The sequence below is a fragment of the Triticum aestivum genome, chromosome 6B (assembly GCF_018294505.1).
Source record: "Triticum aestivum cultivar Chinese Spring chromosome 6B, IWGSC CS RefSeq v2.1, whole genome shotgun sequence".
Lineage (NCBI taxonomy): Eukaryota > Viridiplantae > Streptophyta > Magnoliopsida > Poales > Poaceae > Triticum > Triticum aestivum.
This window is the reverse complement of record NC_057810.1, coordinates 671,961,417-672,105,595: the sequence shown is the minus strand read 5'-3', so window position 1 is coordinate 672,105,595 and position 144,179 is coordinate 671,961,417. Positions and strand designations below refer to the sequence as shown.

The window sequence follows — 144,179 nt, the reverse complement described above, 5'->3', positions numbered from 1 at the left end:
ACCTCTGATGAAAAAGACAAATTGCCGTCGATTTAGTTGGAAACGGGTCAAATTTGAACTATAGCTGCCTCATAGTTTGCTCTTTATTTTTTTCCAAAAATCATTTCTAGGTACATAAGTATCTATTTAATCATAGAAACACCAAAAAAATTCCAAGATTCAACCACTAGCTAGGAACGGTCAAGCCCGCCGTTTTGACCACATTTTGAAACGGGCATAAAAAATTCAAAAAAATTGGAAAACCTTCACATTGTGTCATTATATGTGACCAAGTTTCCAGGAAAAATAATAACCTTGTAATACGGTAATTATTTTTAAAAAGTGTTCTCAGAAATGAGCTATCATGCGTGAAGATTCATGGCTTTCAAGCCAAATGATCAATTTTATGGCCACATTCATGGCATAGTTTGTTCAAATGATCTCATATTGTGCACAAGGGTGCATCTTGGAATTCCAAACAATGTTGCCTAAGGAAGTTTTCATTTTCTTTACATGGAAAATTCATTTTTCATTTTTCGAGTGCCCAAAAGGAGGTTTTTTTGTGAAGGAACTACCAAATAATTGTTGCAAAAATGGACCAAACCAAATTTATAAAATACTAGGCCATATATAATGCACAATTGACAAAATGGTTGGGTGAAAAAAGTTTTGATCTACCTCTGGTGAAAAAGACAAATTACCGTCGATTCAGTTGGAAACGGGTCAAATTTGAACTGTAGCTGCCTCATAGTTTGCTCTTTATTTTTTCGAAAAATCATTTCTAGGTACATAAGTATCTATTTATCAAAAATACATGGTTTGATGGCGAGACATCGAGGTTTGGACGGTGGCCGAGGGCCCCAACTCTAGAGCGCGTAAGCTCGCATGCCCGCCGCATGGTCACCGCGTGACCGTGGCGTTGCCATGTGTTCTGGGCGGCCTAAGCATGTCTAGTGGGTTAGGCACTCCCCGGGTAGGTGCTAGGAAGAAAATCACAACATAAGATTCTCACGAGAAGACCGATCGATGCTCAAACATGAATAAGCAGCCAAGTGTTTGATTTGCGGTACGGGAAATGCACATGGCTAATGGGCGTGAGTTTTGGCTGAGGATGATCAGTTACTAAGAAGACCGTCTTCACAAATTTTCACCTCAAAAGGAGGAGCCTAGGTGGTACTTGCTTTACAAACTACCACACTGGACATAAATACGAATGTTGAAGCTGGGCTCAAAATAATGAATGGATTGAGCTGGCATTTGGTGGAGGATGGTTATTTGGGCATTGGAAAGCACTGTAGAAAATGGATACCATTTGGACATGCCAAAGTGGTACTTCCTTCACAAAGTGCTGCTTTGAACAGAATAGGAAAATGAATATTTTCTAATTATTTTTGAACTAGGCAAGGAATGTTTTTACATATTTGACGAAGATATGACCCAAAGAATTTATGAGATTTTTTTGGGAATGTTGGGAATGACAGAAATATAGGTTGCTTCACAACCTAGGGCAAAAACTGCCACATGGACATGACACATAGGCAAAACTGATAAGGTGGCGCCTAGTCATAGCAACCCACCACAATTTACAAGGCTATGACCATCTATATTGGTCATTAACAACTAGAAATAAGGCAGCGGACTAGTGCTGTTTGCTTTATGACCTTTTCGTGTAAGGAAATTACGACCTTTCTGACCAAAATGGTCGCAATGGTTTAGGGTTTGGAGCCCCTCGAACAGCTTTTGACCAATTGGTCTGAAATGGTCATAGATCTATGACCAATTCTTCCAGGGTCACTGACAGAAGGTCACTAGTTGACATATTTCTTGTAGTGCTTGTTGTCCGCTCGGATGGCGAGAAAGCCTAGCCTCGCCACCCAAGAAGACAACAAGAATCTACGCCAAAGCTCCATCCATTCTGCTATGGTGGAAAAAAAATTGAGCCCCACCACCGGTCGCCCGAGCAGGGTATCTTTGCCTACTTGCCTAGTCTGTTCTGAGTTGGCTACATTATTATATTAGCACCAAAATGGCGTGCGCTTAGGGGTAGCATGTAGTCGCTGAGTTGGCGCTCCAGCAGGAGCAGCTCCGGGGAGAGCTGTACAGCCATGAAACTGAGAATGCCGCGTCGCTGTTTCTTGGTGTTGTCGTGATTGGTTACCCAGAGGCAAAACCTACCACCTCCATAGTACCCGACCTGGGCCATTTGCCCGCATGTTCCATATCCAGCGCGCCACAACTGCTTAGCAGGATATGCTTCCGGCCAGGCCGCGACGACCGCCGGTGGATTGGCATCCATGTCGACGGCGCAGAAGGGATTCTCATTGTCATGATTATCTAAAGCACGGAAGCCGAAGAGCAGCCGCCGGCCGGTGCCAAGGAAGTCCGAGACTAGCACGCCCCTCCGGTAGATGGGCAGCTCCCAGGCGCCCTCCGCGCGCCACTGGCAGCGCGTCGTGTGATAGGAGTAGGTGCCCTGTTACGGCACGAAGACCCAGACGCGCGCACCCGACACGAAGTAGGCCTTGACTTCCGCCCGGCGGCAGGCGAGGCCCGGCGGGTCCTGGACGGCGCTCCAGGCCTAGCGAGTGCCGCCGCCAGGGCTAGGCTGCTGCTGGAGAGCCTCAAGACGGGGTCCCGAGTCGTATTCGGGGTAGGCGGTGATGGCGAAGAACATGCGGCGGCCCACTGGGACTAGGAAGAACACGAAACGCTTAGGGAAGATCATGTCGGGGCCGCGGGTGAAGGTGGCGCCGTTGTAGAGCAGGGTCCGTCCGTTGGCGCCGATGCCGGCAATGAGGTCGCCGCACGGAGAGTCCGAGAACACCATATACTCATTGGAGTGGATTTTCTTAAAGCAGGCGACGGGGTCAGGCAGGCTAAGAAGCGGCAGCGGCGGCGGCGGGCAGTTGGCGTCGGCCTGGGGCTGGGGCTTCTCCTGGGAGGAGACGAGACGGTTGAGGTCGAGGCTGAAGAGGAGGTATCCTCCTTCACCGTCGTCTGGCGCCGCCACAAACAGTCGGGTGTGATAGCGCTGCGCGGCGGCCATGGCTCGATCGATCGACTCCACGTTCCGTCTCCATGGCAAACAATATATAAATCGTTTCTTTCCGGAGTCCGCCTCCGGATTGGACACGAAATTGTCGGCATAATTAATTAATACTAGCAAAAGAGCCCGTGCGTTGTAACGGGAGAAAAAAAATAACACACACTCTAAACCCAATAACCATAATATGTTCATGCCCTTTATTTTAGCGAGGCATCATTTTTGTGTTGCCGCTTATCCTCCTTCTCATCTTCAGTGGCCTTGGTGTTCACACAAACCAAAGTGTGTTTGAATGTTGTTTTTCCCCTGCCAGTTTGTTCAGAGGTGCTCATGTGTGGTTATCGATGTTTTCTTTCGTCTCTTTATGATTTTAGTGGTTGTTTATTTGCAATCCAGATCGTCGCGGTACGAAAGAAAAACGGACGTGCCCTATAGGTTACAAGTTTGCTTTTAAAATAATATTTTAAAATATTTAATAGGTAAAAATAACATCATATTCAAATTCTACATATTTTTCTATTCAAATTTCATATATAACATGTTAAAATCAGAGTTACGGTTTTGATAGATATGGATAATTAAGAAAAATATTTGTTTGACTTAAATATCTTCCAAAATAATATTTAAAAAATATTTAACAAACAAAATAACATCATATTCAGATTCTACACATTTTTCTAATCAATTTTCATATATAACATGTTAAAATCGGAGTTACGGTTTAAAAGATATGGATAATTTAGAAAAAACATGTGTTTGACTTGTATATGATCGGCGGGTGAATTATTTAATACGTCAGGGGGGTTTCCGTAAAAACGTAAAATAACGGTTCGGTTATGACTTAAGTGTGTACTGCGGGTTAATTCATAGAAAACTTAGGGAGTTTTCTGCAAAAGTGCATGACGGACCGCCGAAACCCAATTTGCTTTATTATTAGGTAGAGATAATCGAAGAATCCACTAGGATAGGATCCCTATCGTACGTTCCGTCGGACCAGCGCGATGCCGATCAACTAGTCTCGTTGGATCAGCGCTTTGAACGTGGACCCTCTCGCATATAGGATAATACAAACACAATGACATCAACTAGACCGGGATCGCGCCCTGGCGCGAGGGTGCCAGTCCAAACGACTTGTCCAAGAGAATAAAGATCAAACACATGTTGTGTTAATAGGAAGGCAAGTTTAGCACACATCTACTCAAGAGACGATTGATTTTTAGGTTCAAGAGAAAAATAAATCCCCAGCACCAAGATGTCCACGCCCAGTATCTTCTCCTCTCCCACGCTTATGTTCTCCTTCTCTCCTAAGCTCAGGATCTCCTCGCCTGCTGGTGCTGGGCTCTTCCTCGCCCCCGCCCAGGTGGAGGCGAGTTGGTGTACATGCGCTGCCATAGTTCTCAATTTTGCTCGCCCAGGTTCATCTCTCTCCCGGTACTCGCTCTGTTGTTGCTTGAAACACTGCAGACATAAAACAATTTGACGATCATAAACTGAAACTTGCAAACAGTGATGACACAATATTTGAGAACTGAAACTTGTAGTCCCAGTTTCAGTACATAGCAGCACCCACCTCCCTGTGTACTGGTGGACGTAGCAGAGGGCGAGACTAGGAGGCAGCGTCATGGTCCATAACTCGTTGTCAGCGTCGCTCCAGAGAATTGATCAAGTGTCGTTGCGTCGCCACCATGGGAGCGTACCAGCCACTGCATCACGGGCATAGCCACAAGCTGTAATCGACTCACCACAGCTTGGCTCTTCTCCGCCGTGCTCTGTAGATTCACACTTACCTAAGATGAACCGGAGCATGCCTATATGTGCTCCATTCAAATGCTTCAAGGGCTCCAATGCTAAACAGATCAAGATGAAAAGGCACAAATCAGGCAGAAATCAACTCACTCGCATCACCAATATAAGAAACAAACAAAGATTTTTCCCCAAGAACACAAACCTGTAGCTGCAGCACAAAAAGGCCTCCTGGAACTCGAATTTGCCATCGACCTGGACTGCAAGCTATGAGGAGGGATGGTCAGAGATCACGTCCGCGGCTGCACGACGGCGTCGACCTGCAAGGAGAGGCAAGACCATGAGAGAGAGAGAGAGAGAGAGAGAGAGAGGTGAACCTGCAGCAGCACGGCGGTGGGGCATGGAGGTGGGCGCGGGTTTCATCACCATTCTCCATACACATAGACACATACAAGTATCTTCAGTAAAGACTCATTTATGTACCAACAAAATTCAGTAAAGAACTATTACTAAGAGACAATCAAGCGTCCCTCACAAAAGTGAGAGAATGCCATTGTCGGAGTTCAGCGATAATTTTCTTGAGGGACTATGAAGGCTAAGGTAAAACAAGCAAAAACCGCTAGAGGTGGACGAACAGTGATCAGGCACACTTGCTATTCGGAGTCGAGTCTGATTATTATGGGCCAAAACAATTACAGAAGAATACATGTTTTGAATAGAGCCCAAAACATAACAACTCGGTGACCATTCAACATCCGAGCACAAAAAGAGAATTTTTTTGTAACTTGCTAGCTGCCGATCCAATAGACTCCTATCTAGCTAATGTACAAGCAACTATATAACTTTGTTTGACCAGTAAAAGAGAGATTATTTACCAGTTATTGACAGAGTAGTTGATAATATTGCTGATCATTAAATGGGCCGAGGCCAGTACAAAAGTGTATCTATTTCTTAGAGAAAAGCATTGAGATATTTATTCAGTATTGCAGATAAATGATCGGAACTCATCGGGCATCAGCATGGACATTCTTTAACTGCACACATCACAATGCACATGTAGACATGGATGAACAAATGTGGGAAGATCATGTTTCAGTTGTACATACTAAAGAAATTGACACTTATCTGTGACAAAACAGAACCATAATGGGAAAACCTTGAAGATAAAGTGCATATTAAATTCAAATGCACAAAATATTAGAGCAATTTGACAGAATGTTTGCACTAAATTTGAATAACGCAAGGTCAAAGGCATGGCATATGATATGATCTGCACATTTGTATCAATGCAAGTTTGCAAGCTTTCTACATGACATGGGCGATGCGAACACTAATTTGGAAACGATGTATCAATGCAAGTTTGCAAGCTTTCTACATGACATAGGCGACGCGAACAATAATTCAGACAAACATACACTCTCCGAGAAGACATAGGCAACGCGAACACTAATTCAGACAAACATACACTCTCCGAGAAAAAAAATCCATCGGCTCCACATCAGCTAGATTATAAACTCACAGTATTGATTGAATTTGCCACGAACCAAGAATTCTGCAGAACATCTGAAAATTGAACACATTTTTCAAGCGGCCAAGATTATTCCACTTGATTTGAGGTTGCATCAATATTCTCCATGAAAGTGGAAAGTTCATTTCTCAAAGCAACTTGAGGGACTTTTAGATCATATATAACATATCCAGAGAGTCTCTCCCGACTCTGCATCCTCAAGGTTCAAATGTAATTTCGATACCACAAAACTTGTTCTCATTCTGAAACAGAGCATTCATTGTTTACTTTATAAGTCTCATTGCATTTCAAATGATGAAAGTTTTAGTTCCCAACGGTATAGTAATTTAGAGTAGGTGCACCCACAGCCCGTGAAATTTAAACATGATAAATTTAGGAAATGTATAGCTGTTATCATGGTCCAAACTCGTACAATTCATCTATAGGTGAAGCCTTGAACATGTTGCTAGCCAACAGAAAACTACTATGATAACCAAAACCAATCAGATCAACCTAATTTTGTGAGAATGGACAAAGAGTACCTTCCAGAAAACTACAATTCATCTATAACCAAAACTATGATAACTACTATGATAGCATACCTTCCAGACATTTGTGCCAACAGGAATAACCTGACTCTTATCAAGAGAGAACAGAGCAATGCAGGCTGCAACTTTTGGACCAACGCCTGACAGGGTACAAAGACCCTCGATTACCACCAGAAGTTCCCTGTCACGTGATAAGGCAAGCCATTTTGCGCCTCCACCAGGCTTGGCCGTCAATTCTTTAGCAGTGCCAACAACATACTTTGCCCTGCTCATTCGAAGGCACACAAAACATTTGCTCAGATCAGTTTAGTACAAAATATCTAGTAATGATGCATAAACAACAGATAATCATAACTGAGATATGATTCAGAAAATCTATCTAAAAAAGGCACATCACATTATTTAAATGCAGATCACATGGTACAACATGAACCAATGGTGACACGTGTGCATATCATGTATTGCAGGCTAGCACATAGTAGAAGAATAAATTTCATTTCACATATGCAACAACAGTGAAAACAATTCAAGTTGGTCACCTGACGATACATCTGGCTCGCACATATTATCCAGTTGCAACACACACAATTCTTTCCTCAAGGTTTAATGACTTCTATGTTCCAGCTGAAATTCCTGGTACAAAATAATTAGGACAAGACAATTAATTTCATGTTAGTGGAAAGGAACATAACATATAAATATCTCATGAAAGAGACATGCCAGTTCTAGCTGGTGTTCTTTCTCGTACATGAAAAGAAAAATTACATCTTCATACGTAAACTACAGCTGCTTGATTACAACCATACTCAACCATGTATTCAATCATCTGTTGTTTACTCTCATGTAATTAAGAGAAACTCACTTCTTGTAGGTATGATGTGAGATGAAGACATAAATGCTCTAAATAAGTACACCTCTAAAACGAAATTAAGAGAAATCCCACCTCAAAGTTTATGGGTGATTGGACAGCTGAGAATCCTGAAGTAAAATTATTTGGGCCTATAAAATCATAATTTCATCCAAAGCAGAAGAAACCAGAATATACTCATAATCAAATTATTTGGGTTGTCCATGCCTAACATTTGCAGATATACAATGGAAGTGACACTACTAGGAAAAGGGCTATAGATAGGACTGATTCTAATGGCGCACCAGGTAAACAGTGCGCCACTACTATATACTAATGGCGCACTGGTTGCAAGTGCGCCATTAGTGTGGAAGACACTAATGGCGCACCAGACTCACGGTGCGCCACTACTATTGATTTTTTCCCCATTTTTCCATACAAACTAATGGCGCATGATGACAAAGTGCGCCATTACTAGTTAGAACTAGTAATGGCGCACGGCCAAGACAGTGCGACATTAGTATATGTTTTTTTTACTTTTTTGCAAACCTACTAATGGCGCACCACCTGCAGGTGCGCCATTAGTAACCAGGGTTACTAATGGCGCATTATGTTGTGGTGTGCCATTAGTAACCTGGGACCAACAAGATATTTTGGATAGCCCACCTACGCACTCACTTTCCCCACTTCATTCTCTCCACCTCCTCCTCCAAGCTTGTCTCGGCTGCCTCCTCCTCCTCACCTCATTTCCACCATAGATTCATCAAAATTAAGTGGTGAAATTACTTTTTTTTGATAGGTAAGTAAGGGGAAAGCTATCTTCGTGATGTAGATCTACTTTTTTTCTCCCTAGCTCGCTTCAACAACGTGCACATGCACTTTTTGTGGCCTAGCTAGATCTATGTATGTTTGTGGTGTTGCATGTGTTTGTGGTGTTGCATATATGTTTGTGTTTGAAGGTACCGGTATTTGAAATGCGATAGTTGCCAATATTTTGCCGGAATGTTTTGATTCATTTCCGTTTCGGCGAGAAATTTGGCACTATGCATTTTTTTGGTCCTATTTTTAGGGAAGGTCATGCCAAATTTTTTCTTGGTTCTAAAATATCGTTTTGCTCTACCCCGCAGGCGACCATGGTCCGCACGATGACTGAAGGCATCATGAATAGGTTTTTGAGCTCCGCGAAGGCCGAGATGCTTCAAAAGAACGAGACGGAGATAAGATGTCCGTGTCGAAGATGCAAGCTGAAGAGCCTTATTGCGGACCCGGATTCCGGGCAGGTGCGGGACCACCTACTCTTGCGTGGTTTCATGGATGGCTATCGGTGGCAAGGTGATGAAGATGACTATGAAGTCGTCCATGGGGGCCGGGCAAGAAATGAGGAAGGGCAACAAGACAAGTACCACCGTGGCGATGCTGTACACAGTCATCATGTAGAAGATGTCATAAATGATGATGGGGAAGATCAAGACGAAGGGCATGATCATGAAGATGAAGATGCCGGCGCAGACGGCGATGGAGGCTGGGTGCAGGACCCTCATATTCAAGTGCTGCTTCTCAAGCAGACGGATAACGCAAGAGCTGCCGCCCGAGAGAAAGCCAAGCTGGATCAACTGGAGATAGACGCGGTTACTCCATTGTATGAAGGATGCGGGCCCGAGGATACCCGCCTGAAAGTAACGCTCATGGCTCTGGAGATGAAGGTAAAACACAAAATGACCGACGCATGCTTCGACGAGAACATGTCATTCTGGCACGAACGTCTTCCCAAGGGGAACAAGTGCCCGACCAGTTTCGAGGAGGCGAAGAAAATCGTGTGTCCTCTGGATTTACCGCACGTGAAATACCATGTGTGCATGAACAATTGTATCATTTATCGGGACGAGCACGCGGAGTCTACCATATGTCCGGTGTGCGGCGTCACTCGATACAAGAAGAGGAAGAAAGCTCCTCGAAAATTGGTGTGGTACTTTCCGATCACTCCTCGTCTGCAGCGGTATTTCGCGGACCCTAAGGTAGCAAAGCTCCTGCGTTGGCACGCGGATAGGGAGGAGAAGAAGCGGGAAGATGACGGAAATGATCCGGAGATAAATAAAAAAGACAAGATGCTGAGTCACCCTAAGGATGCGAGCCAGTGGCAAGCGTTGAACTTCGAATACCCAAAATTTGGGAAGGATCCAAGGAACATCGTGCTGGGCGCGAGCACCGATGGAGTCAATCCGTTTGGCAGCCAGAGAAGCACACATAGCACCTGGCCTGTGTTTGTGTGGATGTACAACCTTCCCCCCTGGTTGTGCATGAAGAGGAAGTACATTCACATGAGTATGCTAATTGAAGGGCCGAAACAACCAAGGAATGACATCAATCTGTATCTGGGGCTGCTGAAGGAGGAGCTAGACACGCTGTGGAAAATGCCAGCCAATACGTGGGACGCCGCAGAGAAAGAATATTTCCCTATGAGAGCCGCACTGCTCACGACGGTGCACGACTATCTCGGTTACGGATATCTCGCGGGGCAGGTAGTCCATGGATTTTCTGGATGCGTAAGGTGCATGGATGACACAACGTATCGCCAGCTAGATAGAGATCCCGGGTCTTCGAAAACCGTGTTCATGGGACATCGAAGGTGGCTTCGCGACGGTGACCCGTGGAGGAAACGCAAGGATCTGTTCGATGGTGAAACCGAACCCCGAAAACGCCCGTGTACGAGGAGCGGCGAGGAAATAGACGAGCTGTTGAAAAATTGGAAAGACTGCCCACTGCCGGGAAAGAAGCAAAAGGCGCCAGAGCCGGGAAAGAAGCGAAAGGCGCCAGAGCCGCTGCTGAAGGTATGGAAAACGAGGTCTGTTTTCTGGGACTTGCCGTACTGGAAGATCCACCGTGTGCCTCACAGCCTTGATGTCATGCATATCACGAAGAACGTGTGCGAGAGTCTGCTTGGTACCCTGCTCAACATGCCAGAGAGGACCAAAGATGGGCCGAAAGCAAGGGCAGACTTGAAATCAATGGGCATCAGGCAGGAGCTTCACGCTAATGATGATGATGATGATGATGATGATGAGGCGAAGCAGGACACAGAAAGTCGTCGCAAAGGCAAAAAGGCCAAGAAGACCGGAAATGACTACCCTCCCGCGTGCTTCACTCTAAGTCAGGAGGAGATCGAGCAGTTTTTCACCTGCCTCCTAGGAGTAAAACTTCCTTACGGTTACGCGGGGAAGATAAGCAGATACCTAGACCCAGCGAAGCAGAAGTTCAGCGGGATGAAGTCTCACGACTGTCACGTGCTGATGACGCAGATACTTCCAGTTGCAATCCATGGGATCATGGACGCGCACGTCCGTGAAATGCTATTTGGCCTATGCAACTTTTTCGACGTCATCTCTCGGAAGTCGATTGGCGTGAGGCAACTCAGAAGGCTACAGGAAGAGATCGTGGTGATACTATGCGAGCTTGAGATGTACTTCCCGCCCGCATTCTTCGACGTTATGGTGCATCTGCTGGTCCATATCGTGGAGGATATCATCCAACTCGGGCCGACGTTCCTGCACAGCATGATGCCGTTCGAAAGGATGAATGGTGTCATCAAAGGATACGTTCGCAACATGTCACGTCCAGAGGGAAGTATAGCCAGGGGCTTTCTGACCGAAGAGTGCATCTCCTACTGCACGAATTATCTAGGCATCGAGAACCCCGTTGGTCTGCCCGTCAACAGGCACCTCGGCAGGCTCGCTGGATGGGGTCACCGTGAGGGTCGCCGCGAAATGCATGTCGACTTCGAGGGTCGACTCGCCGACTTTGAAAGAGCAAACCTAGTCGCGCTACAACACATAGACGTGGTCGATCCTTGGGTGGTAGAGCACAAAACCTTTATTGAGAAGACGTACAATGACCGAGGCCAACAGAGGACGGACGGAGATATACTCAAAGAGCACAACTCATGTTTCACGCGTTGGTTCAAGCAGAAGCTTCTGTCGTACCCTTTACATGAAGATTCTTCCGCGGAAGAACAACTCATATTCGCCTTGTCACAGGGCGCCGAGCACAACCTGATGACCTATGAGGCGTACGATATCAACGGCTACACATTCTACACCGAGGACAAGGACATGAAGAGCGATGGTTATCAGAACTCCGGGGTAACGATGGAATCCTACACCGGTAAGGACAAGGACAGATACTACGGAAGGATCGAGGAGATCTGGGAGCTGAGCTACGCTGGAGAGAAGGTGCCGATGTTCCGTGTCAGATGGGCCAAGAGCGTCCTAAAAGAAGACCGATATTTCACCACCATGGTTATACCCGAAGCCAAATCCAAGACCGCGGGCGCAAACGTCACCGCGAAAAATGAGCCATGGGTACTGGCTTCCCAAGTGGACCAATGCTTCTTCATTACCGACCCGTCAAAGCCCAGTCGTGTTGTCGTGAGGAGAGGCAAAAGGAAGATCATCGGAATGGATGGAGTAGCCAATGAGCAAGACTTCGACAAGTACGGCGACCCGAAGATCGAACATGACGACGACGATGAAGTAGCAGCACACACCACAAGAAGAAGCAGGACCACCCTACCTAAAGGACGTCCGTTCCACAGAAGAACTCCATTTGCGAAAAAGAAGGGCAAGAAGATTGTGAACAGATAGCTAGCTAAGATCGATTGTATTTAAATCGTAGTCTTCATTTCTCGATTGTATTTCATGGGCACTTTTTGATATCATGAATATTTTTAAATTTCATGGGCACTTTTTGAATTCATGAGGACACTTGATCTCGATCCCCCTCCATCTCGATCTCGATTCCCCCTCCATCTCGATCTCGATCCCCGCACCCTCCCCCGCTCCACCGCCGCCGCCGATGATATTTTCAAGTAACAAATTTGAACATATTTTTAAAAAATTATTACTGTTTTTATAAAAAATATATTACTGTTATGATTTAAACAAGTTTGAACATATTTAAACACAAATAAATATAAAAAACAGCATTTAAATTGCATAAAAAAATATTGGGGAGCCTGGGAATCAAATCCAGGACCTCCTAGTGTGTGTGTTGCGTGCTAACCAGTCGGGCTAGTGGGTGGGTTCTGTTGTAGATAGGGTTAGGTTGTAGATATGGTTAGTGGGCTAGATTAAAAAAAAATTCTAATGGTGCACCGAAGGGAGGTGCGCCATTAGAATAGTCATACTTATGGCGCACGACTGGACGGTGCGCCATTAGAACCCTCCCCCTAGCTATCCTCCCTCTCTCTCGCCAGATCCCCTTCGACCCTCTCTCCCTCGCCACCAGATCCACCCGCGCGCTGCCCCGACCCACGACGCCGCCGCCCTGACCCTCACCGGACTCCACCCCCGCCGCCCCCGCGCCCCCGCGCCCCCACCCCCGCCGCCCCGACCCTCCCCGGACTCCTCCTCGCCGTCTGCGCCTTCTTCCACATCCTCCAGGCCTCCGCCGCCGCTGGCCGCCAAGGCACCAACCACCTCCTCGGACAGGGCGCTCTTCCTCACGCTCTCCTCACCAACCACGACGCCGGCTGCTCCTCACCAACCACGACGTCGGCCACCTGCTCCGTCGTCTCCGGCAGAGGTTACTCCACCTAGCTGCAGCACTTGTGCGCTTGGCGGCTAGGGTTTGCCTCCAGCCTCTCCCCTCCCCCATCAACGAGAGGAGCATCCGGTGCCCCCGCCCTCGAGTTCGTCGACGGCGCCGTCCTCCAGCCGCCGCCGCCGCAGGTACAGAGCCCCCTGTGATCTCCATCTTTCAGATGTTATAGTGTACAGGAGCAACTTTGCACCAATGCATGATTCTAGTTAAAGTGCCAAACATTCTTAAACAAATGAATTTTTCAGATGTTAAAGTGTACAGGAGCAACTTTGCACCAATGCATGATTCTAGTTAAAGTGCCAAACATTCTTAAACAAATGAATTTTTTTGCACTTTGACATGATTACTTTGATCTTCTAGATGCTTCAGTCTCATTGTAGATTGAATTTGTTCATGCCATACATCTGTGTTGTGCTTCATAGGCAGCAACAGTTGTTCTTATCGATATATGGCCCGTTGATAAAACTGCATTCATATAGATTAGCCCGTTGGGTAGAGAGAGAAGAGTGGGTTTCAGTTTTCTGTGGGCAGTGATGTGCACTGGAGTAGCCCTGTTGACATAGCTCATAGCAGTAGGTATTTCAAAATATATGGAGTAATGCATAAATTTGTACTCCAGCAAGTTTACTCCAGTACTCAGTTTAAAATTCAGTTTACTGTTAAATGACAGTAATTCAGTTTACTGTTAAATTTCAGTTTCACAGGCTAGTTTCCAACAAACAAAGCCTATGCTTATGAAGAATAAATCAGCTGAAATGAGATACTGATCCTTTTTTACTTTGTTTGTTCAGATTGTTGGAAATTTTAAGCTCTCAATCACTGAAGGCCACTGTAGTTCTTTGAATTCAACCATTTAGGTGAGCTACAACTAGGAGGATTTTGGAGTAGTACTCTGAAACTGTTGCTGTTAGAACATGCTGTTACTTGCTGTCAGTTAACTGAATCAGTACAAAACTCTTCTATGGAGTTAACCGAAGATCAGCAAGCAAATCAAAATCTGCAACACATTTTCTTCAGTCCCTAACTGACAACACAATTTCTTCAGTCTAGTGATGCAGCAATTTCTTCAGTCTAGTGTAAATGTAACTGACTACTGGTCAAATACTCTAGTGTATTTAGTGTAAATCTAGTCTGAAACTAGTAGAGCTCTTGGTGATTTGCAAATTCAGTTTAAATAAAAATTTGGTACATGACTACTGATCATGTATGAAAGATGTTGCTACTGGATGAGCACAAGAACTACTCAATAGATAATTGATTTTGTAGAACAAGTCTTGTTGCCAGTCTTGAACCAATAGATAATCTTAATTGAAATTTGACCATGTCTTGTTGCCAGCCCTAATGAAAAAAGCAACTGAATTTCCAACAACCTGCTAGGTAGAACAATCCATTTCCAACAACCTGCTAGGTAGAACAATCCATTACTACATGATTGCAACTGAATTGTCAACTCTATGTACTATGTATGCTGTGGCATGTGGTGTGGTCCGAGTGATCAGGTTTCAAGTGATTTTGAATTTTTATGATTTTTATGCACATATATATGTGTATGATGATCCTCCTTTCCTGCAGTAGTATAACTAGGATATATACCAAAAAAGATTGTTATATTCCTCCCTGGTACAATAAATAATAAACTAAAATAGTTCCTGGTACAAAAAGAATAAACTATACATAGTTAATTTCTTCATCTTTGAATTGTTTCAGAAATTGGTATGACCAAAGATGCTATTGTATATAAATGGGCTGCTGTAGAACTGTTCTTCATCTTTACAGTGCTGTTGTATAGAAATATGCTGAATTTTCTGCTCTGATTGTTGCTCAAAGAAATTTAGCAAAAAAATGGGGTCCTGGGAGACGCCGCTGCTGCTTGAGGCCCTTGAGAGGCCCTTCGTGTCGTGATGATTTTGCAGGTACCCCGAGAGGCCCTTGAGTTTGCCGGAATGTCGATTAACTTCCGTTCCGGCAAATTCGGGTACTCCATATGTCCTATTTTCAGCAAAGGTCATGCTGAAATTTTCCGTGAATTTTAGCATGACTTTGCTAAAAATCGGACATATGAGGTACTTGCTACTAATGCATGGGCCGGGGTATCTTAGTACTTAATTAAGTAGGATCAACTGCCCCTTTATTCTTGCTGTATTAAACCATAGGTGGCAATAGAGCCAAGTGATTAGTGCCAAGTGATTAGGCCCAACCTAGGGTGCCTCGGCATCGATAAACCCTAAATGATGAAAACTTAACTTGGCTGCCCCGGATGCCTCGGTGTCGATGAGAACCTAAATGATGTACGCTTAGGCTTTTAGGGTGCCTCGGCGTCGACAAACCCTAAATGATGAAAGCTTAGGCTTTTAGGGTGCCTCGGTGTCGACAAACCCTAAATGATGAGACCATGATCTTGTTCCTTGACAATAACCAACTTTTTGACCAAACTTTTTTCCTATTTAGAGCGAAACATGGCCCACAACGATGAGGCCGGTGGTTCGGGCGGCAAGCAATTCTGGGAGCTGTCCCAGGAGATGGAGGAACAACCTCACCGCTATGAGGACGCCGCGGAAGACACCGATCCTGATTACACAACCCCTAGTGGCGTCGGGGATGACACCACTGATGGTGCCGCCGAGGATGCCACCACTGATGATGGCGGCGCACACACAGATGGCAGCCAATCGAAGAAGCAAAGGAAGGACCGGCGTCCGAATGCGCTCCGCACCGTCAAGGAGGAATTCACTCAAGTGGACTCCGACGGGAATCCAACGGAGCCCAAACATATAGTCAAGGGGTACTCGGTTCAGCTCGGGTGCATTCTCCGGAGCACCGTCTCGATCAACACCGAGAACCTTAGGCATAAGGACCGAGGGAATTTGCGCAACCTCCTCTTCACGAAGCTGCACGAACGATACAAGTTCCCCGCCGAATTTGAAAACACACGCCTCTCAGGGAATAAAGTGAACAGTGCCGCCCTCACGAAGATGAGCACGGCCCTGTCTACTTGGAGAAGCGCGGTGAAGAAAATGATTGATAAAGGTGATAGTTATGAGAAGATCAAGGCGAAATATCCTTTGATGAGCGAAGATGAGTACAAGGAGTTCAAGATCAAGTGCTCGAGCAGTGCAACCTCCGAATCAAGTCAGTGGGGGAAAGAAATGCGGGAGTTGAACTTAGGGGAACACAAACTCGGTCCCGGCGGTTACAGAGTGGCGGAGCCTATATGGGACAAGGAGGACGCGGAGCGTGCCGAGCAAGGCCTACCGCCCCGCTTCGAGAAATACAGCGGTAACAAGCAGACCAGGAACTATGTCAGGGCCCGGTACAAGGAGGACCCGATAACAAAGGAGCTTACCACGGATCCGAAGACCAGGGCGCTTGAGCTTGTTCTGGTAAGGAATACACCCCCGCGTAATTAGCTCCATATGGTTGCACTCTAATTAATCCCCAATATTTCTAAATGGTTCACGTTCCTTTCGCAGGAAACTGAAAGCAGTAGCGCGGGGTCGTCTCAGAGCTCCCCTTTCGACACCCCTTTAAATAGGGCGTTGAACATAATGAAAAGCAAGGATAAGCTCACTAAGCCGACGTCAGCTGGTCGTGTGGCCGGCAAAGGCTTGTCCACAAAATGGGGGTCATACTATACCGCTGGTGTGCGGAAGGAGAAAAAGGCCAGCTCGGAAAGCCAGACGCGCGAGGTTGAAGCACTCAAGGCACAAGTGGCGCGGATTCCGGAGCTTGTCCAAGAGCAAGTGGAACAACAACTGGGAACGAAGCTCAACGCCATGGTGCCTACGTTGATTCATGGGCTGACGACGTGGATTGCGGGCGGCCAACAGGGGCCTCCCCCGGTTCCCAGCTTCACGGCCAGCAACTCGCACAGCGCGCAGGCGGCGCCATTGGTGTCTCCGGCGGCGGCGCCATTGGTGTCTCCGGCGGAGGCGGTATTCGTGTCTCCGGCGCCGGCACGGGCATTGGAGCTTAATGCACCCGGGTGTACGCCGGCCGGCACCTCGCCAGCAAGCGCCCCCTCCGTCAGTTGCACGCCCGCCGTTGGCGGTGCCTCGACATTAGCCGAGCTCGACGGCATCACGGTAACTAAGCCTCTCGGCCGATGACTTCATCTCCTTGCCTTTGACTGGGCATCCCTGACGCCCTGTACATGTTTTCGCAGGGCACCGCCGACGTTCCTTGCACTCTTCTGCACTTCGTGGGCGCCGAGTTGGTCGATGTCGCCAAGGGCAGAATCGTTCAACCGGGCAACCGCATGTTCCACGGTAATCCGATGCCACCCACAGTGTATAGGGTTGAAGTGGTTCGGGTGCTGCCAGGCTGCGACGAGCTGTTACCTCCGGTTCGACCCGCTGGGGCCGACGAAGAAGATGAGATGACCCTCAGCGCCTGCGTAAACTGGCCGCTGCTTTGGCCGAAGAGCCAGATTCGTTTGGGGGCGGGGGACACCACCCCACAGACAAGACCGCCAGTCGTGCCGGCGCCAAGCCATGGCAAGAACGCCGCAACGCTACCGGACCTGCCGGACATCCCTATGTCGGACATCCCTATGGCACAGGATCCGGACAGCCCTATGGCACAGGATCCGGACGACGACGACAACGACGACGGTACATTTACCAAAGTCGATAAGTACTTTGCCGAACATGGGTACGCTGACGAGTTCTGCGGGCCTCTTTCTCAAGAACCCAACCAAGACGACCGCAATCTAGCTGGTACGGCGGAGAAATCCAATTGCAATAGGCGTCGTCTGGCGTTCAGTTCTCAGGAGACGCCTCCAGCTCCCGCCTTCACCGAGCCTCAGATAGCTGAGGTGCGAAATATTATCAGCCCCAACACGCTCAAGAAGGCGGTCTGTGAGCAGAACTCGGTCCCATTACAGGAGATCAAGAAGAAGGGACGGAAACGAAAGACTAACAAGGGCGCCGGTGCGAGCCAGCCGGCACCGAGTTCGATCCGTGCTCAGGACGGGCCACCTTCACCTAAGGATATCTCGAGGAGGGTGCATGTGGCGGGTAGGGCGATGCTACCGCCAAATATGCTGAATGCTGCAACCGGTGCTATGCGGAGTCTGCACGACAGTGTTCTTTCTTTGGAGAAGCGGCGTCTCAGAGAGAAGGATGTGGCATACCCGGTTTTCGTGGCCAAGGTGCCAGAGGGCAAGGGCTTTGTGGATGGCGACATCGGGGGTACGATCGTCCTGCGGTTTGATGACATCTTTGCTATGTTTAACCTTCATCCGCTGCACTACACCTTCGTTCGGCTGTTTTCGCTGAGTATGGAGATGCGGATCATTAGAGACAAGACCCCGGACATCGTGATAGTCGACCCCTTCTACATGCGTGCCAAGCACTTGAGCAGCGTTGGGGACCGCCAAGTTGCGAGTTCACACCTCGAAGGCGTCATTCTGGCAAACCCAGATAAGGATAACTTCCTTGTGGCTTACTTTCCCGAGTAAGTCATCCCTTAACCGCCCCGTAACATATGATTTCTTAGATTTCGATCGTTCTTTTTTTTCTAACATTCCGTGTTCTGTGCAGTGACACACATTGCACACTCATCCTCTTAAGCCCGAAATATTCCATGGCCACGTATTTCGACCCGAACCGTAACTCCAAGATAGACTACACAAATGTCAAGAAAGTTCTTGATGATGTTCTCCCCGGCTACGCCAAATCTGGAGGCACCTTCACCAGGACTGTTCGTAAGTACGGCAAGCACATGTTCTCACACAATACGAAGTTCTGCTGCGTCAAGCAGCCGCCTGGCGGTCAGAAGGATGCCTACTACGCCCTCCATCACATGCGGGCGATCGTAAGGGACCATCATCAACTTCTGCTACCAGATAATCTCAAAGATTGGGCCGCGAACTTGTCGGCAATCCAGGACGCGGACCTCAGACAAGAATTCTTTCGCATCCAGTCGGACTTTGCGGACATCATCCATCAAGATGTCCTTCATACGTCGGGGCAGTTCTTCCTCAGATATCAACCGTCCAACAATGAGATAGATGGAATGCTACAAATGCAGGGTGACAACGACCGCGATTTCATGACCATCGCGACAGACGGCGGCTTCATCCACGCTCCTGTCCGCTGAGTCGAGTCGAAAGTAGTGATGTGTAGTTCTGAAACATTGATTGGCTCATGTTGTAATTAAACTTTAATGAATTCGTATGTCTCTTTGGTTTGGACAGTCGTTCAACTTAGATGTAATCGATGCTATTTATTAGTAGGACCATGAATCGTGCTATTAATGTCTTGCTTTTCTCTTCCGATCCTTTTGTTGCATACTTACATATTGCTTATGTATTGTCTGTTGTTTGGCTTGTGCATAGAGATGCCGTCGTATGTCGTGTACAAGGGTAAGGTTCCCGGAGTCTACGACGACTGGGAGGAGTGTCGGAGACAGGTTCACCGTTTCAGCGGTAACAGTTACAAAGGGTACACCACTAGGGCGGAGGCCGAATCTAGATATGCCCGCTATCTAGCGGGAGAGAGGAGGGAGCGTTGGAGGAACCGGATGAAGACCAGTTTGATCGCGATGATGCTCATCGTGATGACCACAACTCTCTTTTATGTGATGGTAGTTTAGATGATCGATATCGACTTGTAATGTGAAGACAAACTCGATACTCGCGGTCTTGAGACTTGTAATGTTTTAACTTTGTTCGGTCTTTTGAATTCGGAGACTAATAGATGAATTGTATTCGGAGACTAATCTTCTATTGTATTCGATGAATCTGCTGTTGCTGTGTGCTGCTGTCTATATTATGTCCAATAATATATTTTGTAACCTGTGCAAAAATCAGAAAAGCAAAAAAAACCAAATATTCATACTAATGGCGCATCAAGGCAGAGTGCGCCATTAGTATGCCAAAGGATACTAATGGCGCATCAAGGCAGAGTGCGCCATTAGTGTGACAAAGCACATGGTTACATATGGCCCCCCGGGAGGCATACTAATGGCGCATGGAGTTACATACTAATGGCGCACTGCCAGGTGCGCCATTAGTATACCAGATACTAATGGCGCACCAGTGGTGCGCCATTAGTAAAAAATTCTAATGGCGTGCTACTAATGGCGCACCGGTAGTGCGCCATTAGTAGGCAAAACTGGTGCGCCATTAGTAGGCCTTTTCCTAGTAGTGTGAAAGGTAAGTGAGCACTTTGCCGTGAATAGAGGATGGCCTTGACCAGGTTTCATTATGGTCAAACATATTGCACATGTCTTCTAAAAAAGACATAAAAAGGATTAAGATACAAACATTAAACATTGCTGAAAAGGAAAATGGGGATGCATTTTTCGTGGTATATAGTAGTATCAACTATCAAGTGATGGTGCAAAGTGAAGTACGGAATACCAACGAAATAAGCATCTAAATGCCACAATAATAAATGCATAGACCAAGAAGATGAAGATATCCATGACTTTTTGATTTTTCAATTGTCCGCATCATTTTTTAGTTCTATAGATAGTTTTGCCGTGATGAATAAGCCATGGGTTGCTTAAAACCTAAAGAGATATTAGTATTGTCAATATTCCCTCTACAAACCTTTGCCAAATGCTGCAGTTTGACAGTTTCTACGTACCAGAAGATCAAAGGGTTGATGACTAACCATTACACCTCACCCTTATATGACCAAAAGATCAAAGGGATGACCTTCCAGATACATTTCAAAACCCAATACTAATCATATCCCCGAGTCTTCTTAACACCACCGCACACCTCGGTAGCTTCCACTTGCATTTGACAGTTTCTACTATGTCTGTATCTGTGGTAGTAGATAACAGTAACATTAGTATCAGTACTAATTCTAAGTATATCAGAACATGCGAAGAACATATGTAGTAGTAATAGCCAGGTAGGCACAGTTGCCAGATTCGGTGGGTTTGATTTGGGGAAACAATGCATCGGCAAGGCAACGGGTGGGGTAGGGATGGATGGATGGATGGACTTACGATTCTGTCGAGCTCCCGGGTCTTGCGCATCAGCTCCTCCTTGAGCTGGCTGTTCTCCTCAAGCTGCGGTGGCGTGGGAGGGGGAGAATAGATGAGTGAGTGAGCGATATTGGAAGGGGTGAGAAACGGAGATCGGTGAGGGGAGCGGGGAGGTGACCTGGTGGCGGATGGTGGCCTCGGCGTCCTCGACGGCGCGCATGACCTGGAAGAGGTTGCTGGTGCCGGCGGCGTCGTCGGAGTCCTGGCACGCGGCGGCCAGCTCGTCGGCGTCGGCCATGGCGCAGCGATGGCGATGCGGGCGGGGTACGGGGTGGAGATGGGAGTGTGGCGAGGGAAGCGGAACCCTAGGGAGGGGAGGGGAGGGGAGGCGGCTCCTCCAGTGGCTGGCCGCGCTACTGGTGGAGACGACACGGGAGTGGGGGAGGGAGGGGATTCACTCGCTCTCTGTCTCTGTCTAGAGGAGGTGGCGGACCCTCCCTCCGCTGGTGCTCATCATCGTTGGGGAGGGAGGAGGGGGCTTTGTTGCGGTGGATCTGGCCGCCGACGGTGTGCGGAGGCGGGTGGTGGCGGCGGCGATGTGGCTGCGGGAGGCGGGGGGGGAGAGGCGGGTGCGGGAGGGAGAGAGGGAGGCGATTGGGCAGTGGAGGAGAGAGGCCACGAGGATTGGGCAACGGCTAGGGTCGAGACCGATTGGATATTTTCCCAACCAGGCAAAATGTCAGAAATGCCCTCGGCGGGCTCTGGGAATTACCCGCGGTGGCACGAGATCTTTATAGCGGGAGTAACTATTCATTGCTACAGCTCTTTTTTTTTATCCGACGGCCCAGCTCTTCCAGCGGCTTGATCCAACGCCCGAAAACGCATCAAGCAAACGGATCCGACGGCCCATGATCGCTGAGCTCTGAGAGAGCTCGGGAAGGGTCTGGATCTTTATTTCTCGATTCGCAGCGAATGTGGTGCCCGTCGTTGGACCAAGCGCATGAATCTTGGTGCAGAATGAAGCATCAAGATAAAGCAAACACAGTAATCACACACCTGAAATCCGTCTCCTTTTGTACTCCGAAAAGAGACGAGTACATGTCGATCAACTTTTTCCGGACAAAAGGTTGATTTTATAGACACAAAATAAAGCATCAAGGTGATACAAACAAAATGACCACACACCCGGCCTCTACATAGACAGGATGCACACGAGCAACACAAACACACAGAAAAAACACGCCGACAAATAACAACGTCATAAAAGATCAAGGTTATGCCTAAAGCGAGGGAAAGGAGAAAAACCCCGAAGTGATCGAATCCGCGATCAACAAACTACATCAATGACCATATCCGCACCAAACATCTCATGATACCACAAGTGCGAAAATATTTTTCAATGGCAATGCCTTCAGAAAGGGAGCGATGCTTAAGCGTTGTTGTCACCGGATCCAATTATCAAAGGCCAGATTCTAGGTTCTCACCCCGAAGAACCAATTTGAGCATATCCGAGCAATGCCTTCAAAAAGGTAATGCCGTAAAAACATCATCATTGTCAGGTATGACCTAGGTTTTTACCCTGGAGCTCGAGACCAGGTGCACGAGTAGCACCAACCTCGAAGTCCATCATGTGTTACCACAATCACTTTTCTGCGATCCCAACATCTACATGAGATGACCCGCCGCCGTTGCACAATTATACCCTCCGCGTCAAGCCGTGGTCCATAGAATGCATCTCATGGCTAAAGGCAAACACCAGATCTGGAGGGAGAAACCCACATGAAAACCTTTCGGTGATCACCGCATTCAGCAGCAAGGCCACCGTTGTAGGCTGGAGTGGTCACCAAACGGGTCAACAACGACGATGAAGAACACCACTTCTGATTACTGTCTTGCCGGAGAGACCCCTGCTGAGGCCCGTCGGTCCCGAGGCCGACATGGCTGGATCTAGGAGTACAAAAGGCAGATTTTTTGATGTCCTCACTGCAGCACCCGCGACCACAAGCCCACCGTCCCGGCAGCACCAGCAAGGGGCGCCGCAGTTTGCTAGCCACGAATCTCGAGCAGAGCCACGTCGTCGGATCAGCAGGGCGGCGCTGCCAAACCGGGGGAAGCTCTGCGACCCACATGCCTTCGATCCTCATGCAAGGCCTCTGCCACCGCACCTACGGAGGACGATCTCTTGCGGGGGCACGCGAGCAACATGGGGCATCGTGGCAGGGGGCATTGACCTCGATGCATGTGCAGTCAAGGCCGTCGGCCAGAACCAGAGGCTCCCGCTAGCTGCAAGCCGGCGATGCACAACCACTTGAGGCCGCCACCATGATTTCGGAGCCCCCCGATGGAGGACGGCGCGACCAGATCCTCGCCGCAACAATCACCGGCGGCCCCGTGGCGAGCCGATGGCGACGAAGGGAAGGGGGAGCGGGAGAGAGGACCGGTCGGGTAATCCTATACGATTGTCGCCAATGCAGTTCACCTGAATGCCCAGAAACGTCATCTGCCAACCAGATCTGAAGATGTAGTGCTACAAATGTAGCATTCTTCATTTCCCATAATTAGGTAGAAAAACAACGCATGCATATGCCAGCAAGATAAAGCCGGACAACTTCACTAATTAATCATGGTAAGTGCCATCATACAACATTTTATTGAATGTACAAAGAAAGAACAATTCACGGAAATTACAATATAACTTGATAAGCAGCAAATTAAGTAGCTTGGTGCCATCCCTACCAAAGTTTCGTGGAAAAAAAAAAGACATATCCACTTTTGCATTATAAAAGGGCTATCTGACGTGCCTGAATCGCTTGTTAAAGAAGATTGATTGATTGATTTCTTAGTTAAGGCACATGTTGTGCCACACGCCCTAATTTGAGTATAGGTTAAGTAGCACTGGCACACAATCTATGCAAATGGCCACGCATATGTGGCATCTACACACAACATAACCTAGACTTTACAGTCTGTACACAAATAGTTGGTCAAATTACATAGCTAACAAATACAGATATACTAGCAACCTCTAATAAGCTACATGTAAATTAGAGTAGGGGTTTGCTTGGTGTTCTGTTGATTTGCTCTCTCCTTTTAGTATTCCCCGACTAATATCTTCTAGCTTCAAACAAGATTCCCTCTGCGGCTTCCGTCATCCACGATTAAACACCTTTCCGTAGGGACAAGGGACCAAGCAACAGTAATCAGCACATCAGCACCATCAAGGGCACATTTCTCCTGGCTTATGTTGCAAAATTTGGTCATGAAACTGACATGACCCTGTGTAGCGACATCACCAGATTTGGAGTAGGCTTGTATCTCAACGCCCAATTCTCCTCTAGTTCCTACAGAGACAACTTGCCTCCACACATGCAGGTGGCCATCAAACCTTTCAGTTTTGCTCCATCTTTTGAATCGAGCAACAAAATTTGGCTAGACGAGGGATTAATTATGCGAGCGAGTCCAGCATCAGTGCACACAATTTCACCTGATAGCGAGGAGCAAGCAACTCGTGCGCCATATTCAAAAGGCCATGACCCTTTCACAACTTGGATGCCCAAGATAGTGGCCTGGACCGTTTGAGCAACTCGCTGCAAACATAACTCAAGTGTGCAGAGAGAGTTCTTATAGCAAATTGTAGATACACCATGACCATATCCTCCAGTGCAGACACGTGCACATCTGATCAATGCTTCATCTTGAGACTGTGTTGTACCTTTCACTTTTAGTTGGATTTCAAGTTCGACCGTGTCCGAACACACAATTGCACGGGTCGGGCCAGTCAACCGCAAAAAAGGATCCTGCATGCAAGCACCATCAGTAACCATATTAATCAATCAGAGAAGACTAATGTAGCGGCGCACAAGATCTCCGAAAGAAAAAAAGATCAAAGAGAGTAGCATATACGTACATCTTGTGTGAGCTCCTGGGCCCGACTCCTAACGCACGAGAAGAGACTGTTGCAGTTGTGATCCACGATGTCGCGGGCGGCAACCACGCCATACACAGACAATGGCCACTGAAGGCGACCAGCTATTTCCGCGAGCTTGATGGAGATGATCTGCAAGGTCTCCGGGGTGCACCCGGCGCTGTTGGTTGGCATGCGTCCGGGGGTGTAGTGTGTATATTGCATGGAACTCAGCGCAGCTGTAGAAAGGTGAAGCGTGTGTCAATAAACAGCAAATTAAGGAGTACAGTACAGCGATCCCGTCTTGAAGTTTCAAGGCGATCTTGGAAAACAATGCGATATGTCGGTTACTCACTTTGGTCTATGAAGAAACCGCAGGTTCTGCTCCATGCAGACTCCCAGTAACCAATGTACCAACCGAATCTCTCCGCCTCATGAGCCATCTCCTCGTCTTTATCGTCCGGAGCCATCGCCGCCGACGTCTCCCATCCCCTGGTGAGGCAGCTGATCCCTCCATCGTCTCGCTACCCCGGTGCGCGCGGGCCTGGCTTTTCCTTCGTTGATCGTTCAAATAGACAAAACTCAGGCGGCAGCGGCGGCGCGTGTGAGAGGATAGAGGTGTGTTTGGGTTCAGTTATAGGTGCAAGCTAGGTTCAAATCGATCAGAGTCCGAGTCGGTTACAATCTGGAGGCTGGTTAATTAGATTGATTTTAGTTTTCTTTTCTTTTCTTATCGTAGAAAAAAAAGGAAAAACAGCCAGACCAACAAGCATGCCCTACGTGCAGTATGTCACACGCGCGCCAATTCGGGGGAAAGAAAGATGCCCGCACCAAGCAAACTGAAATCTCTCGAGGCCCAAACCACACTATTTTTTTTTAAAAAAATGAGGACGATCTCCGGCCTCTGCATCAATAGATGCATGCAGCCATATTATTAAATAAGAACGTAACAAAGTCTTAAGGTCCAAAGAAACTCATAAACCCAAACCACACTATCAGCGCCACAGTTTAATCGACCTATCCTAAGGAAGACACTGTTATTCATCTCATACTTCCTTATTTTGGTCCATCATCATCTTCTCGTCCCAGTCCGCCATCAACTTCTTCACACGCTTCTCTATCTCAACTCTCGACACCCATGCCCTACTGTCTTCCTTCTCGCCTACCGATCGAGCTCCTCCAGTAGACCCCCAACAATGAGCTTCCTCACATTCATCAATGCAGTCTTCTATTGGAATGTGAAGTTTCGTCGTGTACACGACCCGCTCAAACGGAATAGAAGGGCACATAGTTGCCATGGTCATTGCACACACTCTTCATCTGTGGCGGTTGTTGTTCTAATGTGTTGGTTCTATGGGGCCTCAGCATAATGGCTTTCTGACTGCCTACTACAACAAAGTTTGCCCGGCTCTGACGAGGGAGGGACGATGACAGCGGTGCGTCTTCGACTTGCTTCAGTGCTTGTAGTGCTCGCTGGGCGGTCTACGGACCTAGATGTAATTTTTATTATTTCTAGTGTTCGTTATACTACCATGATTGAAGATAAATAGTTTAGAAGTTTTTCCCGCAAAAAAAGATGGTGTGGAAAGAGAGATTGTGTAAAGTAAAAAAAAGAATAGCAGAGCCACGAACGTTTCTTGTTGTTTTTTTTAGCACGGTATAATTGAAGTCGTCCACATAAACTCAGCTCTATGAACGCCCACACGAACATCCTATCCCTATGAGCACCTCCAAAAGACTGATCTGGCATAGTATCTTGAGATTTTACGAAGTCATCATAAGCGCCTCGCAGTCGAAGGAAATGTCCCACTGAACGAACAATGCCGGAAACTTGATATAAACGCAGGAATAATGCGAGCAGCAATTTCAAGTATTGGATTTGATCTTTGATGGGCTGGGGATACCACTGTCCTCCTAAACATCCAACCACATGTTGGTTCGCAAGTTTCTTGTTGTTGTGAACGTGCATGTCCACTTAATTACAACTTATATACACACCATTTGTATATCCTCTTTTAATTATGTGAAAATATATTGAGTGGCGAATCTAATATCGGTGTTGATTTACTATTGTAGATGCTAATGTTTTTCTTATAAACTTGATCAAAATTTACGAAGTTTGAGTTAAGGTAAAACTAATATATAGAGTAAACAAGAAAGGAGAGAGTACATAAATTATATCAAACTCCAATATAAACCACATGGAAATAAGTTGGTGTTCTCTTAATTTTGCAACTCCATTTACCCTTGCCCACTACAAATCTCCCACCACAAGCTTCAAATAACCTTCCCTCCGCTCCATCCCTCTGCCATGATGTCTCGCTTGTCTGTAGGGATAAGAGACCAAGCAACAGTAACCACCACCTCAGCGCCATCTAGGTCACATTTCTCTTGGCTTATGTTGCAAAGTTTGGGCAGGAGACGGACATGACCTCGTGTAGCGGTATCATCAGATTTGGAGTAGGCTTGTATCTCAACATCCAACATCCCTCTAATCTCTACCGAAACAACTCGCCTCGAAAGATGCACATAACCATGAAAACCTTTCAGTTCCGCTCCATCTTTTGTATCCTGCAGCACAATTTGGCTAGACGAGGGATCAATAACACGAACAACTCCCCTCTCGGTGGGCATAAATTCCCCTGACAGCGAGTAGCAGGCAACTCGTCCGCCATATTCAAAGGGCCATGACCCTTTCACAACCTGGACACTCACGATAGTGGCCTGGACCGATCAAGTAACTCGCTGCAGGCATAACTCTAGTTTGCAAAAACAGTTCCCAATAGTTACACCAGGGCCGTATCCTCCTCCCGCGTAACTGCATACATGTCTGATCAATGCTTCATCTTCAGACTGGGTTGTACCTTTCACTTTTAGTTGGATTTCGAAGTCGAGCATGTCCTCAAACACAATTGCACGGAACGGGCCAATCAAGTGCAAAAAATTATCCTGCAAACATCATCAGTTTCACCCCATTAATCAACAAGAGAGGCGTGCACAAGATCTGCAAAAGAAAATAAAAGGGTAGTAGCATACGCACATCCTGTTTCAGTTCTTGGGCGTGGCTCCTATCGCAAGAGAAGATAAGGTTGCGGTTGTGATCCACGGTGTCTCGTGCGGCAACCACGCCATACACAGACAATGGCCACTGGAGGCCACCGGTTATTTCTGCAAGCTTGACGGAGAAGACCTGCAAGGTGTCGGGGGTAGACCCACAACGGATCCGTGGCATGCGTCCAGGTGTATAGTGCACAAAACACGTGGAACTCAGCACCGCTGCATGCAGCACACAAGCAAATGAGGCGTTTGTTAGAAATGAAATATTCTACTAATTAGTTAACATGCATGAACTAAGTAAGCAGCAAATTAAGTAAATCGATCCCATCCTGAAGTTTCAAGGAACCAACCCTTTTCTTTAAATTACTAATCAAGGGGCGATCTGGCATGATCCGTACTAGGTAAACAAGAGTGAATTGTTAGTTGCTCACTTTGGTCTGTGAAGGAACCGCAGGTTTTGCTCCATTCAGATTCCCAACTCTCAATGTACAAAGCGAACATCTCCGCCTCGTGAGCCATCTCCTCAGCGGCCTTATCCTTCTCATTCATGGTCAACAGTGTGCCTGATTTGCCTCTGTCCATCCTGCCATGATCGGTATCATCTTGGACGGAGCACTGTTCCAATCTGGCAATTGTATTGCTGGGGCTGCGATCTGCAGGTTCAATTATCAACTCGGCTGATTTGATGGTGGACGTCCCCTCGTTGGTGTCTGAACCCATCACTGACCCTGCCCCCATCTCTGATTTGAATTCAGACTCGGTCTGCGGCACCTGCTCCTCGTGGGTACCATCCCGATCCATCGGCGCCGACATCTCCAATTCCTTGGGCGCCTGCGTCTCTGTGCTCGTTGATCTGCCGGCTGATGCCTCCATCTCAATCCGCTGATCAAATAGGCAGAAGACTCAGGCGACGGCCACGGCGCTGGTGAGAGGACGTGTTTGGGTTCAGTTTGATAATTGATTCGGAGTACTACGTACGTACTTATATGTGCCGGCTAGGTTCTCCTCGACCGGAGTCGTAATAGGATTCGGAGTCCTGCAGGTTACAGTTGAGATTGACTTTTTCGTTCCTTTTCTAAACTTGGACGGAGTACTCCATCTCCGATTTGAATTAGGAAATCATCCGCCTAGCCCGCCGTCAGATCTGGCGATGGTGGCCGTTCAATCCACCTAAGGCAGCGGGTCTTCCTTCATCCTCTCGTCTTCCATCCACTGCTCCCCAAGCATACGCAGCAACATGACGGCCTGCCGACGACGAACGGCGCCTTGCCACACGACGCCCTGAGACAACCTCTGCAGCACGACGCCCTGTCGCTACACCTGCCCAAACGAACTTCCAGCAGCACGACACGCCGACAAGCGCAGCCCCGGTGAGGTGCGACGCCGGCCACTGTTGGTTTCATCCGTCGCTATGCAGCAGGTTTGATTACTGCCAAACATAGCAAGAGGGTGACGCTGGACACCACCACTGTCGCTGGTGTGCCTCCATGGATGCTGCTTTCTAGCTTCGCCGCTGCTGCATTGAAGCATGTGTCGCCGGCGAGATCTTTGAATTGAAGCACCGTGCACCGCGCTCGTTGCTTTGCAGCGCCCGCCGCTGACGGCATCCTGCGGTTGCAGCGCCGGCTATCCCACAGCATCTGCAGTCGTCAGCAAGATCTTCAGGTTGCAGCGCCGCCGTCACCACCACGAACGATGCTGCATTGTAGCTCCGGCGGCGCTAGGATCCGGCTCGAAGCAGCACGCTCGTTGCGTTGTAGCTCCGCCGACGGCGATGCAGCATCGGCGACCTTCCAGCACGACGGTAGCGGTGGCAGCCCGACGATGGCGACCTTGCAGCACGATTGACGGTGCAAAAAGCAACTGCGGCAATGAAGGTGGTATTGTAGCACGTCGACGGGACAAGGGCTGCTGCAAATGTGGGTGCAGTATCCACGGCGGCGACAACATTGCAGCACAACGCCGGCGACGGCGCGCCGACCATGCAGCACAACGGCTTCAGCGACGCATCGCCTTGCAGCAGCTCATGTGGCATCCATCCTTGCAGTATTGTTGGGAAGCCTCGTCAGAGTAACACCTGTTGGTGGGTTGGCCGGTCAATGCGTGATGACGGCCATTGCTGGCTATGTGGGAGGAAAGGGGATGGAGAAAGACGAATGGATAGAGAGGGCGAGCGAGAGGATAAGGTTCAGGCGCTCGCATTCAGAGCGTTGTCAACAGGCGCGCGTAAAAAAAAGGCTTTACAACGTCAGCTCTAGCGCCCGCTGGAAACTATAGCGCGTCGAGCCGCTTCAGTAAGCGCTGCAAAAAAAACCAATGCGCGCCCAGCCCAAACAATATATGACACTTTAAACAAAAGCAAGAAGATCAAACACATAAAAAATAATCGACAATAAATAGTTTAATTTTATTACAACTCAGACAAATAGTTTATCTTCCAATACAACAAATAGTTCGACACTACAATATCAAACGTACAACTTAAATATACAAATCATCATGCGTTTTGTCGGCCATTCCATGCCCACCACTTCCCGATGAGATCCTTCTGAAGATCATCATGCGCTTCGGCACGTCAAATGGCATGATAGGAGCCAACAAACCGGGCCACCCTCGCAGCACTTCGCCGCACTCGCATGGGATGTCCCAAGAGCTCATAGAGAGTAGTCTAAATATTGGCCATGCTCATTCTCGATGATCATGTTATGGATGATCACACAAGCGTGCATGATGTATCAAAGGATCTTTTGATCCCAAAATCTAGCCGGTCCTCTCACAATAGCAAATTGGGCTTGCAAAATCCAAAAAGTTCTCTCCACATCTCCATTTGCTACAAACTGCACCGGTGGCAGTTCACCATTTGCAATTTTATTCATGAGTGGTGACCGATTAACAACGTTGACGTCATTCAAAGATCCAGGCATCCCAAATAAAAGCATGCCAAATCCAAGTCTCTTGATCGGCCACCGCTTCAAGAATTATAGTGGAACCCTTTTTCTGGTCGTGGAATTGCCCATGCCATGCCTTAGGACAGTTCTTCCAACTCTAATGCATGCAATCTTTTAAGCCAAGCATATATGGAAACCCACGAGCTTTGTTCATCTCCAAAAGCCTTGCGACGTCTTCAGCATTGGGAGATCTCAAATACTCCGGACCAAACACTTGCACAATTCCGACTGTGAAACGCTTGACACACATGATGGCTTGACTCTCATCCATGGCCAAGCGGTCATCAACTAGATCAACCGGAATACCGTATGCCAACGTACGCAAAGCGGCTGTCACCTTTTGAAACGTGCTATGCCCGAGTTCTCTGGTAGCATTCCTTCTTTGCTGAAAAAACCGATCATGGCTCGCCAGTTTCTTTGCAATGTGCGTGAACAACTCGGTGCTCATGCTAAACCGGCGCCCGAAGTACGAGTCGGGGTACACGGGATTATCCACAAAATAGTGCCTCATCAATCTGTTACCAGCATCGATCTTATCCCTCCAAATTTTCTGCCGACCCATAACCGAACCACCATGCTTCGGCTTTTTATTGATGTGCATAGCTAGAATCATTGCAAGATCCTCCTCTTTAATATCAAATTCTTCTTCGGAAGAATCATATGATGAACATATCTACAATATTGAATTAGACTAGTCTATAAAAACTATAAACAACATGCGCCAAGTTCATCTAAAAAATGTGAAGTTGAAGCAATACATACCTTGCAAGCGTTCTGTCGAACACCTTGTGGGCGCCGAGCGGCGGTGGGTGGTCGGGCGTTGTTCGTCAGAGGCATGGCATGCGCGAGGGGTGGCGGCGACTAGAGGAAGATGGAGGAAGCAGCGACGTTGCGGGGATAGGCCGGCGAAGCGCCGCCGGGTCGCCGGAGCAAATGGGATGGTGCGGGTGGCGACGCCAGCGCCTGGAATGGCGGTAGGTGGAAGTCGCGGCGCGGGCGCTTGAGTGTGCAACACGCGGGAGCGGGTACACAAAATAAGCGGGGCGCGATGCCGTTTCGCACCGCGCGCCGAACCATTTTTGCCGCACACGCTTTTTTGGGCCTCCGCTGGAGCGCGCGCAAAAAAAACTATATTTTTCCAGCGTGGCGCTTATATCGCGCGGCTGTTGGAGATGATCTTAGGAAGCTTCCCTCACCTCAACGCTGCCTTCATGTGGTCCACTCGATCGAGAAAGATCCAATGGCTGCGCGGCTTACGGGACCATTGGATCAGTTGGTTTATTTTAAATGTTTTCCTTGACACAATGGCCAGCACACGCGCGGGTATCCTCCTCATGGTTCGACCTCCTCCCGACGTGGTACGATCCGTTCTCCCTTCCACGCAGCCCACCTATGACTTGACCCGGAAAAGTAGCCCACACTTCCTCCCATGAGCCGGCCCATCATGTCTCATGGAGTAAATTGCACAGAAGTACCACAATTGGGGCATTGGAAGCAGATTGGTATCAAGATTGGTAATTTTTACATGTCAGTACCAACTTTGGGGCGAGTCGTTGCAAAAGAGGCTAAATTGCTGTTTATACGTATTGACAGAAAAACTGACTGATTGGGCCCGCCTGTCGGGTGGTGACGTGGCAAGTTTTTTACAAAAAAACTCCCTTGCTTTGTACGTAGTCACGTAAATGCCCAATTATTTCAGGAAAAAAGGCTCCTATGAGAGGCTTTTTTTCCGTTCGTAATTTCCACCACCGATTCGGACTCGTTTGAAAATTTGCGTCGGGTTGAACAAGTAAATTTGCGTCGTGTTGGGGCTCATTCGTTGCCCAGATTTCTTTACGTTTCATTTCTCTTACTTATTATGTTTTTTTCTGGTTTTGGTTTATTTTTAGGTTTTTCTTTCTTCTTTTTTCATTCACTAGGTTGGTTTTTCTCCTGGATTTTTAACATATTTACTGAACATTTTTTTATGATGGGTTTTAGTATATGATGAACGGTGAACATTTATTTCATGTAATGAACTTTTGGTAATATACATTGAACATGTTTTCAATGCCATTTATTATTTTTCTAATATATGTTGAATTTTTTTCTTAAGATATGATGACATTTTGCATAATGCGCGGTAAAATTTTCGTAATTTATGGTGAACATTTTCTTAATACATGATGATTTTCAAGAATATTATGATTGCACAATTTCTTAGTTTATAGTGAACATTTTTAATACACGATGAACTTTTCTTTACAAACAGTGAACACTTTTCTAATAATATGAACGTTGAACATATTTTGAATGCAAATTGAATATTTATGTAATGTATGTTGAAATATTTTCTTAAGATATGATGAAAAGTTTACTTAATGTGCAGTGATTTTTTTGTAATTTATGGTGAGCATTTTCTTAATACACAATGAGCTTCAAAAGCATTATGGTGAACATTTTCATAATACATGGTGAATTATTTGTATTTCAAGAAATGTTAACAACTTATTGTGTAAAGCGTTCTTGCATTTCAAGAGAAAGGTCAACTTTTTAAATAAAAGTTGAACAGTTTTAATGCATCTCTAAAATTTATTATGATTACACATTTATTTTTAATACATGTTGTCAACTTTTTAATTAACAGTGCATTCTAAAAAATACAATCAATATGCGAGTAACTCAAATAAAAAACTGTGAGTTGGGCATATTATTTTTAATAGTTGTGTATTTGAATAATATAATTAGGATACATAATAATTGTGCATGGTTGTGGTCCAGCGCAGACACATGAAATTTCGGCCGTGCCTGTGTTCTAGTCTGGTGCTTGACACTTAATAATACAAAATATATATGTATTAATATCATGATTAAAAAACACATATTCTACATCGTTTTGACTATTCGTTGCAAAATTAATAGTAGATACACATATAAGCGGTGTAGCATATGCGTTGCAGACTCGCAACTCGTGGCCCTGTTCGTGGTGCAACAGATCTTATATGTTGCGAGGTATTGGTTGCAAATTGTATTTATTATAATACTCCAAATATACGTAATTAAAAAATCAGCACAAAAATAAATTAATTAGACACGCCCGCACACATAATGAATCTGGCGCGAAAATCTTTCTTTTAGGGATATGTGGCGCGAAAATCTGTGCTAACCGACCGAGCAAAACCAAATTGCGCGGAGTCCACCACCGATCTAGATTGATATTCTCCTTCAAGTCCGGATCGATCTAGGTCTACTACGACACAAATCGATCATCCAATCTCCTCTCGCTGAGCGGGAAGGCTGGAAGGCGGCGACGACCCGGGGAGTGGCGGGAAGGCGGAGGCGGACAGGGGAGCGGTGGCTTTGCGTGCAGCAAAGAAGGGAGAAGCGGCGAGGCCGCGGCGGGAAGGCTGCAAGTCGTCTGCTAGCATCCCCTACTCCTCTGCCCGCCCCTCCAGCCTGCCCACCGGCGGCGCTCTACTCCTTCGGCCACCCATCTTCTCCTTCACCGTGTACGACGGCGAGACTAACCTCCGAGGTAACCCTCTTCCTCCCTCGTTCCCATCTCCTCTCATCCAGTGACCTACTTGTGGGCACCTCGAGACATGGCCGTGGGATGTAGGGGGATTTGATAGATGATGAAGGGAATGGATCGTCAGATTGGAGAGATGGATCCCTCCCCATGTCTTTGTGATCAAATCATTTGAGAGAGAGGAGCTTCAGGCTTGTCACAGTTTCAGAGATGTACTGTACCACTAGGGATATGTCCAGTTGTTTGGGATTTGTTCCCAATAGGGAATTAATCACCATGGGGTTTGTGTGAAACCTCTGTTTGTCAATCTAATCTCTGTTGGGGTTTGACCCATATCCCTCTTAATCCCAGTCGACTTCATTGTTGTTCGGTTGGTCAGGGATTGAACAAAATTTGTACAGGAATATAGTTTAAATGTTGTACTACTAAGTAAACATTCATATCTGAATTCAGTTTGTACAAGGAATGTTTAAAATATTCAGAAAATGTAGTGTAAGCATTGTACTGAGTAAACATTCATCTCTGAAACTAACAATTAGGTTCTATTTCTAATGTGAGTAAACATTCAGGGAATGTATTCTTCCTCCCTTCTATTTCTAATGCGACCCCTTACTGTCATATCCATTGTGAAAACATTTAAGTTCTAGTTTTAGTATAGAGTACATGTATATAATATATATATATATATATATATATATATATATATATATATATATATATATATATATATATATATATATATATATGGGAGTAAGTCAACACAAGTGAGCATAATCAGAACAAGGACCCTATCTGTAACATAATAGAAACATATATGTTTTAATTTTTATAAAGCAAACACACAAGAGTCTCTAAAAAATATAACAGATGTCTGCTAAACTTAACGACAACTTTAGGAATCTTTATCGAATAGAACTCTGAATCCAGTGTTGGTTTTTCTATCCAAATTTGCATAAGGATAAGATGAGAGACGATTGCACGAACCTCTATATTTTCATATGTTAAGAGTAATACTTGGACCTATCTCCAATTTGTTGGAGTACATACACTTATGTCATTTGTTGACAAGAAGATTATATCTACTTCAGAGTATTTTCTGAAACACAGGTGGAAAATAGTTTGAAAATGCACAAAGATGCACCTTGATTAAACTTCTTAACTTCCATTTGTTTCCCTTAACATGTGAATGCATCTCTGTTTCCTTGAAGATTAATGCTTCTGTTTAATTTTTGCTTGAGTGTTTGTTGTGTTCAGCTCAGCTCAGCTCGTTGTCGGTTTCAGTCAACCAAGAAATAAAAAGGAAATACTTGACTTTTAGTGTATATTTCGTATGTCGCATGTTCAAAATATTTTTGCTTTTAGTGAATTGTTAGATCAAAGGATTCAAATTTGTACAACATGGTTCCAGGTGTTTGGGAATAGATGAACTTTGGCAGCTGCTGCTCGTGTTGTATCATGATGGAAATTCAGTCCATCAGCAATTGAATTCGACTATATGAACATGCTAGCTGCTGTCGTACAAGAGGTGAAGGGTAGTTATACTGTTTACTGCTTGTGATGTACTATGTGTTCACAAATTTTACCTAGATGTATTATGTGTTCACAAATTTACTTTCATTCTGTTACGCTGGACGCAATACCATAATAAAGGTCAGCTTCCAGTGTGATTCTGTTATTTACATTCTTAGTATCATTGCCACAACCTATGTCGTTTTGGACATGAAACTTACTACTCTACTGCTTCTACATGCAGGTTTGATGGATAAAGAAAGTCGCCGATCTGAAAATGTGGAGCCTAGCTGAAGTGATGAATTCATTACTGTTATTTGCTATTTTTTATTTTATCTCCATGTACTTTATAATTTGGACAAGATTTGTAGGTATGACTGCCCTAAAGTGTCCGTACTTGATCTCAAATACGTTGGTGTTGGTTGTTCTGTTTCCTAAACATTCTTACACATGTTACTGTCAAAGAAAAAACATTCTTACACATGTTCATATGTACCTACATCCGGGTTGTTGCTTATCTCATAATCATCGTAGAAGTGTTAAATAGGCTGGTTCCATGAAATCGATCAATACATTGGTGTTGGTTGTCTCCTTGCCAATATATCACGAGGGCATCTCTAACTTGGAGGGGGACAACAATAGAGTGTTAGTGTTAATTTCTTTGCACCAGAATAATGTAGCTGCAGCTTTTCTTCAGTTAGCTGTAGCGTTTCTTCAGTTAACTGTGCTTTTTCAACACGTCACAAATAATCTATCTTGTGTTGTGCATGTCTCTGTTCTTTGCCACTCTGTTGCGTGAGTTGAATTCAGTTCATCATTGATCCACACCGTGAGTCGATCCTAGCCTGATTTCCAAAGCATACCACAAATGTCTGGTCACATTTTGAATGGAATTTAACAAAATATATTATGCAAATTAAAAGAAAATGAACAATTTTTATTCAAACTTAAATATTCGTTCCATACAGCCGGACTATATTTTGTCCAGACAATTATTAGAACTTCTAACAAAATTAACCTCCCCTATACTTGATGGTGATCTCATACGCCTGGCCGGGCTGGCCGGTGGCACCTCCGTCGTTGCCGTTGGAGCCGGGCTTCCAGCGGCAGAAGAGTGCGGAGTCACCGTAAGGCTTCCCGACCGCCGCCTGGAGCTCGCAAATGATCGTATTCACTTGCTCCTGCGCCATGTGTAGTGTGGCCACGGCCACCAGGGACGTGGGCGCAGGAAGAGACAGTCGGCAGCGCGGTGGTCTCGCTTGGAGACCACTGCTTGCCGTACTTCAGCATCTTCTCGTTGAGGCGGCGGAGATGACGCTTTCTCATCTTCGCTGTGGTCTTTGACTGGTCGATGACCCAGTCCATCATGTCTAGTCACATCTCTCTGAGAAATGTCACAAGCATATGGTTCGCATGCGGCGCGGGCGGCATTCTTATCTAGCGAGCCACTTCAATGCATGTCCCAATGACAGCCCGTGTCCGCTCTAGGCCCGCATGGACGTAGCATGCAGAGCGGAAGTGCATTTGCGCGGGAAAGTGGACCGGCGCAGGAGATGTTTTTGGGTGGTTAAGGTTGTCCACGCGTACGTGGCAGCGGTCCGGGCGCCCGCAAAGGCCCCCATTGTTTGCATCCGGTTTGCGAGATTCCGAACTACCTGAGTGGTCCGTGGACCTATGGGGTATCGTGTTGGATGGCAAACTATGTCAGGACACGTTCGTCGATATGGACGTTTGCAATGTTTTGAGGGTCCACATTAGCGCTGACCCTCAAAATGGATACATTCTTTATCCATAGACCTGTCCGAACTGGTACAAAGATAGTGATGTGGTAGATGGCCATACAACCATGCTCATATCCATTTCAAAAGCAAATTAGAACGAACCGGACGAATTTCACCAAACACGACGCAATTAATTAAATTTCATTCGTAGTTTACATAAAACTTACGATATTTCATCCGTTTAACTAAAAAGTAAAAAAAAAACTAGGTTAACTTGTAGCGGGCGGTGACCTCGTACGCGTGGCGGCCCTGACCGGCCGTACTGTCGTCGTCGTCTGTGTAGTCCTTCGACCGGCAAAAGGGCGCTGGGGTGCGACAGCCCTGCCCGGCTGCCGCCTGGCGCTCGCAGAGGAACCACTCTGCTTCCTCCTGCATCGCGCGGAGGGCCTCCGTGGCCAATGCCGGCCCCGACCATGGTGCCCAGGCGGTAGCGAAGGTGTGTCACTTAGCGACCACTCTTTGCTGATCCTAGCGAGCGACCTATCCAGGGAGCGGCGACGTCACCCCGCGACCTTCTCCGCGTTGGTGATGGAGCGGTCACGGATCGTGGCCTCTGCCAGGTTTAGGTCCTCACGGACCCAAGCCGATGCCTCGTCGAAATTGGCAAACACGGAGCGGCCCGCTGCGTTGCGCTACTCCGGTCGTGTGGTCGCCCTCTGCTCGGCCGACTGCTCGGTCGATACGATGGCCCGCGATGAGGAGTCGGCTCCGCTGTAGCCACCGAGGTAGTGGATGAGGCGGTCGAGCAGCTTCGGCGATTGCCAGCGGCACCTCCTCCTTGACGGACTTCTCGCGCCAGTTGTGGCACTGTGGCGACGTCGACCGGTCGATCCAGGCATAATGGTTGTGTGGCGGCGAGGACGGCTCCACCTTCATGCGATGCTTGATCTAGACGCCGCAGTTGCATGGGGAGGGCTTCTCCACAAATCGATGGGGACCGTGTTGGATGGCAAAATGTGTCCGGACCCCTTGGTCCGGAAGGATGCGAGTGATTTAGGGATCTAGTTGGAGATGCCTTTTGACCTGATATGTACTCCATCCGTTCCTAAATATAAGTTCCTTGTTGAAATCTCTAAAAAGATTTATATTTAGGAACAGAGGGAGTAGGTTGGAACATGGAAGCTAAGAAATTTGTTGTGTTTTGGATTAATTTTTTCTAGTGTTTGAGCAACAGAATTCATTTTTACTTCCACACATGTTGCACTAAAATTGTACAAACATAGAAGAAGCACATTCTGTTTAACGCAAATATATGTACAGTCATGGGCCAGATGGTAATAAAAATATATAATTTGTTTCGCTCCAAATTATTAGTCTCACTCGTATTTATTTTTGGTTTCACTTCATTTTCCCCCTTTTCCTCCATTCTCTCCCGCCAATAGCGACTAATCTGCCAAAGAAAAAGTTAAGTACGCGCGCTTCATTACCATGGCCCCACATCTCATAGGCATCCAGGACAGAGACTAACATCAGTCAAACAGATTGCGATGAGGTAACTGCGCAAATAAAATCGAAAACCTCCCCTCATATCAGTACGGTTCCCTTCCTCTTCTCGCGCTGGATCCATCGCACGCCCGGCGGCCGGTGGCGCAAAGTTTCAGTGTAGCTCGGCCTACACAGAGCCTGCTATCTGTGCCGTCCGTCAGTGTATGGAGATATGTGCTAGCAGAGCATCATCAACAGTGGCTGCAGGGACTTTGCAGTAGCAGCCCAATTAGCAGGCTGTTGTAAGCAGAAAACAGGTATGGCAGGCCTGGGCCTGGCAGGTTGAAGTGACAACGCATAGACCGGTGCATGCACTCCAACTCCCTGAAAAGTTGTTTTTAAATAAACTCTCTAAATTGCTTTTGACATGCATGCACAGCCACACGTTGGGCCTTTCTCCTAAAATCAGTCTCACATGCATGTACAAGTTCAGAGGTTCACGTGATCTGGACACTTCCACCATTTTTTAATGTAAAAATGGGGCAGCCAACACACAATAATAATTTGTTATTTTTGGAGCGGCAGTCACGGAATAATAAAATGAATGATGTGTCGCACTTGCTTTCGTTTTGGTTTTCATTCATAGGCCGACATGTTGCATGAGACAATGGTCTGGCGCTGATAGAAAAAGAATTTGTTCACTGTTCCGATGAACAGTGACTGGGGCCTTCTCGTTTGATAAAAGCAACGAGCGGTCAAAACAGAGGTAGCTGGGCGCATGTCAAGTCATGTCGTGAACAGTGGCCTGCTAGGACCATCAAAAAAATCGGAATTGCTATGGTTCGCGCCAGAGGATTAAGGACTAACAGCCTGGCAACAACAGGATGCTGCACATATCCACATGAACCATGACAATGAATGGATGGCCCTCATGGCCCTCATAAAGGGCACCGTGTAGCCCCAGCTACACAAAAACGCTCTCCGGCCGGTGGCGGAGGCGTCACCACAAGCTGAGCAAGGTTAGTTGCCGATCTACTTCCCCACAATTATCCTCTCTTGCTCCCTATTCCACCGATCTGTGCTCTTAATCAATTCACGTCTTTCTTGCAAGGCAAATCCGACTAGATTGTTTAGATCCGGCTGGTACGTGTTGGTAACAATCCTGCGTGTTCATCTAGTAAGTGCCCTGCTCTCTATCCCTCATTGCTACAATTCATGGTGTTCATCTAGGAAGTGCCCTGGTACGTGGTGGTAGATTGTCAAGATCCGGCTGGTACGTGGTGGTAACAATCCTGCGTGTTCATCTAGTAAGTGCCCTGCTCCTTATCCCTCATTGCTGCAATGCATGCCCTCCGTATTGGTTCTAAGCTGTTTTTTTCTTCACCCACCGATAGATATACATAGAGATCAGATCACGATTCTAGTTTAATCTGAAATTGATTCATTGTTCAGTTTACTCATTGCAAAAGTTTTCACTGTCAGTCGACTGAAAACTTTTTCAATCAGATTTTCCGGCCAATTGGTGCCTGACAATTTGTTCCTGTTTGTACTTGTCATCAGTATGTCGATGTCAATTTTATCTACCGGCCCCGCTAGTGTTTCTCCATTGAGTTGCTTCAGTCTAATGACAAAAACAAACCCGAAGAAACATGAAACATTTATCAGATTATATCAATGCTATTGTAAAATTGAGACCACCACCAATTACTCTGGCCAAATAACAATGAATCGTTGTAAAAGCCCACCGTAAAAATGAATCAAAATGTCACTGTTATTAGTACTTTAGTATCAGACTAGGAGCAGCAAAACACACTTGGATGCTCTGATTCAAATTTACTATAACTACACAGTAGAATTACAGTCCTTGCTACACTGTAAATCATACAATAGATACACTGTGGACAAAACATCATTAGTTTAAGGAGCAACAGAACAACTATGAGCCTAATGCTTCAAAATGTATTACACTTTGCAGAACAATTACATTACTTAAAACTTTGTGGTAGAATACACTGCACACATACCAAATAAAGTAGTTTAGTACCTGCTGGGAGCAACAAACAAAATTCAGCAAAAAACACTAGGAAAAAGAAACCATTTAGGACTAAAGTTGAGAATTACTATAACTTTGCAGTAGAGTTGCATTTCTTGTGACACTGTGAATATAAACAAAATGCACCGTAAGAATAACAGAAATTACTAAATCGTTGCTTGGGAATTATAGTTTTTTTAGATTGTGTTATATATATTTTAGTTTCTGAAACAACCTATATTGCACGTTACATAATTTATTTAAACTTTTGGTCATTGTCATGTTGCAGCAGATGTGTCTCCGACAAGAATTAACGTTGTTGAATCTAATGAGGACTATATGACAGAAGAACTAATCGAACATCGTAATTCTGTTGAAAAAGATGTCGAATCATCTGATGTCTAAGAAATAACTACTAATGATAAAGAAGGTTTCACATATTGTGATAATGCTGATGTAGATGAAAATGAAGATGGTAAGTTTGCTCATTCCTTATTGATTGCAATATATGATTATTCATCATAGTAACATATAATTCATGGTTCATAATGGTGGCAGTGCACGGCAATTTGAAAAAGGTTCTGCTGCACACAAGGTATCTCCATAGTCTGATATACGAAATTACGATCAAACTATAGTGCTCCCATGTTTATGTGTTTACTTGTTGCTTTGTGAATGTTGTCCAGAACCAAGAAACTTTTGATTAGAATTTTAGTACACGGCAAGGGAAAATAAATGCTGCTGCACACAAGGTATATTTCCATTACCATATACAATATGTTCAAAATATATCGCTTCGATGTTTATGTATCTACTGGTTATGTTGCTATTAGAACGTTGTTCAGAACAAAGATACTTTGCTTGAGAATGTCAGTGTACGTGTGCGAGAAAAAACTTCTACTGCGAACAAGCTAGTATCTTTTCGTAATCAGACACATATTTTGCTCAAACTATAGTGCTAGCTTGTTTATTCGTTTATTACCTCTACTTTGCTATAAGAGTGTTGTACAGACCAAAAAAAAAGCTACTAATGCAGCGAGTAAGAGAGCTCAAAGTGGTTCACTGAGTTGGTTGGGTGCCAGTGAACTACTTGTAAGACTGCTCAAATTCATTTCATATGTTCCCCTATTTTGTCTGTCTTGTCATGGGTGATGAGGATAATTCTGCCAATGGTAACTTTGATTTTCTCTAACATGCAGGAACTAAAGTATTCTTGAAGAGCCTGAAAAATCATAACTAGCACATAGCTCTTGGTACAAGTGATCCTAAATTTAAACTTGATGGTGCTGAAATTAGAAATGGATTCCGGGATGTGCATGTCGATATGGCACTTGTGAAAACTGAAAATTTGGTACGGAGTTGAAAAAACTGCAATACTCTCGGTAATGCATAAAAAAAACTAATATCTTGCCTCTATTACTACTTGCATCATGGCAATCTTTGTGTATTAACAACTCATTTTGTTATCTTGTTTGTAGATTCAAAAGAAAATGGATGACTCTATGGTGTGTGAAAAGTATACTGCAATGATGATGTTGATGTTCCGGTTCATGATGATGATGATGATGATGATGATGGATGCTTTCAGTTTTAGTTAAGTTGTAGTGATGGCGTATATTGGATATTGTTCCTCCTTGATTTTTAGTTAAGTTGTAGGGAAGTTGATTGATGCTTTCAATGTAAGTTTTGTTGTCAAGAAAATAGTCAGATTATGCATCACACTTGGATGATGTTCCTCCTGTAATATACACTATTGTAATCCAACAGTTCTATCTAATACATGATTTCTTCCTCTCTAAGTATATTATCTTGTTTTCCTTCATTTCAAATATATAATTATCACAATTATGTGGAGCATTAATTTAATCGCTAGTAATATATAGCAATATTATTATTATTATTATTATTATGCACATTATATATGAACCAACACATGAAGCGTTGGAAAAATTTTGTTGCAAGCAATGGGATTTTGATTCCTGCACATTAAGCACCAACATATAATAGTGTTGTATGAGTCCATTTTATCTGTTGTAGTCTTGCAACGGTCTGTAGCGACCAGACCTCAAACAGTATGATCTCTGTGCTCAGTGTCATCCCTGGATCAGTAATGCTGACACCACACAGTACTTGTAGGATTTATAACATAGTAGCAATCACACACTTATTACATCGAATGTCTCAAAAGAGAACTTATTGAAATAAATATGGCTTAAGGCCATCTAAAATCGATAACAGCGGAAGACTTGGAAGATAAGCGAGTCCATCAACTCCAACGGCATCACTGAGTATAGAACCACGACCTAAAAGCACCTTACTCGTCGTCTGAAAAGTCTGCAACATGAAACGTTGCAACCCGAAAACGGGTCAGCACATGGAATATGCTGGCAAAGTAACACATAGAGAAATAACAATGGAATAAGCTATACTACATGCATATTTGGCTGCTGGATAAGCTCTATGGTTACAGTTTTGCATAAAGCCAATTTTTCCCTACTACAAAGGAATAAATTTATTTAACTACCATGGTGGTTGTTAAACATTGAGAATGGTTGACAGCATTCTCAATCCCAATTAAAAGTACTCATTAAACCCAACAATATTAAATTAGAGTAACATGATGAGATTGGTATGATATCCAGGTACTAGATACTCAAAACGTCCATAACCGGGGACACGGCTAACCATGATTAGTTTGTACACTCTGCAGAGGTTTGCGCACTTTTCCCCACAAGATTCGATCGCCTCCGTTTGATTCCTCGCACTACATGATGTTTGAGAAACGGATGATCGAGACATAGTCTTTCAGAAGCACTAGCACCTTACATGTGGGTAGACCGGTACACCTACATTCCCCTACATCTGCTAGTCTACCCGTAAGAGTTCGCACGACTTAGTCAACTATGCCAGAGCCCATAATGGTTTGTGGCTGCACACGTAAGTTTCTAGTTTGAATAATCTCATGATCCCTTTGAGCTTGGGTGGCGGTCCGAAGAAATACAGGCAAGTCCTGATGGAAACCAGGTGCCTCAGTCCACCCAGATGTGTGTTTAAGTTGCCACCATAAATAAACCATTAATTTAACAAATCTCACATCTGTCATGGATACACTCATCCAATCCACGTCTACTAGCATAGCATGACGAAATAAGCAAACGTAGAAGTAACTCCCAAAGGTTCGATAATAAAATAGGTAATAGGTACTACCTCATCTACTTCCCATCCCATAATTTAATTAGATCCTAATAATGCAATGTTTGAGGATTGATCTAATGCATAAAAACTGGGTAGTAGAAAAGGTATGATCAAAGTGTTACTTACCTTGCTGATGATCTGCGAAACCTAGAGACTCGAAGTAACAGGCGGCGCACTCCGGGTATTCTATCGCAGACAAACAAACAAACATAAATACAATAAGTACTCATCTAATGCACAAGTAAAACTCGAATAAAAGATCAAACCTGAGAGTTCAACTTAAGAACTCCCGTTTGCAAAAAGAACCAAATCAAATAAAGCAACGAAAGTCAAACGGCGAAAGAAAACAGCTTCATTTTACTAATCTGGATCTAAGTCAAATTTTACAGAAGCAAAAACTTGTTTAAGTTGTTTATTCGGAAAGAGGGTTTCGAGACGAAACTCCAGGCGCTTGAATTGCCTGATTCCGATAAAAGAGCGAAAATCGGATCAGGAATGGCGATCAGAAAAATCGCGGATTAAATCCGAGAAAAAGAAAAACGACGAACGGCCTGACGAACGAACGTTCGTTAACTAAACAGATCTGACGAGTACGTTCGTTAAAACGAATGAACGAGCGAACGCTCGCTAATTAAACTAAACCGAAAATAAAATCGATCTAATAAAAAACCGAAACTAAAAAAACCAAAAATAAACCGACGGAAAACCGATCGGTTTTCTAAAAAAAACAGCACGGAAGTCGAGGCAGTGGCGAACCTCGGCGAGCGTGCGGGCGGCGGGGTCGGCGGGGCGGCGGCGGCGGCGGCGGCTGGCGGTGGCGGCGGATCTGGCGGCGGCGGCTAAGGTTAGGGTTTGGCGGTGTGGGCCGGCGGCTGCGGCGTGGGCTGGCGGCGGCGCGGGCTGGTGGTGTCGGGGCGGCTGGGCCTAGGGCGCCGGGGCGGCGCTATATATAGTGCCCCCCGAGCGGAGTCCCGCTCGGGCACGGCCCGTAAGTCGGTTGCACGTTTTTTAAAATAATTCCGCGCAGTAGAAAAATAAAAGGAAATACTAAACGGACTCCAAAAATCCCGAAATAAATTTTCCCCGGCTTCTAAAATCAAGCCGGACAAGATGAACATTTATTTCGGCCTAAATGCAATTTTGAAAAACGCGCATTTTTCCTTAATCCAAATAAAAGGGCGAAAAACTCCAAAATAAATCTTATTTGATTTTTTTATTAATTCTTCATTATTTCTTTCTTTTGGGAAAGTCATTTTATTCCCTCTCTGAATTTTTGGTAGTAGAAATAATTGAAGATAAAATAAATAAAATCAATGATCTTATTTTCAAAATTTGAGAAAAACTCAAATAAGAAAATAACAAAATCCCCAACTCTCTCCGTGGGTCCTTGAGTTGCATAGAATTTCTAGGATCGAGCCAAAATGCAACAAAAATATGATATGCAATGATGATCTATGTATAACATTCCAAATTGAAAAATTTGGGATGTTACAAACTTACCCCCCTTAAGATGAATCTCGCCCTCGAGATTTGGGTTGGCTAGCAAATAGGTAAGATCTTCCTCTCGCTCCCAGGTGGCTTCCTCCTCGGTGTGGTGGCTCCAATGAACTTTGCAAAACTTGATAACCTTACTGCGTGTAACTCGGCTGGCATAATCCAGAATTCTAACTGGTTTCTTTTCATAAGTCAAATCATCCTTCAACTAAATCGCTTCCAGTGGCACTGTATCTCTCAGTGGTATATCAGCCATCTCTGTGTGACACTTCTTCAACTGAGAAACATGAAACACATCGTGAACTCCTGACAATCCCTCAGGTAATCCCAACTTGTACGCTACTTCTCCCACGCGTTCCAAAACTTTATATGGCCCCACAAAACGTGGCGCTAACTTTCCTTTAACTCCAAAACGCTTAACTCCTCGAAGTGGAGATACTCGAAGATAAACTCTGTCTCCGACTTCGTATTTTGTCTCCTTGCGTTTCGAATCTGCATAACTCTTCTGTCTTGTCTGAGCTACCTTGAGCCTGTCGCGGATCAATTTTACCTTCTGTTCAGACTCCTTAATCAAATCCGGTCCAAACAACTGGCGGTCTCCAACCTCATCCCACAACAACGGGGTTCTGCACCTCCTTCCGTACAAGGCTTCGAAAGGGGCCATCTTCAAACTGGATTGATAACTGTTGTTGTAAGAAAACTCCGCGTATGGCAAGTTGTCATTCCAACTTGATCCATAATCCAAAACACAAGATCTAAGCATATCCTCCAAAATCTGATTGACTCTCTCGGTCTGTCCATCTGTCTGTGGATGGAATGCTGTGCTAAACTCCAGCCTGGTTCCCAATGTTTCGTGCAACTGCTTCCAAAACTTTGAGGTGAATTGGGTTCCTCTATCTGATACGATACACCTCGGAACTCCATTCAAACATACAATCCTTGTCATGTATATCTTAGCCAATTTGGCACCGCTGTAGGTAGTCTTTACTGGGATGAAATGAGCTACCTTCGTCAAACGATCGACTACAACCCAAATTGAGTCATAGCCTGAACGAGTCCTGGGCAATGCCGTGATGAAATCCATGCCTAGTTTGTCCCACTTCCATTCGGGTATAGGCAATGGCTGTAACAATCCAGCTGGCTTCTGATGTTCTGCCTTCACCCTCTGACATACATCACAAACTGCTACATATTCTGCAATATCCTTCTTCATTCCGGCCCACCAGAAAGTTTCCTTCAAATCCAAATACATCTTGGTATTTCCGGGGTGAATCGAATATGGTGAATCATGTGCCTCTTGCAGAATCAACTTCCTGATCTTCGGGTCATTGGGCACATAAACACGGTCCTCAAATCGTAGGGTATCATACTCATCCTCACGAAATCCCTTAGCCTTTCCTTCGCTCATTTCCTCCTTTATAGAGGCAACTTCCTTATCTGTCTTTTGAGCTTCTCTGATTTTATCCATCAACGTAGACTGAATCTCCATTGCTGCTACATAGCCTCTCGGAACTATTTCCAAACATAGATCATGAAGATCCTCGGCTAACTCCTTGGGTATTCCTCCCATCATTAGTGTATTGACGTGGCTCTTGCGGCTCAATGCGTCTGCTACAACGTTAGCCTTCCCGGGGTGATAATGCAATCTCATATCATAATCCTTAATAAGCTCCAACCATCTCCTCTGCCTGAGATTTAACTCCTTCTGCGTGAAGATGTACTTCAAACTCTTGTGATCCGTGTACACCTCACAATGATTCCCAATGAGAAAATGTCTCCACATTTTCAGTGCGTGCACTACGGCTGCTAACTCCAAATCATGAGTAGCATAATTCAACTCATGAGGCTTAAGCTATCGTGAAGCATACGAAACAACTCTTCCCTCCTGCATAAGCACTCCTCCAAGTCCTCGACGTGAAGCGTCGCAATATACTTCATAATCCTTGGTCTGATCTGGCAGGATTAATACTGGTGAGGTAACCAAACGTTTCTTCAACTCTTGGAAACTAGCCTCACACTCCTCGCTCCAATTGAACTTGGTATCCTTCTTCAACAATTCTGTCATAGGCTTCGCAATCTTCGAGAAATTTTCAATAAACCTTCGGTAGTATCCTGCGAGTCCAAGGAAACTCCGGATCTCTCCAACTGTTGTTGGTGCTTCCCAGTTAGTCATAGTGAAAACTTTAGTGGGGTCTACTGCGATACCTTCTCCGGATATAACATGTCCGAGAAATCCAACTTCTTTCAACCAAAACTCACACTTGCTGAACTTGGCGTATAGCTGATGTTCTCTGAGCTTTTCGAGTACCAAACGCAAATGCTCCTTATGTTCCTCTTCATTCTTCGAGTAAACCAAAATATCATCAATGAACACCACGACGGACTTATCCAAAAACTCCATAAACACCTTCTTCATCATGTTCATAAAATAGGCTGGGGCGTTAATCAGACCAAATGACATAACGGTATACTCATACAGCCCATACCTGGTGGTAAAAGCCGTCTTCGGTATATCTTGCTCCCGAATCTTCAACTGATGGTACCCTGATTGCAAATCGATCTTGGAAAACACCTTAGCTCCTTGCAACCGATCAAATAGATCATTGATCATTGGTAGTGGGTACTTGTTCTTGATTGTTACTTCATTCAATCCGCGATAATCAACAACCATTCTTAACGATCCATCCTTCTTCTCCACCAGAAGTACTGGCGATCCCCAAGGCGAAGAACTTGGGCGAATAAAACCTTTGTCCAACAACTCCTTAATCTGCTTCTTAATTTCCTCCAAATCTTGGGTTGGCATCCTGTACGGTCTCTTGGATATCGGCCCAGTGCCCGGCAGTAGTTCAATTAGGAACTCAATGTCTCTATCCAGTGGCATGCCTGGCAACTCTTCTGGAAATACATCGGGGAAATCCTTTACCACTGGTACTTCCTCCTGCACAACTCCTGATAAGGAATTTACATGTGCTCTCCTCGGCTCATGCCGTGATATATACTTGATTCTTATTCCTTCTGGTGTCGTAAGCAAAATTGTCTTGCTGGCGCAATCAATGTTTCCTCCATACATCAACAGCCAATCCATACCAAGAATTACATCCAAACCTTGGGATTCCAATATAATTAAATTCGTTGGGAAAACATGCCTTCCTATTCTTAATGGCACCTGAAAGCATCCTTGACTGACCATAAACTCAGCTCCCGGTGAACTTACTAGCATGGGTGTCTTAAGAGTCTTAGTGGGCAAGCTAAACTTATCCACAAATCCCCTTGATATGTATGAATGCGATGCACCAGTATCGAAAAGAACAACTGCAGTAAATGCCTTAACCAAAAACTTACCTATTACTACGTCTGGCTGAGCTTCAACCTCCTCCACGGTAACGTGGTTCACTTGCCCCCTGTTGAAAGGGTTCGGCTTCTTTCCTGAGCTTCCATTGCCATTTCCATTTTGGGCTTCCGGTCAATCATTTGCATAATGCCCCGTCTTACGGCACTTATAACAAGTGATATGACTCAGGTCTACCTTGGATGGTGTGGACGAGTTGGTGCGGCTTTGTCCATTGCTTCCTCCATTCCCGTTTCCATTCTTTGTGCCATTATGATTGTGCGAGCTGCCTCCTCCATGAGTATGCTGAAAGTGTCCTCCTGACTTTGGGGTAAAGCGTGGCTTCTGCTGAGCTCCAGAATTGTTCTTCCCCTGTGCATACTTTCTCTTACGATTGTCAATCTGCTGCTGCTTCCCTTCAATCATAAGAGCACGATCTACTAACTCCTGGTAGTTATTAAAAGTGGCTACCATCGATTGCATGCTCAGCTCATCATTCAGTCCTTCTAGAAACTTCTCCTGCTTAGCTGCATCAGTATCAACGTCATCTGGGGCATAACGTGCTAGCTTACTAAAATCATCCACATACTGACCAACTGTCCGTCCTCCTTGGCGTAAGTTGCGAAACTCACGCTTCTTCATGGCCATAGCTCCTGCTGAAACATGGGCAGTACGAAAAGCTTGCTGAAACTGATTCCATGTGACAGTATCTACAGGGTAAGTGGCTGTAAAATTCTCCCACCATGCTGCTGCGGGTCCGTCAAGCTGACGTGCGGCAAACTTCACCTTTTCTCCATCCGTGCATCCTGCAGTGGTCAACTCCCTCCCTATCTTACGGAGCCAATCATCTGCTACTATCGGCTCGGTGCTACTGGAAAACACCGGCGGATTCAGCCTTAAGAAACGTGCCAGATGGTCAACAGGTGGTGGTGGTGGTGGGTTGTTGTTGTTGTTGTTGCCTTGGTTCTGTACCAATGTTTGAATCAAGGTATTCTGCTGCTGAATCAACTGAGTGATCTCTGGCGGGAAAACAAACTCGGGGTCGCGTCTCGGAGGCATCTGAGGGTTTAAAGGGGAGAGTTAAGAATAGAATGAGGTCTAGTGAGATAACGCTACCCATATGCACATGAGACAAAACACACAATATCATTCCAATCAATTCAAACAAGGGCATACAACGGTCTAACTATCATTACAAAAGTGCTTGGACTAAAACTAATTAAATGGTGGAAAATTCTACTACTATTATGGTGGTCAACTAGAAAAACTGCTCCGATGCAGATTCCATGATATCTGCTCCAACTTCATCAACATAGTCATCATCGCTGTCGTCGGGATCCGAGTCGGTGTCGTCGATGATGATATAATTATCTCGGCAAGTAGGTTCATCCTCTTCTCCTCTGGGTGTTGATCCTCCCATGAATACTCCAATCTTCTCCTTAAGGTCGCTGTTCTGTCTTACTAGAGCGACGATTTCTTCCATATAGTCTTTATGTGTAGCCTTGAGTTCTGCTTCTAACTCCGTGATCCTGGTCATAGCCTTCTGTAGCTCCTCCATATCTGCGCACATCTGGTTTTCCTGGCGTCGGATGTGTTGGTTTAACTCCTGAATATAAGCTGAGATTGATCTGTCCCTCCTGGTGGTGATCATCTCCCAATGCTCATCTCGGCGCCCACAAATCTGGTAGATAGTATTCTTGAGATCATCGTAGTAAACTTCTCCAATTCGTCCCATGGCGATGTGAGCTGCCATGCTCTTTCCTAGGCTCCATGTTGGTGCATCAAAGGTAAATTATATTGGTTCCATGACTGGTGCAAATGTCCTTCCTGGAATGTAGACTTGAATCCTCCAGCGCTCCTCTTCGGGTAAAGTGGCGTTGAAAGTCCCACTGAAGCTTGGTACTCCTATGTTCAGGTATCTAGTGGATTCCTTCAAGTGACATCCAAAAGGTGAATTCTCATCTGGTTGTGCGAACTTGATCCTTGCATCCGCCATCCTAAAGAATAGAAAAGATGAGGAGTCAGAAATGAGAAGAAAGAGTAGTGATCTAGGGCTTAAGCTTAGTGACCGTGTCCTACAGTCAGCGTGTGCTCTGATACCACCTTGTAGCGACCAGACCTCAAACAGTCTGATCTCTATGCTCAGTGTCATCTCTGGATCAGTAATGCTGACACCACACAGTACTTGGAGGATTTATAACAGAGTAGCAATCACACACTTATTACATCGAATGTCTCAAAAGAGAACTTATTGAAATAAATATGGCTTAACGCCATCTAAAATCGATAACAGCGGAAGACTTGGGAGATAAGCGAGTCCATCAACTCCAACGGCATCACTGAGTATAGAACCACGACCTAAAAGCACCTTACTCGTCGTCTGAAAAGTCTGCAACATGAAATGTTGCAGCCCGAAAACGGGTCAGCACATGGAATATGCTGGCAAAGTAACACATAGAGAAATAACAATGGAATAAGCTATACTACATGCATATTTGGTTGGTGGATAAGCTCTATGGTTACAGTTTTGCATAAAGCCAGTTTTTCCCTACTACAAAGGAATAAATTTATTTAACTACCATGGTGGTTGTTAAACATTGAGAATGGTTGACAGCATTCTCAATCCCAATTAAAAGTACTCATTAAACCCAACAATATTAAATTAGAGTAACACGATGAGATTCACATGATATCCAGGTACTAGATACTCAAAACGTCCATAACCGGGGACACGGCTAACCATGATTAGTTTGTACACTCTGCAGAGGTTTACGCGCTTTTCCCCACAAGACTCGATCGCCTCCGTTTGATTCCTCGCACTACATGATGTTTGAGAAACGGATGACCGAGACATAGTCTTTCAGAAGCACTAGCACCTTACATGTGGGTAGACCGGTATACCTACATTCCCCTACATCTGCTAGTCTACCCGTAAGAGTTCGCACGACTTAGTCAACTATGCCAGAGCCCATAATAGCTTGTGGCTGCACACGTAAGTTTCTAGTTTGAATAATCTCATGATCCCTTTGAGCCTGGGTGGCGGTCCGAAGAAATACAGGCAAGTCCTGATGGAAACCAGGTGCCTCAATCCACCCAGATGTGTGTTTAAGTTGCCACCTTAAATAAACCATTAATTTAACAAATCTCACATCTGTCATGGATACACTCATCCAATCCACGTCTACTAGCATAGCATGGCGAAATAAGCAAATGTAGAAGTAACTCCCAAAGGTTCGATAATGAAATAGGTAATAGGTACTACCTCATCTACTTCCCTGTCACGCCCAATATGCGATACTTTCTAAAGAGACTCGAAGGTCCCACTAAGGATAGAACCGCATATTGAAACGCTTTTGCAAGGTGGATATCATTACATCAACATTACATAATAGATGGGGATACATACATAAGGCATACAATGCCACACGAATACAACATCACAATACATAAGAGCACCATCCGACTATAGATGAAACACAAACAGAAACTCAAACGACATCCACCCTGCTAGCCCAGGATGCCGACCTGGAACCTATCCCCTGATCGAAGAAGCAGAAGAAGAACTCAACGCAAGCAAGCATCGCTCTCGCATCATGATCATTGCATAACCTGTACCTGCAACTGTTGTTGTAGTAATCTGTGAGCCACGAGGACTCAGCAATCCCATTACCATGGGTATCAAGACTAGCAAAGCTTCAAGGAAAGGAAGGGGTAAAGTGGTGAGGCTGCAGCAGCGACTAAGCATATATGGTGGCTAACATACGCAAATAAGAGCGAGAAGAGAACAAGCGGAACGGTCGTCAACTAGTAATGATCAAGAGGTGATCCTGAACACCTACTTACGTCAAACATAACACAGAAACCGTGCTCACTTCCCGGACTCCGCCGAGAAGAGACCATCACGGCTACACACGCGGTTGATGCGTTTTAATTCGGATCTGGTGTCAAGTTATCTACAACCGGACATTAACAAATTCCCATCTGCCTATAACCGCAGGCACGGCTTTCGAAAGATTATACCCTGCAGGGGTGTCCCAACTTAGCCCATGACAAGCTCTCGTGATCAACGAAGGAATAGACCTTCTCCCAGGAAGACCCGATCAGACTCGGAATCCCGGTTTACAAGACATTTCGACAATGGTAAAAACAAGACCAGCAAGACCGCCCGATGCGTCGACAATCCCGATAGGAGCTGCACATATCTCGTTCTCATGGCAACACCGGATAAGCTAAGCGTACAGGTACTGACGTAACCCAAGTTGCCAAGGGATGGTACCGCACCGTGCTCTAGTTTGGACCAACGCTTAGACAAGCACTGGCCCGGGGGGGCTGTAATAAAGATGACCCTTGGGTTAAGTACTCCCAAGGGAAATATAGGTGGTGGTGAGGCAAATGGTAAAACCAATGTTGGGCCTTGCTGGAGGAGTTTTATTTAAAGCGAACTGTCAAGGGGGTCCCATAAATCACCGACCGCGTAAGGAACGCAAACTCCGGGAACATAACACCGGTATGACGGAAACTAGGGCGGCAAGAGTGGAACAAAACACCAGGCATAAGGCCGAGCCTTCCACCCTTTAACAAATATATAGATGCATTAATAAAATAAGAGATATTGTGACATCCCAACCAAAATCCTGTCCACCATGGAGAAATCTTCAACTTCACCTGCAACTAGCAACGCTATAAGAGGGGTTGAGCAAAAGCGGTAACATAGCCAAACAACGGTTTGCATAGGAAAGGTGTCAAAGGTCAAAGGTTCATGGCAACATGGGATGGCTCGACAAACAGATGATAGGTAGCGCAGCAAAGCGATAGAACGAAGCAACTAGCATAGCAATGATAGTAGTGAGATCCAGGGTAGTGGTCATCTTGCCTGAAATCCCGCTAGGAAGAAGAACGAGTCCATGAAGAAGACAAGCGGACGTGGTCGAACGAATCCTCACAACTCCAGAACGAAACCGAAGGCAACCCGGAAAGAAACAAACAACACGGTAAACAACCATCACATAAGCATGGCATGATGCACAATCAAGTATGATGCATGTCCGGTTTAATGAGGCATGACATGGCAAAGTGCAACAAACAATACTACAAGTTAAGTGGAGCTCAATATGCAACGAGTTGCATATTGACGAAACACCACATCCATTATTTAGTTTGATCTCGGTTATGTACCCAACAATATTAAATGTTATTAAACATGGCAAGAGGTGAAACATAATGAAACTACCTATCTAGGCAAGTTTAAATGAGGCCGGAAACAACAAACAACAATTCCGGAAAATCCCCATATGCAAATCATGGATTCGGTACTGTTCTGCCCTAAACACAATTTTAGAGTTGTTAAACAGCAACATAAAGTGGACCATGTTAATCTAGGCATTTTTCCACCCATTTACATATAAAGTTTATTTAAAATGGAGCTACGGTTAATTAGTTATGAAATAAAGCATTTTAACATGGCATACATGCAAATGATATGCAAACAACATTTTAAACATTTCAAACATGGATGAAATGTGGCATATTATTAATCTACACAATTTTCTGAGCATTTTACATATATAAATTATTTTAATCCGATGCACGGTTAATTAATTATTTAATGCAGGAGGTGCAAGGACTTTTCTATAAAACTGTAAATCCTCGGAATAAACCTAAATTCGCAGAATCTGAAAAAAAAACATGAACGGGCCGAATCTGGTGCACTGCGGGCTGAACAGGAGGGGCTGTGGGGAGCTCACCCATGGGCCTAGCCGAAGATGGCGAGGAGGGAGAGGCTCCGGCTGGGCCTGGCGACGCGGAGGAGGCTGGGCCCTCCTGGCGCTGGCTGGGCCGGTCGCCGTTGGGCCTTGCTGGACCGAACGAGGGGGCTGGGGGCCGGTCAACGCGCGACGACGCGGACGAGCGGGCGCCCCGTCCTGGAAGCAGAGGACACAGGCGGCGGACGGATGAACTTCGGCGGGAGTGGGGACTCCAGCAAATGGGATGATAGCGGGAATGGGCAGATCTGGTCCCTGGGCACCAGATCCGACCGGAGGTGGACGAGGACGGCGAGGGGCGGCACGGATCGGAGCGCGGGAACGACGGGGGACCAAGCTTCAGGCGCCCATGGCGGCTTGCTGCGAGGAAGAGAGCAAGCTGGTGAGGAGAGGAAGGAGAAAGGGAAGGGAGAGAGAGGGGACCGGGCGGCAGTGTGACCTGCGGCGGAGGTGGTCGCCGGCGGCGACTCCGGTGAGGCGGCGGGGTCGGGCAGCCGACTCGGGGATCTCGGGGAGGACGCGAGCGCTCGGGCGCGGGAGGCTGGGGCGCCTCGGGCCCAGATGGGCTTCCCAGGGCCTGATCTGGGTTCCTGGCAGGCCACGACGGCGGGGCTGGATGGGGCGACGTGGCAGCGCCTGGTTGGCTGCGCGCGTCGCCGGCGGCGGGGGTTGGATGAAGGGGGCGCGACAAGTGGCGGCGGGGTGCTGGCTGGGCACGGAATTCGAGGAGAGGAGGTGGGAGGTGGCTGGCTGATGATTGGGGGCACGGATTTCGAGGAGAAGGGAGGAGAAGGCCAAAATGGCATGTGGGGTGTATAAATAGGCAGGGGTCTAGGGTTTGAGGGGTTAGGAGGGGTTTCCGGACCCTCGGATCGCGATCGTGCGCTCCGGACAGAGAGGGGGACTAGGTGGCTGTAGGTGGGCTGTGTAGAATGCCTCGAGCTGAGAAGAGAGAGAAACAGAGCGACCCGGTGGCAGCTTCCGGATACCGAAAACGTCTGACGCTAGACCGACTATATCGCGGTTATAAATATAACGGTTGGGCAGTCAAACGAACTCCGAATGCGACGAAACTTGGCAGGCGGCCTGTCTACACTATAATAAGACCGCATGGCAAGTTGCAACCCATTCCGAGAACATTTTTATGCCACTAAAAAAAATATTTCGGAGGTACCGCAGGCGCGTGCGAGTGTGTCTGGACTCCGAACGGACAACGGAGAGGACCCGGGAAACCCGAACGGATGCAAGTTTTATGAAAACGATGCCGATGTAATGCGCATGATGCCATGAGACGAGATGCATAACAAAAAGAAAATGCAAAACAACAGACAAAAACCCAACCACGAAGGAAATATCATATCGCATCTCCGGATAAGACAAGAGTTGGAGTTACGAATATGGAAAGTTGTACCCGGGGCGTTACATTCCCATCCCATAATTTAATTAGATCCTAATCATGCAATGTTTGAGGATTGATTTAATGCATAAAAACTGGGTAGTAGAAAAGGTATGATCAAAGTGTTACTTGCCTTGCTGATGATCCGCGAAACCTAGAGACTCGAAGTAACAGGCGGCGCACTCCGGGTATTCTATCGCAGACAAACAAACAAACAAACATACAATAAGTACTCATCTAATGCACAAGTAAAACTCGAATAAAAGATCAAACCTGAAAGTTCAACTTAAGAACTCCGGTTTGCAAAAAGAACCAAATCAAACAAAGCAATGAAAGTCAAACGGCGAAAATAAACAGCTTCGTTTTACTAATCTAGATCTAAGTCAAATTTTACAGAAGCAAAAACTTGTTTAAGTTGTTTATTCGGAAAGAGGGTTTTGAGATGAAACTCCAGGCGCTTGAATCGCCTGATTCCGATAAACGAGCGAAAAGTTATAGTAAAACGAAAATCAGATCAGGAATCGCGATCAGAAAAATCGCGGATTAAATCCGAGAAAAAGAAAAACGACGAACGGGCTGACGAACGAACGTTCGTTAACTAAACAGATCTGACGAGTACGTTCGTTAAAACGAACGAACGAGCGAACGCTCGCTAATTAAACTAAACCGAAAATAAAACCGATCTAATAAAAAAACCGAAACTAAAAAAACCGAAAATAAACCGACGAAAAACCGATCAGTTTTCTAAAAAAACGGCACGGAAGTCGAGGCGGCGGCGAACCTCGACGAACGTGCGGGCGGCGGTGTCGGCGGGGCGGCGGCGGCTGGCGGCGGCGGCGGATCTGGCGGCGGCGGCGGCTAGGGTTAGGGTTTGGCGGTGTGGGCCGGCGGCGGCGGCGTGGGCTGGCGGGGTCGGGGCGGCTGGGTCTGGGGCGCCGGGGCGGCGCTATATATAGTGCCCCCCGAGCGGAGTCCCGCTCGGGCACGGCCCGAAAGTCGGTTACGCGTTTTTTTTAAATAATTCCACGCAGAAGAAAAATAGAAAGAAATACTAAACGGACTCCAAAAATCCCAAAATAAATTTTCCCCGGCTTCTAAAATCAAGCCGGACAAGATGAACATTTATTTGGGCCTAAAAGCAATTTTGAAAAACGTGCATTTTTCCTAAATCCAAATAAAAGGGCGAAAAACTCCAAAATAAATCTTATTTGATTTTTTTATTAAATCTTCATTATTTCTTTATTTTGGCAAAGTCATTTTATTCCCTCTCTGAAGTTTTGGTAGTAGAAATAATTGCAGATAAAATAAATAAAATCAATGATCCTATTTTCAAAATTTGAGAAAACTCAAATAAGAAAATAACGAAATCCCCAACTCTCTCCGTGGGTCCTTGAGTTGCATAGAGTTTCTAGGATCGAGCCAAAATGCAACAAAAATATGATATGCAATGATGATCTATGTATAACATTCCAAATTGAAAAATTTGAGATGTTACACGGTCCCTTTTACCAACGCCAATATAAGTTGCATTATGCGCTAGCAACACTGGATATGGCAACGCATCCCAAACCGTTGGTAAAGACATCAGCAACGCATATATAGAGTTTTAGATACGGAAAAAGGCGTTGCTATAGGCGTGGTCCTGTTGTAGTGCTATGTGGGAGGAAAGGGGATGGAGAAAGACGAATGGATAGAGAGGGCGAGCGAGAGGATAAGGTTCAGGCGCTCCCATTCAGAGTGTTGTCAACAGGCGCGCGTAAAAAAAAGGCTTTACAACGTCAGCTCTAGCGCCCGCTGCAAACTATAGCGCGTCGAGCCGCTTCAGTAAGCGCTGCAAAAAAAAACAACGCGCGCCCAGCCCAAACAATATATGACACTTTAAACAAAAGCAAGAAGATCAAACACATAAAAAAATAATCAACAACAAATAGTTTAATTTTATTACAACTCAGACAAATAGTTTATCTTCCAATACAACAAATAGTTCGACACTACAATATCAAACGTACAACTTAAACATACAAATCATCATGCGTTTTGTCGACCATTCCATGCCCACCACTCCCCGATAAGATCCTTCTGAAGATCATCATGCGCTTCGGCACGTCAAATGGCATGATAGGAGGCAACAAATCGGGCCACCCTCGCAGCACTCCGCCGCACTCGCATCGGATGTCCCAAGAGCTCATAGAGAGTAGTCTAAATATTGGCCATGCTCATTCTCGATGATCATGTTATGGATGATTACACAAGCGTGCATGATGTATCAAAGGATCTTTTGATCCCAAAATCTAGCCAGTCCTCTCACAATAGCAAATTGGGCTTGCAAAATCCAAAAAGTTCTCTCCACATCTCCATTTGCTACAAACTGCACCGGTGGCAGTTCACCATTTGCAATTTTATTCATGAGTGGTGACCGATTAACAACGTTGACGTCATTCAAAGATCCAGGCATTCCAAATAAAAGCATGACAAATCCAAGTCTCTTGATCGGCCACCGCTTCAAGAATTATAGTGGAACCCTTTTTCTGGTCGTGGAATTGCCCATGCCATGCCTTAGGACAGTTCTTCCAACTCTAATGCATGCAATCTTTTAAGCCAAGCATATATGGAAACCCACGAGCTTTGTTCATCTCCAAAAGCCTTGCGACGTCTTCAGCATTGGGAGATCTCAAATACTCCGGACCAAACACTTGCACAATTTCGACTGTGAAACGCTTGACACACATGATGGCTTGACTCTCACCCATGGCCAAGCGGTCATCAACTAGATCAACCGGAATACCGTATGCCAACGTACGCAAAGCGGCTGTCACCTTTTGAAACGTGCTATGCCCGAGTTCTCTGGTAGCATTCCTCCTTTGCTGAAAAAACCGATCATGGCTCGCCAGTTTCTTTGCAATGCGTGAACAACTCGGTGCTCATCCTAAACCGGCGCCCGAAGTACGAGTCGGGGTACACGGGATTATCCACAAAATAGTGCCTCATCAATCTGTTACCAGCATCGATCTTATCCCTCCAAATTTTCTGCCGACCCATAACCGAACCACCATGCTTCGGCTTTTTATTGATGTGCATAGCTAGAATCATTACAAGATCCTCCTCCTCTTTAATATCAAATTCTTCTTCGAAAGAATCATATGATGAACTCATCTACAATATTGAATTAGACTAGTCTATAAAAACTATAAACAACATGGGCCAAGTTCATCTAAAAACTGTGAAGTTGAAGCAATACATACCTTGCAAGCGTTCTGTCGAACACCTTGTGGGCGCCGAGCGGCGGTGGGTGGTCGGGCGTTGTTCGTCAGAGGCATGGCATGCGCGAGGGGTGGCGGCGACTAGAGGGAGATGGAGGAAGCAGCGACGTTGCGGGGATAGGTCGGCGAAGCGCCGCCGGGTCGCCGGAGCAAATGGGATGGTGCGGGCGGCGACGCCAGCGCCTGGAATGGCGGTAGGTGGAAGTCGCGGCGCGGGCGCTCGAGTGTGCAACACGCGGGAGCGGGTACACAAAATAAGCGGGGCGCGATGCCGTTTCGCACCGCGCGCCGAACCATTTTTGCCGCACACGCTTTTTTGGGCCTCCGCTGGAGCGCGCGCAAAAAAAACTATAAATTTCCAGCGCGGCGCTTATATCGCGCGGCTGTTGGAGATGATCTTAGGAAGCTTCCCTCACCTCAACGCTGCCTTCATGTGGTCCACTCGATCGAGAAAGATCCAACGGCTGCGCGGCTTACGGGACCATTGGATCAGTTGGTTTATTTTAAATGTTTTCCTTGACACAATGGCCAGCACACGGTCGGGTATCCTCCTCATGGTTCGACCTCCTCCCGACGTGGTACGATCCGTTCTCCCTTCCACGCAGCCCACCTATGACTTGACCCGGAAAAGTAGCCCATACTTCCTCCCATGAGCCGGCCCATCATGTCTCATGGAGTAAATTGCACAGAAGTATCACAATTGGGGCATTGGAAGCAGATTGGTACCAAGATTGGTAATTTTTACATGTCAGTACCAACTTTGGGGCGAGTCGTTGCAAAAGAGGCTAAATTGTTGTTTATACGTATTGACAGGAAAACTGACTGGTTGGGCCCGCCTGTCGGGTGGTGACGTGGCAAGTTTTTTACACAAAAACTCCCTTGCTTTGTACGTAGTCACGTAAATGCCCAATTATTTTAGGAAAAAAGGCTCCTATGAGAGGCTTTTTTTTTCGTTTGTAATTTCCACCACCGATTTGGACTCGTTTGAAAATTTGCGTCGGGTTGAACAAGTAAATTTGCGTCGTGTTGGGGCTCATTCGTTGCCCAGATTTCTTTATGTTTCATTTCTCTTACTTATTATGTTTTTTTCTGGTTTTGGTTTATTTTTAGGTTTTTCTTTCTTTTTTCATTCTCTAGGTTGGTTTTTCTCCTGGATTTTTAACATATTTACTGAACATTTTTTATGATGGGTTTTAGTATATGATGAACGGTGAACATTTATTTCATGTAATGAACTTTTGGTAATATACATTGAACATGTTTTCAATGCCATTTAATATTTTTCTAATATATGTTGAATTTTTTTCTTAAGATATGATGACATTTTGCATAATGCGCGGTAAAAATTTCGTAATTTATGGTGAACATTTTCTTAATACATGATGATTTTCAAGAATATTATGATTGCACAATTTCTTAACTTATAGTGAACATTTTTAATACATGATGAACTTTTCTTTACAAACAGGGAACACTTTTCTAATAATATGAACGTTGAACATATTTTGAATGCAAATTGAATATTTATGTAATGTATGTTGAAATATTTTCTTAAGATATGATGAAAAGTTTACTTAATGTGCAGTGATTTTTTTGTAATTTATGGTGAGCATTTTCTTAATACACAATGAGCTTCAAAAGCATTATGGTGAACATTTTCATAATACATGGTGAATTATTTGTATTTCAAGAAATGCTAACAACTTATTGTGTAAATCATTCTTGCATTTCAAGAGAAAGGTCGACTTTTTAAATAAAAGTTGAACAGTTTTAATGCATCTCTAAAATTTATTATGATGACACATTTATTTTTAATACATGTTGTCAACTTTTTAATTAACAGTGCATTCTAAAAAATACAATCAATATGCGAGTAACTCAAATAAAAAACTGTGTGTTGGGCATATTAGTTTTAATAGTTGTGTATTTGAATAATATAATTAGGATACATAATAATTGTGCATGGTTGTGGTCCAGCGCAGACACATGAAATTTCGGCCGTGCCTGTGTTCTAGTCTGGTGCTTGACACTTAATAATACAAAATATATATGTATTAATATCATGATTAAAAAACAGTAACCCAGCGCGCAGCCTCGCTGGGCCAACCGCCGGCCCAACGTATGCGTGCTCGTATAAAACGAGTCTCGCCCTTTGTACGACGCCGTGGCTGCCATCTGGACCGCAGGTCGGCGGTTCAAATGCTGCGCCGGATTCAATTTTTGTTTGTGTTATTTACTTGTTGAAACCGGCGCAAATTTTCAAACGAGTCCGAATCGGTGGTTGAAATTACGAACGGAAAATAGCCTCTCATAGGAGCCTTTTTCCCTGAAATAATTGGACATTTACGTGATTACGTACAAAGCGAGGGAGTTTTTTTGTAAAAAATTGCCACGTCAGCATCTGACAGGCGGGTCCAACCGGTCAGTTTCCCCGTCAATACGTATAAATAGCAGTTTTAGCTTTTTTGCAACGCCTCGCCCCAAAATTGATACTGACATGTAAAATTTATCAATCTTGGTATCAATCTGCTTCTAATGCCTTAATTATGGTACTTCTGTGTAATTTACTCTGTCTCATGTCTTACTCTACCTTGTCTGTGGCAGGACCAACACTTTGAGGAGCGCAGCCGGCCACCAGACATGGGCTCAACAGAGCCGGCTGAGTTCTGCTTAGATTAGGTTTTACGTTGTATGTTGTATGTAATAATATGGATTTGATGATTTCGAAATCTTGTATGTGGCTATGGAATCAATTTATTGTTTGTTGTCCGGTCACTGTCCACGGACGCGCTCCACGTGTGTTTGGGTGTCGGATTTAGGCAATTGCGGTTGTAGATGCTCTAGGAAACTGGTTTCCGGTAAGGAGTGTTGTTTATTGACTTACAATATAACATGAAGTGAATAAAAACATAATATTTAGATACCCTACCTTTAATTTGAGAAAAAGAAATTACCTTTGTGTGATTAGGATGGACACAACCAATACTAATGTAAACACATAAATGGTCACGCCTACAAAGAGCAAAGTCATACAAAACCAAAGGCTTTCTTCTTCGCAAAAAAACCAAAGGTCTTCCTTGGCTAAGAAGGACAAAAGGCCCAAAATGGTAAAAACAACGATGGATGAAATACAATAAGAATCATTGGCACCAGCCATATCATGACAACACAAAATACTATGAGAAATATTCTTCAAAGGAACCACCTCAACAAGGTAATGAGGCAAAACACTACCATTACCACAAATAAATAATTAGGGCCGGACCTACCACTACAGGAAAAATAAACATCGCCTATAGGGTGTTTGGCCCGGAGCTCGTGACTGGGTACAGAGAAGCACCATTAGATCGAAGTTGATTATGTGCTGTTGCTTCCACTTTCCATGATCCTATCACTTACATATGAGCATGAGAATGACATGAGACATCACGGAAGTGGTAATCAAATGCCACCAAGCTACTCGCGCCGGCCATGCTCGTTCGATGGCCCATGAACCTCGATGTATTTTAATTAAGTTTGATTTGTACTTCAGGTGAATATTTATAATAGATCTGATCTTTTCGCAAAAAAATGCCACCAAGCTAGGGCACTTAATTTTACTCTAAATCACTTGTAAAATTTCACAGCAGTGATGACGTGTGTTGCCAAAGTACGGCATGTTTTGTGGACAACCGAGAGAAGCTTACATGGTACTATTATTTCCACAAAGTAAAAGGCAAAGGACCTGCATGTACATCGTTGCACACGTCCTTCCCGGCACATAACACCTGTTGATATGATTTTAATCACAAAACAAAATCATATAAATGATCTCGGCACACCGTACCAATAGATCTGTTTTTACATGCACATCAACGAATCATTTTTTTCTGGGGTTCAAGAGTAGAGGTGGCAAGGAGGTAACTCCCCCCCCCCCTCCACCCACCCGTTCCGCCGCAGGTTCCCTACCTTCCATGGACCACCATGTTGGCAAAAGGGTGCTGGGACCGAAGATTTGTCAGTTCCGTTCACGCCCAGTAGGGGTTTTGAGTTTTTTTATACCGGTTAAGTTTGTGCAGCAGCGGCGATGGGAATAATGGTTTTTGGGCTTTCCCCATGTTCGTGATCTTCCACAGTGGGTTGTGGATGAGTCCGCCGGGGTCCTGACTTTCTTTGCTTGGATCGCCAGCGTCGCAGCTATGATCTTCACCACCGCCCCTGCCGCTGCGCATGTTATGTGGTGCGTGACTACTACCGTATATCTTGGTGTGTTTTAGCAGACATTACTATGATATTATGATGTTGTGTGTTTGTGAGCGTGTGACTATATACGTGACTACCATATAATGTTTTAATAATTACTATCTCTACCTTATTTTTAAATTGTTTAATTATTATTACCTGAGCAATGCACGTCCAGATATATAGAAAGAAAAAACAAAAGAGAGACTCTCACCCACTCAACGTCCCTCCCTCTCTCATGTGTGTGCCGGCGAGATCGAACAGAGCATAGTCAAGAGCCAACCCTATGAAGTCCCCAAATCCCAACCTGCCCCGAAAAGAGAGGGGACCATCGCCCCCCCCCCCACCTCCACCCTCTAAAAAACAATGGGAATGTTTTGTTCTGATTTAGACATAGTATTTTTACTCTTGAGTTAAACAATTCATATTGGTAAAATAGTTGCATCACATGTTATGCACAATATAGTATCATAGTTATTGATGTCATCATATTCAAAGTAGTTCACCGGTGGCATGTGCACATAAACACCTAGCAATTCAACTACTCCACGTTTAGGCTTGAGGGAGCCACATGTGAGGGAGAGTATGACGTATAATGTGCTGCCTAGTCTCTTTCATCAGATCGGTCTTTTGGTTGCATTGGCTAGAGCATGCACTTCTACACCGCGCTCGCTCCTGGGTGCAGTACATGCATGTTGTCATATACTCGTGTTCTGTCCTCCTTATCCACCTCTCCGGTCGAAGCACCACTGTCGCCTTCAACTCTAACCTACCCACCCAAGCCTCCTATTTGCGCTGCCCGCACGAACAATGTTTGGCAGAATGCTAGCTCATCCTGAGCTATGTATGCCTGGTTCTCCACGCCGACGCCGGGGAAGGCGGCCATGCTCCTGCTCCTGCTCATGATGCAGGCGCTGAGCAAGGAGACCTCTTTGGCCGCCGCATCCGCACCGTGTCGTGTCGTGCCCAACACCCAAAGAACCGCGCGCACCTCGCCGTGCTCGCCGTCCGTACTCTCTTCCCTGATTCAGGCCGGAGGCATAGCTCCGCCGTGGCGCTCCTGAAGCTGACTCATCCGCGCGTCCACGAGAGCCTCGATCCCCACTGTCCCGTCAACTTCTCTCTCTCTCTTTCTCACACACACACACACACACACACATACACACACACACACACACACACAATCCCCGGACATTTTCTTCCTCACAAAGCCCTCGTCTTTTTATAAAGATATGGTGCACAATTTGCGTACTCTTGAAAAAAAAGGCCCTCGTCTTTGCCAGCTATGTGAACTATACTAGATAACCAAACCTTATACAGTGGCGATCTGACATAACATGAACCACTGGTTAAACAAGGTTGATTGATACATCTGTTAGTGTAGCACATGGTTGTACCGCAGACCCTATTTAGAGTACAGGTTGAGTGGCACAAAATCTGTGCAAATGGTCATCTGGATAATTTTGTGGTATAAACGCCTAGGAAGCTTATGCCCAAATATATTCACCTATAAACGTTTTGCACATACTTTTGTGATAAGGGTTCACCCACGCCTCTTTTCTAGTGAATAATGAATCGTCCATGAAACCAAGCATTGTGCTACCAGAAGTGAAAGTCAACAAGATGACCAACACACAACAAATTGGCAATAATGATGTTGATTAACGAAAACTGAAGCGCTACACACGGCATAACTTATAGTCACAGTCGAATAAGCTGTCAATACAGGTACAAAGATTGATATCATACAATACAAAAATAGCTGGAAAAATTACATATAGCACTTTACAGAAACACTACAAAACTCTAATCAACCACATGGAAATCAGAGTAAGGATTTCTTGGTGTTCCACAACCAAATATCCTATCTCCAGATTCATATCGCTATCCGTTCTGCCACGATTTCCCGCTTGCTCGTAGCCACGAGGGACCAAGCAACAGTAACCAATACCTCAGCATCACCAAGGGCAAATTTATCCCGGCTTATGCCGCAATAGTTGGGCCTGAAACGAATATGACCATGTGCAGCTATGTCGTCAGATTTGAAGTAGGTTTGCATGACAATGTCCAACACTCCTTCAGTTTCTACAGAAACAACTTGCCTCGATAGATATAGGTAGCCATCAAAACACTCCGGCATTGCTTCAATTTTTGAATCAAGAGATACAATTTGGCTAGACGAGGGATTAACTATATGAGTGAATCCACTATCATCGAACATCAGTTCCCCAGATAGTGGGGAGCAAGCAACTTGGCCACCGGAGGCCACCGGTACTTTTGCGAGTTTGATGGAGAGGACCTGCAAGGTTGCCGGGTTGGACCCGGCACCCTGGGATGACATGTGTCCGAGCGTGTAGTGTGTAAACTGCATGGAGCTTAGCGCCGCTACATGCAGAAAGCACATCTCAGAAGCTAGCATGCATGCATGAACGAAGGAGGGACGGCTGCTAGTTAAACGAGATTGATTGATTGAGCTCGTGAGGATGGGGTGTCGACCTGTTGGCTGGGCAGCTGGGGTAGCTGCTAGCCAACCCAAGTTCAAGCCCCGGCTTTGACATGCGGTGCTCACTCGAGTCCGTGAAGAAACCGCAGGTTTTGCCCCATGCAGATTCCCAGACACGAACGTGTGAAGCGAATTTCTTCGCCTCATACGCCCTCTCCTCGTCGGCAGCGTCCGGGCCCATCGGCGCCGGTGTCTCCGCGGTCGCTGGTTTGCACGCTGAGCCCTCCATCTCAATCCACCGGCCGGCGATCGATGGAATAGACAAAGGAACTCAGACGAGAGGGTGTGCGTGCTCTGTTCAGGTTGACTCGTTTACTTGTAGGCGAGTGGGTCTCCACGATCGCAATATGTATCGGATTCGGATAGGGTTAGGGGAACACCGTCTGGTAAACAAACTGGGCCAAGCCCATCCGCTCGTCCAAGCGCGATCGAAGGAGCCTTCCTCCTTTACTCAAAAAGAAAAAAGACTCGATTTCTTCCCAAAACTCCTACAAAAAGTTTTTCTTCCAAAAAGCCAGGAAATCACGCCCGGACTCTCTCCTCCGTCTTCCATCGGTTCAACTCGCCCCCTACAACTTACCCACGCTCGCCGGCCACCGCCCTCGTCCAGACCGGAGATGCTTGATTGTTGGCTGTTTGAAGATATTTAGATGGTGCCCGATGGAGGCGTGAAGGACCAGGAGGTCTCCACCTCGACGCCTCCACCCGCTGCGGCAATAACGAGGGCGGCGCGGCCGCCTAGGCCAGCGAGGTTTAAGAAGGTCCCAGCCACTGGCGGAGCTAGGTAAAATTGTTTGGGGGGGCCAAACAGAAAATATGGATGCTTGGGGGGCCAAAAGTCTATATTTCTTCTAATCTTCCTCTTCAAATTTTTTTCCTTCATATAATTTACCCAGGCTGGGGGGGCCATGGCCCCTGCAGACCACAACATAGCTCCGCCGCTGGTCCCAGCGTGGCACCCGCTGAAGTACCGCCGGCTCCGCGTGTAGGCCACCAAGACGATGGTCGACGCATCATCGTCCGCTCGGGCGGTAAGGGGAGCCGGGGAGGCGGTGGCGGCGGCGCCCAAGCAGAGTGAGCAGGAGGACGGGAAGGGGTACATATGCGGCGGCTGGAAAAGGTAACCTCATGCTCTCTCGGATGACCCTGTATAGCTAGAACTCTCTAGGTCTTTGCATGCTAGAACATGTACTTCTAGTTCTAGGCTAAGTTAACAATGGCATTGTTTCCCTGAGGTGTAGATGAAACAACCTATCGCTAGGTCTTTGCATGCTAGAACATGTACTTCTAGTTCTAGGCTAAGTTAACAATGGCATTGTTTCCCTGAGGTGTAGATGAAACAACCTAAGCACTTTCGTACCACAAAAGTAAGATGGTCACTGGGAAAGATTACATAGCTTGGTTCCTTGTCACTCCTCAGTCCTCACTCGTTGTCGCTCGTTGCCGCAACTTGTAAGAGCATCTCCAACGGACGCGCGGTAGCGCGACGCGCTAATAAAAAAGTTTTGCAACGCCAAAATAGTGTTTTTGCGCGCGGGAGGTTTTCCAGACGCACAAAAACATGATGCCCAATGCGGCGGCCCCACCTGCAGCAGCCCCGCGCATAATCCGGTGCCTCAAATTGTTGGAAATATGAGCAATTTACCAAGTGATTTTATTAACAGAAATGCTAGATAAAACATGGCTATTATAGCAGTGATAAAATAAGCCATGTGATTTGACAAAGAGAAGGTAAACAACATGTTCATATATGAACCGTAACTAAACATATCTAGAGCAGACAGTATAGCAGGTTGCACATATGAAATCGAGTCTAACAGACATAGGGCAGAAACTAGAGTCAAGAACTGTAGTAGGACTTCTAACAGAAAGGAGAAGAACACGTACGACACAGCAGCGACAGGAGCGCTGGACTTGGGGTCGGTGTCCTCGCCTGCCATGTCGTCGAGGAGGTCGTGGACGTCGGGGAAGAAGTCGTCGTCGGCGACCGGATCGTCCGTGATGAAGCAGCCAGTAGTCGCGCTGAGCGCTCCCCAAAAAACCTTATCACCCTTCTCCCGTACATGACTCAAAGGGTGCGATTCCGAAGGCCTACTGTCCCGACCAGCGGTGCACGCCGCAAGCCGGGATGAGGAAGAACGTAACAGCAACGCAGTGCTCAGGAACTTGTGGCGAGAGGAGGAAGAGATTCTGGTGCATCTTGCTGAGAGGAGCGACCTCCCTTTTATAGGCGCAAGAGAAGGAGGCGAGAGGGCAGCGTCGGGAGCTGAAGGGACCGAGGGAGACGAAACGAACAGGCAGCAACCGAAGAGGCGCGCTGTTCGGATTCAATGTCCAGGCACAGAAAAAATGTTTCAGCTTCTGAGTGACCTTTCGTATACCGTAGTGCGTGGCAAAAATTTAGACATCGGCTCGGCTCATTCCCGCAACCCGCGGCGCGGCGCGGCGCGGCGCGGCGCGTCGTGACGAGGCGGGCGGCGGAGGAGGAGCGCGTGTGGATGTCCCTCTTGTTCTCATGCTCATACAAGTGGGAAAGGAGCCTCCCTTATAAAGAGGTCCAACCCCCTCTAACCTAGCAATGTGGGACTAAACTTTAGTAGTATCCCTTGCCTTGCACAAATGGGCTAAGTGGGCCTCTAGGATTTATTAGAAATTTCTGAAATAGTTATTGGGCTGCCCAAATAGACTAAATTCCAGCAATCCCCCACCAGATCCCAGAGGCACACAGAAATTTGCCTTTGGTTCCAAAACACTGTTTTATATACCGGTACTGCAGTGAAGACTGTTAAGTTGAACTTCCACCTAGAACTCTATGCTACACTAGTAAGCAACTTGAACAGTGGACTGGGCCTTGAACTGCAAGTTTTCTGCGAATCTAGCTTCACATAAAGCCTTGACCGATACGTGGCTACCGTGGGTCTTCCCCGCGGGTGGAGCTTATGCGTCATACTCCGTGACCTTTCATGAGTTTATTAGAGAGAACCCTACTCTCATAGATTGCGACGTTTGACAATCAGACTCATATAGGTGTGTTCTTCAAAAGATGTTCTGCAGGATAACATCTCTGCCTAAATAAGCCACTTAGAACACATTAAGATATACATCAACCTGCCATGCAGATTAGGAGAGTATTGCATCTTCATGGAGTGGTATTGAGAATAGTAGGGATACTCTCCTCTCAGTTGACCAACAGCTTGTCTTCCACATCTAATTCACGGGATCTCCGATCACAAAGAATAGGTTACCACTGTGAACAACTCATATTGTGGGTCTCATACCCATCTCCCTCGATGCATTATCTATCACATTACGCGATAGACCCTTAGTAAAAGGATCTGCCAGATTTTTAGACGTTTGGATATAATCCAACGCAATAACTCCGGAGTTTTTCATTTTCCTGACAGACTTTAACCTTCTCTGAACATGTCTTGATGACTTCATGTTATCCTTTGAGCTGCTCACTTTCGTGATCACAGTTTAATTGTCGCAGTTCATAAGGACACCCGGTACAGGTTTCTCAACAACCGGCAAGTCATTCAAGAGCCGGGGAAGCCAATCTGCTTCGACCGTAGCTGTATCTAGTGCTGTGAGTTCTGCTTTCATTGTTGACCTCGTTAAGATGGTCTGCTTGCAAGACTTCCAAGAAACAGCGCCACCTCCATGAGTGAATACATAACCGCTCGTGGCCTTTATCTCATCAGCATCTGAGATCCAGTTTGAGTCACTATACCCTTCAAGCACCTTTGGATGCCCAGTGTAGTGAATTCCATAATTCGCAGTGCCTTTCAAATAACGCAAAACTCTCTCTAGAGCTTTCCAATGCACATCTCCTGGTTTTGAAACAAACCGACTCAGTTTGCTAACAGCAAAAGAGATGTCAGGTCTTGTAGCACTTGCTAAGTACATAAGCGAGCCAATAATATGAGAATACTTCAATTGATCTCTAGCAATTCTTCGATTCTTTCGAAGCAGCACGCTAGCATCATATGGTGTTGGAGAGGGCTTGCAGTCACTATAGCCAAAGCGACTCAAGATCTTTTCCACATAGTGAGATTGAAGCAATGTAATCCCACCATCATCATCTCTCAACAACTTGATGTTCAGAATGACATCAGCCACTCCTAAATCCTCCATCTCAAAACAGCGAGATAGGAAATCCTTGACCTCCTTAATAACATTCAGATTTGTTACGAAAATCAGTATGTCATCAACATACAAGCAAAGCATAACTCCCTCGCCCCCACCATGGCGATAGTACACACATTTATCAGCTTCGTTCACAACAAAGCCTGCAGCTGTTAAAGTTCTTTCGAACTTCTCATGCCACTGTTTTGGTGCTTGCTTGAGTCCATACAAAGACTTCAGCAACTTGCACACTTTCCCTTCCTGACCATCTATTACAAACCCATCTGGTTGTTCCATATAAATTTCCTCATCCAACTCTCCATTTAGGAAAGCAGTCTTAACATCCATTTGATGAACGAGAAGACCATGTGAGGCAGCTAGTGAAAGTAGAACTCGAATAGTGGTCAGTCGAGCCACAGGTGAGTAAGTATCAAAGAAGTCTTCACCTTCCTTTGCCACGAGCCGAGCCTTGTACTTTTCAATAGTACCATCAGGCCTAAGCTTCTTCTTGAATACCCATTTGCATCCTATAGGTTTGCACCCATAAGGACGATCAGTTATCTCCCAAGTTTCATTCGCCAAGATGGAATCCATCTCGCTACGAATTGCTTCCTTCCAGTAGTCAGCATCTTCAGATGCATAGGCCTCTGAAATAGAACTGGGAGTGTCATCTATGAGATACACAAGAAAATCATCACCAAAGGACTTTGCAGTCCTCTGTCTCTTGCTCCTAATAGGAACTTCATTGTTCTCCTCCACAGGACTTTCAAAGTGTTCCATCAAAATGGCAGGTTCGGTAATTGTAACTGGTTCCTGATTCGATGAACTAGGCATCTTCTGATTAGATGAGGTAGCCATATCCTTCATGGGAAAGATATCTTCAAAGAAAGTCGCATCATTCGACTCCATGATCGTACCGACATGCATGTCAGGTACCTCAGATTTTACAACCAAGAATCTATAGCCAATACTATGGAAAGCATATCCCAAGAAAACACAATCCACAGTCTTTGGTCCAAGTTTCCGCTTCTTTGGAATTGGAACATTGACTTTCGCCAAACAACCCCATGTTCGCAGATAAGAGAGTTTTAACCTTTTCTTCTCCCATTCCTCGAATGGAGTTATCTCTTTGTTCTTTGTGGGAACTCGATTTAGGACATGACATGTTGTCAATATCGCCTCCCCCCACCATGCCTTGGAGAGACCCGATGTGTCTAACATGGCGTTAACCAAATCAGTTAGAGTACGGTTCTTTCTTTCGGCCAGCCCATTTGACTGAGGTGAGTAGGTGTAACATCCCCAGCATCACACTACAGTAATCTCTCATTAATGAAGGTCATGTCATCATGATCATCATGCCAAAATGCCCCTTGTCCAAAATCTGCTTCAAATTCAAATTCAAATTGCATGTCGAATATTTGCTTCTTCTTTCATGCAAATAAAATAGTTCATCCTATGGCAAATAATCCCTAGATATTTGTCATGTTGAATCCAACATCTTTGGAATTCCCAAATTGCCCGTGGAAATTAATTATTGTTCCAGCAGCATTTAAATATGCCATTCCCAATTTCCAAAATTCCTAGACAATTCCTCTTGCCTCCAAACTATTTGTGGCAATACTAAAAATGTGGAGGAATTTATGGGCCAAGTCCCATATTTTTCCTAAATCCCTTGGATGCAAAAAAAAAACCTTTTCCTCTCTCTATTTTAATTTTAAGATGAAAAGAAGCCCCCCCTCCCCGCTGGGCCTTGGCCCAGATGGCCAAGCGGCCCGAGCCATCTGGCCCACTCCAGCTGGCCAGCCCAGCCTCCCACGCTCCCCCGGTCGCCTTCCTGTTCGAGCGACCGTGGGCACGGTCGCCATCAAACCACCTCGCCGGCGATGCCCAACGAGAGGATAAGGCCTCCACCGCCCCGACGCCTCGGCCCCCTCGCCTCCCACTTGCCCTGCCTCCCCCTCCACTCGCGCTAGTCCCTATCCCCTCGCACACTCGCTCCCCCTCCTCCAGATCTGCCTCGCCGACGTGCCCTGCGCCGTCTGCTGTGCTGACCGCGGCCACCGCTGTCCCCGTCCCTCTCCGACGATTCCCCGAGCGCCGTTGTACCCCGCGAAGTCTTCCTCGACCACCGGACCAAGCCAGGAGCCCCACAGCGAGCGCGGCGACCTCTTCTTCTTCCTCTACTCCGACGAACGCCGACGTCGAATTCGGCCACTTCGCGCCTTCCCCGAGCCCACTGAGCACATCTGCAGGCTCACTGTGAGCTACACTTCCCCCCTCTCTTTTTGCTTCCATACGCGCCGGGAGCGGCTGGGCCCGCCATGGCCGAGACGAGCTCCGTCGTTGAACTTATTGCAGTCGCCCTGATGCTCCTAGCACCGCGCTAGCGCCACCACCGAGCTCCTGGAGCTCCTAGCTGCTCAACGCACCCCTCCGCCACCCTTGCCGTGCCCTGGACGCTCGAATCCGTCGACGTCCGAACTCCGGCGCCGCTCCGGTCAGCGCTGTCGTGGCTCTAGGCCATCCCAACACTCGGGACCGCCGATGTTGGATGCGTACGGCTCCCCTCGTTCGAACGCGCGTCACGGCGCTCGTTTTAACCACCCTGTAGGCTTTTCCCGATGCGCTCCCGATCGCCGCTGCCGCCTCCACTCACCACCGGCGATACTTCGGTCGTCCCCGAGGTCGGTCGTCGTCACCATCGTGTGCGCGGCGCCGGGCCGCACCCTTAGGTCCAAGCCGCAGGTCCGAAGGCCCCCTGTAGCGCGGCTCCGGCCAACTCCGGCGAGGCGCCGCCATTGCTTTGGTCGTCGGAGCCGCTCCGTCGCCGGCGACCGACGTGGCGCCGCGTGGCCCTCCCTGTTGACTCTGTTGACTCAGTCAACTGTGCTGACTGGGCAGGCCCCAACCGCTGACACGCGGGCCCCGCCGCTTATTCCTCTAACTAAACTGTTTTAATAATTAAAACTAATTAGTTTAGTTAATTAGACACTGACAAGTGGGCCCAGTAGTTTTACTAACTAAATTTAGATTAGTTTAATCCCTGTTTAACCCACTGTCTATGACAGGTGGGTCCCCCATGTCAGTTTTGACCGGTCAGTCGTCCTGTTGACTGTTGACGTCACTATGACGTCATGCTGATGTCATATTTCTATTTTTGTTAATTTAGTTAATTCCATAATATTGTTTAAACTTTAAAAATTCATAGAAATTAAACCGTAGCTCAGATGAAATTGTTTTCTATATGAAAGTTGCTCAGAAAAATCCAACGAATCCGAATACGTGGTCCGTTCATCTGTCACATGCCCCTAGCATGCTGAACATGGAACTTTCCCCCTCTTTTCCTTGTCCGGAATCCACCTAACGTCGGGAATTCACCCTCGGATGTTTCCCCCCTTCGTCTGCAACGTGTAGTACCGCGTTAGAGCATGCTTAGCGCTACGTATCGTCATGTCATGCTTAGTGTTACCTCTGTTTGCTATGAATTTACTGTTTCTTCCCCCTCTTCTCTCCGGTAGACCCCGAGGCCGCTGATGCCCCGGTGATCGACTACGTCGTCGACAACGACCCCTCCTTACCAGAGCAACCAGGCAAGCCCCCCCCCCCTTTGATCATCCCGATATCGCCCATTCCTTTCTCTCATGCTTGCATTAGATTTTGCTACTGTTATTGTATGCTCCTATTCTGATGCATAGCCTGCTTTTGTATCTGTTGTTGTACCTTACCTTCTTATCCTAAACTGCTTAGTATAGGTTGGGTAGTGATCCATCAGTGACCCCCACCTTGTCCTTGTTGCCCCTGCTTCATCATTGAAGACCCGATCAACGGGATTGAAGACCAGGCCCCGGCACCGCACACCACTTTCCCCTTAGTTGCTCGACACTGCTGGGTTACTATCGAGTGCCGAGGGTGAGACCTCTACAGCACTTCTGATGTTAACCCTATAGTGTAGCTATTCGGTCGTGGTTATCGAGGGTGATTCCGCCATAACCACTTCCGATATGACTATGTCGTGCAACTCCTCAAGTGTGAACCTCGGGGGTGATTTCTCTTACGTTCACCTTGATGATTACATTGAGTGGAATTCACCGGGGGTGATTCCTCGGGTTTTCCCCTTGATGTTTAGACACACAGTTACTATGATTACTATGACTTTACAGTGAACCATGTTACTAAAGACGGGTCGACCCTGAGGGGTGCCCGCGCGAGCTTAATTGTGAGTGATGTGGAGTCGGGTTGACCTGGAGGGTGCCCGCGAGATAATTACGAGGCGTGGCCGGGCATTCCTAGCCCTTGCCGCAAGTCCTCGAGACGGGGCAACGGGGTCACATCTTTCGTGAGTCTCTGCTTGTTACCGCGCATTCCTAATCCACTACGATTTGGATATTTGATCCGAGGGGCCTCTGGCCTGATAGCACTAACCATCACGTGGGCATAGTATGGGCGTTCTGCGTCGTATACATCAGTCGAAGCTTAATAGACGTCAGCGACTGAGCGGCGCGCGCCGGGTTGGACTGCGTAAGCGCCTGCCTTGTTGAAGGAGGTAGCTAGGTCTGCTCACCGGCCGCCCTCGCAACATGCAGGAGTTCCCGGGGAGATGGCCCATGACCCCTGGGGGCATAGGTTTAGTCCGGCGTGCTGGCCTCTCTATTAAGCCTAGGTCGGGTTGCGGCGTATTGTTTGGCCGAGGCCGGGCATGACCTTGGAAAGTGTGTCCGGCCGGAGTTAAGCGAGCGTGGTGGGTAAGTTGGTGCACCCCTGCAGGGAAGAAAACATCTATCGATAGCCTGTCCTACGGTAACGGACACTTGGAGTTGTATCCCGATCGATACAACTAGAACTGGATACTTGTGATGAGAACTGGATGGTGATGAGGATTTGATTGTGATGATAACATGATAGTATGGCTCTGGGATTCCTTTCTCGCAGGGAGTCGAGAAAGGATCTCTGGCCGAGGTTGATAACACTACTACTACTTTACTTTATGCTACTCTACTCCCTCCTGTTTGCTGCAAGATGGTGGTTTCCAGAAGATGCTAGTCTTCGATAGGACTAGGCCTTCTCTCGATTCTGGCATTTCTGCAGCCCAGTCCACATATACAGCCTTCCTTTGATAATGTTGCATATGTAGTGTAGTTCCTTGCTTGCGAGTACTTTGGATGAGTACTCATGGTTGCTTTGCTCCCTTTTTTCCACCTCTTTCCATTCTTCTCGGATGCTGCAACCAGATGGTGGAGCCCAGGAGCCACGTGACACCACCGACGACTGCTACTACCCCGAGGGTGCCTACTACCACGTGACGGACGTCGACGACCAGGAGTAGTTAGGAGGCTCCCAGGCAGGAGGCCTTGCCTTTTCGATCAATGTTGCTTTTGTGCTAGCCTTCTTAAGGCAAACTTGTTTAACTCATGTCTGTACTCAGATATTGTTGCTTCCGTTGACTCTTGTGTATTCGAGCCCTCGAGGCCCCTGGCTTGTAATATAAAGCTTGTATTATTTTAACTTGTGTCTAGAGTTGTGTTGTAATATCTTCCCCTGAGTCCTTGATCTTGATCGTACACATTTGCGTGTATGATTAGTGTACGATTGAATCGAGGGCGTGACAGTAGGGAGGCGTCCTCTCATGGATTATACCATGTTCCGCACAAAAAGCATCAAATTCATTGGAAAAATACTCTCCACCACGGTTGGACCTAAGCCTCTTGATTTTCCGATCAAGTTGGTTTTCCACTTCAGCTTTATAGATCTTGAAAAAGTTCAAAGCCTCATCCTTAGATTTCAGAAGATACACGCAGCAGTATCTAGTGGAGTCGTCAATTAACGTCATGAAATATTTCTTTCCACCTTTTGTCAAAACACCATTCATTTCACATAGATCTAAATGTATAAGTTCTAGTGGTGCAAGATTTCTCGTCTCCGCAGTCACGTGAGATTTACGAGGTTGCTTAGCTTGCACACACACTTGACACTTAGATCCCTTAACGGTGGTGAAACTAGGGATTAAGTTCAACTTTGCTAGTCGCGACATGCAACCAAAGTTAACATGACAAAGACATGAATGCCACACATTTGATTCACTATTGTTATAAATATGATTAACAACTTTATTGCAAACGTCTGATAAGGATAAACGAAACAGGCCTCCTGACTCATAGCCTTTACCAACAAAGGTTCCATACTTGGATATTACAAATTTATTCGACTCAAAGACAAGCTTGTAGCCATCTCTACACATAAGAGATCCGCTAACAAGATTTTTATTGACGGAGGGGACATAATGCACGTTCTTCAGCCGCACGATCTTCCCCGAAGTAAACTTCAGATCAACCGTGCCAACACCACGAACAGAAGCACTTGAACCGTTGCCCATCAGCACGGTTGAAGTCCCTGCGGTCTGATAAGATGAAAACATGGAAATATCACCGCATACATGCACATTAGCACCCGTGTCAATCAACCAATCAGGAGAATGACATACTGAAAGAATAGTGGGAAATATACCATACCCAGCATCCTTCATGTCAGTGTCTCCAATGACAACATTAGCGGTCTTGCCGCCTTTTCCAGGATGACACTTGTCATAGCGATTAGGGCAACTAGGAGCCCAATGATCAGGATCTCCACACACATGACAAGCACCTTTCTTCTTGTCATTCTTCTTCTTGAAGTTCGTGTGTTGCACAGCCTTGTTCTTTCCATCAAACTTTGCTTTACCATCAAACTTGCCCTTGTTCTTGAACTTGTGGGGCTGGAAGTTCTGCTTCTGTACCACATTGGCACTAGATCCTCCCTCAATACCTCGAGCACGTGTGTCCTTTGCTCTCACCTTTTCTTCCGCATCAAGAGTACCAATGAGATCCGGAACGGAAAACTCCTGTCTCTTGTGCTTCAGTAAGGTAGCAAAGTTCCTCCATGAAGGAGGAAGCTTAGTAATGATACCCCCGGCAACAAACTTGTCCGGTAGTATGCAATTGAAGTGCTTAAGTTCTCTAGCAAATGACTGTATCTCATGAGCCTGCTCAACCACGGAGCGCTCTTCAGTCATCCTGTAATCATAGAATTGTTCCATGATATACAACTCAGTGCCGGCATCCGAGACCCCAAACTTGGCCTCGAGTGCATCCCACATATCTTTTCCATTGTCAATTGACGCATAAGCATCAACTATATTCTCACCAAGAACACTCAAGAGCGCAGCCTTAAATAAAGTATCCATTTTCTGAAAAGCTTGTGCCTGTTGGGCATCTTGCTCTCCTTCAGGTTTGCCAAGAGTGGCGTCATAGCAACTCATGGTTTGAAACCATAAGACTGCTCTCACGCGCCACCTCTTATAGTGGATACCCTCAAACATAGGAGGTCTCATGGAAGCAGCAAAACCACTTGGGGTAAATTGCCTATAATAAGGTTTTTGGATTGTTGGAAATATGAGCAATTTACCGAGTGATTTTATTAACAGAAATGCTAGATAAAACATGGCTATTATAGCAGTGATAAAATAAGCCATGTGATTTGACAAAGAGAAGGTAAACAACATGTTCATATATGAACCGTAACTAAACATATCTAGAGCAGACAGTATAGCAGGTTGCACATATGAAATCGAGTCTAACAGACGTAGGGCAGAAACTAGAGTCAAGAACTATAATAGGACTTCTAACAGAAAGGAGAAGAACACGTACGGCACAGCAGCGGCAGGAGCGCTGGACTTGGGGTCGGAGTCCTCGCCTGCCATGTCGTCGAGGAGGTCGTGGACGTCGGGGAAGTAATCGTCGGCGACCGGATCGTCCGTGATGAAGCAGCCAGTAGTCGCATTGAGCGCTCCCAAAAACCTTATCACCCTTCTCCCGTACAGGACTCAAAGGGTGCGGTTCCGGAGGCCGACTGTCCCGACCAGCGGTGCACGCCGCAAGCCGGGATGAGGAAGAACGTAACAGCAACGCAGTGCTCAGGAACTTGTGGCGAGAGGAGGAAGAGATTCTGGTGCATCTTGCTGAGAGGAGCGACCTCCCTTTTATAGGCGCAAGAGAAGGAGGCGAGAGGGCAATGTCGGGAGCTGAAGGGACCGAGGGAGACGAAACGAACAGGCAGCAACCGAAGAGGCGCGCCGTTTGGATTCAATGTCCAGGCACAGAAAAAATGTTTCAGCTTCCGAGTGACCTTTCGTATACCCGTAGTGCGTGGCAAAAATTTAGACATCGGCTCATTCCCGCAACCCGCGGCGCGGCGCGTCGTGACGAGGCGGGCCGCAGAGGAGGAGCGCGCGTGGATGTCCCTCTTGTTCTCATGCTCATACAAGTGGGGAAGGAGCCTCCCTTATAAAAAGGTCCAACCACCTCTAAACTAGCAATGTGGGACTAAACTTTAGTAGTATCCCTTGAATTGCACAAATGAGCTAAGTGGGCCTCTAGGATTTATTAGGAATTTCTGAAATAGTTATTGGGCTGCCCAAATAGACTAAATTCCAGCAAAATTTGCAGCACCGCAGCCCGGACGCACACCCATGCGCTGAAGTTTTTTGAGCTTGCTCTACTTTACAGCGCCTGCTGGAGCGCTTTTTTTGTTTTTGCCTCCGGCGCACAAAAACGCTGGTTTTTAGCGCGTGAGGTAGTTTTGGGGCGCCTGTTCAAGATGCTCTAATGTAGCGATTGTTAGGTGTATATATGTAGATGCATTGTATGCTGGGTTGCTGACATGGTTATAGAGAAATCGCTCGTGTCAAGGGCATGCTTCAACGGTGGTCCGCAGACACAATCACTGTTGGCACACCATAGTAAATTACCGTGTGGGCGGTGCGACCACTATGACGTTATCAGAAGAAAAGGTTAGAAATACTTAAAATTGGATTATATAAACTTTTTCAAAGGTTACATATTGAAGTAGTCATGTCTCTGAGTCATCGATCGATGTTCCCCAAATTATCTAACTTGGTGAGAAATGCAAAAACATCTCATGTAATATGCTGTAATTAGTACTATGTTTTACCATGGATAAGAGTGTGATATTGATTAGGATGTGATCAATAGTGTGGGCATCAATTGCTTGTGTCTTTATTTCTCTCTCCCTCTCTCTCACTGAGCCTTTTTGTGTGAAAAACTGCTATAAACCATTTTAATAAATGAACATACAATGCATAGTTTTTGTTGTTAGTTTACTCAGAGTGTGATCTGTACAATTGTACCTTCACTGGTATTTTCTTTTAAGCGGTGCTTGGTGATGTGTGTTACTGTGACACTATCAAGCCCTATAAAACCACCACTTGGAGATGCTCTTGCCAGCAATTACCAAACCAAATAAGCTGTTTAACCTTGACAGTGCATGTGGCAACTGTAAGCCTATTCTTCATCTATAATATTCCTTAATTCTTCCTTTGCGGGCATCTGTGGTTCCAGTGAGGACGGAAGTTTGCATTGCGGATATTCGAGCTTCAGAGGGAGAAGAGCAAGTATGGAAGACTTCTTCGACATGAAATCATCTAAAATGGATGCTAAACAAATAAACCTCTTTGGAGTATTTGATGGTGAGAAATTCACTGTTTGAACACTTCATTGTGTCTCGTTTATTGTTCGGACTAAAATTCTCTTGTCATCACAGGACATGGTGGTTCATGTGCCGCTGAGTATCTCAAGGAGCACTTATTTGAAAATCTCTTGAAACATCCAGCTTTCATTAGTGATACAAAAACAGCAATAAGTATGATGTCTACTCATGAGTGTTATTTCAAAATCATTCAATGCATCTAGTAGGTAATCGGCCATACTAACTAATGGTCTCAGGTGAGAGTTATACAAAGACTGACTCAGATTTCTTGGATGCTGAAACCAATATTCATAGAGAGGACGGGTCAACTGCATCAACCGCAATTTTGATTGGCAACCATCTTTATGTGGCAAATGTTGGCGATTCACGGGCTGTAATATCGAAGGCGGGCAAAGGTGTGATTCTTTTTCCCGAAACTTTTATCCCAATTAGTGTTAAAACCCATATGCATTATATGTTATTGTAATAAATGTTTGCATATATTACTTATTATCATGATCCTGGTGTGTTATTCAAATTTGCGATGAATCTCGTCGAGATGGTGTATTATGGAGCAATTTATATGTTATTAGAGTTAGTATTTATTTTGTATCATGTCAGTAATGCACGCTAATTAATTTTACATTCACTTTTCTCTGTCAAATGGAGTACTGGACATATCTTTTTTTAGGTATATACAAGGGTGCAAACTGGCAGTGTGTTTGAGAAAATGCATACATATAAAACAACACTTGAAAATGCCTATATGGAAAACACCAAGACCGAATCGGAACTGTGTTGGCCAACATTTTATCACTGTTACTATTTCATTGGATAAAATACATCTATGACCTTGCTGCCTAAATTTCGTGGTTGGTTTGCAAATTACATTTGTGTAAGGAAGCAAGATTATATTGCATGAACAGCTTATCTACAAGTATATGTTGATATAGGAATATGAGATAGGACTTTTATGTCCCGGGGGTCGGGACTCCCGTTTAGAGCAACTCTAGCAGACCCCATAAAATCTCGACCCGCAAAACGCGTTTGCAGTTTCACAAAGATCTCGTTTGCAGGTCGAAAATTAGAGCGGACGAACAGAAATCGTAGATGAAACTGCATAATTTGAAAATATAGTTTCGCGGGAAGTTCATACTACATACTACATACTCCCTTCATTTCCTTATACAATGCCACTATCAAAAATATATTTTGCATCAATACAAGGCCACCAATAGTAATCGAGGCAAAAATTAATGATATTTCCTCGTACTAGCAACTTTTTAATGTTTACATGCATGTAGTCATAATGACACTCCGCCACTTCCTTCTCATTCATTCGTTCCATGCTTGTGGTGTATTAATGACCCCGGTTAACAAAAAAATGACTTGCAAAGGAGTCATTAAATTTTATCTTGATACTTGTAATATGAGTTTGTGGCCTTGTATAAGGGAATGGAGGGAGTACTACATACTACATGATCAAGCACTGCAAACACTAGTTCATACTACATACTACATCAGTACTAGTACTAGGGGGTGGGGATCTCACGGCGACGAACTCGCGGCCATGGACGACGCTGTGGAGGAGCTCAATCCTCCTCGCCGGACCTGCAGAGGTCGATGTACTTCGCCCTCTGCTCCTCGCGGATGCGCCGCCACTCGTCGTCCTTCTCCTTGGCGGCAAGGTTGGCCGCGACCGCCTGCCACCACTGGAGGTCTTCGAGCTCCTCGGCGTGGCGCCGGCGCTCCGCCTCCTCATGCACGCTCCGCTCGGCAATGGCGGCCGCAACTGCGTCGACATCGGCGACGAAGTCCTCCGGTCCGATGACTCCGCGGCGGCCAAGCTCCTCGGGCTCCTCCTTGAAGGGGACGAACTCGACGTCCTCCGGCTCCTCCGACCACTCCCTCTTCACGGGGAGAAGGCCCGCGCCGGAAAAGGAGGAGCTCCCGACGTAGGAAGATCACGCCGCGGAGGAGAAGGACGCGGCAGAGGACGGGGTACGGCCGTGCCGACGGTCGTACTCCTCCGTCTCCCGGAGGTTGAAGCTCGGCGGCGTCGAGAGGCCGCGGTTGGTCCATTTCCTCGCCCCGTGCTTCCTCGCGCCGTCCGACCGGACACGCCGCTCGCGCTCGGGGTCGCTTCCGCCGCCGGATCTGCTGCCGGAGCCGCGTCCGGAGCTCCATATGCGGCCCCACATGGCAGTTGGAGGCGGAAGGTGGTCGCCGGCGGCGAGAAATGTGGAGAAGGGGGGTGGGGAGTTGCGTGGCTCGCCGGCGGCGGGGGATATGGTTTCGACCCGCAAACGCGACACGGAACCGTAGATATAGTGGTCGGGACTTGCGGTTTGTGGGCTGCGGTAAAAAAAATTCGGGCCGGACGAGTATGCGTGCTCTATTATGGCTGGAAAATTGGATCGAACCCGCATACTCGCCGGAATTTTACGGTTTTGCGTTGCGGGTCTGCTAGAGTTGCTCTTATCCCCGCCCTTCATCCACACTGGCGACTTGGCGATCTGTGCCAGTCCTGCACCGGCGAATGGATTTGCAGGCTAAATGTGAACAGTAAACCGGCAGTGGTAAAATATATGAAAATGGAAGTGGGACGCCGTAGGTCACTGTTCATGCTATACATCCTGCACAACTGTTCCTAGTCTGGACTGATGGAGCTAGCTGGAACTCAATGAATCAATGGTTATATTGTTGTGCGTAATAGTGGTCTGCTGTACAAGGTTATGAATTCTACTTGAACGTGTATTTTAATGTTCAACTTTAGAGTTTGATGCCTCTACAAGCTCAACATATATAAGCTCAAACAAACAGCGAAACTCATTCATTTTTTAGATGCAAGGCGGAGAGAAGTTAAATAGTCCCACTCGATCCATGCATGGACCGTCCTGCTTTTAGAATTTTCAGGTCTTCACATGATAAACAGTGATGGCAACCCTCTAGTGCAGCACCTTGCGTCTGACAGAAGGGGTAACAGTGCCCAAGAAATGTGACAGGTGAGGCAGAATTTGTATCTGCATGCAAAAGTTTCCAGTCGCATGCAAAATTAATCAATTCACAGTGCATGCACAGACGATGTAGTACTAGTACCTGTAACCTAGGTTGGCCGCTCTAAGTGGCCTAGTTAATTATCTGGACCCTGCAAACGCTCTGCTTGCTGCTGGACAGACCACAACACGAATCTTTACAATACTGAACGGACAAGATAAGTGGGGGTCGGGACTCCCGGGAGCTGTTCCACCTTTTTGATAGGACTATACATAAGGATCATATAACATATTGGTAAATCAGTTCAGTCGGTCTTCTTTTCAGCTATTGCGCTCTCGGATGATCACAAACCAGACAGAAGTGACGAGCGGGAACGGATTGAGAATGCTGGAGGAGTTGTTACATTTAGTGGTAAGCCTCACACCGGTTATGTGGTGATTTACTATGTTGAAAACCAAGCACCTCGCGGATGGAGCCCACCACTGATTTGGAACTGGAAGACACACCTCGCGGATGGAGCCCCCGCGCTCGCTGGCTCTGGCGACGCGCCCGACGCCCCGGCGGCGCCGCCTCCTGCGCCGGCCTCGCCCCTCGCCTCGTTCGCTGCCGGCGAGCCGACGTCCTCCTCGCTCGCCCCTCCGCCGTCGCCTTCGGCCACCCCCCCCCCCCCCCGCGGATCTCCTGGGCTGACGCGGACGAAGCCGACGCCGCCGCGGGGCGCCCCGTCGCCTGCCGCGACCGCCTCCTTCCGCGCCCCCCCGGCCGCTCACCTCTGCTCCCCCCTGCCGGCGGCCCGACTCCCAGGGGTGGGAGTCCGGCCCCCCGCAGGCCCGGGCGGCGGTCCCAGCGGTCTCCGGGCGCGCGGCCGGCGAGTTCGCCCAAAGGCACCTCCTTGGGGCATCGGGCCTCCCCCGGCGGCGGCGGACTGGTGGCTGGGGCGGCGCCGGCCGCGCTGACCGCGGGGCGGCGCGCGCCTCCTGGCACCCCCGTGCTCCGGCTGCCGCGTCGCTCCCCTCTGCTCCGACCGCCCCGTCGCTGGCGCCGGCTCCCGCCCTCCTCGGCCTCGTCACTCGTCGGTCCCCCTTCCGGCCATTCATCACCGCCTTTGGGGCGGCCTCTGCACCGTCCCCGGCCCGCCGTCGCACCGGCTCCTGGCCGCATCGCCCTTCCCCGGCTCCGGCGGCGACCGCCGCGGCGGCGCCTGGGGAAACCCTCGTGCCCCGGCTGGTTGCCCCGGGCCGGTCGTTCCGGGCTGCCCTGCTCCTGGGCCGGCCTGGGACCCCCGCGGTTGGGCCTTCCCCTGGGCCTTCGGCCGGTGGGCCGCTGGGTGGGAGTCGGGCCGCCTGCTCCTTCGCGGGCCGGGTGGCCGGCCCCGCTGATCCCGATGCGGCCCAGCCCCGCCTCCCGGTGCGGCCTGGCCCGCCCCGCCGCGCGATTTGGCCCCCGCTAGGGTTCCCCCGAGCACCCCGTGCTCTCCCGAACGCCCCCCTCCCTTCCGCCCCTCCTGCCGCCTCCTTCCCTGCCGCCGACCGGCGCCCCGCCGTGCCTCCCCCTCCGCCGCCGGCCATGCCCCGGGAATGAGGGGACGCGGACCACCGCCCCAAGCGCCGGGCGGAGGACCGCCGGGATCCCCCGCGCCCCTCCCCCGAAGGCCTCCGCCGGGAGGCAGACCTCCGCGACCACCTGTCCTCCCGCCCGGCTCGTCGCTCGCCGGAGCCCGACTCCCGGGACCACCGGCGCTCCCCTCCCCGTCCTGCGCGCCGCTCCCCGCACCAGGCCGCCCGTTCCCGTTCGCCGGCTCGTCGGGACCCTACCCGCGGGGGATCCCGCGACCGCCCCTCCTCTCCGGGCCGCCGCTCCCCTGCTCGCGGCCGGTCCCCGACCCGCCGCTCCCCTGGCCGGGAGGGCCGGGACTACCGCCGGTCTTCCCCCCCCCCGCGCACGGCGCCCCCTGCCTCCGACTCCACCGCTCTGGACAGCCGCCGTTACCAGCCCCCGCGCGCCCAGGCTGCCTTCCCACCCCCCAACGGTGGCAATGGAAACCGTGGGCGCCCGGGCGCTAAGAAGAAGAAGAAGAAGAAGGGACCTCCTCGCCCTCCTCCTGCCGCTACCTCTACCGCCGTGGCCGCTCCGCCCTCGGGTTCCGTCGCCGCCGCCGAGGGCCCTCCGTGCTTCAACTGCGGCGTGCCTGGCCACTTCCAGGTGGCATGTCCCAACCCCCCGACATGCTACCTCTGCAAGGAGGCTGGGCACCCCGCGGTCCTCTATCCGGAGCGCCCGGTCACCGAGGAACTCATGATGTATGGCCACGGCATCGAGGACATGGGCTTCTTCCACATCGAGGTACCGGAGCTGCCGCCTCCCTCCCCCTCGCTCCTGGCCCTGGTGACGGTCGTGGGTGAGGGAGTCGCCACTCCGGCTATGATCGAGGCCGAGCTCAACCATCTTTGCCGGTGCTCGTGGGATTGGCAGGTGTCTTCCACCGCGCCTAACTCCTTCTCGGTGATCTTCCCCGACGCTATGAGCATGGGCTTCTGCACCCGCAGCGACAGCATCACCTTGGCCCTCAACGGGATTGTGGTGAACATCTCCGAGCCGAGATGGGACCCCAAGGCAGTGGCGGTTCTGGACACGGCTTGGATCCTCATCGCCGGCCTCCCCGATGTGGCCCGGTCTGAGAGGGTCATTCGCAGTATGTCCAAGATCCTGGGCAAGGTGGTGGTGGTTGATGAGCTTTCTCTGCGCAAAGAGGAGGAGGTCAGGGTCAAGGTGAAGTGCCTCGATGCCTCCAAGCCTCACACCACGCTCCGGGTCTTCTTCAACGACGACGGCTACGACCTCACCATCTGCCCTGAGCCGCCGAACCACATCGGCCGCCCTCGCCTCGCCGCCGACCGCCTTCCGGGGGGCGGACCTGGGGATGCCGATGGCTCTCACCACCGCCGCCCCCGCCACTCCCGCTTCGACGACCAGGAGGAGGATGAGGACCTCTCGGAGCGCTCCCGCTCCCAGTCCCGTGAGCCGGCCGATCCCCCCTCGGGCCGTGGCGGGTCCGGGCAGGGCCGCACCCGGGTCTCAGCTGCGGACCTTGCAGCGGCCCTCCAGCTGGCTGCCCCCCCCCCCCCGCAGCGACCTCTCCTCCCACCTCGGAGTCTGCCAGTGACATCTCGAGTGTGGGCATGCTCGTCGCCCCCCCGTCCTCACCCCGTTCTCCGTCTGTCGTCTCGGTCCACCGCGCCTTCCCGACGGGCCCGGAGTCCCCGTCCCCCCCTGTGCCGACCCCTCCGGTCCTCACGGGTGGGGACTGCGTCTCCGGTCCCCTCACCCGCGGGGGAGGAGTCGGGCGACACCCTGGAGCTTGTCGCCCCGCTCTCCCCGCTGGTGGATGCTGACGCCCACCCCACCCCCCCGGCCTCCCCGGCTGCGGTTGTGGCCGTGTCCGTCTCCTCACCTGGCTCTGCGGCTCCTCCTCCGACTGTGGCCTACGCCAGGCGGGCCCGATCCTCCTCGACGCCGGTGACTGCGTCCCGCCGCAGCGCCCGCCTCGATGCAGCCCGCCTAGCCGACGCGACGGTCCCGTCCATCGCCGAGCGGGCGGAGATCCGGGCGGCTGCCCGGAACCTCGAGTCAGGTGTGGATTCCGCCCTTCCTAGTCCTTCTAGTTGCTCCTTTTCAGCGCTTGAGGCCGTGCCTATCCGACACCTGGCCAAGGTGGCCACTGACTCGGCCATTGTTTTCAGGGGGGAAGTGGGTCCCCCCTTAGAACAGATCGCGGCCATTACGGCTCGCGAGATATTAGATGGCAAGCTGGCCGAGTCTCGTGCTCGCCTCCGTAGGGCCCCCGAGGATCAGGCTACCCCTGCCGCTCAGATCCCTCCGGTGGTAGACGGATCCATCCGTGGGCGCACTCGCTCCCCCACCGCCGCTCTGCGCGCTCAAAGCGCGTCTCGTGTTCTGGGGTCAAGCAGGCCCCCGATGGGGGTTTAGATGCGGGCCCTTTTTTGGAACATCCGCGGCTTCGGCCATGATGGCCGGCGCCGCCAGCTCGTCGAGTATGTGCGCGACGAACACATTGACATCATCGCGATCCAGGAAACCATGCGCACTGATTTTTCCCTTCCTGAGCTTGATGGTCTCAGCTCCCACCTTTTCGCCTGGCACTGGCTCCCTTGTAGTGGGAACTCAGGTCATTCCGGTGGCATCCTTCTAGGGGTTAAGGATGCCACTTTCGAGGTGGGCGGCATGGAACGGGGTGAATTTTTCGTTAGCATGGAAGTGTTTGAGCGAGCCCTGAACTTCAAGTGGGAGGTTGTGATTGTCCATGGTCCGGCGGACCACCGCCGGTCCCCGGCCTTCCTCGCGGAGTTGCGCCAAAAGCTCTCCGCCTTCCTCCTCCCCGTGGTGGTGGGCGGAGACTTCAACCTCATCCGGTCTCCGGACGAGAAGAATAATGATAGGATTAACCTCCCCCGGATGCAGTTGTTCAACGACTGGATCGCGGAGCTTTGCCTCTGGGAGATCGAGAGAATGGGGGCGAGATTTACCTGGACTAATCGCCAGGCTGACCCGACACGATCCGTCCTGGATCGTGTCCTAGTTTCCCCGGAATGGGAATTGAGGTGCCCCCTGACCTCGCTGCGGGCGATCACCCGCATTGGGTCGGACCACGTCCCTCTCCTCCTCTCCTCCGCGGATGAGCGCCCCGCCTGCCCGCCGCGGTTTCGGTTTGAGCCCTATTGGCTCAACCAAGCTGGCTTTCGTGATGCGGTCTCGGCTCGGTGGGAGCTTGCCCGCGCCTCCCCTCATCGCGCCATGTCCGCGGTTGATTCGTGGCACTTCTGCGCCAAGCTTGCTCGCCAATTCATGAAGGGCTGGGGGGTCAACCTTGGCCGGGACCTCCGTGAGCGTAAAAAGTCGCTCCTGCTGGCTATTCAAGCCCTGGATGCTAGGGCTGACTCCTCGGGGCTCTCTCCGGATGAGTGGATGCTGAGATATGATCTTGAGGATCAGCTTTCCACCATTTATACCGACGAGGAGGCCTATTGGCGGGCGCGCGGTACCCAGCGGTGGGTACTCCGCGGGGATGCGAACACCGCTTATTTCCAGGCGATCGCGAATGGCCGCCGTCGTAGAAACTCCATCCACTGCCTTTGGGAGGATGACGCCCCCCTTGTCCGGCCTGCGGCCATTCGGGTCCATGTCGACGGCTTTTACAAAGCCCTCTTTACCCCCACCCCTCGGGGTGGGGCTAGTCTCGCCCCTGATATTTGGAGGGGGGCCCAGTTGGTGCCCGACGTAGCTAACGAGGCCCTAGTTGCCCCCTTCACCGAGGAGGAGGTGCTCGCTGCCATTAAAGGCATGAACCCTGCCTCGGCCCCGGGCCCTGATGGCCTGCTGGTTGCTTTCTTTAAGACTTTCTGGCAGGTGATCAAACCGGAGGTCATGGCTCTGTTCGAGGAGTTCTATTCAGGGGCCATGGACCTGGGACGCCTGAACTATGGGATCATTTCCCTCATTCCCAAGGTTCCCGGCGCCTCGGATATCCGTCAGTTCCGTCCCATCACTGTGATCAATGTGATTTTTCGGATTCTGGCTAAAGGGTACGCCAATAGGGTGACCCTGCTGGCTGACTCGATCACTCACCCGAACCAATCGGCCTTCATTCAAGGCCGGTTTATTCTTGATGGCGTGTTGGTCTTCCATGAAGTCCTCCACAAGGTCCGGGTGAAGCATCTTCGGGCTGTATTCCTGAAGCTCGACTTCCACAAAGCGTATGATACTGTCCATTGGCCCTTCCTTCGGGAAGTTCTGTTACGTAAGGGATTTGATGACCGCTGGGTGACCCGCGTGATGCAATTAGTCTCTTGTGGGCGGACGGCCGTGAACATTAATGGCGAGATTGGGCCCTACTTCCCCACCCTATGTGGGGTCCGTCAGGGAGACCCGTTCTCGCCGTTTCTGTTCAACATGGTGGTCGACGCTCTGGCCGCCATCCTGGATAAGGCTAAGGGGGCTGGCCATATCCACAGCATTGTCCCCCACCTAGCTGGAGGGGGTGGGGTCTCCCTTCTGCAATACGCGGACGACACCATGGTAGAAGGTTCAAATCAGGACGTGGCTAACCTGAAGTTCCTCCTCCTTTGCTTCCAGCAGCTGTCGGGCCTTACGATCAACTTCGACAAGAGCGAGGTGATGGTCCTTGGCTACCCTCAGCCGGAGGCCCAATCGATTGCTGATCGCTTGAACTGTAGGCTGGGGTCCTTCCCCACGACCTACCTGGGGATCCCCATTAGTGACTCGCGCCTCACCGTGGCGGACCTCCGTCCTACGGTGACCCTTATGCAACACCGTGTCGAACCTTGGAAAGGGCGTTGGCTATCAAAGGCCGCTCGGGTGATCCTCATCAACTCCTCACTCGCCAGCCTCCTTTGGTTCCTCATGAGCTTTTACAGCCTCCATGAAACGCTGCAGACGGAAATAGCCAAATACCAGTCCAGGTTCTATTGGGCTGGCGACGATGACAGGCAGAAGTACCACATGGTGAGTTGGCCGGACATCTGTAAACCAAAAGACCAGGGGGGTCTTGGGATTCTGTCCTCCCGCCGCATGAACATCGCCCTCCTGACCCGGTGGCTGTGGCGCATCGCCAATGGGGACGGAGGCCTGTGGCTCACCATCATCCGCAGCAAATATCTTCGTGGTCAGCCCCTAGCTTTCTGTCAACAGTCGGGCGGATCCCAGTTCTGGCAGGCCGTCGTGCAGTTGCTCCCCGTGCTTCGTATCGACACGTCCATCTCGGTTGGAACTGGGTCCGCGACCCTGTTCTGGTTCGATCGGTGGCTCGGTGACGCCCCTCTGGCCGCCCGCTTTCCTGCTCTCTTCGCCATTGTTGTTGACCCTCGGGTCTCCGTTGAGACGGCCCTTATTGACTTAGGGCGCCTCGCATTCCGTCGCCCTTTCGGGCCCCTTGAAGTGGCCGCCTGGGATTCTCTACTCCAGGACATCGCCCTTCTCCCGATGCGCGTTACTGACGCCCCGGACGCCATCTCGTGGCGCCTAGAGGCCTCCGGCCGTTTCTCTACGAGATCCCTCTATGCGGCCATCGCGCCTTCGCTCGCCCCCGAGCCCTTTGGGCTCATTTGGGACATCCGGTTGCCTCTGAAGATTCGGATCTTCCTTTGGCAGTGGATTCGTGGCCGCCTCCCCTCGGGTGTTGAAGTCCTCAAGCGCAACGGACCCGGAGATGGGCTCTGCCCTCTGTGCGGCACCGCGGAGGATGCTAACCACATCTTCTTCACGTGCCATGCGGCACAGTTTCTCTGGTCCTGCTTCCGCGAGACGGTTGGTGGACAATGGTGCAACTCCAACTTCCCCGACCTCCTTGCGGAAATCCACAACTCCCCTCCCCGCCACCGCCACATTCGCTGGCTCTGCGTTGGAGTTCTCGCATGGACGCTTTGGACCGTTCTCAATAAGCTCGTCATCCAGAAAATCCCTCTTTGTCGCGCTACTGACGCCATTTTTAAAATGTGTGGGTACTTGCAGCTTTGGCGGCCGCTTAGCCGCCCTCAGGACCGGGACGTCATCAACACCCTCCTCGCCGACCTTCGATCGCTCGCCTTCCGCCTGGCGCCTCCGCTTCCGCCGCCACCGCCAGAGCCCGACTAGATGATGTCGTTCTTTTTGTGTTTTGGGCTTGTTGAGTTGTGCCCTCAGCATGAACCCTTTATTTGTATGTGGTCCTGCTTTGTGCCCCTGTTGGGTGTTGACCTGTGTGTGAGTGTGTGAACCTTTGTACTGTTGGCTTGGGCAAGTGCTTTATATATAAAGCGGGGCGAAAGCCTTTTTCGGCAAAACCAAGCACGTATTTGTTGAAAGATCTATTATCTGATAACGCCAAATGTTTGTTTTGCAGGAACATGGAGGGTAGGTGGTGTCAAATGAGGTCAGTATGTCATAATACCAAAATTCATACACGGTTACGTACACATTTTACCTTGCTTTCTTTGCGCTATGGATGGCAATAGTAAAATCTCTGGTGCACTTTCTTGGGCAAACTATATTGCCCTCCGTTCAAAAAAGTTATAGATTTGTCCACTTTGTAGAAAAAATATCAATATCTAGAACAACAAATTAGTTTCATTAAATTTTTAGAAAATAAACATTTGTGCCATGTATATTTAATATTGTATATCTTACCATAATTTTCTATAAACCTGGTCAAACTTAAAAAAGTTTGACTTAGGATGAATGTAGAACTTCAAATATTTTGGAACAAAGTGAGTAGTATGAGTTGCAACAAATAGGGACATGTGTATGTGTCATACTGGCGGATGTGATGTATTGAACTTGACATGTCTAGTGTGAACCATTGTCGGGACACAGTCATGCAAACCAATTTGGTTTGAGCCTTATTCGATCAATTAATATACATGTCATTTCACGATTTGCAGTTTGTCGACTTGTGCAAAGTTACCATCTCTTATGCTCTTCATGTGACAAGAAATGATTTTCTTGCCCACAGCTCATTTGATCTTGCATTTAAATCCGTTGTTCGTGCCAAATTTGTGCTCATATATAGTAAGTGTGGTTTTGCAGCACGCCGTTGCATTTGTGAAGGAAGAGATGGCCCCTGAAGCTGCAGCCCGGAAGTTGACAGAGGTCGCTTTTGCACATGGGAGCACCGACAATATAACATGCATAGTTGTAGAATTTCGCCGTGCCAACTAGTGATCAAGGTTGATTTTCTTGTTTTTTTTTTGAAACACTTCCCTTCAACCAACGGATTTCATCGCGTCCGCCGCCGGCGTCTATTGACACATGTCTCCATAGACCCCATATACCACTTGACCTCTTTCTGGAATTATCTCGCCCATCCCCACCCCTTCATGTGGTCTTTCTCTCTGTTGGTGCGGGTGATATTGGCCGCATATGCCATACCAGCTGCTTTTCCCATGAGCGCAATGCGAGTCCTTCAATATAAAAGTAGACTTAGTTGTACGTGTTTATTTTATATCTTATGATGTTTCAGCCGTAATTGCCTTTGTTATGTACTTTGTTTAATGATTAAAAATGGTTGTCTGAATCATAATAATGCAGAAGCCGGGGGTTCAACCTTCTTTTTTAAACAATACGAAAAAAATGATAACGATGATCATGCCAAAAGGTAAAGAAGAGCCAACTATATATATGGGCGAAGGCAGGAGACACACATTTGAGAAATATCATAATGGGTGAGTAAATTATTTTGTACTATCTCTTTTGTATCTTTGATTGCGGAGATTTTTTTAAATATTTATCTTCTTATTGAATGAAATAAGGAGAGCTTGTGCCTCGTTTCAAAATAATAATTAAAAAAATCAGTCACCATGTTCGATAGCGTTTCTGCTCTCTGTCACGTTCGCATTGCTTTAGTTCAATGGATGACGGAAACACAACTGCCACAGCTGCCACAGCTTGACGATGCTTTTTGGCTGACCCTACGTCCTTGTTCTATTCGTTTCTTCAGAACCCTGTTTACATTTTCTTCACGGCTGTCCGAAGAAAAAAGAAAGGTAAAGCAAGTGCAGAGCCATATCCATCCATAGAAGAAGTGCAGGTTTAAATCCACTTCCATGAAAGTAAGGCAACATTTGCAAGCTTCAACTTTGTTTCTCTCATTTCAAACTACCCTTTTCTTGATTTTTTTTTTTTTTGAAAAAGATGGGTAACCTTCTGGACTTTGCATCCTCAGATGCACACAATAATAAATTGTTTAAATTGATGCAAGGCAAGGAGACCACAAATATCAACACGCATAGCCTCCCCCGCGGGCGGCTCGGGAGGGCTCAGCCGCCGCCGCCGCCTAGTAACCCTCCTGTGCCCTTCTCTCCCTATGCCGCTGCCAATGCTCGGCGCCGGGCAAAGCCCGTGCGAGCGACGGCGGCAGCGGAGGGTCTCTCCTCCCTCTCCCGGATCCATGGCGGCGCGGGAGTCCTGATCCGCGGGGTGCGGCCCTCCCGACTTGTGGTGGATCCCGGAGGCGGCGGGCTCGCGGCGGTGCACGGGCGCCCAGATCCATGGGTGTGGAATTCCTGGCAGCGTGCGGGCTCCCGGCGGCGGTGGGATCGGTCGACGGTGGGCTTGGGCGATGGCGTCGGCCGCGCGGTGCCGGATCTCGTCGATCGTGGCGGATCTCGCCACTCCGGCCATCGTGGAGGAACCTGGACCTGGGGCGGCGGCCCCGTTAGGCATGGCGACGGTGCCCTCGGCTGGCGATGTTCGCGCGGGGGGGGGAGGATGGACGGCTTCTTGACTGCATGGGCGGTGAGTTGCCGGCGGATATCCTCCGCGCTGCACGCTCTTTCCCGCTGCACTTGGAGGCTTACGATCGCGGTCGTGGGCCTCGGTGCATTCGCGGGGGCTGGTCGAGGGGACATCGGACCGAAGGAAACTCTGGATGACTCGTTCACCCCGACGGTGGCGACGACCAGGGTCACCGTTCTCTTCCTTGCAGGCGCCGTCGAGGTCCCTGCCCTCCACCCTGACCCCATGCCCGGGTGAAAACCCAAAATCTCCTTAGATTGGGCGGTGGCGGCACTGCCTGTGTCGTACCCTTCTTGGAGGCGCCGCCTGGGGCGTTTGGGTGCTCGGTTAGAGGAACTGCATGTGGAGGGGATAGGACCAGTGGCAGCAGGTGGTGTTCGCGAAGGAGGAGCGGCATGGCATCTGGCACGTCGACAACGGCAGGTCTCAGCGGCATGGAGCAACGGGGTCTCACCGGTGGGCGTGTGATGATGGACGAGCGCAGGATGGTGGCGTTGTCTGGCATCGACGGCAGCTAGACCGGGCAAGGTAGATGCAGCAGTACAGCACTGATGACGGATTGGTGGCAGGTGGCTGTGGTGGCCTCATACCCGGCAGGCGTCTTGGTTGAGGAGTGCGCCGGACTGGTGGGTGCCCCATACCCGGCAGGCGTCCTGGTTGGGACCTCAGGTCTTAGATGTTAGGTTTGGCTGCGAGGTCTATTTGGTATTAGGCCCAGACTATCAGCATCCCTTCATCAATTGGATAGGAGTAGCGACATATGTTGCCTAGACGGTGGCTTTAGTCTTACTGTTGTATAACTTTCTAAGATCTTGTGTGAATAATTAATAAAGTGGCTACATGCATCATCCAGATGCAGAGGCCGGGGGTCCTCCTCCTTTTCAAAAAAAAATACAAGCCACAAAATATATCTTATAACTAAGTCGACTTCGTCCGTAGCAAGACCTTCAAGATGGGATAACACCCTTGCCTCATCATCGCCGTGTCTGGCGGGAGACATCCAGGACGAGAATTTTCATTGTGGATGCGGAAACCAAGCAAGGAAAGCTAGAACATCGGCATGGGGACACCGCCTTCAGTAAGGTAACGACGCAAGTTCATCAATGCTCTGAATGACTAATGAAAGACAGAACAAGAGTTTTTACCCCGGACGTGAAGTGTGCTCCAAGCACTATTTGCGAACGGACCGTCTGATAGCCGCACCAGCCAATACTCCGAGAATGACCACTGTGGTCCCCCCTGGAGGAGGCCGCATGCCTCTCCCGGTACTCTTCGCAACCATGCAGTAACAAATCATATGCCTGAAGGAGCCACCCAACCCAACCAACCACATCGGGGGGGTGTCCTCCCGCCGCTTGTAGTGAGGGAGGTAGTAGTGACACTAGCGGATGGGTGGAACACCTTTCCTCCTAAGAATGCCGCCACAACCATCGAGGAGCCTACCAACTTGTGCCACCGATCTGGACGATGCCACCATAGCTCGAGCCATCATGCCCGGACCATCTAGCCGCCTCTGCGCTGAACCAATCGGCCTAACATGACACACACACCTAGCACACGACGTGTCATAGCCGATGGACAATCGCCGAGCTCCCAATGTTGCACGGAAGCCCATGCACATTTGGACCGACGTAGTCGCAGGGCAATGCCCACGACTACCTCCACCGCTATATACAATCAGGGTCGATGCCCCAGCCAAATGAATCCTCAATTGTTAGCTAGATCCGAGTGAGGTTGCATTGTCGCACCATGGGGCCGACACCACCACAACAGCCTTGCGACCGCATCACCTTTGCCTCGAGGATGATGCACGCCCCGGTCTGCCCCTTGCGTAGCCCGCAATGTCAACGTGTCTACGCCGTCGTACACCACCACCCCCATCCGGTGCCATTGCCCCGGATTACGGGCTCCTACGTGTGCATGCTAGCGATCGCCGCCAGGGCACATTCCATTGCCTTCGGCATGAGTGCAACACATCTACAACATATTGGTATCACTTCCTACAACCGCATTGAACGCTGCCACCTGCCATTGCCCCTGTGTCGAGCCTGCATAGTAGCTCGTTGGAGAACGCCGCCGCAACCCTATATGGATCATGGCACCTGACCTACGCCACAAAGCTAGACAACAGCCCCATCGTTCTCGCCCCGAGGAGCGGCACGGCCACAAAGGTCCGGGGCAGGGGTTTTTTGTGTGTGTGTGTTGTTTTCCCTCGAGAGATTGGTTTAAGCCTTTCTCTTGGAAAAGAAATGTGTTTACTAGTTCTGCATTCTCATGATATGATAGTAAAATAAAAACAAGCATACCGTGACAAAAACTAAAACAAGTCCATAAGCTATGTAATTATTTTTCAACTCACGAGTTGCCAATCCAATCAATGGCAGCCCGACACATCAGTCATAGTGACCATAGCAGCGACGTCGGCTGAGAAATAATTTGCACGCTGACCGCTTTGCTACTGGACCGCCTGAAACTGCCACGGCGATTGGCATCACATCGCTGATCGTTGGCTCTTTCATGTGAGCAGAATATCTAGAGTAGTTATGATATAATCTAGAGTAATATCTAGAAGAGTAGTACTACGCTAGTTATGATAACGGGCGGTTAAGAAGTTGCGGACGGCTAAAAAGGTAAACTCGTCATTCTACACTCGTCACTCCCTACGCGCGCGCGGCATTGTAAACTCGCGTCGGATCGCACGCAACGGCGCAGATCAGGCCCGCCGTCTCTTTCCTTCTTCCACCTGCTCCACACCCCGAGCAGTAGTATCTTTTTGTCTAGCGTGCGTGCGTGATCCACTATAAATCCGGTCCACTCTAGACCGGTTTCTGGCAAAGGTGCAAGGAAACACTGCACTGGCAGTTCCCGGCCAGCTCCAGTGATGCTCCGCGCGCGGCCTGATGCTGCCCTCCAGGCCGAGGTAGGCAGCCGGAATACTACAATTTTTGGTGCCGGAGAAAGCTTTCGACCGGGCCGCCCGAGCATGCATTCCGATCGAGCTGACGATTATTTATGTAAGTATTCGCCGTGCAGATCGCGATCGTGGGGTGGTGCTCCGACGACTCCTCCGGCTTCCACGCCCCGGCACGAGCGCAGCACGTCTACCACCACCTTCTCCATGCTATCTTCCGAGGTAAGCACATAGTAGTTGCACTGCGTCCCTTTGGCCGACGTACGGTAGTCGGTAGGTACTCGTCGTACTTGCAACTTATGTATGTATGGGCTCGGTTCACTGCATGCAGCGTGCCAGCAGCAGCGGTGGCGACACGACGGAGCAGATAGTAGTGGCGCAGCTGGAGAAGCCAGACAGGGCGCCAATGGCCAAGGAGGGCGACACGCCGTCATCGTCGTCGGCGGCGGCGGCGCGGATGCGGCTTCTGGAGCGAGAGGTGGCGACGGCGAAGCAGACCGAGAACAAGATGCTGGAGTCACTGATCAGCCAGACCAAGGAGCTGGAGCAGGCCAAGATGGCGCTCGAGGAGGCCAAGCTCGAGGCCGCCACGCTGCGGCAGGCGGGGCCCGCGCAGCAGGGCCAGTGGAGCGTCAGGGACCTCATGTTCGGCGGCGTCGACGAGGAGATCAACGGGCTGAGGGCCAGGCTCCGGTCGGCGCTGGCCGGCGAGGAGAGGAGCCGGAAGGCGGCGGACGACCTCGCCGCCGCGCTCTCCGCCGTCACCATGGAGGCCAAGCAGGTGAAGGCGTGGCTGTCCGACGCGCAGGCCGACCTCGAGCGCGCCAACGCCGAGGCCGGCCGGCTCGAGGGCCTGCTGCGCGCCACCGAGGCGGACCTGCGGTCCGCCACCGAGCAGCTCGACGGCGTCATGTCCGACTGGAAGGAGGCCGCGGCAGCGTGGCGCGCCAGGGAGAAGGCGCTGCTCGGGCGCGCCCGCGCGGCCGAGGAGGACGCCGCCGCCGCCCGGCGCGAGCTCGCCGAGATGCACCGGGCGGTAGACCACGACAACGACGGCCTGCGGCGCGCGCTCGAGCGGGCGGCGGAGGAGGCCAACGCGGCCAGCGAGTCGCTCGAGTTCGCCAGCGGCGAGAACTCCAAGCTGCGCGACGCCGTCGCCGAGAAAGAGGACGCCATGGAGTCCCTGAGGCTGGAGAACGAGTCGCTCAAGTCCAGCGAGGCTGCCGCGCAGGGGCGTGCCGCGGATCTGCACAATCAGCTCACGGCGGCAACCAAGACGGCCGATGGTGGCGCCGGCGGTGGAGAGAAGGCATGCGCAGCGGGGTTGCTGCTGGAGGAGTGGAAAACCGATGCGCAGGGGAAGCTTAGCGCGGCGGCGTTCCTGGACTCCGGCAGGGTGATGGCCGCCGCGAGCCGGAAGGACCGCCGGATGTTCGCGTCCATCAGCAACCTGGCCGAGCTAAGGTCCGCGGCGGCAGCGGCGGCCATGGATGATTACTATGAGTTCGATCACTTCGATGACGGAAGACAGTACGGTGGCCTGGAGCATGCCATGAAGCAGAGGAAGAGGCGGTCCGTTCTACGCAAATCCGGAGACTTTTTTAGGAGGAGAAGCCTCCACAAGTCAGACTTTGTCCCGGTTCTACCTAGGTAGATACAGTATCTGCTTGTGTGTTTGCTTGATACCCCCTACCATGAAATACACGCATAATAAATACTACTCCCTCCGTCTCACAAACACTTGCTTGTTCACTCAGTTTCACTCAGTATGTACTAGTTCATTATATATATTAAGATATTAAAAACATCTTATATTTGTTAACGGAGGGAATAGCAAGAAAAAATCACGCCTCCTTAGCCCAATGACTGGTCAAGACTCCCCCTCCCCTCCTCCCACCCCGCGCTTGGCGGCATCACCAAACTTCAACTTCTTGAAATCCTTCACATTGCCCCATCAGAAACAACATGATAAGTGTTGTTGCAAAAAAACATAAAAGTCGTATGTTACTACCCTAAACGGACGAGGCGGCAAAGCCGGCTTAAGCACTAAAGAACCTAGAGAAAAATAATGTAAAAAATAAAAAATAGTAGTGTCAAAAACGTTCTTATATTTTGGGACGGAGGAAGTAATAAACAATTGTAAGGATCATTTATCACATTGTTTTTTTGTGCCTAAATTCCCGACATGTCTATCCCAAAAATGTGATTGTCCAATTAAAAGTTGTTCGAGGAGGAAATATGTGGGTTCCAAGACAGTATCCCATGTATATTGAAAGCATGAGCATTCTCAATTTTGGGCGGGTCTAATGACTACGAAGAAAATTTTCTTCTGCTATGGATCCTTCTCAACTAAGGACGGCTCAGAAATTAAATTCTGGGAAGATAAGTGGCTAGGAAATGCCACACTCTGGGAACAATATCCGGCTCTATACAACATTGTGCGTCACAAGGGTGATATTATCGCCACGGTAATGTAATCATTTCCGCCAAATGTGACGTTCGAAAGAGATTTAATTGGACCGAGAATCCAATCATGAAACATCCTGCTCCAGCGGTTGTCCACGGTGCAATTGTCACATGGATCTGATGTACGATGGAACCTACACGGGAATGGACAATTCTTGGTAGAGTCTATGTAGAGAGCGTTATTCCAGTCTAATATGCCAGTAGATAATAGCAAGAAGATCTGAAGGATGAAGATACCTCTTAAGAATAAAACAATTGCATGCAAAACAATGTGTTGGCCTAAAAGTCTTGGGGGGCTTGGCCCTATCAACATCAAGATTATGAACAAATGTCTTATCATGAAATGGTGGTGGTGAATTCATCACGAATCTCCGGATTGTATCTGGCTCAAAATCCTTCGAAAAATATTTCCCCAACTGTTCCCCTCTCATGTCTTTTTTACATCCCCCTCTCATGTCTAGTTACTGTAGCTGTTCCCAGTTCTACCCACCCGGCTGGCTGAAAAAAAGGAGGTACACTCACCTTCTGCGTCTACCTTGTCGTATCCCATGCTCTGCATGTTGCCCGCACCGACTAATGAACCAGCGTCGTTGGTTGAGTTCCCTATATGGACTACGGGACCAGAGCGGTTTAATCAACACGCAAGTGATGTTAAGGGAACAACGATTGTATTAAGGGAGCGAACCGAGCAAAGCAGGGAGGTAAGACGATCGTTAGCCAAGTGGTACTAGGAGGCAGAGCAGACACACGACATGATCGGAGTCGACGAGGAAAGAGCAGAGGAAGGTAGCGCGAGGAGCGGCGATGGCGGCACGCTATAAGTTGGCGGTCGAGGCGATGGCATGTAGGGCGACGAAGCTAGCCCTCGCAGTCCTTCTGGTGTCCGCGACTAGGATAGGAGGAAACTATCACTTAAACGCGTATGTGTAAGATCACCTGCCTCTTTTACACTTGTCGTCGAGTCTTGTACTCTAAGCGTTCATCACCTATGAGAGTGCATGTGCATGTATGTGAGCATCTGCGTTGTACTCTATTCCAATGTAAAAAAACGTCATCATCTGTTTAAACAACAAGATCGTAGTACGTAGTATTGATCGATGGTCTAGTACCGCCGTAAGCTGTTTGTTCTTCGTAGACGCCGTACTGCAAGATTAGAGATCGATCGTCACGTTCATCGTCGACGTCATAGTTCCATCGGTTCGGTCGTTCCACCACAAGCGATGTACGCGGACTAGGTGACAGTACACTTTGGACTGTACGTGGGAAGGCCAAGGCGCTGGTGTTGGTGTTCGGGACGGCGCGATCGCATCCACCCTGGCCAGTCCTCCTCCCAACACCAACAGCAACACCAAAACCTGCTGGTTAATTATGAAAATGATACACTTAGGACATGTATAATGGTTCTATCTTAGCAATGTCATGTAGGATAAATGATGAGGTGAAGGAGAGAGAAATCATAAGAAAAGGCATGTCTTCTCTTATTTAAGAGAAGACAAAAGATAATCTCTTAGCATAACATGTCTCACCATGTTTTTAGGAATAGCTAGTTATTAAAGATAAGACTAAGAGATGATTCATTGTAGATATTTCTTCTTCACATCTCTAAATTACATGCAAGACTTAAGATAAGACTATCTTATCAACCATTGTACATGCCCTCAGACGTTTATTATGGAGAATTCTACATGCGGACGTGTTCTTTCCTAATTCATCCCTTCCTCCTGAATTTGTGGTGTGGGGCCCTCCTTCCCCCAACTAATTGATAGCAGCTCAGTCCATGAGCCTCAGTCTGTAGTAAATTGCCCATAACTGTAGCATTGTTAGGTTAATTATATGTCATCATTCATTTCCTCCTCCTCTTCCTCCTCCTCCTTCGTTCAGTAGGATCGAAGGGTTTTATTTTCCAATAATCAGCGGAAAAGATGGATTTCTTCCCCTTTTTTTCTAGATAGATAGAACTTTCGGAGGACAAGATTGCAATTATCTTTTTCTTTTTCTTTTTATTAGTTCAGTAGGAACCTCGTTTGGAAACATGGACTTGGTGATCGGGTAGTGCACGGAGATGACGGGTGAAAACGTCCTCTGCTCCCTCATCTTCCAAGCCTCTTCCTCGCATCCACCAAAAATAGTTATGCAATACACGTGTAAATAATTATTCAGGAAAAAAGAGGGGACAGTTGCCCAACCCCCCCCCCCCCCCAATGGCCTCCACCCTCTAAAAAACAATGAGAACATTTTTTTCTTCTGATTTAGACATGGTATTTTACTCTTGAGTTAAACAATTCAAATTGGTAAAATATTTGCATCACATGTTATGCACAGTATAGTATCATAGTTCTTGACTTCATCAATTCAACCACTATTGGGCTGGCCCATTTTGCTTTCCCTTTTGTGTTTTTTTCATTTGTTTATTTTTTTTCAAAATATATTATACATACTTCAGAAATTACCTTTTTTTTAAATGTTCACCGTGCAGGTACCTCAAGATCATACCGCCAGTACAAATCATCATCGACATCCTCTGTCTCGTTTATGATGCAGCCCTTGTTTTCTACCACGTCGGACCCCAGGCTCGCTGCACTGGACGCAATAACGCCGTTGACTGGGTACGTATTACATTTTACGTTGCTGAAATGCTACATACGGTCCAAGACCTTCTAGAGCACGACGTCGGGTACTACAGCCTACTGCCCCGAGGCGCTTGCGGGTGGTTCAACGTCGCCGGCGTCCTGACGTTCTTCGCTTGGCTCGCCAGCGTACCAGCTACACTGTTCACCACTGTCCTGCCACACTGGACGCCATAGGGTAGTGCAGGGAGATGGCAGGCGCACGCCTGCTCTGCTTCCTCCTCTTCCAACCCTTCTGCCTTGCATCCACCAAAAATAATTATGCAATACTCGTGTAAATAATTATTGAAGAAAATGGAGGGGACAATTGCACCCCCCACCCCCCCTCCCCCCGCTCCACCCTCTAAAAAACAATGAGAACATTTTTCTGATTTTACTCTTGACTTAAATAATACATACTGGTAAAATATTTGCATCAAATGTTATGCACAGTATAGTATCATAGTTCTTGACGTCATCGATTCAAATACAAAGTAGTTCACTGGTGACATGCACATAAACACCTAGCAATTCAGCTACTAAGAAGCAGTTCAGCAAGTTTAGACATAAAGAAGCAATTCAACAGTTCGCTAACTGGATAGTCCTCGGAATCGTCTAGAAACCCTATTATCTTTGCAGGGCATAATTACCAACTAGCATTGCGGACGCTCAGCATGTGCTCCTGTGACAACCCGTTGCTAATTCAGCGACATACAAAGGAAGATGAACGAAAATGAACAAATAGACTTATTGGAACTTATTTAGGGCAGTGCATGGTGGAGCTAGATGGTCTACGAATACAAATGGGGAGGGGTGCTTTTGGCTGGTTTGGTAGCCTAGAACATTTTCGCGTCTCTGATGAGCCTAGCTGAATTGGGCCTGGCTAAGTGAATACCAGGTAAAAACCATGTTCTGTAGATAGTTTGGTAGCTTGCATCCTCCTCAACTAGGCTGAGAAGAAGCACACACGCGATTGTTTTGTTATAAGCATTTTCTTCTCAGATGCAACATGCTGATGTTTGCTACATGCGCACAGATTAATTTCACATCATATCCACGTTGTTAACTTAGCTCACACGGAAATGGGGTGTTGGAGGAAGAAGAGAAGGGCCGGCTAGAGGTAGAAGAAGGTGTGACAGCCCTCAGATGCTCATCCAACGATCATGAAATCAACTACGCGCAAATGTTTTCAGATGACCGACGTCCAGGTGTGACACGTTTGTACAATCAGTAGGGAGCCGTAGATCTACTCGTCTACGACCGTCGAAACAGAAAACATGCAAAAAAAAGTCATGTGAAATGGCAAGATGAAGCTAGTGGTCAAAGGAAATTTCATATGGTCAATCGGATGCAATGATTTTACCAAAATTCGTCTAAAAACCTCTGAATTAGCCTGAAATTCTATATATACAATCCATGAAGAATGGAACCACAACGTTGATGTGCATCTTTTTCGTGTAGAGCTTATTTCAAATCGAAGAACACTACTGTTGGGTTTCCGGACGATTTCGTATGGGACCTGGCCGTCAGTCCGACGTGGCGGACACGCCCGGTCGTGCCGTGCATCCTCATATCTGCCCCAGATTTAGGCTGGATATGAGGGGTGCCAGTCAATCCGGGCGACTGAGGCTGGTTTGAGGCGCCAACGTGGGTCGGTTTTTTTTTACCAATCAGTGACCGGGCCCGCCCGGGCGTTTGTGCGGGCTTTGGGGCACCCGGTTGTAGATGTTGTGACCTCCTCAAAACCAATTTTTTTTTACTTCTCTAACCGATTTTGAGGGATCAGCTAGAGGTGCCCTTAGTGCACTAGCTAGCTAGTCAAAATGCCCCCTTAAAAAACTAGAGAAAATGCCCATCTGCATTTTTTGAATAATCCAAAGAAACTCATGACATACACACAATGCACATAATACTCACTAATCATGCTACAAAATATTCAACCAAAATTTGATTCGTAACATCACAAAAAGACAAATTCGTTTGCATATATAGCATCTTTTTCAAATCTGCGCTGGATAGTACCATGTCTGTATTATTCACTATAAAATTGCTCCTTTTCTGTTTCTTGAGATATAGACCAAATCTGGTTTTAAAATTTTGAGGCGTGGTAGTAATGTAATCGTGCGAATTCTGTTTTCAAAATTTGGAGGCATGGTAGTAACTGACATGGCCTCAGAGAAGATGTCCATAGTGGCTGTGGGAGCGGAAGCGGAGATCAGAGAGGAAAGGGGTTGGGTTAATTAGGTATCCGATGCCATGTAGAAAGTGAGAACAAGAGGATTGAACTGTTGTGTGTATTGATCAACCACTAGTAGAAAAACACCTAATAGTCCCGGTTCGTGAGGGCCTTTAGTACCGGTTCATGAACCGGGACTAATGGGCCGTTACTAATACCTTCACCCATTAGTCCCGGTTCAAACTAGAACCGGGACTAATGTGCCTTCACGTGGCTCTGTGCGCCGAGCCCAGTCAGGGGGCCTTTGGTACTGGTTGGTGGCTCCAACCAGGACCAAAAGTCCATGTTTTTTTTGGAAATTGACTGCTTTAGGGGTTTTGGGGGTTATTTTTAGGTTGTTATATTAGCTAGCTAATAGAGAGAAGTGTCCTCTCTTATATCTTCGTCCTTGGTTTACCAACGCTGCTGCTATATATGTTCATTTTACCCGCTGATATAATAACTCATGCATGCTCGCATACATCAGCATATATAATAACAAGTACTCATCCTACTAATCATGCATCATCATACAACTTCGACTCGTTATTAATAATAAGTCATACGATCATCATCATCATAGTCATCGAACCCAACCCTACATAATTGTTCTTAACACATAATCATCAGTATCAGGTAGGACCTAAACATCCTTAAGGTAAAATAGCATAAAACAATATAGACCCTGACTCTCCATTATGAAGAATGGCGATCATCCTGTCTCCAATTTTTGCCCTTCGCTGAATGTTGCTTCCAAGAAGCTCCTTACGACTGTCCATACATTTTTTCCATTCTTTGATTCTCAGGTCTCCACTTATTTTAGAAACCCGGTATGGACAGTTGAGATTCGTAGGGCGACCTGGTTGTATGTTCAAAACATGAAGGCTGTCGTGTGTATACATCAGATGACGCACACAATCATTCGGGATTATCTGTTGAAAAACATAGTAATAACTTCGTAGTTAGCAATGATATGATGTACTAGTTTTAGAAGTGTGCAAAAAGATGCATGAATGTTGTAATAGTACAAAAATCTTACCAGGGTATCTCCATGGTAGTTACCGTAGTTCAACACGTGCACTAGTGGCACGTATTGACCATAATGTTGAGGAGTTCGATTGTAGGCATTGTAATTCTCAAGATCAGTACAAAATGCGACCAGATGATTTTTCTCCTGATAAGTTAGTTCAGAGCCTTCGGTGTAGTAGGTTCTATCTACCATCTTCCGCACATTCTTTGAAGAATGAAAATAAGCTGTCAATGGAGAATAAGTTGTCAACTATTTTGAAATAAACAATATAAATTACTTAATAACTATGTTAAGCTCACATGGGGGAAGAATTGGAGGTGTATCCACAAGGACAAAAATCGTAGGTCTCTCTTGCTCGATTGTAGGATCACCAAGATCCATTGTAACAAGCATACCCTCATCAAAACCATACATCTTGCAAAGTGCTTCCCAATTTTTGCAACCAAAATGGGTTACACTCTGAGCATTGTACAGCTTTACTTGAAAATCCACACCATGATGGGTACTTAGGATAATTTTTTTGGTTTCGAAACTTTCATGGTCTTCAAAACTCATCCTCTCCAAGACATAGCGTCTTGCAAAGCATGGGATAAGCTAGTCGAATTGGAAAAGATGAAAAATATTGTCATGATTAAAATAGTTGAAGTCATGAGTAATTACGAAAAAAACTTTTATCGTCGGTTGCATACCGTATGAATATCGAAGGTCTCCTCGAGCTTAATGTTGAAGCGACGATCTTCGTCCAGCACAATGAACCTGTCGCAGATACCTCGGTCATCGTGGCACCAGTCGCACTCCCCCGGGCGGTTTTCGTCGTTCAATGAGTACGACATTTCCGGCCTACGTTCATAATTCAAATATTAAACTAGATCATTATTATTAATCACGGATTGACTATCGATGATCGATGTACGTAGCTCCTCCTTTCATTCCCGAAAGCATTATTATATCAAATTGTCTAGCACACGGGAATGAAGGAGAACTTATCCAATATGAGCATTCAATAAGCAAAATCAAATCATAAAATAAGCAAAACCAAATCATAAAATAAAGTATAGTATTCAAATTAGCATGCATTCAATAATTATAAGCAAAAGTACATCATCTCTTGGTGTCCGTACATCGTCGAATATTATCACTAATACAACTAGAACCGTAGCACCCGACGGGTATCGACGCGAGCGGTGGACACTCAAAGATAAGGAACCATCACATGATCATAGCTCCAGTGAGATCCCTGAAGAACCTGCCAGGTATTGTCGAATCTGCCCTCCAATGCAACCATGTAGCGACGGACGTGCTCGTCCTCCTCGCTGACACGGTGACGTACCACCTCCGCGGTGTCCGGATGCCTCACCACCATCACTGGCTCACGCGACCGCCATCAAACAAGGATCGGGTCAACAACGGGCTGCCTCCTCACCAATCTACGTCCCCTAGAAGGTAGCACCTCCCAATACCAGCCCGGCGGAGCCCAGTCCCGAACATGGCCCTGATCAAGCAGGCCTCCACCGCCTAGTCGACGACGACGAGGACGCGGGATAGGCATCGCCGACGTCGATGCGGCAACTACTTCTATATATAGTTAAATAAAAGTAGTTTTATTAATTAAATCAACTATCTAGTTCAACTACTAAGCACTTACTAAAAACAAACTACTTCTATATATAGTAAAATAAATTAGTTTATTAAATCAACTAGCTAGTTCAACTATATATAAACTACTTCTTATTACTACACATCTAATCTAACAAAAAATCATTAATTGCTACACATCTAATCTAACAATTATATATAAACTACTTCTTATTACTACACATCTAAACTATATACAAAAAAATCATTAAAATTCTATGAACAAAATTAATTACTACATATCTAATCTAATCTAACAAAAAAAATCTAATCTAACAAAAAAATCTATGAACTACATATCTAAATTACTACACACATCTAATCTAACAAAAAAATGTAATTAATCTAACAAAAAAATCTAACATAATATAAACAAATTAATTGCTACACATCTAATCTAACAAAAAAAATCTAATCTAACAACAAAATCTATGAACTACATATATCTAAATTACTACACATCTAACCTAACAAAAAAATCTAATTAAATCTAACAAAAAAAATCGAAGGCGACGGCGAGGTGCTCACGTACGGCGACGGCAACGGCGACGGCGACGGCGAAGGCGGCGACGAGGGGGCGGCGCGGGCCGGGGCGGCGGGGCGGCGCGGGCTGGGCGGGGCGGCGCGGCGCGGCGCGGGCGGGCTGGGCGGGGCGCGCGGGCGGCGACGGCGCGGGGCGGGGCGGCGACGGCGAGGTGGCGGCAGGGAGACGCGCGGCGACGGGAGTGGAGCAGGAGAGATCGAAAACTGCCAAGTCCTGTATATATAGGAAGAGCATCGGTCCCGGTTCATGGCACCAACCGGGACCAATGGCCCCTTTAGTCCCGGTTGGAGCCATCAACCGGGACCAAAGGCCTCTTTTCAGCAGCCCAAAGGGCGGGAAACGAAGACCTGTGGTCCCGGTTGGTGGCTCCAACCGGGACTAAAGGGGGGGCATTGGTACCGGTTGGTGCCACGAACCGGTACCAATGCTACCCTTTAGTTCCGGTTGGTGCCACCAACCGGGACTAAAGGCCATGTGCTGCCCGCGTCGCGGCACGAAAGTTTAGTCCCACCTCGCTAGCTGAGGGAGCTCGAGAGTGGTTTATAAGCACCAGTCCCGCTGCCCTCTCGAGCTCCTCTCAAATGCAGGCTTACGGGCCTAAACGCACTATATGTGCCTGTGGGCCTATTGGGCCTATTGCGGGCCTGAATCCTGGCCCATTGTTGGGTTTCTAGTCGTATTCAGACCGTGGTAGCCCTTTAGGTGGCACTTTTTTTATTCTATTTATTTTATTTTGATTCTTCCTGCAGCTTGTTTTTTTAGTCCCACCTCGCCAAGCGAGAGGCACTCGCAGCTGTTTATAAGCCCTGAGTGCAGAGACGATGACGAAGAGGCTCAATGCTCCTGCACGTTGGTTAGCTTCAAGCCTTGAGGAATACGGTAGACTGCACAGAGCTATGTGCAGTGCAGTTGACACTATTCCGAAAGGCTTGAAGCAAATTAACAAGCATTGCGCCTCTTTTTTATTTTTAATGACTTATTACAACTGAGAAATAAAAAGAAAAAAATAACTGAAAAGAAAAAACTATATAGAAAACTACTCATAAATGAATTGAACCAAAAAATAGTTGTGATTAACTGTACTAAAAAAGAAGCATAGATGCTTATTTTTAATGACTTATTACAACTCAGAAATAAAAAGAAAAAAATAAATATAGCAGAAAAGAAAAAAATATAAAAAGATACTCAGAAATGAATTGAAGCAAAAAATAGTTGTGATTAACTGTACTAAAAAAGGAGCATAGATGCTTATTTGTAATGACTTATTACAACTCAGAAATAAAAAGAAAAGAAAGTAGTTGTGATTAACTTTACTAAAATATGAGCGTAGATGCTTATTTTTAATGACTTATTACAATTCAAAAATAAATAGAAGAAAAAATAGTTATGATTAACTTTACTAAAAAATGAGCATAGATGCTTATTTTTAATGACTTATTACAACTCAGAAATAAAAAGAAAAAAATAAATATAGCAGAAAAGAAAAAAAACTATATAAAAAGCTACTCAGAAATGAGCATAGATGCGCTTATAGAGGAAATTCAAATTAAATTCATAACAAATTTCAAGAGAAATTCGTATGAATTTAGCCTAAATTTCCTATATAAGGGCATCCATTTTCATTTTCAGAGGAGCTCAATAAGGCAGAGAGGGAGGGGCTTATAAACCGGTCTGATTCCCCTTTGGTTGGCGAGGTGGGACTAAACTTTGGCCGCAACGAGGACCAACCCTTTAGTCCCGGTTGGCGGAATGGACCGGGACTAATGGTCGTCCTTTGGTCCCGGTTCGGGGCACCAACCGGGACCAATGGTGGTGGGCCAGGAGCGAGGGCCATTGGTCCCGGTTCGTGCCACCAACCGGGACCAATAGGTCCAGCCGAACCGGGACCAATGGCCCACGTGGCCTGGCCGGTCCCTGGGGCTCACGAACCGGGTCCAATGCCCCCATTGGTCCCAGTTCTGAATTGAAACGGGACTAATGAGCTGGACCGGTCTGGACCATTGGCCCCTTCTCTACTAGTGAACCAATGCACACTTCAACAAACACAGAGCAAACGCAGGTGCCGGCCACTATCTCAACAAACCCGCAGCTAACTCCTATATAAGTACTCCCTCCGTAAACTAATATAAAAGCGTTTAGATCACTAAGTGATCTAAACGCTTTTATATTAGTTTACGGAGGGAGTACAACAGAAGGAATCACTGTGATGCACTCTGTGAGACGTGGCAGCGGAAATAGCTGCCATGGCAGCCGAATCTGAAGGCACGTTCCAACATTGAGAATCTCAATTAGTATTAAGTATGTAGCTGAGCTGAACACCATAGTTTTCATAAATCAATCCAACTGAATATTATCATCTTCCACTTCCAGCACCAATTAATTGGGTACCAGGATTCTAAACTCCATGGAGAACATGGCAGCAATCAATCAACAATAAATCAGAAGAGAATGGCATCTCAACAACCAACAGCGACGCAGCTTTATCTTTAGAGAAGGCTAAATAATACTCCCTCTGTTTCTAAACATAAGACTTTTTTAGAGATTTCAATATGAACCATACAGGGAGCAAAACGAGTGAATTACACTCTAAAGCACGTCCACATACATCCATATATATGTAGTCTCAATTGAAATCTCTAAAAAAAAACTTATATTTAAAAACGAAGAGGGTAATTAATTAACATTAAGCTGCTTGGCCACGCAATAACAAGGGTGCATTCTACTATACATTCTTGTCCAACACACTGAGCATGCAGAACATAACCTACAAGGCAAATCACACTAAACATGGGTTGCATTTTGTTGCCTTTTTCTTGGGTCATTTCATTTCTACTCAATATAATATACAAACTGACACCACTACTTACTACAGTATACTAGAAGAAGACTTGAAAGATGAGACGGCGGCACGGCAGCAGCCAGAGCATGGCACATCACAAGGTGAGTTGGTTTGGGAGTACGTACCAGTCTTGAGTGCCGCTGGCGGGTGCGGCTGCGAAGCCTCGACGACGACAGCGAAGCCGTGCAAGAGGTCGTCGTGGATGGCGTCCTCGGCCTCGAAGGCGACGAGGGAGTCGGCCATGGCATCGAGCTGCTGGTGCTGGTGGTACCAGTGGTCGCGAAACCAGGCGGTGGACTTGACGAGGTCCCACCACTGCGGCGAGAAGTCCTCCACCTGCTGGAACGCTGCCGGGATGAAGAGCGGGGCCTCCGGGTTGAGCGACGACGCCACCATGGCGCTCATGATTCTATCCCTGCTGCCGTTGGTCTGCTCGGATCAAAACCAAAAACCAAAAACCAAAAACGGTTGCAGATCAAGAAACTAGAGCGCGCTTCTCGCCAGATCTTACACAAGGTAGCACGGGACAGAAAACGGTTCTTGATGCATGCATACCTTGGATTGGATTGGGGTTGGGGATAGCAGCAGATTCGCAGGAGCAGGGTGAGGATAGGGAATCTGGATCTGGACTGGGTTGGGTTGTGAGAACTGAGAAGGGAACGATGGGATTTTTATACGTACCAGTGTGACCGAGGCGGGCCTAAAGGATGGGATGGAAGGAAGGTGCGACCGAGGCTTCCTTGCCGGCGCTGGCTGGGTCGGACGCAGCTTCCAGCCGGTTGTTCGGACAAAAAATAGTCACGCGCAACACAAGAGTGGACCGCCGACGACATCGCCCATGCTCGCCGCGGGCCATTGACTCACAGTCTCACACGGAGCAGCCACAGTGCCACACACACCAGCGACCGCAACTATACCTGGCCATACCTCTGGCCGGGCCGGGCTTCGGGCCGGGCCTAGCCAAGCCCGACGCAAAAAAAAAACCAGGCCTAGGCCCGGCCCGGCCATCGGGCCTGTTTTTTGGGCCCAATCCCGGCCCACACACATAAAAGTCCGTTGGGCCTGGGCCCGGACCGTCCTTCAAAAAATCTCAAGAACGACGGGCCCGGGCCCAGCCCGTCCTTCGGGCTCAAAATCTAGGCCCGGGCCCATCCGGGAACAGCATCGGGCCGGGCTGCCCATGGCCAAGACTAACCGCGGCGGATCGCTCCATGCTAGAGTTACGGACGAATCTCATGAAAAAAAAACCTACAGGCTGATGTGGCAATGCTCTAATTGGATTTGGGGCACCCGGTTGTAGATGTTGTGATCTCCTCTGAGGTCGTATATCCCGAGAACAAAAAATTTACTCTACGGACGAGTGAGCAAATGGAATTTATCATGAGAACTTCCTTCGGCCGAGTATATTTGAGGACCGAGAGGCGCGAGGAGTGAAAATTTGAAGGACTAAAGCCGTTAAGGGATCGGCTAGGTCCGGTTTAACCCCTCAAAACCAATTTTTTACTCCTCTAACCGACTTTGAGGGATCGGCTAGAGATGCCCTTAGTGCACTAGCTAGCTAGTCAAAATGCCCCCTTAAAAAAACTAGAGAAAATGCCCATCTATAATTTTTGAATAATCCAAAGAAAATCATGACATACACACAACGCACATAATACTCACTAATCATGCTACAGAATATTCAACCAAAATTTGATTCGTAACATCACAAAAAGACAAATTCGGCTGCATAGCATCTTTTTCAAATCTGCGCTGGATAGTACCATGTCTGTATTATTCACTATAAAATTGCTCTTTTTCTGTTTCTTGAGATATAGACCAAATCTGGTTTCAAAATTTTGAGGCGTGGTAGTAATGTAATCGTGCGAATTCTGTTTTTAAAACAGTATTTATTATTATTATTATTACCAACAAAAATACTATGCTCGTCTAGTACATTAGTACACCTAATGAGCCTAGTTCGTTAGAGCATCCACAGTGTAGCATTTTAGTGTAGCATTTTGCTGCATCGCCGCTAAGCCAAGAAATTTGCAGCTGCCGGCCTTGTTAGCTGCTCAACATATGAAATTTGGAGAAATCATTCATACTCCCTCCATAAACTAATATAAGAGCGTTTAGATCACTACTTTAGTGATCTAAACATTTTTATATTAGTTTACAAAGGGAGTACATTCCGTTGAATCATTGCGTCCTTTGTAAGCAACTTCCTACCATACATGTGATCAAGGCACCAAGCCATGATGAACTTGTTTGGTTCACCTAACAGCACATCTGAATATGGATTAGAAACGTCAATCAAATGTAATCTTGCCAGCAATGTACATGCAATCTGTGTTTTAGTCTGAATACGTAAATGCTTGGTTTTACTCCTACATAACTTCACATGAGCATCCAGTAAGAGAGTTTATGCATATTTATCATTTCTTTCTTTCTTTCAACCTTGTATAAAGCATTGCGCATATTTCAGTAAGAGATGGTTTATGAGCGAGCGCCTCATAACGCGCAAGCAAACAGATACCATTGACAACTGGTTCAAGAACAAATGAAGCAAAATCAAGCTGGGAAAGAATGCTGGTAGCATCTCGATCTCACAATCTGACAAAAATTAATTAGAAGTCACCCTCTAAAAACTGCTGGGATGCAGCAGTCAGCAAGCAGATGTCGCCATATTAACAATTAATTAGTTCATCGACAAGATTGTGTCAGAGGGGTGGCCTGTACACAGATCAGATGTTGAATCCTTATGTTTATATATCACATGCATGATGATTTACATTACAGAATGTATTACTTCCCCGCCGCAGAAGAACACTGACCGACTAACATTTCTTCTTTGTTCCTATCATTTCCTCGGTGACCGGGCCTTCAGGGTCATTGCGAGTTTCTGCCGTTCGCCTTCCACCTCGGCAAATTGCAGGCTGAGCTCCGAGTACCTGCCCTGCATTTCCTCCAACTCGCTCTCGACAGCCACTTGTTTTCTCCTCAACTCGATTGTATCCTGTATCAGCTCGTTGATGTCCCTGAAGCTTTGGAACACCGCTGATTCGTCGTTGTGTTGCTTCAAGAATGAGCTGAATGTTCAAGAGATGGGCATTTAGTTAGTTATTAAGTAAAACCTGACTCGCATTACTGGAAGCTATAAATTCATGTTTTTTTCCCTTTGTCCTAGTTAGCTTAGTTTCTGGAGAAACTTTAGTAGCTTGACAGACCGAAAAACATCCAGAATGAAAAGAGGCTCTATATCAATAAGCACAGTTTCTAAAACTCTCGAGTTCCTAAGGCCACACTTGGGAGCAGTATCAAGGTGGGCAGGTTGCAGAAGGCCTTGTCAGCACGACAACCGTGAGGGCGGTGAAGCACCCAAAAGGAGGTGCCAGCGATGGAGCCAGGCAGAACAGGGGGGTGACGACGGTGCCCACGATAGCGGGAGAGCACACCAGGTCAGGGCGTTGTGGAGATCCCTTGGAGGAGCAGAGAAGGTCGGCGGTGGCATCATGCTCCGTGCGCCCGCCATCGCTGCAGTTCTTTCCTCTCTCTCTCTCTCCCTCGTTTCTCTTCTCCAGGATTTCAATCGGGGGCTCTGGCGGTGCTTAAAACTTTCCGGACGTAACGACACCGAAACGTCCGGAAAATAAAACGTTAAGGATGAATCAAGCATAATTTGAGACATTGGCGGAAATGGTTTACACCTCCGACTAATACGACGGTTTTGGGCCCGAAAACGACCAACCAATCAAGCCCTAAAAAGATACTTCCCCTGGTGTATTACCATGACCAGACTCGGATATGTGAGCATGCATTTAGTCCAATATGAGGGAATGAAAGGGCGGCTAATAATAAAGGGGAACCTGCTTTACTAGACAAGAGTAAACTTATGAAAATAGATGCAATATGACTAATTACCTCTGGAAAACGATGTCTGTCTTCTTCTTTGCTTGCAGCGCTTCCGCCAACTCAAGCTCCAAAGCAAGTACTCTTTCCAAGGCATTTCCAGAACCAGGAAGCTCTTTAAATGAAGGGAAAATGCTTCGCAAATGTTCATTTGCCTGAAAATAGCGACATGCGCACACACAAACTTAGCACAAGGTACAATGGACTGCAGGTTCATGTCAAACAATGGAGGTGGATGCATGTGGGTGGTGGAGGCAGAACTCTTTTATCATCTTAAAATAGTGGCAACAAAAATGTTGAACAGTTATATTAGAACAGAAAGGTGAGAAATACACATACCATATCAAGCTGTGATAACGCCCTTTCCAAACCACTGAGCGACGGGTCAATAAGATTAATGTCAAGGGGAAGAAGAGGGGATGAATTCTCGTTTTTAAGTCTTTCCAGCTGCATGTGTAAAATAATTTCCAATGAATTAGCCCTGATCCACATCATGCCAAGTATCAAGTAATTACTGATTCATAAAAACCAAACATAAGTTGTTTGTTGTTTGAATTACCCAATTTTAGTGACAAAACCAACTTTGGAGATTGGCTAATAGCATTAGTTTCCTTCTTTCTTGTATTACTTTTTGCTGCGACTGTTTTTGGGAGCATATTGTAATTAACTTCTCAAGTTCTCATATAAAAATTAATAAAAAGCTATAGTAGGAAATTCTCCTGCTGTTTTCTATCAAAAAAAAAAGGTCAAAGATCTTCCTTACTATTATTAAACAAACCCATATGGATAAAACTCGTAAGGGCGTGTGCAGCGGGCTTGCAAACCAAGATGTATAAAGCTCGTAAGGGCGTGTGCAGCGGGCTTGCAAACCAAGATGTATAAAGCTCGTAAGGGCGTGTGCAACGGGCTTGCAAACCCAGAGGTATTGACGATTTGGGAATGTCCAATCAGATTGTAATCCTTTGCCTAATTAATAAAGTGTCAATCACTTCTACAAAAAATCTAGAGCAAGGGGGAGAGGAGTTGGATTATATTTCCGCTGCTGCTCATCGCTAAAGCAATGAAGAGATGAGAGGAATGCTAATTAAATGAGGATTTGTGGCCAGAAGGCTTGCTACATACGAGATGTCCACGGTAAAGAAGATAGAGATTAACGGGGAACATGAGGAAGAAAATGAAATGAAGATTTCCATTTTAGGCAAGCACTAGCCCATTCACAGATGTGATGATATCTAAGCACCATGAATATAGATTGAAACACTCAAACCTACTGCTCTGAAAACTCAACTGATTAGATTCATATCCTTTCCTCGTCAATAATAAGAAAAATCATATATTTTATTATTTTTTTATGTAAGAACCCTTTCAAAACTTGGTAGGAACAGAATTGTGTTATAAAAAGTACAGTAAAAGAAGTTTCAACATACCTCTTTCTGGAAAAGATTCAAGTCATTTGCCAATTTCTTATGCTCTTTAGAAATATCTTTGATGGTATTGTCGACGGTTGGATGATTCTCCAATGATTCCTCAGATTGCTTATGGCAATTCTATCAAAATAGTACAATTAAAGTAAGCTGAGAGAACAAACACTGCTATAAATGTTACAGATACCGAAACAAAACAATTCTAAAAAAATTTAGTCGGTGTAATATATAGATGCACACTGCCAGATGAATATCTTTCAACTCTACTTGGTGATTGTGAAGCAAAAGCAAAAGTGAAGTGTGACACCAGGAGGTGTGTATATACACTTCTAGACAAAGCACTGACAGGTAAAAAATTAACAAGAGTCAGATATTATTTCTTGTGAAGTTGGGTCAAAGGACTCTGCGAGTATCATCCAACTTAATATGGCCATCTGATTAACAAGCTATTCCCATCAAATGCTGAAACAGTAGTTTCTAAGATGTGCTTAAGTTATCCAGATCTTAGACGCAGGCCTCTTTCTAGTCCTCTTATGTTTGAAATATATAGATTCAAGGTAATTGGTCACTACAATAATATAACATGAGCGCCATGGTATATCTCATATGTGTAAACATAGTATTCTACAGGGAAAAAATTACTTCAATTGTGAGCAACTATCAAGTATTCCATGTGCCCTAATTTCAAACGCAAATAGTCTAAACTAAGATAAAGACATTTATGTTAGATTGATTACCTCCAAGTTCTTTGTCGGTGCATGCTTGGCATGTGGATGCTCATCAGACTTACCAACATCTTCTGATTCTGCTACATTTGATGAAATATGTGTGCTATGGATTTCACCTTCATCTTCCTGTAATTCTGAATCAACTTCTGTTAGCTTTGGTATTAACTCTGGTGCAGACCCAGATTTAACATCTCCCAGAATTTGCCCGATAGATGTGGCACGAGAGATGCGTGATCCAGAATTATCAGGTGACGCGATATGGTCAGTTAATGCCATATTCTCTAGCAACTTTTTCACTAAGTCAAGCTCCACCCTTATTCTATTGCGTTCCTCACTGCATTCCTGAAGAGAGGTCTCAATCCTCTGCTTTTCTTCTTTACAGCAATCGAAGTTCAGTTTTGTGCATTCCAAGTCCGTCATTATGCTGTCATATGCATTAGACAACTCTCTTTTATCAGCAGATAAATCCTGCATCTCCACCTCCAGTTCAGAAACTTTCATTGATAGCTCTTCAATTCTTTTAGCCAGAGCAATCTCGTTTTTCCTCCCAGTTTCAACCTCATCCAAAGCACTTTGTAACTTCAGTAACATCTCTTCAGAATACTTTTTAGAGACAAACACCTGACTTTTAAGCTCTTGAACCTTTGATTCATATTGCTCTTTGATAAATGCAATTCTAAGGGAATCTTGTATGGCGAACAACGACCCCTCTTTCTCCTTTTTCCCAGCTTCAGCCTTTTCCTTTAGCTCTCTCAACTGGATAGACAGGTTCTTGAACTCTTCTGCCTTCAGAGTTTGTTCAGCAAGTTTCTGCGTAAGCTCTTTGTTCTGTTCTTTTAAATTTGTCAACTGATATCCAGAATCCTGTAGCAGTGATGACGCTTCAGTATGGTGTTCCTCCAATTTTGATTTCAGAACCACGTTTAGAATTTCAACTTCATCTTTCGCTGATCTCAAACCATCAACGTGCTCCTCAAGATTTGTCTGCACGGCTCTAAGTTGCACAATCTCATCTTGATACTTCAATTCTGCCTCACTGTTATTGATTGATACTGATGTATCTCGAGACTCGCTATTGCTAACCAGAGCCAATGTCTGTTCATTTCTTTTTATAAGCTCTTCAAGCCCTTCCTTCTCTTGAATAACCCTGGCAAAGTTGAGTTCTTGAGAATGGATAGCTGATTCAAGTGTGGCATTTCTGTCAGTTAATTCTGCTACAGTCAACATGTGCGCCCTTAATAACTCGTCAGCATCTTTGTTCTTAAGCTGAAGCTTCCCAAAATCATTTTTTAAGTATTCAAGTTGCACAGCAACCTCCTCAACCTGACTTCTCATGCAACTAGCTTCAATTTCAGTGGCAAGAAAGTCCCCCAGAATTGTTCCTAACTGATTTTCAGCATTGGAGAGCTGGGAGAGAAGAGAGCAATTCTTACAACTGAGGTCCCTTTTGATTTGCTCACTTTCCGAAAGAGCATCTTGCATCAAACTGTTTTCTTTACTCATGTCCGAAATCTGGTCCCTCAGATGAAGTAACTCTGTTTTGTCCTCATTATAAGATAGCAGGACCTGATCCTTCTCACTAAGTTGAGATGTAAGACTTGCCAGGGCAGATTCAAGATCTTCCCTCGTTGTCTTTTCTCTTAGCAAATTTCCCTCAGTACAGCTCAGACAATTTTGCAAACCTCTGTTTTCATTTTCCATGTGCATCAACAGTTCGTCTTTAGACTGTAGAGACTGGGCCAAAGTTTTGTTATCTTCATCAGATTCTGCAAGAGTTATTTTGGTCCTCTCAAGTTCCTGAACAACAGCAGCAATGTCTTTCATCTTTTCAACAAGAGTCTCATTCTCACTGGTGACAATCCGCATCTCAACTTCCATTTTTGCCAACTTTGATGTTAAGTCACCATTTCTGATTGAGTGTTGTTCTTGAGCCTCTGAGATTGTCTCAAATTTATGTACCATTTCCTGCAGTTCCTGCTGAAGCTTCTCTACATGTCCCTCAGAAAGATTCAACTTTTCTTCTGTTCCAGCCATATCACAATGAAACTTCTGCTTCACATCAAGCAATTCTGTTTCAGACTTGTCTGATCTCTTCCGGAGAACATCGCACATTTCTTCCAATGCCTCCTTTTCGTGATGGAGATGAAGCACCTTCTGGCATGCTTGCTGCTGGAAGAATTCCAAGCTTGCTATGACAGCAGTGTAATTCTTGTTCTCAAGTTCATGTAGCAAAGATACGTCATCCAAGCATGGAATGTCGATGTCCTTGCTCAAAGAAATAAGTTTAGAGCATAGGATGCTCAGTTGCTCTTGAAGTGATGTAGAAACAATTTGCTGCTCACTGATTAAGGAGGACTGCTTACGTAATTCATCTTTCACTTCCTCAAAATCTTCCATTACTGATCTGAGCTCATCCTTAAGCTGACTAGTTTGCTGACTTTCTTTCATTAAAAGGTTCTCAAATCTCTTCCTTTCTTCAGCGCAGGCATTGTACTTGCTTTCACAAGTTTTATGTTCCTCAACAAGTGTTTCAGATACCACAAGCTTTTCCATAAGTAAAGCATTTTCAACTGAAATATCTTGGAGCTTTGCTTCTAATATTTGGTTCTTCACTGTCAGATCATCACACTTGAAAATGTATCCTGATTCACTTTCTTTCAAACTTTTTGATTGGTCCAGTGCAGAGTTTAGCTTGAGCATTAAAGACTCCCTAGCATCATTAGAGTCATGGAGTTCTTTTTCTAGCATGTATAGCCTTCCCTGCATTTGCTTAATCATATCCAGTGCAGTATAGTGAGATTCCCGTAGCACATCAGAGAACACCTGCCACTGAATGTTAACAGCGTACGTTTCTAAAATATCAGATTCCATTGTGGAAGAAGCATCTTTTGGTCCTTCAGTGTTGGAGCAGTTCACCTGTGAATCAGGATTACATATGACTTCAGATCTGCTACGAAGTTCTTCAATTTTGGCAGCCCGAAGGAGGTTTTGCTGGCCATCCATTTTGTAGCTAAAGCTACGTGATGTACCATTTTCAGTTGAAAGCATTTGAGATGCAGTTGCCTCATGAAGACCTTCAGTTCCCCGTTGTTTGACAACAGGCCTGTCTTGGTCCTGTTCTATAGTACCGCTTAAATCTGCTATTGCACAATGCTCTTCAGGAAAATGCTCAGCATCTTCTACAATGGGTTGCTTTGCAAGAGTTTCACTTGACTCATACATAGAGAGAACCTGAAAGGACAGCAACTCAAGGTCTTTCTGTAGACGATCAACAGCTGCAGAATAATTCCATCGGACCCTCTTAAGTGCTGTTTCCGTAGCAACAGCTCTCCTCTCGAACTCCTTATTTTGAGCTTCTAAAGCTGTTCTGTCCTCAGCAAATCTCATTAGCTGGTCATTCATCTCCTCATGCATTTTCTGCTTCTGGGCTTGGAGGACAGAAACTGTGTAGAAACAAGAATTGTGTTCTTTCCTGAGATTTTCCAATTCGATTGCAGTCTGCTTCTGGCTTTCCTCAAGCTTGTGGATAAAAGATTCGTAGTAGCGCTCAATCTGGCTCATCTTCTCCAGCAGATTCTCCTTCTCAGTTTTTGAGTCCTCCAACTTCTGCAAGAGCCCACACATTTTTTCCTCCATTGTGGCTGTACTGCCAGTGTTTTTCTTGTCGGAATTATGATCACGTCCGGAGCTTGATTGATGGGCAATATTGGATGGTGGAGCCAAATGTTCTTGATAGTTATTTTCTTTCATTTGTCCAAGCTGAACACCTTGCTTGAGGTTCTCAATAACACGCTGAAGAGCCCCTATATCAGCAAGAAGGAAATCAAGATCACTTGCTTGAAGTCCATGGAGAGCATTATTTCTGGTCTGCTGCAGTTTACTTTCAAGAAGCAGCAAGCCTTGCAGCCATTCCGTTTGGAGATTATGTACTGAACTATCTGTAGCAAGAACACCATTTCCTCCGTCAGCCTCATGCTGCAAGGGTTTAGCAGATTTCACTTCTTCCAACTCTCTTTTCAAACTAGAACATTCTGTCCTTAGGAAAGATACTTCAGTAGTGAGCTCGCCGCGTGACATAAGTTCAACAGCAAGCTGGTTCGCTAGGCCCTGTGTTTCACTGCCTAATTTGTCAGTGACATCTTGCAGGGATGTTGCTTCTGACTTCAGCTGAGAAAAGGCCGACTCAGCCACCTCCAATCTGGTCTTGAGTCGATTATTCTCGTCATGAGCAGCAGCAAGATCATGACTGGCAGAGAACTCAGGACTCCAACCATGACTCCAATCACTGCTCCCTTGTGGTGAAAGACGCTTACCCCGAAATGGCCCCTTCTCTGGTGTAGGGCTTTGACTTGTCGGACACAGTGGTAAATCACCTGAGTGTATGCTCCTAAAGCTACTGATTTCATGACTGCCACATGGATCATTCTTTTCGGCAAAATAACCATCTGAATTATGTGACGAATTTTCATAATCTTCAGTTGAACCCGCAGAATCTTCGGCCACAGGGAACCCCAAAGAAGTTTCTTTCAACTTATTCCTTGCATTAGCCTATAACAAATGATAAAGGTAATTATGGTGTGTACCAAGTAACTTAATTATATCAAATGACGAAATGCATAGAAAAGAATATGTAGATGGTTTAGCTAATTTATTTATTAAATGAAAACAGTAGGCATTGCATGAAATTCAGATTCCATTCATTGTCACGAATCCAGGCCTAATACGTAAATTCTCTAGTGATGTATCTGCAGCACAATCAGCAATAGTACACTCGATATAGATCGATACCTCCAGTTACAGAACCAAAGGACCACTCAATATAGATCGATGCCTCCAGTTAAAGAACCAAAGGACCGCAGTCCCTTCAAATGTATCCTTTCATAATCTTGAGATAACCAAGGTCACTCTCAACAAAGCAATCTGGCACATAACTTGGTCTACTTTGTTGCAGTTCAAGTCAGAAGTTTTGAATTATTTTTCACCAGTAAACCATGTACGCATGGAAGTTAGTAGTTTTCTTTAGGGACATGGAGGTTAGTAGTTACTACCAAGAAACAGTATAAAACACATGTATGTCCTGAAAATGAACTCTTTGTTTTCCTTTCATGTGCCATTGCAGTGAGGTCCAATACTTCGTAGGGATTTATACCAACCTTATCACTACTAACATCGGATGAAGAAACAGCAATTTCAGAAGGATCATGACTTCTTTGATTCACTAGCTGCTGAGAACTTCTGGCACCAGTTTCTCTTTGCTGTTCAAATTCCCTGTACCAAGCAAGCACTCATAAGATTTGGAACTAATAATCCAAAACTAAGATCATTGTTGTTGTGGCCAAACCTGAAGCCAGTTTTGGTGCTGAGAAGTTGTGCCGTGACCTGCAACAGTTTTCATCAAAGAACATTATAAAGGACAACCAGAAGGCAAGCAAAACAGAGAACACTGTCAAGTCACTTCTCAAAACAGTGAAAGAGTATTTTCTGATGATTATAGACATAAGTTAAAACGTTATCTAAAACCCATGCATGTATATTATAGGGGGAAAAACCATACATGTAATACTGTTCCAAAGTCACAACCACGAAAAGGAAGTGTGATTGAAACAGGCTTCACTGCTTCTGCAAATTCGGCAAGATTAACATCGACCTCCCCAAGAATACTAGATCGAGAAGTCCCCTGATTTTCCAAGAACAAGGGGAGAAAGAGCAAGCATCAATTGTTAGCAAGTTCATCCAGCATTTATGTGGTCATGATATCAAAACCTTAACGTAACATGTGTGCAAGTCCATGGCCGAGGAAGATGTAGGATAAGAGAAACCAATTTATACAACGCACCATGGCCACAACAAGCTTGTAGAGCTTATCATCATATGTCTTAGTCCTAGAATCCTGAAGAAGTCGGGTTGCTTCATAAATAGGATCTGGCCATTTGCAGCTTCCATTCCTCACATTTGCTTTATTTGTTTTTGCAGTTACCTTTCCTGTATCAGCAGAGATAAAGGACAAAAATAACTTGTCCCATCCTGTAGATGGAATCTGCAACAAAAACAAGTAACCATGTAAAGATCGTTCAACTATGGATGGCAGAAACACGCAATAATCCTGAGTAATTCACACAAACTGCAAGACTCGTATTATTAAAAATCAGAGAGCAGGAATAAGTCAATTTTATACTCTACAGCTTTTGGCATGGTATGTATAAGTATCTTTCACCCCTAACTCAAAAAATAGACAAACCACAGACTAAATTTTGGAACTACCACCCCCACCCCCACAAACAATCCCCACGCGGTTTTGGGCGAGACACCGCTATATGTAGGATGTTTCTGACAGGCAACATCGTGGGCTCTAGGTTGAGAATGGCTTGGCAACTAGTCAGCAAATCAACAAATCAGAAAAATACAACATCACCCAAATAAACAAATATTTATTTCTTGTTATGTTGACTGTGCTGCATGTAAGCTGAAATAAGTGATGTGGCAGCCGACTTGGTGAAAAGCTGAAAAGCACATATAAAACCAGCCTAAGGTTGACTTCCCGGCTGCCTGCGTAGATACTACTTTTTTGTCCCGGCGATGGTGTGGAACTCCAGCTGTGGCAACATCAATGTTCCATCGACATGTGGGGGATGGAGGATTCCCAAAGACTGGATTAAATTTCCTATCCTTTCAGGGGTTTACTCATAATGCTGGTGTCTGATTAATAGAGCTTTGACTCCTTCGCAAAAAAAAAGGAACAGCCTACGGGTGAAAACAAATGGTTTCAGGAGTTCAGGGTGAAATGTGTCTGGTTTTAGAGCTGAGATGAAATCTAGACCCGTGCAAGAGTTGAGGAATGCAAATGGATATTTTCCTCGAAAGTAAGATTCACCAATTTTTGTTGTCTTAACAACCAAAAAGGCAAAGAAATGGAGCTAGCATAAATAATATGATCTTACATTTGTTGCATGGAATTGCAGCCGGAATACAACTTTAACTTTGGCCTTTTCAATCTTCCATTTTGGCACCCTTGACATGCTGTCAATCTTTATACTTTAAGCATCTGGTACTTCTAGGGGGATCTTTTGTCTGAAAGCAAGCACCAAAGACAATATAAACTTCCTTAAATCCATAAAAACATTTTTTAAATCTCCTTCAAATCAAACAAAATTCAAGCCGAAAACCATACAAGATAGATCAGATTCAGATTGTCCTCATGCATGTGCAAACACACAAACACGGGAACAAGAATCATACCCACCAATGAGAAAACTTCAGTATAAAAGCTAGTCATCAAAAGCAACTGGCTGGTGCACTTACATGATACTCCCTCCGTCCCATAATGTAAGACGTTGTTTCTAGCGTCAAAAAACGTCTTACAATATGGGATGGAGGGAGTAGCAGTTATACAAAGAATTGAAAGATTATGTTGATATTGTTTTCTGCACTATGCTCCTAACAATTTCATAGTTATTCCTACTAACAACCACATGTTTCTCAGCACCTCACATGTTCACCAGAGTTAGATACACGGTATAATGGAAAATTAATAACTAACCACTACATGGAAAATACACCTACACCAAGATGCCCAAATTTATCTTTTTATACAGGTACATCTAGAGCCGCAGGGTGGAAACATACTAACTGCCAAGAATTTGTCCCCAGTTCACCCAAAAAGGTGAAGTTAGGCAATATTCAAGAATCTTGTCCTGCTATAATTCATACATATAACTAATTCCATGCACCATCAGGCCTCATTAAGCCAAACTAGGCTAAGCATTTCTCTAGACCCTTGTTTAGCTCCAAAATTATCAATGAATCAAAATATAACATATGCATCTTTAGTTTCAAAAGGCAACTAGGAGATATGCACAGGTATGATCAATTTGACAAACTTGCATATTACAAGCAAAGATTTAGATCATGCTTGCTTTGCAGCCAAAAATTCAACTAGTTATATAACACAAATTTGTGCTAGTGGATCAGTAGATGGGCAGCTGGTGTACTGTGCAAAGACACCAGTGTCATGTGCAGACAGGAGATGCAGCTAGTTGCAGTGTGCAATGGCAGAGTTCAGAAATCGTGAAAAAAAATGCAGTCACGCCTTGCTTGTAGCCAAGATTTTCCATGTCCACAACAGCATCCAAGAGCTTTAAGCAGCCCAGGCATGGAGGGAACGTACCTTGCAAGGCGCCGGAGGTGGACGCAGGCCCTGGCTTGGAGGTCGGGATCTGCGGCGGAGACGGACCGGGGCGGCGCCACGGGATTCGATCTGCAGCCGAGGCGGCAAGAGGCGGGCGGATCCGGCGAAAGGCTGCGGCGGATGAGAGCGAATCCGGCGGGGACGACGGCGTGCTGTCGACCGAGTGAACTGGCATCAGGGTCGGAAGAAGAAATGGAAGGAGGCAGGAAGGGAAGGAGGGATAGGGGAGAAGACCTACTGGCGGCGAGAGGGACAGGTGACCTCGACAGCCGCGCTCACCGGCGGCGAGATGCAGCGGGATACGGGAGAGAGCGCGAGGAGGTCGGGCGCCGCCGTGCTCTTACAGTGGCAGCCAAACAGTTCTGGAGTTCATGCCGAATCCGCGGTCCCGAGACGAAATGTATGTACTTGCGAGTTGGTGGGGGGCTGTTTTTGGCTGAGGCGAGCTCACCGGCGGCGAGATGTAGACGGATGCAATGCCCGGTGGATTCACTTTGATACGGGAGAAAGCACGGGGAGTTCGCGCAAAAGGTGCGGGCTTTTCCACCGAGGTTGGGTTGGGGCTTGATTAGGAGAGGCGAGCAGCAAAGCTTGCTTATCGGGAAGAGGAAGGATGCTAGGCACCAAGCATAATGATGGTGTTTGGTCGTTTAATTTATCATTAACTTATTTCTTCCCAGGTTTTCTGGTTGGGCAGTAATGTCTGTCTGTCTCTCACTCGACTCCTTTTTCACCGGTACAAGTGGAGTACAGCCGTGAAAATCAACCCGCTTTTTCTTAACCTCGGAAAACAAGTACTACATGCTCTCTATTTTTCTCGCCTTGATTTTGGCCTGGCGAGCTCGGGCGGCGCGTGGAGCGGGTGTGAGGCTGCGGGTGGGGTCCCCTCGAGTGGGTCGTGTTGACCCGTCCGTGTGGGATGTTGCCGTGCGCCCCTCATTGTGCTGGCGGTGTGGACCCCGCGTTCCCCTTATAGTCGTGGTGTGGTGTTGGACGTGGGGTTTGCCAGGTGGTGACATCGTTTTCTGCGTTGGTGTGTGACATCTACACAATGGAGGCCAGCCGCTTTTGCGTAGGTTGATGGGTTGACCTTGCTCATCACACATGGGGCGCCGCCTCTTCGGTATCCTTGTCCAATGACATACAGCTCAATCTATTGCTTCCTAATGATCACATTAATAAAAACACGAGAATGGGAAGGGGGAAAACCTAAGTGATGTTTAGTAGTTCCACACAATGAAAGTATAGAGAACAATACGATCACAATACGCAAAAGGAAATGGAATAACAACATTGATTAATCAAATAATATAACAATACTTCACACAACAAAACCTAAAAGGCAATAATAAATAACTGGATGGCGTAGGTCATAGTAGATACACCAATAGTTGGTCGTTTCACATACGTATTCAATACACAAGTACAAAAGACACTTGAACAACCAAGATGGATGTCTCTAAAAAACATGATAGATGGTGAGTGGAGGTTTGGTCGATTATGCCTTTCTTTTCAGTGCTTCCCACCAGAATCTCCTAGCTGGCAGCTTCAAGTGAATTCTCTTTGTGCCACAGTTTTCTCTCTTGTTTGTGGCAACAAGGGACCAAGCAACTGTAACCCACACCTAGTGTTACCAACGCTTTTAGGGGTGGGGGTGCTAATCTTCATTGGAGATGTAGGGAACAACAAATGGCTCATAACTATAAAAAACAGATGTCTCATTTAAGTCTTTGAGTGCCATGGCCAACAAACGTCCAACCAACCTTCACTAGCTAGGGGTAGCTCTTGGGCCGTACTCCAAACCTCATAACGAGTCATGGGCACAAATCCGGGGAACCACAACCATCTAGGTTGCACATAAAACCAAGAATGACAAGATTCGCAAGGGATATATTAAGGAATCGATCAACTTGAGATTTGCCTTGGTGAAAGTGTGTACCAGGATCTCCTCTTGGTCTCTCTAAAAAGAATAGGTAGAGTGGGGGCTAAGGAGGGTGACCTTTTAGAATTTCAACAATGGTGGATGAGAGAGATGGAGTCATCACCTACTTCATGGTGAAGAAGATGCTTTAGGGCATCTCCAACAGCAACCCACAATTTCCTCCCAGATCTGTCCACAGATAGGGGGCCAGTCCGCGGACATGGATGCGGGAGGACGCCATCCAACCGTAGTCGAATACATCCGGCCTTCCTCAAATTTTTTTAAGTCTGCACGATCAAATAGCCGCATACAAAGGGTACATACGTTCAAATAGCCGCATGCAACAGTAGTTCAAATTTTTATAAAGTTCAAATATTACATCCGAACATTGGTTTCCCCTTTAACCGCCCACTGATGCTCAATCAGTCTTCCTTCAGCTGCTTATGAATTGGTCGATGCTGAATTTGTTTATGCATTTGATTAAACTCTTCAAATGTGGTCGGATTCTGGTCTGGAAGTTGGATAGGATCACACATGTTCTCAAATTCTAGAGTTGCGGCAGCATCGTCACAGAACATGTCATCACCTCCCACAAGGTCTCCAGATCTCATTGTTTAGCATGTTCATGAACAACTGTAAAATAGGCCTGCAGAACTTCAAATGACCTCTCAACATCCTTTCTAGCGGCTTCTTGTCTTTGGGCAAAATGAGCATTTTTTTGGCCAACTAGGTTAGAGATGGCGCTGACAAAGGTAGCCCGCAGAGGATAGATATCGTCAACTAGATAGTAGCCCATGTTGTACTCATGTCCATTAACAATTTAGTGGCAAGGAGGCGATTTTCCTTCAGTCAACCTCGCAAACAACGACGATCACCGCGGCACATTGATGTCATTCTGAGAATCAGGCATGTCAAAGAAAGCATGCCAAATCCAAAGATCATGTGATGCAACTGCTTCAAGAATGATGGTGGGCTTCTTAACATGACCATGATATTGCTTTGTAAAGCGGCAGTTCTTCCATTTCCAATGATGCAGTCAAGAGATCCAAGCAAACCCGACCACTCTTTTGCTTCTGAGATTGCCAAGAGCCTCTCGGTGTCTGCCATAGTTGGTTCTCTCAGGTACTGAGGTCTGAACACCCCGACCACGGCAGTTGCAAAGCTGACGGTGGCATCTTCGGGGTCAGTGAGATGGCAGCCCGGGAGACACTCGACCCGCGGCGCGAGGGGCATCCTCAAAGCCGGGAGGCAGCCCGAGAGATGCTCTCGAGTGGCTGTCACCGGAGGAGCTCACCATAGGACCGCTGGGAGCTGGCAATGCCGCAACATCCGAAGGTACCCGCTAAAATGGAAAAACCTTCTCATCAAAGTAAACGTGTCAGGAAGTGATCACTCGATGTGAGATAGGATCATAGCAGCGGTAGCCTTTGGTGTTGGGTGGATAGCCGAGAAAGATGCAGGCCAAAGACCGAGGAGCCAGCTTATGAGATGTAGTGGGGTAGCACAGACAACCGAAGATGCGTAGCTTATCGTCGGAGGGTGGCGTGCCGAACAAAAGGTGGCGAGGCACAAAATTCTCACGAGTGCGACAAGGACGAACGTTAAGAAGAAGTGATGCAGTGGCGAGCGCATCGGGCCAAAAACATGGTGGCACGTTGGTGTGGAAGAGAAGCGTGCAAACACAATCATTAAGAGTGAAGCACGTGCTCGGCGCACCCGTTCTGTTACGAAGTATATGGGCAAGTGAGACGAAAGATCGTGCTGTGTGTGGTGAGAAGGTTGCGGATGGCAAGATTATCAAACTCCTTCCCATTGTCTGTTTGCAATGCATGGATGGGACGTCCAAACTGCATGAAGACATAAGAGTAAAAAGGCGGTGAGAGTGGAGATGGCATCTGACTTTCGCCGCAACGGGAAGGTCCACACATAGTGCGAAAAATCATCTAGAATAACAAGATAGTAAAGATAGCCCATATTGCTTGCCATAGGAGAAGTCCAAACATCACTATGAATTAACTCAAACGGGTATGATGCGACATGCGATGAAGTGCTAAATGGAAGATGAACATGTTTGCCGAGACGACAGGCATGAAAAGTGTGATCGTCGATCTTATTCACGTGAAAGAAAAACTTCGAAGAATATGACGAAGGGTGGCTGGGTTGGGATGTCCTAAGCGAGCATGCCAGAGGTCCACTCCGATGGATAGCGCCATGGGTGTGGTGGAGGAGGAGGTGAACAAGTGGACCGGGTAGGACTCTTTGGGGTTGTCACATCGGTGGAGCACCATCCGGGTACGAGCATCCTTAACAGAAAAGCCAAACATGTCAAATTCAACAGTGACGGGATTTTCACATGTAAAAGAACGAACAGAAACAAGATTTTTAATGAGGTGAGGAGAGACAAGTATGTTAGAAAGCGATAAAGGCATGTACTTAGATGGAAAAGCAACATGACCAACATGGGTAACGGGCATGAAAGAACCGTCACCCACGGTAATGCGAGTAGCGGTGTGGACGAGGTGACCGGTGAGGAGGTTACCGGGGTTGGAAGCCATGTGAGCCGTAGCTCCAATGTCCATGTACCAGTCGTCACTACCTTCGTACTGTTGCGGCGTGGGAGCGGAGTGCAGCGCCGGTAGCAGCGCGGGATCCCAGAGCGCCGGGGGAAGCGCCGGAGCTGAATGCTACAGCTACGGTGGGGGTGCCGCAAGGAGCGGGGGGAACCCGCCGGCCGGAGGGAGCGACCCGTAGGGCGCTGAGTAGCCATAGGGCAGCGCGGGGGCGTACGACTGTGGAGCCGCATGCAATGCCTGATGGCCTGCTGGGTGGGCACCGAAGAAGCCAGGGACGGGGGCGCACATAACATGCATGGAGTACGCGTGGACGACCCCCGTCCAAGGGTTCTGCCCGGCGTGCCAGGGTGCCGGCTGGTGCAGCGGGCGAGGCACTCCGCCCTGGGTGCCTGCGGGCGCCTGCTACTTGCGGCCACGGCGGTCGCCGCGGCAGCAATCGACAGGGGCCGGCTGCTGCGGGAAGGGGAACCCCGGCGGGGGCGGCGCCTGGTAGGGGCCCGGGCCGGGCCACGGCTGAGGAGCTGGGGCAGGCGGGGCACCACACGGCGAGGGCTGTGTGGGTGGCTCGGGTGCGAGCCATCTTCATCCCGCGTTCCTCCAGCTTCAGGTACGCTACGACCTTGGGAAAAGTCGGGTTGGGGATGAAGGTGAGGTTGGAGGCGGCGTTCCCGAAGTCGTCGTTCAGGCCGACGGTGAGCGTACTGAGAAGAAGCTCGTCAGAGACCTTCTGACCGAGGTCACGGAGCTCATCGGAAAGCTTCTTGAAGCGCATGCAATAGTCGTCAATGAACGAGTCGTGCTGCCAACACCCAAAAAACTCGCCGTGCAAAAAAATCTTGCGCTGAAGCTTGTTGTCGGTGAAGAGACCGTTGAGCTTGGTCCAGACGGCGTGAGAGTCATCCTCGTCAGAGATCACCGTGTGGAAGAGGTCCTTCGAGAGGGTGGTGTAGAACCAGCGGATGAGAGTGGCGTTGATGGTCATCCACTCGTCATCGTTCACCATGAAGCGGGAGTCCACGGAGTCATCGATGTGATCCCGGAGATTGTACTCACGGAACACAAGGTAGAAGTACGTCTTACAAGCATAGTAGGTGGAGGTGTGGTGGTCAAGGATGACGGGAACCCGACCGAGGATGTTGAGATCGCGGATGAGAACGGGGTCAGGACCGGCGAACGGATTGGTGCGGGTGGAGAAGGAGGAACCGGGGGTGGCGGGAGACTCCATGGCGGCGCCAGATGAGGGGGGGGGAGGAGCGGCGGCTGTGGGTCAGGAGGGCGGCGGCTGCGGGAAGGGGCAACGGCGGCGGAATAGAAGGGCAGCGGCGGCGGCTAGGGTTAGATGAGGGAGGTGGGAGCTAGGGTTATGTGGGGAAGGGCGGCGGCTGTGACACAGGGCGGCGGCGCGGCGGTGTGGGAGAACGCGGCAGCAGCGGCGTCGGGGAGCGGCGGCGGCGATGAAGATCACGACGGCGGGGTAGGTCAGGATCGAAGGTATGATACCATGTTAAGAGATAACTTTTGGCAATGCAACTCATGTATTGATCGATGCATAAAACACACATATATGAGTGTATAGTCCGGGCCTCCACTTCTACTATACAATGACTAGGAGGTGGCGAGGATATACAATATATACATGCAAAACCATATGTTCAACAGCGGCGAGTGGTGTCACATGGAGCTCCAACCGTGTGTGTGCGGAGCTACGACCGTCGCGGGCTCGCGGCTGGATGCTGTGACGGCGACAACCATCGCGAGCCTAGTGTTACAATCGTCAATGACCATGGTCATGGTGGTGCCATGGCTGCGAGCCATGCGGCTCTTAATGCCAGCAATGGCCACTACTGCCGGTGGTGGCGACTACAGCCTCTACAAGTGGGCGTCGCTAGTGCTGCCATGGCTGCTAGTCCGGAGGTGCTGTTATGGCCCGCAATGGCTGCTGCGGTCCGATGGACCACGGATTCAACAGGCCTGCGAGGAAGATGAACGTACGCTACTCGCATGAGGGATGGGGGATCGCTATATATGGACATGAACATTTCTCAAATAAGCACTCTATATTATTTTTTTAATAAAAAGTCAAAAAAATTCCAAATCTATTTGGAAATAAACTTGACCTTTTGTTATATTCGGATAAAAAGATTGGCCAAGGAATGTCTTTCATGGTATTCTTGGTGAAAACAAAAAACTACTATATACAACTTACTAATAACATTTTTCCTTGAAATTTTGTTTTCTTTTTTGCTCTCAAGTCGACGGGATGTTTTCCTCCACAATTTTTTTATAGAGTACAACATAAGGTCAATTTTATTTCAAAAAATGTTTCGGAGTTTTTTCAATTTTTTCGTAATCACTAATATTTTTACTCTATCATATGTATACAAAACACAAATACCTATGCGATGCAACGGGAGATTTATTTTTGCATTCCATGCCTTTGACTCATGAACTCGTGTGTTGTAACCAGAGAACACTCAAGTATGTATGGGTGATATAGTCAGGTGATGCTCTCAACATTCCTCTTAACCCAAAACTAAATTCAACTTAATCCTTAGTTCTTCTTTAATCATATCCTCGATGTAAGCCAGTCATTTGTCGACATTCTTAGGCTCAAGAAATCCTCCTGTTGAAGGAAGAAAAGAATATTATATATGACCGCTAAAAAATAAACTTAGATTCATAGGGGCGACATTTTGAGAAGGAGTAAAAAGCAAAAAAGAAAATATGATACTAAATATGATACTAAATCTGCCAAACATGACGTAGGAAATTGGCAAAAATAGACCAGGTCCTGAAAAAGAGCAATGTGATGGTGTAACGCCAGACTTCGGGTCCTCCTTAGACGTTAGTGACAGGTGCCAGTGGGTCGGGCGAAACAGGCTTTGCTCACTGGCACGGGCTTTGACGGACATCTTGACGCATTGCCTACCCATGATTCTGAGCTTCACGAGCTTGTTGTGCAGGCCGAGCCCAAAAATTATGAGCTCCTCCTTCTCGTCCCAAGAAGGGCGCCCCGTCTGGGAACACCTATCTGCCGCATTCTGCGGCAGAAAGACAGGCTTTCGCACAGGCAGCCCTCCGCCTGGGCCGACCCACCGACGTGTGTCATGACATACAGGGTTCGAACCACGAACCTCGTGCAGCGCAGCCTAGTAACCACGACCTGTTATCCAACACACCAACATCACTTGCCTGACATAAAGGGCGCAAAACATCTTGTAAGAACCCACAACGGGGGTTTAGATTTCAAAAACATTTCAAAAACATTTCTTGAAAATTGCTAACACTTATGAAATGCCGCAATTTTTTTATATTCCAAAGTTTTTTTTCAAAAAGTGAACCATTCATATAATTATGATTTAAAAAAAACAGGAATTTTAGGAAATCCCAAACAGTTTCCTAAAATGCAAACATTTCTTCAAAAATTGAATAATTTCTGAAAAAATGACCGAACTACGAAAATGCAATTCCCGAATATTTTCTGAGATCACGATTTTTTTTAAAATTTTGGACCAAAAAATTGGAAAGGAAAACTGTTTTAGTTTAGAATAAAAAATTAAACATGAGCATTTTTTAAAATGCGAATCAAATTAGTATTTGTATGTTTTTTTGGAAAGGCGAACAAAATTTGAAACATGGGAACATTTTTGAAATTATGAATAAAATGTTGAAACCTCAAACCTTTTTTGAAGCATGAACATTTTTCTGAAAAAATTGTGAACAAATTTGAAAACAAGAACATAATTAGAAATTCTTGATTATTTTTTGAAATTGTAAACATATTTTGAAAATGAGAACAATTTTTGAAATTCGTAAACTTCTTGGAACACGAACATTTTTTGAAATTGTGAACAAAATTATGAAAATGAGAACATCTTTTGAAATGCATAAATTTCTTGAAACGCAAACATTTTTCTGAAATTGTGGACTAAAATTTTAAAGCCGGAACATTTTTTGAAATTTCTAAACATTTTCTGAAAATGATCAGAATGTTTTGGGAAACAAGAACATTTTTTATAATCCAGATTTTTTTTGTAAATTTCCAACAAAATAAACTTCAAAAAGAAAAAAGGAAAGGAAAAAACAAACAGAAAAGGAAAGAAAAAAGGAAAAGAAAAGGCCAGTTCAGGAACCTTCTAGAAGGTTCCCAAAACCGGAAAAATCCCGGCCAGAAAACTTCCCAAAACCAGGATCGCTGAAATGATTAAATAGGTCGCCAAGCCGATTGAGCGATCGAACGAATAAAATGATGAAACCTCGAACATTTTTTGAAGCATGAACATTTTCCTAAAAAAATTGTGAACAAATTTTGAAAACGAGAACATAGTTAGAAATTCTTGATTATTTTTTGAAATTGTGAACATATTTTGAAAACAAGAACAACTTTTGAAATTCCTAAACTTCTTGGAACACATTTTATTTTAAATTGTGAACAAAAATTCAAAAACGTGAAAAATAATTTGAAAATCAGAACATTGTTTGAAAAACCTAAACAAAATTTGATATTACAAGCATATTTTGACATAGTGAACATTTTTTGAAAAAATAAATAAAATTTTGAAACTCAGAACATTTTTGAACAATTTTGGAAATTCCGAACATTTTCTGAAAATAAAAATAATGTTTGAAAAGTTGACAAAATTTGCAACTCAGAACCATGTTTGAAAATTTGAACAAATTTAGAAATTCCGAACATTTTTCACAAAAAAACGAACAATTTTTCAAAAATTGAACAACTATTTAATATTTTGAACATTTTAGAAAAGAATAGAAAAAATAAACTATAAAGAAAATGAATAAGAAAAATAAAATAAAAAATTAAATAGATAAAGACGAAAAAATTACGAGAAACAAAAACAAAACCAAGAAACGCAAAAAGAAAGAAAAAACCCTTTTAGGAACGTTCTAAATGTTCCAAAAACCAGCCAGGAACCTTCTAGAAAGTTCACAAAACCATATGCTCGCACCGTCAGCTTGGCCGGCCCACTCTATAGATCTGGTTATCGGTTAGGTGTGCGATTGGTCGACTGTTTGCCGCAAAATGCGGCAAATAGGAAATTCCCCGATGTCTCTCTTTAAGCGAGCACAAGGGGAAGCCTTGCGTCGGGGGGGGGGGGGGGGGGATGGGGGAAGCCGCGCGGGAGGCCACGGCCTATTTTTATTTCAGTTTTTTGTTCCCATTTATTCTTCATTTTTGTACTTTCTTTGTACTTTAAATTATTCTACATACATAAACAAGCATTTGAAAAATATTGAACAAGTATTTGAAAGTTTTGAATAAGTATTTGAAAAATGTTGAATCTTTATTTCTAATAATAAAGTAAATTGGGTTTCTTTCGTCCATCATGGCATGTTTTCAGAAAAGTCCCTCTATTTCAGAGAATTCAACCCGCAGTCCTATTTTAAGTTAAAACGAAGCGTTATTTCGTATTTTATACAAAAGTCCCTGTCTTTTCCTGAAATCAACCCGCCGTCCGAATTTAAGTCACACCCGAACCGTTATTTTACATTTTTCGAACCCCCCCTGATGTTTTAGGTAATTCATCCACGGATCATATTTAAGTCAAACAAATGCTTTTTAAAATCATCCATATCTTTTAAACCATAACACCGATTTGAACATGTTATATATGAAATTTGATTAGAAAAATATGTAGAATATGAATATGAGATTATTTTGACCTGTTAAGTATTTTTAAATATTATTTTGGAATATATTTGAGTCAAACCAAATGATTTTCTAAATTATCTGTATCTTTTAAACCGTAACTTCGATTTTAACATATTATATATGAAATTTTATTAGAAAAATGTGTGGAATCTAAATATGATGTTCATTTTACCTGTTAAATATTTTTAAAATATTGTTATGAAAGCAAACTTATAATTTATAGCGCAAGATCCGATTTTTTCATACCGGCGGCGATCCCGATTGCAAATAAATACCCCACTATAACCATATACGGAAAACAAAACATCGATAACTACACGTGCATACCTCTGAAAAATGTCGCAAGGGAAAACAACAGATTTCTCATCGCGAGAGTGAGAGAAAGCGAGCGAGAGAGAGGGGGGGGGGGGAGAGGGAGAGAGAGACGCCTTAGGATTAACCATATTCAACACACGTTTTTTGTTGTTTTGTTTGAACACCGAGGCCATCACCAGCGAGGGTGAGAAGGAGGATAAGCGGCAACACAAATATAATGCCTCGCAAAAATAAAGAAGATGGACCTATTGTGGTCTTGAGTGATGGTTGTTGAGTTAAGAGTGTGTGTTATGTTTTCTCTCCCGTTGCAACGCACGGGCTCTTTTGCTAGTAAGTATTAAAAATTGTTGAACAATTATTTGAAAAATGCTGAACAAGTATTTGAAAATGTTGAATAAGTACTAAAAATATTAAGCAAGTATTTAAAAAGGTTGAATAAGTATTAAAAAAATATGGAACAAGTATTTGAAAAATGTTGAACAAGTATTTGATAAATATTAAATAAGTATTAAAATATTGAAAAAGTATTTTGAATAACCGTTTGGACAATGTTAAACGTTTATACAAAAAATGTTGATCACTTTTTTTTACATATACAAAAATTTGTAGTGAAAATTAAAAACAAACATAAAAAACAAAATATGGGGAAGAAAAAAGAAAAACAAACAAAAAATTGAGAAGAAAAAAGAAAACCAAAAAAATAGAATAATGTAAACAACGAACATAATAACCAAATAAAACAAAAATGAATGAAAGAAAACAGAAAAGAAAAAAATAAAACAAAAAAAGAAAAAAACCCTAAGAAAATGGCTAAAATGGCTGGGTAGCCTCAAGTAGGACGCGCCCTACTTCTTAGCATGAAACGAACTTGGGTGGAGTGGTTAGCGCTGCATGCATTCTCCATGGAGAGTTGGGTTTGATCCCTCATTCTCGCATTTCTTTGCCTTTTTTAGGACTGTGTGCGCGTGAATGGACCGGCCTAATACGATGCGGGGGGGGGGGGGGGGGGGGGAGCGCTTCAGCGGGAGCTGCTACTTGTACCGCTTAAGGCGATAAATAGTCGCCGCGTCCCATGAAAGCATCCTCGGTGTATCGTCTATACACAATGGGTCGTCAGGTTATGGCCAACGGTTCCCGACCTAGAGTAAGACGACAACCGTGATGAACTCGCCACCGTCTACAATAGCGAACCCTCTTTAATGGATACATTACTTCTGATTACAAACTTTGCAAACATAAAATCTTCTCAGGATCCATAATAAATTTTGGAAATCAATTCATTACACATAATCTGCATTGCCTATGTACCCTATTAGAAGCTAGACATGAACATTTGCATCAATTCAATACACCCAAACTTTAAATGCACTACATTGTTCCTACTAAACCGTTTCAACATCATAGGCCATGATGATACAGCAAGCTGCACAGAACCGAGAAAGACATTCAGTTGTGTAGGAAAGTTCAAGCCAGCTCAACCGCTTGCACTATAGAAGTTAGAAATACGTACTGACATTTAAAAATGCTTCCTAAAAAAAACTTCGGAAAAAGTTCATTTTAAACCTTGAACTTGTAGAGGTTGGGCGGAAAGAACCCCCAAGTCGAAATCCCGGTCGATTGCACATTGAACTATGCAACCCCGGTCTAACTCGAACCCTGGCATCGTTTGAACTGGAATTCGTCTGGTGGGCCGGCCTGCTATAGTATTTTGTAGTTCAAAAACAGAAATTCCAAATGGCACACACCCTGCTCCCCGCTGGACCGGCCTGCTTTAGTTTTTTTTCGTTAGGAAAAAATAGCGCGCGGTGGTGGCTCGAACAAAAAATCGCTTTTTTAGGATCAAAGAAAAAAAATCACTTGTTATTGATCGGAGCAACAAACCACCAGGACACCACTTGCGTTGTGTTCACTTGCTCCCTTTTTCTTCCTTTTCTTCTTTCTTGTCTTTCCTATTTCTTTTTATTTTTATTTTTCCTCTTTTTTCTTAAATTCGCGAACATTTTCTGAAATCAACGAACTTGTTTTCAAATTTCCATATTGTTTTCAAATCCCGTGAATATTTTTTCGAATGCTCAAATTCTTTTAATGTATATAAAACCCGGCCCATTTGGAGCTATTGAATAGCAGGCGCCCAAAAAAAATCAGGAAAAGTTTTGCGGGAGCGACTCAAACTAGCAACCTCAGTCTTGTTAGCTGCCGGAACTTGCCAACCAAACTAATGAGTTCAACTGATAGATTCACGGCGCGAAACATTATGTATCGAACTTCTTTTGAACATTTGCGAATATTATGCACTGAAGATTTTGTAATATCCATTGAATATTTTCTTAATATACGATGAACATTCTAAATTATACACATTGAACATTTTTAAATATATGATGAACATTTTGGAAAACTATAAATATATGTGTTGAACAATTTTCAATGTGCATTGAACATTTGTAATATACGTTGAACAATTTTTGAACACACATTAAACATTTGTGTAATGTACCACTGAACAAATTCCAAAAACACAGGGAACAATTTATATTCATTGAGGAATTTCTAATATAGGATGAACATTTTATAATGCATGAAGAAGTCGTAAAAAGGAAAAAAAGTATATGAATATAAATAGAATAAGAAAGAAAAATAAAAATTAAAAGAAAAAAGAACAAGAAAAGAAAAACTAGAAGAAGAAAAATAACAAACGAAAAAACAGAAGCAACAACGCGCAGCACGCGCTGCCGTGAATTGGGCCGGCCCATCCGCGGGCGTTTCCTCCCCAATCACTGTCATTCTTTGCCATGTCGACAATCCCCGTTTGGAAAATGAGCCGAAGGTTCGATTTAGACCGGGATTGCAGAGTTCGGGGTGCAATCGATCGGGATTTGGACTTGGGGGTTTGCTCCACCTGACCTTATTAAATGTTTGAAATTGACTTTTTCCAAAACCTTCTCGTCCACACCTCTTGGACTTATTTCCGACCAAAGGCGTGGTGGAAGCGTTCATGCATGCTACTAAGGCCGGTTGTAATGGGTAGTATTATAAATTAATATCATGCATATGATACTAGTGTATGATACTACCTCTGTAATGCATAGTATCGTACATTAGTATCTTAGTTGACCATATTTATTGCTGATAAAGACTCGACTAGATGGCGAGTCGTTCGTCGGCCCGACCTTTCACGGTACTAGCAGTGGCAATAAGAAATTTCGGTCAAGCAAAGATGCAAGACCGTAAGATCAAAACTAGCGTCGAGTAGATTAGATCAACTCCACGCGCAGCAGCAACAAAATCCTCACAGATCAGCAACAAAGATATTTGATGTCCCCCGACATGGGACGTTTTCTGTAGCTTTATGTAACTCACGACTAAAAACCAATCTGATCTTGTTACACGGCCGTATCCTTTTATTTAAGGAGCGCGCAGGCTCTAAGTACTAACCGACCAGGACTCTGTTACTTGCCTAATCGGCAAGGTCTTTCCCTATTTAAAAACGCTTTAACCCCTAACAACTAGTAGTACTCCGTACTAGCACGTCCTAGTACTTACCAACTCTGACACGTTTTCTTAACTAAATACTAGAAGGCCGCACGCATAAAATATACTAGCTACATCTTGGTAACCTGATGCTTTTCGGATAGGTTCCTGGGTCGTGCACTAGGATTTATTTCCAAGGACTCTGGATAATAATTGATGAGGGCCGATCCAATAAGAATTTGCTGTGGAGGCGTTCTGAAGTTGGGTTTCACATCATCTTCCGGTGGAATCTCATGTGCCGGTGGAATCTCATGTGCTATGGCGCCCATCATTTTCATATTAGAATTTGTAGCTTGATCAACTTTTGCTAATGTAGTAGTGGACGCATCATCCCCTCCTCCTTGAAACAAAACCGTCCTCGGTTTTGCGCTAAACTTCATGACCTTCTTTTCCAGTGAAACATTTGTATCTATTTTGATTTCTCCCGCAAACATAGTCCGCAACACACGTCGTCTTCCAGCATCCCAAAAGGAGTAAGTGTTGGACCGGCCTTCGTGTGTGGCACAACGGTCATATTGCCATGGTCTCCCCAGTAACAAATGACATGCATCCATTGGCAACACATCACAGATAATTGTATCGATATAGTCGCCAACAGAAAAACGGACACGCACCTTGTGAGTAACTTTCAGTTTGTCAGACTGATATAACCACTCAACACGGTGTGGCTGAGGGTGCTTCCATGCAGGTAACCCCAAAGCTTCCACCAATCCCTTACTGACTGCGTTGGTGTAGCTTCCTCCATCTATGATCAACTTACAATTAGTGTTGTTGATTTTGCATTGAGTTTGAAAAATATTCCATCGCTGCCCCTTATCCTCAATGCGATCTTCTTGCACCCGTTGCACCATCAAAGATGGATATGATTCAGCAGCTTCAAAACTCGCAACCACATCTTCAACATCTTCAGATTTTTCACCAGAAGTGTCAGAAACTGCCTCTTCATCACTAGCGGATGCATAGCCATCTCTCGTGAGCAACACTCTTTTCTCATTAGGACATTCACGCTTCATATGTCCTCTTCCTCCACACTTAAAACACTCTATGTCACTAGTGCGTCCGGTCGACTGTGCACTAGAATCAACCATCGACAGTCCTGATTTTGAAGCATCCTTTTGCACGGAACCATGAGAGCGATTTGATGATGTCGCCCTGGAGCTAGGACCGACATCCTCACTCTTATACTGCGAGCGTCGCCATGTGTTCAAAGTGGTAGTGGGAACAATGTTGACTTGGCGTCGCTTAATCTGTTGTTCCGCACGCACAGCTTGATGCACAAGATCTTGTATGTTGTAGTAGACCACCATCTCAACACGATCCTGCACCTCGATATTTAGCCCGTTAAAGAAACGAGCCATAGTCGCCTCCGGATCCTCCGTTGTCCCTGTACGTATCATAAGCAATTCCATCTCCTTGTAATATTCATCAACACTCATATTACCTTGAGAGAGCCGCTGCAACTTGTTGTACATATCTCTTTTATAGTGCTCAGGAACAAAACGTCGCCTCATGAATTCTTTCATACCTCGCCAAGTCGTCGGCCGATGTCTTGAACGACAAATTTGATTCCACCAAATTAGCGCGTATCCGGTGAACTCAATTCCAGCAAGTTGAACTTTCTTCTCCTCGCTATAATGATGGGCATCAAAAATTTGATCAACACGCATCTCCCACTCCAAATAGCCTTCTGGTTCGCACTTGCCGGAGAACGAAGGGATTGAAATTTTTATGCGCCCAATTCCATCATCCAAAGGCACACGCACAGCTTGACCAACTCGGTCATGCACTCCACCACGAACGGATGTTTCGGGACGAGGCTCATAGTGTCGTGGTCGTGGCGCGTACCCCGCATGGTCAATGCCATCATCGAAACCATCATCTCCAGCATGAGGGTGTGCCGCCAAACGGCGATCATGCACGCCGGTATGTCCGTCGCGAGCTGGTGGTGCATAATGCAGTGGAGCAGCCGGAGCAGTCTGTGGTGGTGCAGAATTCGATGCCGGCATATTGATGATATCTGCCAAACCATCAAACCGAGTGATCAGGACATCTATCCTTTTGCCGAGCGCATCATGACATTGCTTGATGTAGTTGCATGTGTGGTCAAAACCATCCCAAATATTTTGAGGAATATCATCCGCGTACACTGGACGTACAATTTCCCGAGAATTAGCAACAACCTCGTCTTCCTTGTTGACCGAGGTCGACATCTTGATCAACACAATACCGTGAACAACCTTAGCTCTGAATACCACTTGATAAAGACTCGACTAGATGGCGAGTCGTTCGTCGGCCCGACCTTTCACGGTACTAGCAGTGGCAATAAGAAATTTCGGTCAAGCAAAGATGCAAGACCGTAAGATCAAAACTAGCGTCGAGTAGATTAGATCAACTCCACGCGCAGCAGCAACAAAATCCTCACAGATCAGCAACAAAGATATTTGATGTCCCCCGACATGGGACGTTTTCTGTAGCTTTATGTAACTCACGACTAAAAACCAATCTGATCTTGTTACACGGCCGTATCCTTTTATTTAAGGAGCGCGCAGGCTCTAAGTACTAACTGACCAGGACTCTGTTACTTGCCTAATCGGCAAGGTCTTTCCCTATTTAAAAACGCTTTAACCCCTAACAACTAGTAGTACTCCGTACTAGCACGTCCTAGTACTTACCAACTCTGACACGTTTTCTTAACTAAATACTAGAAGGCCGCACGCATAAAATATACTAGCTACATCTTGGTAACCTGATGCTTTTCGGATAGGTTCCTGGGTCGTGCACTGGGATTTATTTCCAAGGACTCTGGATAATAATTGATGAGGGCCGATCCAATAAGAATTTGCTGTGGAGGCGTTCTGAAGTTGGGTTTCACATCATCTTCCGGTGGAATCTCATGTGCCGGTGGAATCTCATGTGCTATGGCGCCCATCATTTTCATATTAGAATTTGTAGCTTGATCAACTTTTGCTAATGTAGTAGTGGACGCATCAATTGCCATCCAAGACACACACTAGTATAATATTTATTATGATACGGTATTATAATACGATACTCAATCCTCTCTTCCTTTATTTAATTCTATGCCACCTCATCAAACTTGACTAGTTGGCATGCATAATAGTAGCTATGATACTCTCACTACGACCAGCCTAATACGTTCCCTTGTGAGTTGGCCTTTGACAATTGACATGGCGGGAGCGTTCCTGCATGCAGCCGCGGACCAGTCCATTCTCCGCTGCTTGCTGCTGCTCTGCTGTAGCCAAATCGGCCACGAACACACGTTGCTATCGACCTCAATTGGCATCGATGGATACTACTCTGCCACTGAGGCCATCGGCCGCAAGTCTTCTCCTACTTCAACGTCGTCCACAACACCAGGGAAAGGGGTCAGTTATGGGAAGGAGCGGGTCCTAGCAGCACCCCCACTCCGCCCTGGGATCGCACAGATCATATGCTATTCGTAGGCATGCGCAACCTCCGCGCGATTGTCCCGCTCGCTGTCATCGCCGCAGGCCTATCCGAACACCGATGTCATCCCTTCTCGGCACTTGTGCATTCCCCCTTTTGGGCTACATTAGCTGGATCTGACCCTGTTTGCCAAAATTTTCAAGATCTGGCCCTTTTGGCTACCGCCAAGGCCCTTGACGATAGCCGAACACAACCTACCACCGGCCCGCCCGGCGGTAGCTGTGGTGATGGTCGTTAACGGCCGTTTGCATCGGCCCACCTAGCAAAGGACCCTACCGCCATAAGTCTAGCCAGTAGGCCAACATAACCTACCGTCGAGGTCCTTGGCAGTAGGGTCATGTACATGATAGGGTGGTGGGGTGGGAATTGTGCTCCCCTACCCACTCATTCACCCCCATTCCCCATTCTCCTTTGAGCTGAGCTCCTCTTCTCCACTCTTCTCCTCACACAAGCCCCTCTCAAATATCTCTCATTTGCTTGAGATTTGTCCGGTGGATCCGGAGCACTTTCATCACCCAAGGTACCTCTCTCACGCCCCCTAATTTTGGTTGGTTGAAATCATTCATTTTGCTCACTTTGTTGCAAACCCTAGTTCATGATTTTGTTGTGGTGAAATCAATGTATGTGATGCATTTATGGTAATGTTAGTGTTTTGAGTATGTATTGTGTGACCAACATTGTTGGGTGTACCAAGATCTAGCATTTACGGTTTTGTTATGGGTTAGGGCTAGGGTTATGGTTAGGGTTAGGGTTATGGTTAGGATTATGGTTAAGGTTATGTCTATGATAACCATTATAGTTACCCCTCAAATTGTAGGATGGGACCGATCGCTTTCTTTGGGACTTCTACCGAGGCAGCGGCGAAGCATGAACACGAACTCATTGAGGAAAAGATGACGGAGTGGGTCAACTCCGTCGATGCGTTGAATGCGGCTTCAAGTGACTTTTCTAAGTACTATGTATGCAAGCACGACGATAACGAGAAGGTGATCAAAGAAAAAGAGAAAAACATAAACAAGCTGAGGAGAAAGGAGAAAAGTCATAGATGTAATCTTTCAATGCAAATTGCATTGTGCACAACAAGCGATGAATACATTCAGCTGGATTTGAAAAAACCTGTCCAGATCATTAACTGGGTAGTTAAGCAGGCATCATCGCCAATACCGAGACAATCTTCCCGTTGGGGTCGGGTCCTTGAAAGAAGGGATGTGATTTTTTGCAACCCGAGACTGTACGACAGAGACATTGTGTTGATGGCCGAATGAAAGTGGTTTGAACTACATGATGCCTAGAGTCATTTGAGTCATTTGAACTATAATGCTATGTATCCTTTATCATTTCCTTTGTACTTTAGTTGAACTCCTATTTATGTTTTATGTAACTTTGTCATTTGAACTCTTTGAGAACCTATGTCATTTTGAGTAAGCTATGTTGTGTGTTTTTTGTATGTCATTTGATTTGAGTTATGCCATTTGAAGTTACCTAACATAACATTCATGTAGGATGGAAAACAAGTCGAGTTTGCAGATATTATATGAGCAGTGTGAAGAGAACCGACACCTTAGTATGATGAGGTAGGTTGAACAATGGATTCAGAGTGTTGAGGAGGCAAACGTGGTTAGGAGGGATTTTAGCAAGTATTAGGTTTGTGAGTACCCTGAAGAGCTCATGAAAGAAAAAGACAAGATTTTTGATGAGGTGCAGAAGAAGGAAGATGATTGTAAACACTCTTTGGCAATGGAGATAGGGTTCTCCATAAGCATTGATGAATTCCAGGAGTTCGACTTGACAAGACCCAGACAGGTTACTGGATGGGCAATCAAACAGGGAGTGTCTGAGAACCCAAACCGACGTGCTCGATGGCCATGGTTCCGTGAGATGAAGGATGTGTTGATCCATTAGGCTGGACCCAATGATATTTGACTCAGACCAAATCCATAGCCCGATGCACAAATTGAGTGTATCAAAGTATTCAGGCGCTATTTCCCGGTGTAGAACACTTTTCATTTGGATACTTACCATTTAGACCAAATGCTCTAAGTAATATTTAAATTTGGTAGATGGAACTTGATTTAATGATGTGATGTTATTTATGCATGCCCATCGTATTTGAACATGTCGGAGTGTGTTGATGTTATGATTTAATGGACATGCCGGAGTTTGTCGGTGTTATGATTTATTTATGCTCAACGAAGTTTGTTGCTCCACAAAACTAAGTAAAATTGCTACCCGACCGCTGATGTCTACTACACAACCTTCTTCTTGTAGACTCGTGTTGGGCCTCCAAGCGCGAAGTTCTGTGGGACAGTAGCAAATTTCCCTCAAGTGAATGACCTAAGGTTTATCAATCCGTGGGAGGCGTAGGATGAAGATGGTCTCTCTCAAACAACCCTGCAAACAAATAACAAAGAGTCTCTTGTGTACTGATACATCTCCGTCGTATCTACTTTTCCAATCACTTTTGCCCTTGTTTTGGACTCTAACTTGCATGATTTGAATGGAACTAACCCGGACTGACATTGTTTTCAGGAGAACTGCCATGGTGTTATTTTTGTGCAGAAACAAAAGTTCTCGGAATGACCTGAAAATCCACGGAGCAACTTTTTGGATGTAATAAAAAATATTAGCAAAAGAATCAACATTAGGGGGCCCACACCCTGTCCACGAGGGTGGCCCCCCTAGGGCGCGCCACCTGCCTCGTGAGCCCCCTAATACTCCACCGATGTCAACTCCAACTCCATATATTCACGTTCGAAG

The 144,179-nt window shown here is 46.5% G+C and overlaps 5 protein-coding genes, 1 long non-coding RNA gene and 1 pseudogene across 10 annotated transcripts; 3 read left to right on the top strand and 4 right to left on the bottom strand.

Moving 5' to 3' along the window:
* Positions 1-24,150: 24,150 nt before the first annotated feature.
* On the bottom strand, positions 24,151-25,577 carry LOC123139578 (uncharacterized; annotated as a pseudogene).
* A 1,753-nt stretch (positions 25,578-27,330) lies between these two features.
* On the bottom strand, positions 27,331-30,310 carry LOC123134791 (uncharacterized). The gene is made up of 3 exons (XM_044553963.1): positions 28,596-30,310; positions 28,148-28,383; positions 27,331-28,056 (listed from the first exon to the last, which is right to left on the bottom strand). Exons 1-3 carry the CDS (start codon positions 29,035-29,037, stop codon positions 27,841-27,843), a joined length of 894 nt encoding a protein of 297 aa, XP_044409898.1. The 5' UTR covers positions 29,038-30,310; the 3' UTR covers positions 27,331-27,840.
* Positions 30,311-40,410: 10,100 nt separating this feature from the next.
* Positions 40,411-43,109, top strand: LOC123134792 (uncharacterized). Of its 2 annotated transcripts, XR_006465734.1 has the most exons (7): positions 40,411-40,478; positions 40,566-40,642; positions 41,657-41,842; positions 41,926-41,962; positions 42,054-42,119; positions 42,567-42,749; positions 42,846-43,109. It is a non-coding gene; the product is annotated as an uncharacterized lncRNA (long non-coding RNA). The 2 variants fall into 2 exon arrangements; XR_006465735.1 differs by having other exon boundaries at positions 40,432-40,642.
* Positions 43,110-67,527: 24,418 nt separating this feature from the next.
* LOC123139577 (probable protein phosphatase 2C 7) lies at positions 67,528-91,108 on the top strand. The gene is made up of 6 exons (XM_044559346.1): positions 67,528-67,646; positions 80,041-80,168; positions 80,243-80,341; positions 80,425-80,583; positions 83,489-83,575; positions 91,080-91,108. Exons 1-6 carry the CDS (start codon positions 67,528-67,530, stop codon positions 91,106-91,108), a joined length of 621 nt encoding a protein of 206 aa, XP_044415281.1.
* Positions 91,109-96,248: 5,140 nt separating this feature from the next.
* On the top strand, positions 96,249-98,187 carry LOC123134790 (adventurous-gliding motility protein Z). Of its 2 annotated transcripts, none has more exons than XM_044553962.1 (3): positions 96,249-96,389; positions 96,503-96,602; positions 96,712-98,187. In XM_044553962.1, the coding sequence occupies exons 1-3, from the start codon at positions 96,370-96,372 to the stop codon at positions 98,032-98,034; spliced, it is 1,443 nt and encodes a 480-aa protein (XP_044409897.1). In that variant the 5' UTR covers positions 96,249-96,369; the 3' UTR covers positions 98,035-98,187. The 2 variants fall into 2 exon arrangements, with proteins under 2 accessions (XP_044409897.1, XP_044409896.1); XM_044553961.1 differs by having other exon boundaries at positions 96,318-96,389; positions 96,489-96,602.
* A 6,999-nt stretch (positions 98,188-105,186) lies between these two features.
* Positions 105,187-110,462, bottom strand: LOC123134789 (uncharacterized). Of its 2 annotated transcripts, none has more exons than XM_044553960.1 (2): positions 109,841-110,367; positions 105,187-105,537 (listed from the first exon to the last, which is right to left on the bottom strand). In XM_044553960.1, exons 1-2 carry the CDS (start codon positions 110,118-110,120, stop codon positions 105,515-105,517), a joined length of 303 nt encoding a protein of 100 aa, XP_044409895.1. In that variant the 5' UTR covers positions 110,121-110,367; the 3' UTR covers positions 105,187-105,514. The 2 variants fall into 2 exon arrangements, with proteins under 2 accessions (XP_044409895.1, XP_044409894.1); XM_044553959.1 differs by lacking the exon at positions 105,187-105,537 and having other exon boundaries at positions 109,381-110,144; positions 110,271-110,462.
* Positions 110,463-112,320: 1,858 nt separating this feature from the next.
* LOC123139084 (golgin subfamily A member 4) lies at positions 112,321-124,518 on the bottom strand. 2 transcript variants are annotated; one of them, XM_044558893.1, is made up of 12 exons: positions 124,178-124,518; positions 123,923-124,095; positions 122,697-122,826; positions 121,595-121,795; positions 121,313-121,435; positions 121,100-121,137; positions 120,912-121,026; positions 115,768-120,306; positions 115,034-115,153; positions 113,946-114,053; positions 113,619-113,761; positions 112,321-112,786 (listed from the first exon to the last, which is right to left on the bottom strand). In XM_044558893.1, the coding sequence occupies exons 3-12, from the start codon at positions 122,772-122,774 to the stop codon at positions 112,558-112,560; spliced, it is 5,694 nt and encodes a 1,897-aa protein (XP_044414828.1). In that variant the 5' UTR covers positions 122,775-122,826; positions 123,923-124,095; positions 124,178-124,518; the 3' UTR covers positions 112,321-112,557. The 2 variants fall into 2 exon arrangements, with proteins under 2 accessions (XP_044414828.1, XP_044414827.1); XM_044558892.1 differs by having other exon boundaries at positions 124,182-124,518.
* Positions 124,519-144,179: the final 19,661 nt, after the last annotated feature.

Excerpts from the sequence above, each read along its gene's own strand:
- LOC123134791 (XM_044553963.1), bottom strand. The coding sequence starts at position 29,037 with ATGGAGGCATCAGCCGGCAGATCAACGAGCACAGAGACGCAGGCGCCC. Across the intron at positions 28,384-28,595 it reads CGGTTCCTTCACAGACCAAA|CGGTGCTGAGTTCCACGTGT; the intron begins GTGAGCAACTAA and ends TGCTGCATGCAG. Across the intron at positions 28,057-28,147 it reads CCCAAGAACTGAAACAGGAT|GATAATTTTTTGCACTTGAT; the intron begins GTGCGTATGCTA and ends TGATGTTTGCAG.
- LOC123139577 (XM_044559346.1), top strand. The coding sequence starts at position 67,528 with ATGGTCGACGCATCATCGTCCGCTCGGGCGGTAAGGGGAGCCGGGGAG. Across the intron at positions 67,647-80,040 it reads ATATGCGGCGGCTGGAAAAG|TGAGGACGGAAGTTTGCATT; the intron begins GTAACCTCATGC and ends CTGTGGTTCCAG. Across the intron at positions 80,169-80,242 it reads CCTCTTTGGAGTATTTGATG|GACATGGTGGTTCATGTGCC; the intron begins GTGAGAAATTCA and ends TTGTCATCACAG.
- LOC123134790 (XM_044553961.1), top strand. The coding sequence starts at position 96,351 with ATGCTCCGCGCGCGGCCTGATGCTGCCCTCCAGGCCGAG. Across the intron at positions 96,390-96,488 it reads ATGCTGCCCTCCAGGCCGAG|TATTCGCCGTGCAGATCGCG; the intron begins GTAGGCAGCCGG and ends TATTTATGTAAG. Across the intron at positions 96,603-96,711 it reads TCTCCATGCTATCTTCCGAG|CGTGCCAGCAGCAGCGGTGG; the intron begins GTAAGCACATAG and ends CACTGCATGCAG.
- LOC123134789 (XM_044553959.1), bottom strand. The coding sequence starts at position 110,120 with ATGAGCGCCATGGTGGCGTCGTCGCTCAACCCGGAGGCCCCGCTCTTC.
- LOC123139084 (XM_044558893.1), bottom strand. The coding sequence starts at position 122,774 with ATGTCAAGGGTGCCAAAATGGAAGATTGAAAAGGCCAAAGTTAAAGTT. Across the intron at positions 121,436-121,594 it reads ACAAGCTTGTTGTGGCCATG|GGGACTTCTCGATCTAGTAT; the intron begins GTGCGTTGTATA and ends TTGGAAAATCAG. Across the intron at positions 114,054-115,033 it reads TGAATCTTTTCCAGAAAGAG|CTGGAAAGACTTAAAAACGA; the intron begins GTATGTTGAAAC and ends TTACACATGCAG.